Raw genomic sequence first — 141,731 nt, forward strand, 5'->3', positions numbered from 1 at the left:
CCACCTCCCTGCTGGCCTACGTGTGTGACCTGTGAGGAACTGACCTCACAGTCGATATCCCAGACATGTCACTCTCACCTGCCTGTCCCTCTCCCCTCCTCCTGAACACTCATGTCCATGGGGAAGGTTTTCTCAGCTGCTTCATGACCTCACACTGCCTGCCTGCCGCCCAGACACATTGCTGCAAGAGAAGTGACCTCCCAAACAAGCTCCCAGCCATGCCAGCTTTCCCTGCCTCTGCCTCTGCCCTCTTCAGCAGCTCTCCTCTTGGCTGGGGGCTTTCTCCTGCCCTGCATGACCTCCCAGTGCTGCCCGCCTGCTGCTGGCCAAGCAGGCTGCAGTCACAGAGCTCATCTCACAAGCACTGTGCCAGTGCTGCCACAGTCACCTGCCTCTCTCTGCCTCCTTCCTCCCTCCAGGCTCTGCCCTCTACCTCCTGGGCTTTGTCAGGCCCTTGGCCACCTCCCATGCCTGCCCACCTGCTGCTGGCCAATCAGCTGCTCTGAAAGCAGAGACCTCACCATCCAAGCCACCAAGGTCACCTTCACCTCTCCCTCCCTCTCACCTCCTCCCAAGCTCTCCTTGCTGCTGGGCAGCCTCTCCCATGCTGCTGATGACCTCCTAACACCTGCCTGCCCACCCGCTGCTGGCCAGTCTGGAGGTGCTGTCCCTCGGGGCTGGCCCAGCTTGAGGGCCAGGCACACTCCACAGCAGTGGCTCAGGACCTGCCTTTGGCCTCGCTCACGTTGCTCTTCTCCCTTTTGAACAGCTGCTCTTCCTAGGACGCATTCCTAGTCCCTCTGCTGCTGTCCCAGCAGGTTCTCATAGTGATAGGGAGTAAAAAAGAGAGGTGCATAGTTGTATGAACAGGGAGAAGGCAGAGAAATACCGGAGGCCTAATTCAGGCCGTACATTACGGGATCTGCTTCCGGAGAAGTTTCAAGGTCTCTGGGATGTGATGGAGACCCCTCATGCCCAAGCCCATGACCAGGTCCCATGGGCACCTAATCAGCCAGGGGCTGAGTCAGGTGGGCTCAGACCTTGCACTGAACAGCGATTGACCCTCAAGGCAAGGGGTCTCGGTGTCAGTGCTCCGCAAAGGAAGGCCAGACTGCCTGGTTTGGAAAAGGGAGAGCCAAACATCTGAGCGATCCACATGTCTTCAGCCCGGACTTTTATGTGCCATATTGAAAGACCATTCTGAGTGCCCAACAACTCCCTCTTGGATGTCAGGGATATCCAGTCCAATGTCAGACTCAAAAACCTCCTTCTATCTCATGAGGGGTGTCAGAGACAGACGCTCTTTCCCCTGGTGCTGCTGTCAGTGGCATGGGCATTGCAGTGGGGCAAGCACCATCCCTCTTTGCGGAGACTTGCCAGCAGAACTGCTGCTGCTCTTCTTGCCTCCATCTATTCCTCTCAGTGACGTGCTTCGATATATCCCGATGGCTTTTATATGGCTCCAACCTTCTTAGCATCTGGACTGCTCATGGGAAAGATGGCTGCAACCACATGGAGAAATTCTTTACCGCTGGCTTAGGCACTTCCTGCCTCTCCCCTCTCCCAGCCCCTGCACCCACCCAGGCCCATGTGCACCCACAGCCCCCTCCCACCTGAGAGGAGCTTTAGGGCTTGCTGTGAGCTGCAGAAAGGCCTCTGGAGAGCAGGAGGGAGTAACCCAGGTCATTCCCATGTCATGAGGAATCAGAGGATGCTGCGTGCAGGTCCAGGCCTCGTGGACTGGGGTCCCTGACACTTGGCGGGCTCACAGCCGCTTGACACCTGTGGCTGCAGCTGGTGCACACTTACTCAGGCTGGATTCTCCCCAGCTTGGCTGCTGCTCTCTGCTCCTCCCTTGATGGAGGCTTTTCAGCCCTTTCCCACGTCTCCTTGTGTTCCTTTCTCCTCAGCTGGGCTGCGGATGGGGAGTTCAGGTCTCTTCAGCACCAAATTCCTGCCAAGGAGGAGACACTCTGGCAACGGGCACAAACCAAAACACAAGCAGTTCCACCTGAACATGAGCAAAAACTTCTTTACTGTGAGGGTGACTGAGCTCTGGAACAGGTTGCCCATAGAGGTTGTGGAGTCTCCTTCCTTGGAGATATTTAAAATATATGTTTGCACACAGTCCTGGGAAACGTGACCCTGCTTGAGCAGGGGGCTTGGACTAGACAGGGTCTCCAGAGGTCCCTTCCAACCTCAACCATCCTGTGATTCTGTGATACAAGATGGCAGAGAGAGGGGCTGTTTCCCAGAGCACCTCTGGCAAGAACCCTGCAGCAGGAACTGGGGAACCAGGACACTCTCCAGCACATGCCCACAGGAAAATGCCAGCATCACCCCAGGCTTCACTACAGTTCCCAGCTGGCCCTCCCACTTCCTTCGGGCATCCCTGAGAGCAGCATAAATGAGCAGGAGGGAATTGCCATTTGCAGGGCAGGAACTTCCAGTGGCATCTCCACTGCATCTGGCAAGACAGAGCAAATGATCCTGGCGAACACTTGTGACCTCAGGCTTTATCCTGAGGATCAGTGCTCACTGCCCCACTGGCTGCGTCTACAACATCCAAAACCCAGCAATGGGGATTTAATAGCACTGTGACTTTTCCTGATGACGGGACCCATTTGCTGCTTGTTCTTTGCCTGTCACAAGCATTTCTGGAAAAAACACTCTAGATATTGGAAAAAGACATTACCAAGGTCAGGATTACAATTTTCTTTCAAAAAAAAAAAAAAAAAGAAGAAGAAGAAGAAGAAGAATAATCTTCCCCTGGCCTCACATCTTTCTCAGAGGCTAACAGTCATGCAAGGAAAAAAGGAAGGAATTCATTTTGGAGATAGGTGTGAAAAGATGGCTGCTCCGCATCTGCATTCTGTTCCTACCGCAGCAGAATTGGGATCAAGGAGGAAAAAGTAACTAGGCGAAGGTTCGTTGTTTGGGTGGAGAAAGGGAGGAACAAAGGTGGTGAAAAGGTGGTTCCAGAAATAGAGAAAACGGAGAATAAGGTGTACAAATAAAAAAGTAGGAGGCATCTCCCAACTGGAGTAGCTCCAGATGGTAGGTGTGTGAATGCTGATGGATGGCAGTGGGGATGACAACCCCTTGGACAACCCCAGACTCTCTACCAGGCCATGCCTGAAAACGTGGTGGGTGTGAGTGCAGAAGGGAGGGACAGACTTGCACCCTAAGACTAAGTAGTGGGGAGGAAAAGGAGACAAAACCACAATTCTGTGCCGTTCGGGGCCAGGCGTTGCGGTGGGGCTGGGCCGAGCTGGGGCTGCGCTGGAGCCAGGGTGGCACCGAGCCAGCCCGCCTTCAGGGGTGCCACCCCACCTGGCCAATCAGCGAACCAGGGGGTGCAGCAAGCCAATGGGTGCCTGGGAGGGGCGGGCCGTGCCCTGAGTGACACACAGGCCACCCAATGGCATGCCCCGGCAGGGCTGTGCCTGCTGCTGGCCCGGGGCCAGCGTGGCGCAGTGCCCACTGCCCGCTGCCGGCTGTGCCTGGGCAGGGAGGGAGCCGTGGTGAGGACCGTGCTGGGGCCCCGCAGAGCCAGCTGCCACCGGGAGCTCTGGGCACCGAGGTCGGAGGTTTGGGGCAGCGCCAGCTCCCATGTGCTCAGAGCTGGGGCTCACCGAGACGGGTCATCTCTTCTAATGCCCCTGCGGAGCGGTTGGTCCTGAATCTCCGGTTCCAAACCCATCCCTGTGTCCCCTGGGCACGTCCCTGGGTCACGGCTGCTGTTGTTGTGGGGGTCAGATGTTATGGAAAATTACACTCCCCGGCCACCACAACAGGGTCCGACCCGAGGTTCCTGCTGAGAAGTTCGGAGCCAAATCAAAGCAAATTAAATACATTTTAATGATGCACGTGCAGTAATTACAGCTCGAGCCGGGTGCCTCCAAAGAGGGACCCCGAACCAAGAAATCCCTGGGCAATTACACCTTTATAATCCAAGTTCCCCACCCCCCATGCAAAGGTTCAGACCAAACGTAATATTTGGGTGTGGGGTCTTCCTGTTCTTCACTGGGTCCCACTGTTGTCTCTAGGCAGGCTGTTTTTCCTTATCTTTGCAGTGGTGGGCCTGATCTTTATGGTGGCGGCTTCTGCTCATGGATTTCCCTCCTTGCAATCTTCCTCGTCTTTCCACCTTGAACCAGCTCTGGGGCCCTTTCTTACTGAACTAGGTGGAAGTTCCTCATGTTATCTGAGTGCGGCCTAAGGCTTCAGCAAGTTTAGCTACTCATGCTAAACACGTTTCATAGAAGTTGTGCTAAGTGGCCAGCTCTAGGCAGTTTCAGTTCAATATTCTTCAACACCCCAGGGGACCTGTTCATTAAGGATCAGGTTTGAGTGGCCTGCAGTTTCCAAGCAGAACCTTGCTGTTAGGGTGGAAAATCTGCCATAGACCTCTGTGACTTCTGCAGGCCATCTGGCTTTTCCAAGTGAGTTGCAAGAGTTGACATGGCTCTCTCTCTCTCACAAACTGCTGTGCGGGCTTTTGAAAAGCTGTGGAGGATTAGCAGGCTAGAAGCTTGCGTGAGGTGTAGATTCTTAATCTAAGCTTGTCACTTTGCAGGAAGAAGGGGACTTGATCCTCATGAAATGCTCTCTCTAACCTGGCCCAGTCCATAGGCACGAATCAGGGCCTGTCGCTCTTGAACACTGCGCATCCTGATACTCGTCCTTGCCTGTGCAGTTGAGAGACCTGTGAACACCCGTGAGGCTGTTGGATGCTCTGGAGACACGTGTCCCTTCCAGGGCATTGGAGGCATAACGGCATGTGGCAGAACTCTTCTTCCCCAGCTGCTCTGCAGCAGTGTGAGCACTTGAATTGTTTCACAAGCGGGCTCTCAAGCAAAGCACCTGCGTTCACAGATACTCCCTTGCCAGATGGAGCAAGCTTGTCAGGCTTGCTCTCTTTGAACTTTCCTAGACCTGTCTGCAGCTTTCTTTCGCTTGCTTTAGCTGTGACAGCACTTTCTCTCTTTGACCGTGTTTATGTGGCTAATCTGCGTTTTTTGTCCTGGTGTGGTACAACCCTCGTTTGTTCTCCATAGCAGCAGCAAGCAGCTATTCTGTGGAGAATGAGATATTTACCGCTCTCACCCAATGCTGCAGTGTGGAGATACACAGGCCTGGGCAAAAGGCAGAGGCCTGGACAAGTGGAATACCAGCATGGGAGGGGAAGAGATGGGGCACAGGCTTGGCACTGCAGACCCCACGGCGAGAAACACCTCACCGATGGTCGGTGAAAGAAATGCAGACCTGGAGATGGACAGGCCAGGTTTTCAGGGAACAAAGAGGTAACGCAGAAGGCAGGTCCGTGGTGACGAGGCAGATCTGAGGTCGGGCTGGGCAGTCAGGCCACGGGTCGCGGTCCACATCAACAGGGCCCATGGCCAAGCAGGGGCATGGCTGCGGCAGAGCTGGAGACCAGCACTCCTCCAGCGTAGCTCAGGCAGGGAGTGAGGGCCCCAGGCTGAGCCAAAATGGGGTCCGGGGCCCATGGGCAGGGGTGAGTGCGGGCCCCAGGGGAGGCTGGTCAGAGCCACTACAGCCTATTAGTGCCCACAGGGCCCGGACACACTGCCAGGTCAGCTTTATCCCCACATGGGCCATCAGCACTCACCCAGGATTTGTTGCAGTATTCCTCCATTGCAGCTGGTCCCTGCTTCCACCTCCTGAATGCTGCCAGTTTTGTGTTGGAGCTCTGCCATGAGTTGCCTGTTTAGCCAAGGCCATCTCCTGACATGTCTGCTTGTTTTCTGGGGTATCGAGGTAGACCATTCTGGCACTTGGGGGGTGCTGTCCTCAAAGACCTGCCAGCTTCCTCGAGCTCCTTTGCTCTCCAGAGCTGCCTCCCATGGGATCCTCCTGCCAGGTCCCTCAAGAAGGTGAAGTGTGCTCTCCCGAAGTTCAGCTTCTGTCCTCTGCTGCTCTCCTTCCTCGCTGCCCTCAGGCTCTGCAACTCCACTCTTTCATGGTTGCTACAGCCCAGGTGACCATGGACTCTCATGGCCCCAGCTCTCCTGGTTGTGAGCTTCCCCTTCCGGCCCTTGGCACCCTTGTTAGTCCCCTCATACCCCCAAAAGCTCAGCACACAAGTGCACCCAACACACACACAAGAGTTGGGAGTGCCCTCCCACCATGCAGGCAGGACGGCGCAGCAGGAAGGGGGGCCCAGGCTCAACCCCTTCAAACCAGCTCTTCCCGCTTCTCCCCAGGGACCCCTTGTCAGCAGGGCAGGTGCTGGCCATGGCAGGGCCCTCTGCACAACTTTCTCAAGGACCAACACGAAGCAGGAGAGCCCTAGGCCACAGCCACCACGGCTGCAGCCAGACAGTAGCTGTAGCATGACCTTGGCAGAGAGCTGCCCTGGCAGCAGGGACTGACACCCAAGCCCTGACACCGGAGCTGTTTGTTGTCTTCAGGCCTCTCCAATGCTCACACGCTGCAAACAGCAGAGTTCACACCACACCCAGGAAGGGTCCACGCCAGGTGGGGGATCTGGTTTAATTCAAGAGAACAAAACTTCATGTGTGCCACCATCACGGACAGTCACTGTTTCTTCTTCTTGTGTCTCTGCACACTGCCCTTCTTCCCAGTGCTAAGGAGGGAGAAAGGGAGAGGCTGTGTTATGCACAGAGAGAAAGGCAGAGAAATAGTGCAGACTAGCTCAGGCCACCTGTGTTGGGACGTGCTTCTGATGGGGTTTCCATGCTCACCCTCATGTAACACAGGCCCCTGTGTCCAAACAAGGACGCACATGCAGCTCCTCAGCCTGGGGCTGAGTCTGCCGGGGCCAAGACTGGGGGTGAACCTGTGCCTGGGCTCCAGCGTTCAGGGAGAGGTTTGAAAAGGTGCACACAAACATTTGTGCTCAGCCGTTCAGGGCTTCTAGGTCCCCCAGTTGAAGCCTATTCTGAGCCCCCAACAGCTACGCCTTGGATTGAAGGGAAGGCTGATCCAAGGCCAGTGTGGCTTGCTCAAGGTGAAATGTGGCTGCAGCAGCACTGACATCTCTCTCTCTCACTCAGGTGGAGACCCCTTCTGCTCCTCTCCTCCCCCAGCTCCTCCAGCCTGGTCCCATTTGCAGGCAAAGCCCTTCCCCTCCAAAGGAGTGCTGGGCATTTACTTGGGCTGCAGAGAGGTGCTTATCCAGCTCCAGCTCTATCCAACCCCATGGCTCTGGGATTGGGAGTCTGACCCCTCGGTGGGTCACTGCTACTCAACCGCCCCAGGCTTTTCCTGCAGCTGGCACAAACATACCCTGTCTGTCGAGTCCTCTGTTGCTCGGCACACCATTTTGCCGCCTCCTCTGTGCAGGAGAAGTAAGCACTCACAGTTGCATCCTTATCTTGTCCCAACTGGCACTTGACGACTTCCTGAACACTTGGCTTTTCTTCAGCCGGCATCTCAACAGTCGTCTTTGCTTTCCTTCTTTGGAGAAGGACTGAACGTGCCTGAACCCTTGGCTGGGTCTCAGTTCGCTGCTGAACCTGCAAGACAATTCCACACAGGTTTGTGCCGCACTTCCAAGTCCACACAGCTGCTCTCAACATGCACCTCTAAAGCAGCCAGGGCCTGCAGGAGCTGTGCAGTCACCATGCCCTTGGCCTGGCCTGCCCTCGGGCACCCCAAAGGACAAATGCTGCCCCAGGCAGGGACGCTGCAGCCTGAGCTGGAGAACAGCGAGAGGCACCACGAGATGGCCCAGACTATGTCACAGCCTGACCAGGCTTCACTGTCGTTCCCACTGGCACTTCTCACTCAGTCTCCAGATACCTCCTAGTGTCATCAGTGAGCAGAGGGAATTGTCACTTGCAGAGCAGGAAATCGGCAAGGCAGTCCTGCTAGGGAGGGAGGGGGAAGCACAGGTCCAGCAGGTCTCTTTTTCCCTGAAGCAAAGGTTATTTCTCACACTCTCCTCTGACCCCTGTCTTGAGCCTGCCTGTCAGCACCATTTTGCCCTTAAGGGAATCCTAGCAAGACTGAACATCCCTTTTGTGTTCTGACCAGTCATCTAAATGATCGTGGAGCTGAACAGAAAGTCTCTGTCTTCAATCCCAGGAAGGCCCAGCAGGGACATTGCCACCAGAAGCAGGGCCCAAGAGGGTCTTCTGGTGTGTTCATGGAGAATGCAGCAGCAACAGATGTATTGCCAAAATAGAGCGCATCTTTGCCGGCAGTATCAAAAGCAGTCCCCAGACCAAGGCAGTAAGGGCTCAAAGGAACACATTGGAAGGGGTCTTGTACAGCCGCTGCCCATAGGACGATGCTTTTCCATAATTCAGGCTGGCACAAGAAGGACCTCAATCAGGAGCACCTACCTGTTCTGCCCCCTGATGACCTTTGCTCCCTGGCTTCACAGCTGGTGGTCTGGCTTCAGGCGATTGCCTCCTCCCAGCTTGTGGTGTTTTCTGTGTGGAGACCCCTGGGATAGCTGGGAGCACACTGCAAACACACACCGCGAGGAGTGGTATGAGCACGGGGGGAGCCGGATCTCCACCCCACGTTCACCACACCTCCACGGGCCTGGAGACGTTGTTAGGAAAGGATCCCACAACAGCAGAGACAGAGCTTCTCTCTCACTCTGGAGGGGGCCATCCTGCCTCTCCCAGCCCATGCACACACACACTCCCCTTCGGACTCACAGCCCCCAACTCTGGATGAGATTTCAGGACTCCTCTGGGGACACAGAGAGGCATCTGCCAGCAGCGTTTAGCCACACCCTGCTTCTGGCAGCCACAAGACCAGATTTCACGTGAAGGAAAGGGCTCCAAGGTCACTAAATCCATCCCAAACTCAGTGTGAGAACAGCTGCTGCTCCTTGTCCTTGGTGGCAGGGTGGCTGGAATGGCACTTTGCTTTGAAAGGCCACATCCTTTCCAGGAAAAGAAAGAGCTGCTCTGTGTTTCATCCTGTCTCACTACATACTCACTGGTCTCTGGGAACAGCCACCATGGTGGGGCAAAGCTCAGACACACACCTCTGCTCTTTAGAAGGCCTTCCAAGAGCACAGCCTTTTCCTCAGCCTCACAAAATGGCCATAGGCCCCCAGCCCGACTGTCAGCATACAAAAAGGATCCTGTTTACTTCCATCTAAAGGGAATGGGGAAAAGGCCCTCCTCTTCTGGAATGAGGATTTGCACTGAGTTTCCCAAAGGGCTGTAACCTGCAAGCAGAGGCAGGAGAATCAGGAAGCCAACAGGAAGCCCATCCAGAACGGGATCACTGGTCACTGTGGCATGGGATGAAAGGCCACAGAGGAACTATGGACATTATGTCCAAAGGAGATATCTCCCTCCAAGACAGACAAGGCTACAGGGTCCCCCTCATCCATTCCTCCCAGGGTCTCACCTGCCACGAGAGTCTTTTCCCTTGGCTTTCTTCTCCTTTTCCTCCATTCTATTAGGAGTAGCTAATTGGAGGGGGGCATGCCTCACTCTCGAGAGCAGCCGAATGGCACGAAGATTTCCTGTAAGCAGGAAACAAGAAAACGCTTCAGAGCAGTATCACAGTGACCACATCAACAGGAGTGACATTCGGATCTGCTCCAGCCTGTGATAGAACTATGAGGCCTCAATCCGATTCCTTTAAAGCCTTTAAAGTTTCCTAGGCAGGCCAAGGCCCTTCCTCACGCTGGCTCCTGTCCAACTCTTTGCTTTCACTCTGCAACATCATTTCTTGCAAAGGTGCTTTCCTACTGCTCTATCCATACCACGCTATGAAAAGCAGGCTTGTGGGGATGTGTTGGTGACCTGACAGCGTCTCTTTGTGGCAATAACTTCTTCACATGAGGGGAACAGGTCCTGGGATCCTTCTACAGATCTCAAAGGCCTGCATTGCCCCTGGTGACACAGTCAACCCCAAGGCAGTGGTTTGGGAATGTCTATGAGAAACTCACAAGGAAAGGGTAGAGCTGCCTGCTCTGAAAATCCAGGGAAGTCTTGGCACCCCTTACCACACTTCTGACCAGATTCTCTAGGTCACCTTGATTCCATGAGATAGGTCATGAAAGACGTCACACTTTCCATTACCATTCTGCTCCAGGCAGGATGGAGGATTCCCAAGGATTGTCCTCAACTTTTACTCTTCCTCCTCCAGTGGAAGAACAGTTTGCAGGGTACACTAGGGCCCAGAGTCCAGGGGGAAAGCTTAGCTCAGAGGGATCAACTGCAGCTGGGAGTGCTGGGCTGCCCTGAGGTCTTGCTCCCTCAGCAGTCACTAGAGATTTCCCAACAGGGCTGAGCAGCATCACATCTAGTGATGCCCAAGACATCGCACTGGAGCCTTGGCTCCAACCCCCTACGCCAAGGAGGACAGAAGGAGAAGGCACAACCCCCCACCAGGAATCAACTGCTCCATTACCTTTCTCAACACTGGGGTCATCTTCTGCCCTCTCTCCCCAGATAGGCTTCAGAGGTGTCCAAGATGGAGTTCCCACAGATGATTCCCTGGGGGAAGTCTCCAGCTCCTGCCTGGAAACAGCAGAAAGACACCACTCTGGAGGAAGGGCTCCACAGTTCCTTTGCAGCTCATGTTAACTATGGGGACACAGGCAGCTGTCAGAGCCACTATGAAGCCCATCCTTTCCCAGAGCAGAATATGCAGAATCGGCCCGACCCTGCAGGACTGTCTGAGGAAGTGGAGTGAGCCAGGGAAGACCTCCAGTGCCTGGAGGGACATAAGCTTCCTCCCCAGGCTGCTGCAGGGCTTCCCTAGCCTTCCTGGGAGAAAGCTTCTTCTAAGTTTTCCCAGCCAAATCCCCCAGGCTGCCACTGGAGACCGTCTCCCAGCTCCTGTCCATGCTCCCATCCAGGCAGAACAGACTAGTCTCCCCTCCTGCAGCATTCCAGCATCACTTCAAATTCCTGCCTTGCCCTCCACATCCCTTGCAGGCCCTGCCACACTCGTGTCACTGCACCTGGAAAGGACAGCCTCCAGCCCCCAGGCCACTAATGGAACAAAGCCCTTTGCAAGCTGGGAGCCAGCACAAAGCTCTGCAGAAGCCCCCCCACACAGAGCCCAAACAAAGCCAGAGCAAGCCTGGAGCTCACTGGGAACCAACCATTGGAAAGGGTTATGCTCAAGTCCCTTCCAGAGTGCCTGCACAAGCCCTGGCAAGGCAACACTACCAAACACACGGTGAGAAGATGCTCACTTGGTCAGCCAGCAGCTAGGAAGCAAACATACTCACCTTGGAAGGACAACGATAGAGCCAGAACGGGTCAGAGAAGCAGCTGTTTCGGTGCCCGAGAGGACTGAGTCCCTCCTCGCTGACATCTGCAAAGGTGAGGGACACATGTGAGATACTGCCAAGAAAATGATCTGGTTGCTCACAAAGGCAGCAGGTGCTTCCACTGTTCAGAGAAGCTGCTGCCTTTCAGAAGGTCTGAAACAAACTTTGCTGTTCCCCACAGCAGCCCCTCAATGCTGCAGAGTAGCAGGTATGGGGGAACACAAGAGAATGGGTAATAACACTGCCAGGCCTTGGGCAAAGCCCCAGATCAAGAGCCTCAGTGAGGAGACCAGTTTTTGCCTAATGCACAAGTCACTGGAGGAGAGCCCACGTGAAGGCATCCCACCAAAACCTGGTAAATCGGCAAGGCAGTCCTGCTAGGGAGGGAGGGGGAAGCACAGGTCCAGCAGGTCTCTTTTTCCCTGAAGCAAAGGTTATTTCTCACACTCTCCTCTGATCCCTGTCTTCAGCCTGCCTGTCAGCACCATTTTGCCCTTAAGGGAATCCTAGCAAGACTGAACATCCCTTTTGTGTTCTGACCAGTCATCTAAATGATCGTGGAGCTGAACAGAAAGTCTCTGTCTTCAATCCCAGGAAGGCCCAGCAGGGACATTGCCACCAGAAGCAGGGCCCAAGAGGGTCTTCTGGTGTGTTCATGGAGAATGCAGCAGCAACAGATGTATTGCCAAAATAGAGCGCATCTTTGCCGGCAGTATCAAAAGCAGTCCCCAGACCAAGGCAGTAAGGGCTCAAAGGAACACATTGGAAGGGGTCTTGTACAGCCGCTGCCCATAGGACGATGCTTTTCCATAATTCAGGCTGGCACAAGAAGGACCTCAATCAGGAGCACCTACCTGTTCTGCCCCCTGATGACCTTTGCTCCCTGGCCCCGCAGCTGGTGGTCTGGCTTCAAGCGATTGCCTCCTCCCAGCTTGTGTTGTTTTCTGTGTAGAGACCCCTGGGATAGGTGGGAGCACACTGCAAACACACACCGCGAGGAGTGGTATGAGCACAGGAGGAGCTGGATCTCCACCCCATGCCCACAAGCTGGGCACCTGCTTCTGCAGCAGAAGGCAGTTCTGCAGAAGCACGTAGCCTCGACTGATTGTGGTCACATCAATGGAGACAGCAATCATCCCCTGCCAAAACACCCAGGGGTGCATCACATGGCTAAAGGAAAGCTCCAGGTGCCCACACTGAGGCTTTCTATCCATGTAGCAAGGAGAGCAGCAGGGTCATCTACAAGGACAGGCTCCAAGACACACCGTTAGTCTGTGTCCCGCCAAGTGCATTAGCCACTGCTCAGTGGTGCCAAAGACTGCGTGTTTAGGGATGGGAAATGGATTACTGCTGGGCACCCAGTGCCAAAGGGGGAGAAAGGCATCAAGGGACTAAAGCATTCATGCCATTTTCCTACCCCTGGCACTCTCCTGTGCCAGCCCCCAAAAAAGCTGTCAGACAAAAACCATGTATATAAAAAAGAGTAATAACAGACACTGCTCTGTCCCTTAGACTCCTTGAGCCTTCAGTCACTCATGGCCCACACCGAAATGCTCTTCTGAGCGCCCAACAACTGCCCCTTGCCTGGAAGGGCTGCCTGATCCAAAGGCACATGCCCCCAAGCCTGCTGCTCACCACCCCATGGCGGCTGCCCGGAAATGGCCCTCATTCCTTCTTGCTGCTGGGAGGGGAAGGAAGGCCATTGCACAAGGGGAAAGGCCTCCTTTTGGGAGGTCTTCACCAAGGGACTCCTTCCCTTCAACAGCATTCCTGGCACCCATCTCTTCCACCTCACTCCTCTCTACCCACCTTCTCAGCTAGCCTCCAGCCACACCCTGCTTCTGGCAGCCACAAGACCAGATTTCACGTGAAGGAAAGGGCTCCAAGGTCACTCAATCCATCCCAAACTCAGTGTGAGAACAGCTGCTGCTCCTTGTCCTTGGTGGCAGGGTGGCTGGAATGGCACTTTGCTTTGAAAGGCCACATCCTTTCCAGGCAAAGAAAGAGCTGCTCTGTGTTTCATCCTGTCTCACTACATACTCACTGATCTCTGGGAACAGCCACCATGGTGGGGCAAAGCTCAGACACACACCTCTGCTCTTTAGAAGGCCTTCCAAGAGCACAGCCTTTTCCTCAGCCTCACAAAATGGCCACAGGCCCCCAGCCCGACTGTCAGCATATAGAAAGCATCCTGTTTACTTCCATCTAAAGGGAATGGGGAAAAGGCCCTCCTCTTCCGGAATGAGGATTTGCACTGAGTTTCCCAAAGGGCTGTAACCTGCAAGCAGAGGCAGGAGAATCAGGAAGCCAACATGAGGGTCTCCAAGGACTTGCTCTGGGCTGCCCATCCAGCATGGGATCGCTGGTCATTGTGGCATGGGATAAAAGGCATTTGGAGTTCTATGGACAGTCACCCATGTCCATTGCTCCAAGCGGCTCACCTGTCTTGAGGCTCCTTCCCCTGAGCTTTCTCCCTGTTTCCTTCTTCCATATTTGCAGGCACTAGTATGGGTGGAAGGTGGCTCTCCCACAAATGGAGGCGCTCAGCATGAAGCCCTTCTGTAAGCAGGAGACGAGAAAACACTTCAGAGCAGAATCACAGTGACCACATCAACAGGAGTGACGTGTGGATTTGCTCCAGCCTGTGATAGAACTATGAGGCCTCAATCCGATTCCTTTAAAGCCTTTAAAGTTTCCTAGGCAGGCCAAGGCCCTTCCTCACGCTGGCTCCTGTCCAACTCTTTGCTTTCACTCTGCAACATCATTTCTTGCAAAGGTGCTTTCCTACTGCTCTATCATGTCCACGCTATGAAAAGGGAGGCTCGCAGGGATGTGTTGGTGACCTGACAGCGTCTCTTTGTGGCAATAACTTCTTCACATGAGGGGAACAGGTCCTGGGATCCTTCTACAGATCTCAAAGGCCTGCATTGCCCCTGGTGACACAGTCAACCCCAAGGCAGTGGTTTGGGAATGTCTATGAGAAACTCACAAGGAAAGGGTAGAGCTGCCTGCTCTGAAAATCCAGGGAAGTCTTGGCACCCCTTACCACACTTCTGACCAGATTCTCTAGGTCACCTTGATTCCATGAGATAGGTCATGAAAGAGGTCACACTTTCCATTACCATTCTGCTCCAGGCAGGATGGAGGATTCCCAAGGATTGTCCTCAACTTTTACTCTTCCTCCTCCAGTGGAAGAACAGTTTGCAGGGTACACTAGGGCCCAGAGTCCAGGGGGAAAGCTTAGCTCAGAGGGATCAACTGCAGCTGGGAGTGCTGGGCTGCCCTGAGGTCTTGCTCCCTCAGCAGTCACTAGAGATTTCCCAACAGGGCTGAGCAGCATCACATCTAGTGATGCCCAAGACATCGCACTGGAGCCTTGGCTCCAACCCCCTACGCCAAGGAGGACAGAAGGAGAAGGCACAACCCCCCACCAGGAATCAACTGCTCCATTACCTTTCTCAACACTGGGGTCATCTTCTGCCCTCTCTCCCCAGATAGGCTTCAGAGGTGTCCAAGATGGAGTTCCCACAGATGATTCCCTGGGGGAAGTCTCCAGCTCCTGCCTGGAAACAGCAGAAAGACACCACTCTGGAGGAAGGGCTCCACAGTTCCTTTGCAGCTCATGTTAACTATGGGGACACAGGCAGCTGTCAGAGCCACTATGAAGCCCATCCTTTCCCAGAGCAGAATATGCAGACTCGGCCCGACCCTGCAGGACTGTCTGAGGAAGTGGAGTGAGCCAGGGAAGACCTCCAGTGCCTGGAGGGACATAAGCTTCCTCCCCAGGCTGCTGCAGGGCTTCCCTAGCCTTCCTGGGAGAAAGCTTCTTCTAAGTTTTCCCAGCCAAATCCCCCAGGCTGCCACTGGAGACCGTCTCCCAGCTCCTGTCCATGCTCCCATCCAGGCAGAACAGACTAGTCTCCTTTCCTGCAGCATTCCAGCATCACTTCAAATTCCTGCCTTGCCCTCCACATCCCTTGCAGGCCCTGCCACACTCGTGTCACTGCATCTGGAAAGAACAGCCCCCAGGCCACTAACGGAACAAAGCCCTTTGCAAGCTGGGAGCCAGCACAAAGCTCTGCAGAAGCCCCCCCACACAGAGCCCAAACAAAGCCAGAGCAAGCCTGGAGTTCACTGGGAACCAACCATTGGAAAGGGTTACGCTCAAGTCCCTTCCAGAGTGCCTGTGTGTGGCAGGATGGCTGGAATTGCACTTTGCTTTGAAAGGCCACATCCTTTCCAGGCAAAGAAAGAGCTGCTCTGTGTTTAATCCTGTCTCACTACATACTCACTGGTCTCTGGGAACAGCCACCATGGTGGGGCAAAGCTCAGACACACACCTCTGCTCTTTAGAAGGCCTTCCAAGAGCACAGCCTTTTCCTCAGCCTCACAAAATGGCCATAGGCCCCCAGCCCAACTGTCAGCATATAGAAAGCATCCTGTTTACTTCCATCTAAAGGGAACGGGGAAAAGGCCCTCCTCTTCCGGAATGAGGATTTGCACTGAGTTTCCCAAAGGGTTGTAACCTGCAAGCAGAGGCAGGAGAATCAGGAAGCCAACATGAGGGTCTCCAAGGACTTGCTCTGGGCTGCCCATCCAGCAAGGGATCGCTGGTCACTGTGGCATGGGATAAAAGGCATTTGGAGTTCTATGGACAGTCACCCATGTCCATTGCTCCAAGCGGCTCACCTCTTAAGAGACTCCTCTTCAGCTTTCTCCCTGTCTCCTTCTTCCATATTTGCAGGCACTAGTTCGAGGGGTGAGTGGCGCTCCCACAAGAGGCGGCGCCGGAGAGGAAGCTTTCCTGTAAGCAGGAGACGAGAAAACACTTCAGAGCAGAATCACAGTGACCACTGCAACAGGAGTGATGTGCAGACCTGCTCCAGCCTGTGACAGAACTATGAGGCCTCAGTCAGATTCCTTTAAAGCCATGTTTCCTAGGCAGGCCAAGGCCCTTACTCATATTGGCTCCTGTCCAACTCTTTGCTTTCACTCTGCAACATCATTTCTTGCAAAGGTGCTTTCCTACTGCTCTATCCATACCACACTATGAAAAGGGAGGCTCGCAGGGATGTGTTGGTGACCTGACAGCGTCTCTTTGTGGCAATAACTTCTTCACACAAGGGGAACAGGTCCTGGGATCCTTCTACAGATCTCATAGGCCTGCATTGCCCCTGGTGACACAGTCAACCCCAAGGCAGTGGTTTGGGAATGTCTATGAGAAACTCACAAGGAAAGGGTAGAGCTGCCTGCTCTGAAAATCCTGTGGAGCCTTGGCTCCAACCCCCTACACCAAGGAGGACAGAAGGAGAAGGCACAACCCCCCACCAGGAATCAACTGCTCCATTACCTTTCTCAACACTGGGGTCATCTTCCTCCCATTCCTTTTCCCAAACAGGCTTCACACCTTGCACAGCAGGAGCTCTCACAGGAGGAGCTCTCACACATGGCACTCTCACCGGTGCTGCTCTCACTGGTGGTTTTCGGGGGGAAGTCTCCAGCTCCTGCCTGGAAACAGCAGAAAGACACCACTCTGGAGGAAGGGCTCCACAGTTCCTTTGCAGCTCATGTTAACTATGGGGACACAGGCAGCTGTCAGAGCCACTATGAAGCCCATCCTTTCCCAGAGCAGAATATGCAGAATCGGCCCCATCCTGCAGGACTGTCTGAGGAAGCGGAGTGAGCCAGGGAAGACCTCCAGTGCCTGGAGGGACATAAGCTTCCTCCCCAGGCTGCTGCAGGGCTTCCCTAGCCTTCCTGGGAGAAAGCTCCTTCTAAGCTTTCCCAGCCAAATCCCCCAGGCTGCCACTGGAGACCGTCTCCCAGCTCCTGTCCATGCTCCCATCCAGGCAGAACAGACTAGTCTCCTTTCCTGCAGCTTTCCAGCATCACTTCAAATTCCTGCCTTGCCCTCCACATCCCTTGCAGTCCCTCCCACGCTCATGTCACTGCATCTGGAAAGGACAGCCTCCAGCCCCCAGGCCACTAACGGAACAACCCCCTTTGCAAGCTGGGAGCCAGCACAAAGCTCTGCAGAAGCCCCCACACACAGAGCCCAAACAAAGCCAGAGCAAGCCTGGAGCTCACTGGGAACCAACCATTGGAAAGGGTTACGCTCAAGTCCCTTCCAGAGCGCCTGCACAAGCCTACCAGAGACACACGGTGAGAAGATGCTCGCTTGGTCAGTCAGCAGCTAAAAAACAAACAAACATACTCACCTTGGAAAGACAACGACAGAGCCACAACAAGTCAGAGAAGCAGCTGTTTCGGTGCCTGAGAGGACTGAGTCCTTCCTCACTGACATCTGCAAAGGCAAGAGACACATGTGAGATGCTGCCAAGAAAATGATCTTCTTGCTCACAGCCCCTCAATTCTACAGAGGAGCAGCTGCAGGGGAATACAGGAGAATGGATAAGAATACTGCCAGGCTTTGGGCAAGGGCCAAGATCAAGAGCCTCAGTGAGGAGACCGGTTCTTGCCTAATGGAGAAGTCAGTGGAGGAGAGCACAGGCAAAGGCCCTTCCCTAGTCTGTGTTCCTGGCTGCTGGCTTCTGGTGCCTGCTCCTGAGCTGAGAACAAAGTGTTCAGATGTCAGCTTAACCCCAAAGTCTCTCCTGAGAGTCAGATGGCTGCTTCCGCAGAATGCATCAATGGAGGCACACAGCCCTCCTTTTGCCCTGCACAGAGGGTAACAACTGTGAGTGCCAAACTTGTGGGGTGTGTTGAAGGAGCAGCTGAGGGTCCTGGAGTGGGAGCCACTGCCCAAAAGGCTGGAGAAAAGTCCCTGGCCTAGAGAATGGCCTGAAAGGGCACCACGGACTGGGACAGAAGGAAAAGACCGAGCTGGCAAACAGGGCTGGGCTACAGGCTGCTTGCATCTCTGGCTTAGCCCTCGAGTGGCTCAGCTCAGACTGCTTTCACACCTCCACTTTCCAGCTGCACCTGAAAGCCCAGGCTGAAGGCCAGGGCTGCACTAAAGACCTGGGCAAGGGCACTGGCCTGGAATGACTGTCTCTGTGACACAGCATGGCCACACCACTAGCAGTGTGCAGGTGCACACGTTAGGGCACAGAAGTCCCCCCTGCATGCTGTGGGGGTGCCAGAGACACACAAAGGAGCTGCTCAGCACAACTGGACCCACACAGGGACAACAGCTAAAGGAGTCTGCTCCCATATGGGCCTTGCTCTGCTTGTGTCTCTGCATTGCCTCCCAGAGAATGGGGTGAGCAACAAGCCCTGCCACCTGCTGTGGTCCCAACACCACTGAAGATGATGGGCTGAGGAAACCACAGTGATGCTGGCAGCTCAGCTACAAGCTGCTATTTCTTGGTATCACAGCAGAAGGACAGGGAATTACAGCAACCCGCTCCTTTGCACAGCGCCAAGAGGCAGAGCAGACAGAAGACGGCCCTACACAGACACAGAGCTAGAAATGCTAAGGTGACCAAAGATACTGTGACCAGCTGCCATACAGGAGAGATGAAAGACACTCAGGCCCTCTCGCTTCAGGGAGAGAGGAGGGCTGAGGTCACCAGAGATTTGACAGCGATGTCTGAGGCCCCTGCCAGCCTGGAGAAGGGCAGGAGGGATCACTGTGCAGGGAGCTGGCATTCCTCTAGACCAGGACCGTCCACATGCCCAGACAGGTTGTGGCAGGCCAAGAGAAATCCCTTCACTTTGACTTTGCTCGGGTTTCAAAAGAGCGAGAAGGAGCACTGCAGAAATGGACAACTTACCCCAAGAAGAGCTTCTCCCAGCTCTTCAGAGCCATTCAGCCTTTGCAGAAGGCTTTTGTAAAATCTCATTTTCACAACGTTGCCTTCAATGACCAGTATGCCAATGTCCTTCAGAACAAGGGCAACGTTCTTCCCACTCGCAAGACAGCAAGAGAGAAGGTACATGGTCTCTTCTATGCAAGCCTCCACTATTTTCCAAGAGAAGGAGACGTCCAAGGCTATGCAAGCATACTTCAGGGGCTCAGCTTGCTTATGACCTAGGCAGCAACAAAAGAGCACCACAGTCACTAACAGAGCACTTCAGCAAGCTAAAAGAGAGTGTCAGCAGCTTGAAGGTCTTCCAGCAGAACAGTGCTACAGAGCTGTCTTCTTTAACTCTCTGGGAAAGCCCAGAAAGGATGCTGATGTCATCTCTCCCTTGGGAGAAATTCAAAGCACTCTGCAACCTCTTGGGCCAAGAGTACAGCAATGCTTCCTTCCCCACAGAAACAGAAAGAAAGGCTCCTGGCTATACTGTATGACCATCAGGCAGGACACCAGCACAAGGAGAGGAAAAAGCAGGCCAGTTCCCAGGAGAAGAGACTGCTCATGGTAATTGTGCCCACCCTCAGGGCATGCCAGGTTTGAAGAGACTTAGCTATGCCACGTCACAGTGGCTGCAATGAAGAAGAAAAACACATGGACTGCACAACAAATCTTACAGGCTGAATCTTCCTCTTCATTAGTAATGGATATGAGTTACTCATCATTTTTATCTTTGTCTTTCTGGCCACCCCAAGGCCCTTGGACCTGCTCAGCACACAACCCTGCTTTTGGTGCCCAAGGCCTGTCCCTGAGGGATGCCAGACTGATGTTCACAGCACAGAGAGGATGGAGTCCTTTGAAAGCAAAGGCCCACTCCAAACACAGCTCAGAGCTCCTGCTGCCCCACAGCCCTCACTGACATCACCCTACAGCGGCACTGCTCCTACCACTCCCCAGCAATCACCCCATAGCTGGCCTCGGAGGGCTTTTCCTACACACTACTGTTCCCATCTCTGTTTCAAGGCTCTCTACAGACGGCTTTGACCCACTTGAAGCAGAAGCAGCTTGGAAGAGCCAGCAGCAATGCTGCTGTTCGCCCTTACAAGGTCTGCTGGGGCATAAACAGGTGTTTAAACTACAGGAGTTTTAACTACATCAGCTTAGAAGCAGCAACCCCAAAACACTTGGTATGGAGCCAGCTGTAAAAGCAAGCCTGAGAGGGAGAGAGAGGCTCATTCGATTCCACATTCTGATGACATGACAATAAAAAAAACCCTGGAGCTGTTCTCAGGACCCAGCAAAGGCATTCTAGATTTCTGACAGCCCCTGCTGAGCAGCAGTTATCCACACCCCACACATCTCGCACGAGGAAGCACAAGTTTCAGTCTGTCTTCTTACCAGGAACATAGGCCTTATCATGGGTGAGGCCATGACGCTCTGCAAGATACTTTCCAAGGACAAACGTGGGTCTGCGAACAGTCAGAAGACCATTCTTGCCATCAACGACTTGTTCTCTAACAACGCGGAAGGTGCCAAGTCGAATAATTCTCACGTCCTGCAAACAGAAGAGAAGAGAAGAATTCTAAGCATGGGAGATGAACAAACAGCCCGAGGGCTTGTCAGAGCATGGCCATGGTGCGACGGGCCCTGCTCACTCCTGGCCTACAAAGGGGCAAGATGGAGCCTTCTGGAAAGCTTGGGAGAGCCTTGGAGAGGTCCTTTGGAAGAACGTTCCAGATGGTTTCCTCCCCCTCCTCCTCGCCCTCTCAAAATTACACGTATATCATCCCTGTCATCCAGGACATCCATAGGAAGGCTTTCCAAGAAGGGAGATAACCTCAGAAAAAAACATGCCAGGCTCTCTCTTTGGCCTTTCACCCTTCCGGGGGGGACTGGAGAAGGCCCAGAAAGCCTCCAACCCCTCCTGTGAATGAAACTGGACAGGAGATTTGTCATCTCGCTTTAGGGAGACATTAGTCTGTGGCACTCCTATCATTTGCAGCATCCTTCTCCATGGGATTTCCTTCTGGTTTCAAAGGAGGGGCAGAGCAATTGCACCCAATGGCACAGAGATGTCAGGACTGCTGAAACCATCAGGGGTGGAGGGGAGGAACAGGAGGGCAGACCCACCTTGTTCAGCACCAGCTGCTCTATGATGTAGTCTGACACACCTTCCCAGATGTGCACAGCCACTGGAAAAGCAAGAGAAAGTCATGTCGTGCTCTGGGTCGGCCAGCTCACAGCCATTCACCACACGCCTAACCAAGGAGATGGCAAGAGCGGGCGTCCTCAGACAGCACCCCCTGCCCAAACTAACCCCATCCCTCACAGGGGCTGCAGAGCTGAGGTGGGCACTGCCTTCAGGCTAGAACTGTCATCTGACCCCAGCAGCAGTCTGGACCTGAAACAGGCAGTGGGACATGGAGATCCTGCCACGGGACAGCCACAATACATCTCCCAGATCAAAGCCTGCTCTGCCAGTCTGGAGGCACAAGACGGTCCAGTGGGAAGGGCTAGAGGCAGTGGCTGGGGTCCTGGACAGAAAGCCAAGCTGAGCTGAGGAACAGTGCAAGGATGCATTTTGAGCACCGGTGTTTCTGGCAGTCTCACCAGAGCCCAGCAGGAGCTGCAGGACCCCTCCGCCTTCTTCAGACAGGTCTCCTTTCCTTCCAGACGCAGCTGTCAGAGGGTGACCCCCTCCCTAGGGATACTGGCAATGATTTACGTCCCAGAGAGGACGGTGCTGTGCCCGTGGAAATCTGGGGATTCAGGGGATCCCCCGGGGACCCTCCTGCAGGGCCAGTTTCCCCCATACTGGATCCCTGCATGCACAGGCTCTGCAAGGCCACCAGGGCAGCTCCAGCTCCTTCCCCCGCCGGGAGCAGGGGCAGCGTCAGGGGCAGGACCCAGCAGTCCTGGCGGCCACACTGGCACCTGAGCCAGAGGGGACCATCAGCTGGAGCTCTTGGGGCACCAACCAGACTGTCCAGCCCCTCCCACAGCCCAGGGTTTCCACAGCCAAACTCTCTTTCCCCATTCATCCTCTCCACAACAACATTTGTTAAGGAGCTCCTGAAGGCCTTACCCCAGGCAGGGATTACTGGCACCCCCTGCTCACGCGGCGTCCCGTGGCCAGCGTCCCAGAGCTCCATCCTTGTCCTCCTCGCCCTGGGTCACCCCTGTGGCGGAAGATGATGAGGAAACAGCTCCTCTCCTCCTCCTCCTCCTCCTCCTCCGCACTTCCCCACAACCCCGCGCTGCCCCGGCCTCCCCTCGCCGGCTCCCACTGGGGCTCGGCGGCTCCTGGCAGCAGAGCGGTGCCGAGAGCAGCCCCAGCGCCTGGGCTGGCGCGGCCTCGCCGGGACGTGTGGGGAGAGGCCGGGGCCGCGTGGGAGAGGGCAGCTGTGGCCGTGACATGGGATGTCCCCTGTGAGCACAGCCCGTGTCACAGAGGGGGCCCGGCCCCCCTCGCCCCCAGGGCCCCGGCCAGGGCTGGCCCTGCAGCGGGCAGGGGCTGCGTGGGGTGCCCGGGGGCTGCCCCCGCCCCACGCAGGCCGGGCCGCAGGGACAACCCCGCCGCGGGGCCCAGCCGGGCCGGCACAGGCGGCTGCGCTGCCCCGGCCGTGGCCCCCCCAGGGAAACCTGCCTGCGAGGGAGGGCAGGGGGGCCTGCGCCGCGCTCGCCCCACGGCGGCACAGCGGAGGCGGCTGCTGCCACCGGAGCAGCCAGCGCTGACAACCCACAGCCACACGGGTGGCTGACCCTCGCGGAGGGACGGACGGAGGGAGGGACGGAGGGAGCAGCTGCAGGGACTTGGCAGCAGGTCAAACGCAAGCTCTCAACATTTCAAAAAGGTGCCACAAGAACCAGCTGGGAGAATCAAGAGACACTCAAAGGCCTTCCACACACCTCTGCTTTGAACACACTCCAATCGAGGGCAGAGATGTCTAAGGCGGTGAGGAAAGACAAGACGGAAGAGCAACTCATACGCACACTTAAATAACCTGCTGCTCCAGCAGGGCTCAGGAACGAGGTCTTTCAAAACTTCTCAGCTGCACACTTCCCCACGACGCAGAAGGCAAGAGTCAAAGTATTACGTCAGCTAAGACAGAGAGGAAGTCTTGTGGAAACTTCTCCTTCAGGAACAGACACTGAAAGCAGCTTCTTAGGGGTTTTTGTTGTTGTTTTGTTTTTTCCATTTCCTTTGAAAAAGAACAGGAGACACTGCAAGGATACTCTGGCCTTTCTTCAACAAACTCACTCCTTTTCCACTGTTAGGCTCCCAAACCCAGGTGGTACCGTCACTCCTCGACTGTCTCCTTTTGGCATCCCCTGCACAAAGGTGCCCAGAACAAAGCTGATCTCCTGCCCTGCACCTCCCCCACCCCCTCGCCAGCACCGCTCTCCCAGCAGACAGAGCCTCCGCCCCGCCTCCCCCATTGGCTCCCGCGGGGCGGGGCCTCCCGGGGCCGGGCAGCAGGGAGGGAGGGGCGGGGGGGCGGCAGTGCGCGTGCGCTGGGCGGTCGGGCGGGGAGGGGAGGGGCAGAGGGGGAGGAACTGGGAGGGGTGGGGCGGAGCATGCGCACTGGTGCAGAGGAGGCGGCCCAGGGGCGGGGCGGGGGCGGTGCCGGGGCTGCCCGGGCCCTGCGGGGAGGGAGGGGCCGAGAGGCGGCTGCTGCCGGCCGCGCGGGGCAGCGTGTCCTGGGGCGGGGCCGCCCGGAGCCTCGAGCCGCAGCGCCGGGAGCTGCCGCGCCGGGGCCGAGGGCCTTGGGCTGGGCAGAGCGAGCGGCTGTGCGCGCGGGGGTGGCCGGAGCCGCCGCGGCCCGGCTGGGTGCGAGCAGCTGCTGGGGAAGGCCCGGCGCGGCCTGGGCCGCCTGCGGCCCCGCAGGAGCTCCTGGCTCTTGTGCCCCTTCTGCCGGCGGCCCCACGGCTCGGTGCCGGCTGCGGCGGCCGTTTCTCGGTGCCGTGGCCTCTGCGCGGGGTGGTCGTGGGGGCAGCTGGGCTTGTGGTGGCTGCGGGCCGGGGCAGGAGGCCGCCAGCTGCCCTGTGCCCCTGCTGACAGCCCTGCTTTGCCCGGGCGGATGCCCAGCTCCTGCCTGTGCTCAGCCCGGCCGTGGGCACCGGGATGAGCAGGACGTGCGGAGGCTGCTGGTGGCCGTGGCCAGAGCCAGGCTCTCGGCTGTGGCAGCGGAGCGGCTGCGGCAGAGCTGTGCCCTTCTGGAGGGCGCTCGCAGCCCCTGCGGACACCTGCCCAGAGGCAGTGCAGGGTCTGCAGGTGACGTCTGCTCAGGGCAGCGTTGGCCCCCGGCCCCCATGGCAGCCCCATGGCGTTCAGCTCTGCCCCACAGAGCCCTGGCGGCAGTGGGGCAGTGTCGAGGGGCACGTGCGTGTTTGCAGGTGCTCAGCAGCAGCTGGGACAGAGCCTGCTGGGGCAGCCACGGTGCTGCTGGTGCTGCGCGTGGGCAGCGAGCGGGCGAAGGCCCTTGGTGAGCTTCCTCGCAGAGCTGCTGGTCTCTGCGTGGGCTTCGGAGCCTGGAGCTCTTGTTGCGGCTGGGCAGCTGCTTTTCCCTTCCCGCCACGCCAGCAGCAGGGACCTGGAAGCAGAGACTCCGGGAAGCTGCTTGCCTTTGGTGTGGTCCCTGCCTGGAGCTTCCTGCTGAGAAGCCCCTGGGGAAGTGTCCTGGGGGCGAGCGGGAGCTGTGAGCAGCCCTGCCCCACGCAGCCCCTCTGCCTGGGGGAATGCCCCTGCCCTGCCGGGGCCGCTGCTCCCCCCAGAGCTTCCCCAGCCCGTGTTCAGCCTCTTTGCAGTTACTGCTGGAGAAGGCTGGGTTGTGCTTTGTGTCTGCTGGGAGACCGATGCTGGCGAGGTGTGACTGAAGGAGCAGCATGAAACGTGTCTCTGGCTAAAAGCTGCCCTGGAGGACACTGGAGGCATTTTGTGCCGCCTTGAGTTTTACCTTCTGAAATAGCAGCATGTGCTGACTGAGAAGGTCGTCTTTTGTCTTCCCTCTGCTGTTCATTCCTGCATCTCCTTTTCTTTCCCTCCCCAATTCTGCTTTCTCAATCTTAGCATGCTGCTGAAGCAAAGGAAAGGAGCTAGGGGGTGTACGTGTGTGTGAGTGAGAGAGGGAGACAGAGAAAACAGAGAAGAACCTTTTCTCTTAAATAAAAGTCAATAGTTTGCATCCTAATCGCAATTTATTAATTCTTTAACACCCCCTGCACCTTTCAAATGCCAGGCCTTAATGTCATTCTGAGTGTGTCAGGGGCAGGATGGGAAAGGGCAGAGTCAAGGGGCTACGGCCTGGCTCTTCAGGGCAGCCACAGGGCCGGGGGCTCGGGGGTAGTGAATGAGCGTGGAGGAAAGCTAGCCCATGTGCTGACCCTCAGCACTAGAGCTGAGCCTTTTTTTCCCTTCTCATGGTGGCAGGTTAGGGGCTGGTGACACATGGAGCTGAGGGGGGTGTAAAACCATGCTGCAGCAGCGCATGGTCCATCGCCTACAGTCCTGCTCTTAGCCCGTGACAGTCCTTGCAGTTTTGTGGTCAGCAGGATTTCTGGCTGAAAACAAGCCCCGAGAGCAGGAAGAGGTTCCCAGGAGAGGGGAGCGGCTGCTTCCCCGGCTGGCCTGGGGTTACAGCAGCTGGAGGAGGTCCTGAAGGGGAGCCCACAGAGAGGGAGCAAAGCTGCAGGTTGTCACGCTTCATTTGGAAGGACACTGTTCCCATCAGCTGACCTGATGGCCAACCAGGTGGGCAAGGTGGTGAGGAGAGCCTTGAAGTGGGGGCAGCTCAGGGGAGAGGCTGACTGCAGAAAGAGTGAGGAAGTGGTGGTGTGGGATGGCAAGGAAAAGGTGCAGGGTGATGTGGAGGAAAGAAACCCTGGAGAGAGAGCAGCGGCGTGCAGGGAGCTCTGCGCAGGGACGGGCGATGAGGCAGTGGAGAGCGTGTGGGTGAGGATTAGTGGGCAGAGCAGCAGGGGTGGCCTTGTAGTGGATGCCTGCTAGGGAGTGCCTGAAGAAGGGCAGCCTGTGCAAGGCGCAGGGAGCAGAGAGCTGGGGAGAGGAAAATTGGTCCTGCTGCCCTGAAAGCAACTTCCAAGTTCGGGTGGTTTTTTGTTTTTTCCCCATTTCCTTTGAAAAAGAGTAGGAGACACTACAAGGATATTCTGCCATTTCCTCAACAAAATCAATTATTTGCCTCTCTTTTGCTCCCAATCCCAGCCAGTACCATCACTACTGCATTAGCTGCCTTTTCTAACAGATACACAAAACGCCCACAGAGCCTAGGCGATATCCTTAACTGCCCCTTTCCTATCATACAGGGAACATTGGCTGTCAATATGCTACTAAAGTCGAGCAGAGAAAATGGGAGGGAGTAGATTTTAAATGCCAATCCATTCCTATCAAAATACATTCTCAGTCAGCACAGGCTGCTATTTCAGAAGGTAAAACTGAAGGCGGCACAAGATGCCTGTGTCCTCCAGTGCAGCTGGATATAAGGCTTTTTGGTCCACAACTGCCGTGGAGCTAAGCGGGTACAACGTGGGCAACGCTGCCTGGCCCCGGTTTGTGCCCCTGGCAGCTCCCCGTCCACGCACGCTTCCCTCTCTGAGTCAAGAGAGCTCGACACCTCAGAGCAGGAATGGCTCTGTGCAAAGAGTGAGGAGTTGCATGGACTGTCCCGGGCAGGGAGTGGTTTGGGCCACTAAGCGCTGTGCGAGACACAAAAATATCTTTTTTAATGGTTGATTATAACAAAAATGTTTAGAAAATGTCAATAAAAATGAATCAAGACAGAAATTTTAAAAAGGATGTAAACAAGGAAATGTTTAGTTACACTCTTCAGTTGATAACATTTTTTGTTCTTAGAGCCCTCCTTGATAAGGTTTCTTTTTTTTATTTTGTTGTTGGTGGTATATTTTCTCAATATGCTGGTGTTTTGAGGGGCTTTTGTGTGTGGTCTTCTTTAAGGAAAGTGCTTCTCCGAATTGGGGTGGGATGCCGTCACAGTGTCATGGACATCTGGTGCCATCGCAGGTGCCCTGGTGCCCTCTGCCCAGCCTCCACCTGCAGCCCGGAGGGGCTCTGGTCTCCCGCAGGTGCCCCGTGAGAGCTGCCAGGCCCAGGCAGGTGCCTCAGAGACACCGGGGCCTCTCCAAGTGCTGCTGGGTGTTTGTGGTTGGACACCTGAGCTCTGCCTGGAAAGGGGAAGAACTGTTTTCAACATCTGAAAAGTATGAACACACTTTCACCAGCTAAAATGATCAACTAATTTTAATGTCAATGTTTTCCCGTGATAGTGGAAATATTGGCAATTTTCAGGAAGAGTCTTAATCTCAGGAGAAGAAATGTTGATCTGTCCCCCTCAACCTGCGTTACCACTGCTCTGTCTGTTATACCGTGGAGGTGGTCTCAGTAATCTCTCACCTATTTTCACATGTCCTGACTAAATTGATCATTTCTAAAGGCATCTTTGCCTCAGACTATCTGGACTTCTGCACTTTCCATAGCTGCCCAGTTTCCCTCCTGCCTTTACTCTTTAGCCATTCAGATGCCTCTCACCTCCCAGTTGCTGCTCTGAGCTTCAGGGAGTCTGCAGCTTGCCTCGTCTCTCAGGAGTCTCATTGTCTCTTTAGCCACCTCCTTAGTTGTGTTTCCAGCTCTCCTTTCCTATCTCTCTGTCAAAACCATTTCAGGGACAGTTTTTCTTGTGGCAAGTGGACCTCACTGGAGGCAGCTTGCACTTAGCATACAGTTGGGGAGTGTATTTTATTTTTTTAGTAAACTCTATCGTATGTTGTATTTGTTTGTCTGCAGATAGGAAAAATTCTTCTGCGTCTACAACTAGTTCTCTAAGGAAAGCAGGTGGGAATGCAGCATGCAGCTAGAGACTTGAGTGGAAAAAGGTTGGATTTTAACAGGAGTGATCTAAGTCCCCAGTGGCTGATGAGAGCAATGACAGGGCTGGGGAGATGAGGAGGAAGGCTGTCCATAAAGATCTCCCATCAAGGCTACTGCTTTCCCTACATGTCCAGACTTCATTAGGAGACACTCTGGGTCAGTATGAAGTGGAGAATGTGCATATCACTTGTTCTGCAAGCTGGAAAATAAAACTTAAAAATAAGACAAACTTTCTATTTTTAGGTGCTCATTGAAAGCCTCCTCTTTTAGATACACTTCTGAAAAATCTCCAATTATCCATGCAAGGAGTGAAGAACTGAAGAAAATGCTGGAGAGTGACATGGGTTGTTAGGGCTTTTGGCATTTGAATGGCCCCTCGGGTGTATTTGGTGCTGAGTCCACGAACCTCAGATGCTGAGAGGAGATTGATCAAACCACTCCAGAAGTTGAAGTCAGAAGCAAACGCCAAAGTTTCTTGGAGCGTTAATAGGTCCCACGGAGGGACGTTACCAAAAAAAGGCTCCCTGGGGGCTGATTAGAGCAGAAAGTTGGAGGCACTGATTGCAGGTAGGCAAAGGCAATGTGCAGCTGGCTCTGATGTCCAGTAAACCTTGATGTGTTTTATCAAGCAGATTGGCCAGGCACCGACAGGCAGCCCCTGGAAAGGGGTGATCCTTTCCCTCAGGCTTTGCTCAGGGCTCTTCCTGGGGGCAGTGTGAGGGTGGGGGTGTGCAACACCGAGTGCAGGTCACAGAATCAGAGAATGGCTGAGGTTGGAAGGGACCTCTGGAGATTATCTAGTGCAACCCCCTGCCCCCCCACCCCCGCCACCAGAGTCACCTAGAGCACATTGCACAGGATGGCATCCAGGTGGGGTATGAATATCTCCAGAGACGGAGACTGCACAACCTCTCTGGGCAACCTGTTCCAGTGCTCTGTCCCCCTCACAGCAAAGTTTTTCCTCATGTCCACATGGAACTTCCTGGGTTTCCGTTTGTGCCCATTGCCTCTTGTCCTGTCACTGGGCACCACTGAAAAGACCCTGGCCCCATCCTCTTGACACCCTCCCTTAAGGTGTTTGTAGAGGCAGCTGAATGTCACTCCATGCCAGGGGCTTCCAAGATGGCATGAGATGTGCAGGTTAACTCATCTGAATCAATCCCTGAGCCATGGGAAAATGAATTCCCTTCTTGTCCCTGTCCAGGTGTCCTGCCTAGTTAAGAGATGGCAAGAGGGGCTTCCAGAGTGGGACATTTCCACCTCTGGTAGATAAACGTCCTCTGATGAGACAAACTGCAATGCTGGAATTGGTCTGTCTGCAGTGTTTAGAGAGAGACCCTCAGTGATTATTTTAGTCTTCCTCACTGAACATTTCCCAGGAGGAGGGAGTACAAAGGACAAATAAAGTCACCTCTTCAGCTGGGCCACTGTTCCCATGAGGGGCCAGGCTCCTGGGACGGAGGGAGCTCCTGGCAACCTGGCAGCACTGCTGAGAGTCAGCTCTGTCCAGGAGCAGCTCTCCTGCAAAGAGCAGCAGGGCTGCAGGCACTGCCTGCAGGTGCCACGACGAGACAAAGGAGATGAGCAAGAGGAGTGAGACAGGAGCTGAAGGCAATCAGGAGTGGGTAGATGGCTGAGAGCTGACTGGAGGAGAAATCTTCACAGCCCCTAACACAGTAAGTCTCTGGCTGCAGGGCAATGCAGCTGAGGCATCCTGAGGGGTTCTCTAAAGCTACCACATGCCATGGCTGATGGGCTCTGCCAGGATGGGTATGCCAGTCCCTCTTGTGTGGAGCAGGAGGTGCTTTAGAGCAGGGATTTCCAGCCACACCATCACAGGGAAACGGCATCCTGCCACCTTCTCCCAGGGATGCTGCAAGGGTGTGAAGCCGGGGTGTGCACACAGGTCTGCCCAGGGCTGTAATTCAGAGCAGTGTGCCTGTGCCCCAGGTGCCGTGTGCCCAGGGCAGTGACTCTGCCACCTGTGAGGGTCAGCACTCAGCCTGCCCAGGGAACTCCCCACGGTGCTGTGGGGAGAAGCTCTGGGTGGGATGATTGACCCCTGGCAGGACATGTTCCCTCCTCTGTTGAGAGGGTGCTGCATGGGTCAGGGCTGCTCTCAGCTGCGGCTCAGCCTGAGAACATTTCTGGAGGGGGCTTTCCAAAAGGAAGGTCAAGACTGGGATGCCTGAAAGGGAAGGAGCTTTCCTGAGTCTCTGCTTTCAGTTTTGTTCTCTTTGTTGGGATGAAATGTTATTGGATCTGTCCGGTTTCAACAGGGCATTGAGATTTCCAAATAGCGACAGTAAGAGAGGAACAGTTGTGGGAGAAACTCAAGAAATCCCTTCCTCCACCCCTCAGCCTACAGACAGAACCAGCATCACCTTTCCAGCCTCAGCAAGCTTTATCCCACCTGCTCCTTAGCCCCTGCAAACACAGAGGTGCCCCTGGGCAGTGCCCTGCGCCCAGGAGGTTTCTGCAGGGCAGAGCTGAGCACCCAGGGGTGGCATGGGGGGGTCTGTGAGCACTGGCATGACACGTGGGACAGAGAAAGATCTCCCTGCAGGGACAGCTCCAGGCAGCAGGGTCACGGTCAGCATGAGTGCAAATGTCCTGCACCTCAGAGGTGCAAGCACAGGGCAGCTGGGAGCAAGACTGATGGAGAGGCCAGCTCTCCTCACTCTGCACTAAAGACAGAGTGAATCCTTTTGCCTCTCAGGAATCACAGCTATTCACTCTGAGTGCAGTTGCAATGCTGAGGATCTCTGTCTCCAAGAATCCTCCCCAGGGATGTTGACTCAGGGGAATCTAAAAGAAAACAAAAGAATCCTTGAAACTAGTTAAGAACAGCCATTGTTCAGAACTTAGAGTGAAGATGCAAAAAGCCCTTCAACATTATGAGTGGATGAAATCTGACTAAAACCGTGAATTTGAAAGTTTAGTCACCCATGTTCCCTTGCACCCACTGCTGTGGGTCAGGACTGAGTCCTCTGGAGCCCATGGGAAGAGGCCCCCGCTCCTCATGGCAAACTCAGGCAGCACAAAGGGGAGCTCAAGCCATGGAGCTCAGTGACGGTCCTGGCAAGAGGAGGAGAGATAATGTGTATGTTTGGGGGAGGGAGGCTTCTACACAAAGGTTTTGTTTGTAGAAGGCTCTCCTGTCTCCTCATTGTCTCCTCTTCCCTGGATAGTCCCTGTGGGCCCTGAGGGAGCAAATGTCCAACAGCAGCTCCCCCACTGAGTTCCTCCTCCTCGCATTTGCCGACACACGGGAGCTGCAGCTTTTGCACTTCTCGCTCTTCCTGGGCATCTACCTGGCTGCCCTGCTGAGCAACGGCCTCATCATCACTGCCATCGCCTGCGATCACCACCTCCACACCCCCATGTACTTCTTCCTCCTCAATATCTCAGTCCTCGACCTTGGCTCCATCTCTGTCACTGTCCCCAAATCCATGGCCAATTCCCCGTGGGACACCAGGGCCATTTCCTATGCAGGATGTGCTGCCCAGATCTTTCTGCTACTCTTTTTGTTCTCAGCAGAATATTATGTTCTCACTGTCATGGCCTACGATCGCTTTGTTGCCATCTGCAGACCCCTGCACTACGAGACCCTCATGGGCAGCAGAGCTTGTGTCAAAATGGCAGCAGCTGCCTGGGGCAGTGGTTTTCTCAATGCTGTGCTGCTCACTGGAAACACATTTGCAATACCACTCTGCCAAGGCAATGCCATAGAGCAGTTCTTCTGTGAAATTCCCCAGATCCTCAAGCTCTCCTGCGCAGACTCCCATATCAGGGAAGACAGGGTTATTATGGCTAGTGGCTTTTTATTCTTTGGGTGCTTTGTTTTCATTGTTCTGTCCTACGTGCAGATCCTCACAGTGGTGCTGAGGATCCCCTCCGAGCAGGGCCGGCACAAAGCCTTTTCCATGTGCCTCCCTCACCTGGCTGTCGTCTCCCTGTTTGTCAGCACTGTCGCATTTTCCCATCTGAAGCCCCCCTCCATGTCCTCCCCAGCTCAGGATCTGGTGGTGGCTGTTCTGTACGTGGTGGTGCCTCCAACACTGAACCCGCTCATCTACAGCTTGAGGAACAAGGAGCTCAAGGAGGCACTGAAGAAACTGATTCAACTGGGACAATGTCAGCACCAGTAACTGTCCCACGTGCATCCACTCATCATTCCCAGGTTACCTGGCATCAAGGCTCTGTGTGCTTTTCTTTCTTTCCTACTTTTCTCTTTTACCTAATTGTTAACAGAAAACATTGTTTTGGTTCCTGCCACCTCTCCTCAGGAAACTCTCATTGGAATCTGACCCAGCGATGGTGTTGGAGCAGGAAGCCAGGCTTCGCCCTTCATCAGCAGAGAGGGGCAACCTCGGAGCCCGCTGGTCTGAGCTGCCTCCGATGCCCCCAGGGCAATGAGGAGAGTTTCCCTTTGCAGTGTCGCTTTTGGCACTGACACCAAGGGAGTGCAGGGCAACACAGTCAGGCTGGGATGAGCACAGCTGGGGTGAGACCGTGGGTCCCGTGTCCATTAGGAGAGCTCAGCTCCCCTGGCCACAGTCAGAGGGTGATTTCACTGCCCTCTTCTGCAAGGGTGGCAGCCAGCTGCCACTGTGGCTTGGTCCCTTGTCTCTGCACTGCTCCAACACTCAAAGCAGAGCAGGAGGGCAGAGGAGTCTGGATGCAGCTTGTGGGGACAGACCTTGTGCTCCTCAGGACCATCGCCTCACTGCCACAGCAGGAATTTCCTGGTTGCAGCCTTTGCACAAGGACTGCAGCTTTCCTGGAGACACATCCAGCAATGCCAGCAGGACTTTCCCCTTTCAGGGCTATTCTCCTTCTTTCCACACTCTCCTGCTGTGCTCTGCTGTGGATATATGGCCTAAGCACTCTCCTAGTGGGGTGGTGGTAGGGTTGTGCTTCCCTGGGCATTCCTGTGAATGCAGGCAGGAGCAGGCTTTGGGCACCTTTCTGCCACACCTGGCCTCTGAAAAACATTATATAATAAAAGGGGATCTCCTCTGTGATGTGCCTCAAGCCTGGCCTTTCTTCAGAAGGGGGAGTCCAAAAGACTCCCAAGGGATTGCACCACAGAAGGTCTTGCTGTTCTGCTTGTGAGCTCTCTAGGCTCTGGAGGACAAGCTCAGAGTCTCCATGTGATCTGTTAGGGACCGTGGATTGGATTTGGGGCTCCTTTCTCAGTGAGCGGTGCCAGTGGAGATGCAGAATGGTCTCTGAGTTGCCTCCCCTGGGCTATCCCACAGGTGACAGTGCCGATGACAGATGGCCATTCTTCTGGAGGGGATTCTGAGCCACCAGCAGAGCTCAGGGGATCTGGAGGGACAATGTGTGCCTGGGGGTGGGCAGTGAGTGGAGGCTCACCAAGGGAGGGACAGTCCATGGTGGAGTCACCAGAATGTAAAGCACTAAATGCAGGTATGCCCAGGGAAATGAGGGCTCTGCCACCCGTGGAGGGGCAGTGGGGACCCAGGAGGCCCAGGGAAGGGGCACTGGAGAGGGATTCGTGCACCCTCAGGGAAACACCCCAGGCTGGAGTTAGAGCCCACCCAAACACATCTCCTGCCATTGCAAACACCTCGGGGTCACTCTGAGCACTGTCCATGAGCACAGACACGTGCCAGCAGTGTCGGTGGTGGTGATCCCTGTCTGGCTGGGCCCGCTTCCCACCTGACCAGCATGGCCAGTGCCCAGTCAGGAGTCACCCTGTGGCCCCCAGTTTGCTCACGCTGCAGAGCAGCACCGCCAGCCTGGGACCCTGCAGGGAGCAGCAGGGAAGGGTGCAGGAATGGCTGGGCAGGCCAGCATGGACGTTGTCACCTGGGAAAGGCTCTCTGGGGAGCAGGGATGTCACAGGGGAAAAGCAGGGCAGCCTTCAGAGATGGAAAATGAGGAGGAGACCCAGGTTTCTGTGTGCCCCAGCTCGGGGCAGGCTGCTCTGTCCCTGCGGCAGCAGGAGCTGCTGGAGGGGCTGCAGGGCCAGGGCTCTTGTGCTGTGCTGGGCAGTGGGGTGGGCATGGAGGGGCTGCAGGCAGACAGGGAGGGGATCTGCTGGACACAAGAGCAGGGGAGACACAGAGTGACCGGCATCATTGCGGGGCCTCCTCCCCCTTGCTGGGGAACTGCTCCCCTTGTCCTTGGGCCTGGCCTGAGTTACGCTGTGGACATGCCTGTGCCTGACCTTGCACCTCGCAGGTCCTGACCTGACCCTGTCCTCGTCCTGCTGACCTGACTCCCCATCTCTACCTCGGACAGACCTGGGCACTGCAGTCAAAAAGCGTTGGCAAAGAAAGCTGGATGCAGGCAGATCCCAGAGAAGGTTGTGGGTACAAAAGGTCCCCAAACCGCCCCACAGCAACTCTTGCCTGACAGCCAAATTCAATATGTAAGGAGTGATTTGGGTTTGGACCCACTACCCAGCTACCACTGCACACGGTCTTAGCTGGATGACAAAGTGAAGGCAGCCAAAGGGTCTCATTTTACGATGGGTAGTTAGGAGAGCAGGTCTTTCTGTGTCACAGCTCAAGGGTTTATGCATCACTTGTGGCTGGGTTCCTGCTACAAAGAGTGTGTTGTCAGGAGCAGCAAGAGCAGAGCTGCTGCGTACGGGAAGGGGAGATGGGAGGCAAGGGTGCCGGCAAGGCAGGCAGGGCAGTGACCCACTGGTGTGAAATGCTGTCCTGCAGTGCCCGGACAAGAGGAGCAGAGCAGGACTGGGGATGGTAACCGGCATCAGGCACAGTCCAGTGATCACCAGACAAGACCATAGGGCTCCAACGAGCCCTGCTTTGTGTGGGAGGTTGGACCAGAGACCTCCAGAGGTGCCTTCCCACCAAAACGCCTCTGCAAATCCATGAATGGAAAGAGCCCATGCACAAACACAGGCTCTGCCTGTCCCAAGGGCTGCTCTGCTGGTGGGTGAGGGGCAGAGCCCTTGGCTGGCCCCACGCTCCCTCGTCCTCCTCTGCCTCTGAGCAGAACATCGCCTGGGTCCAGATAGGGCCCCGCTCATGGCCCCACCGCAGGCTGCTCCCTGCAAAGGGTGAGACCCCAACGTTCCCAGCACGGAGCTGGCAACAAAGCAGCATCTGGAGCCCAGCCAGCCCCAGAGCCCTCAACCCTCCCCAGTCCAGTCGTGGGGCCCTGAGCAAGGCTGCTCACCCTGCCCCACTGCCCTCCCATGCTCCCCTTCCCCCCCCCCATGCCTTTCCCACCCCTGGCCTTTGCAGTTGCGTTTGCCTGCTCTGCCCACTTGCCTTCACCACAGCCATGGCTACACTGGAAAGCCATGAAAATGCCGGTGCTCCTGCCCTCGAGCTGGCATCCACCCCGAACCTGGAGCCTGGCCGGCCACCAAGGCATCGCCCGTCCAGAGCCCCAGCCATGCAGCCAAGGGCAGGGGTCTTCACCCCAATTTCCCTGCTCCTCCCCCTGCTCCCGGCACCACTGCTGCTGTGCCCATGTCAAACCCTGCCCAGGGTCCCGAGGCAACTCCAGCTCCCTTTGGGGTGCCCTGAAGCCTTTCAGGAGCAGGCTGAGGTGGGGCTGGTACTGCCAGGGTGGGTTGGGAGAGGGCAGCTCCCCTCTGCCACGCTGGGGCTGGGGCTGAGGCTGGGGCTGGGCACAGCTTTTCCCTGGGGAGCTCCCGGAGGAGCCGCTCCGGGGGATCCTGCACCTCTGCCCTGGCAGCAGCAGCACTCAGGGTGCCGCAGGGCAGAAGTGCCCAGAGGGTGGAAGGGGGACGGGCTGCCCTGGGGGAGCATCGAGACCTGGTGCGTGCATGCAGGGATGGAGTGCAGCAAGCCAGAGCTCAGCTGGAGCTGGAACCAGCGAGGGAAGGGGAGGGCAACGAGAAGGCCTCCTGCCAGGGCATCCACAGCAAAGGGAAGGCAGCTAAGGCAAGTGTGGGCCTGCTGCTGAGTGGGGCAGGGGCCCTGGTGACCTCGGGCATGGAAAGGGCTGCGGTATTAAATGCCTTTCTTGTCTCAGCTCTCCTGGGTAAGCTGTGCCTGAGGCCTCCCAGTTGCCCAGGTCTCCCAGCAGAGTCTTGGGGATCTGAGCACCCGGCCCCCTCCCAGCCCGGGCTGTGCCCCACACCGGGGTCAGCAGACAGCCGTGCTCTGGGATCTGCCGTGGTGTGGTGCAGAAGAGAGGCCACGCAAGGCTGCCCTTTTCCCCTCCGTTGGGATACGGAGACCTGCAGGAGGACAGAGCTGGCCATGGACCACCCCACAGCCGGGGTGAGCCACCCACCCTGGAAAGGGCTGATGTGAGGGGCTGGTCTGGGACGATGGCCCTGGGGCAGCTTCCCCAGTGTGTCCATGTAACGCAGGGAACACCCTGGGCTCTTCCCTTCTGCCCCCTCCGTGTCCTGGGGCCTTTCCCAGCAGACCTGCATTTGCCCTGCCAGCACACCGCTGTGTGCTCCCACACTGCCCGTTCACACCCGGGAGCTGAAGGGCAGCGTTTCTCCTCCCCACGGCTGTGTGTGCCTGTGCCAGGCTGAGGTCTTTGGTGGGCACCTCTCGGGGGAAGGTGGCAGGTGGGGGAGGCTGCAAGAGACGGTGAGGCTGCAAAGCAGTGGGTGCTGGGGTTGGGGGCATCGTCTGCAACCGGGCAGTACCTCAGGGAGGCCAGGAGTTCTAAATACCATCCAAGGCCACCTCCTCCACCAGCTTAGACATGGAGCTGGGTGAGAGGTGAAGCCACTCTAGGTTTCTAGGGGAGCTTTCTCTTTTGCCAAGGTTGTGATGTTTCCAAGAGGAAAACCATTGCTGCCCCAACTGTGCTCCCAGGGAATGTGTCCCAGGAGGCCTGTGAACGCAATTGCACCCTCCAAGCATGCTGCAAAGATGGAAATGCCCTCCAGGCGCCAAGAGCTACAGGTATCTGCTACGTGGAGTCTTCCCCTTTCCAACCATCTGTGCTACTTCCAGCTACTTTCCCAGGGCCTGATGTCTCCACGTGATGGGGGCTTGCTTTCTTTGGTTTTCTTTCCATACCCCAGGCTGCATCACAGTCTCCTTCAGTCTCAGGTCAGAGGGGGTTTTCCCCAAATACACCTTGCAGGTCGGGAAGCCCCAAAGGGCTGCGGATTGTTTTGACTCAGGGTCGTAGAGATCCAGGTTTCGTGATTCCCTTGGGCTAAATTAAAGTGAAATGACACTAAATGATCAGTCACAGACTTTATTCATTAACATGGACTTAGAGAGAACACTAACTTGGAGGCAACCCAACCTGGTGAAGCGTGAATGGTCGGTGTGGGTTCTATTGAAATGTTTATAAGAAACAAAGACAGAAAAGGAGTGAAAGACAGAGGAAGAGACAGTCACCACCCTTGGAGCCCGCGGTGTCCATGATGGGCACGGCAACCCCGCAGTGGTGGGCACGTGTGTGTTATACAGTCTGTGGTTTTTATAGGCCCTTGCCCCGCCTCAGGGAGGTGCTTCCTCCCTTCTCATGCCAATTAGCTGCCATGCGCAGTCCACCCTCCTGGAACCTTCCAGAAATGGTCCAGGGGCTTCCGGGGTCTCTGGTGGTCTCCGCCCCCGTTGCGAAGTCAGGGCCAATCAGAAAGCGGGACTGTGCGCCCTCCGGCGCACCCCTCCCCCCCGTCCTGTGCTGACCAACGGCACCGCACCGCCAGGTTCCATAAGCTTCTCCCGGGTGCGGGCGGCCCCGTGCCGTGGTTTTTGGCACACTTCCTTTATGGTTTGCCACTGCCACGCAGAACTTGTTTGCAGAAATTCGTCTTGTGACAATGTTTGAGACGTTAACAACTCGCATGTCCTTAACGGTCTCTTGCAGGGATGCCTGGCTGGAGAGCAGCTCTGCAGCAAAGGCCCCGGGAGCCCTGGGGACAAGGCAAACGGGAGTCCCCCGTGTGCCTGGGCAGCAAGGGCTGCCTCTGCTCCCTGGGTTGTGTTAGTAAGAGTGCAGCTGGCAGGCGGAGGGAAGGGGCTGCTCCCCTCCGTTGCGCACTGGGCTCCGGGCCTGTTCTGGAGATCCCCACTACCAGACAGGCTCGCTGACCCGCACCACACCGGTGAGCGTGGGGCTCAGGATGGTGCAGCCCAGAGAAGAGGGGGTTGCTCTGGGGTGCTCCCCAAGAGTTTAGGAACCCCGGGTGCCCCACGGCCGGAGTCACCACACCGTGGGGTTGCTGTAGCCCTCCAGCGACCCGCTGAGTGCTGAGTGAAACTAGGCAGCAAAGAAGAAGTGACACCACAGACTCGCACTGTAAACATCTAGGTCTTGTGAAATTTTGCCCTGGGTTATCTGTTGAGCAGCCGTACTGATACCGTTGACTGTCATCTGCTGACCATCCTGTGGAGCATGCTGTTGGTACCCATACTGTTACCGACTGAGGCCATCTGTTGTATTGTGTAACTGTGGTCTGGCATTGATCGGCTGGATACTGAACTAAGCCCGGGAAGGATAAAGGCAAATAAGGCACATAGCTCTGGTGTGGACCGGACGCACCGTCATCTGGCCTGCGGATCCAACAACCCTCCCATCAGCAGAGACATCCCTGATGCCAACTGCCAGGGAGAACCTGAATCATCCTGGTGCAGTCTGAGCGTGTTGAGAACAGTCTGGGGAAGCCTATACCGGAGGGGTGGCCCCATAAGGACAAGGAGAGGGCGAGAATGGTCATTGTACCATGCATCCATGGCTTAACCATAGATCTCTGATGTGTGTATTCGGTTTTTAGTTCTTTAATATAGCTTTTAGTTTAGTTATCCTTGTAGATCATCTGGTGTTAATTGTTTAGTGTTGTCCAGCGTCTGTCATATGTGTGGAAGGGTTTAGCTCTAATAAATTCTTCTACTTGACCAATGATGATGTCTCCAGTTCACTGCAACTAACCCTGGAATCCAAAAGAATCCCGGACCCCCCTCTAGTGGCGCGTCACAGACACACTGGAGCTGGTCCAGTGGAGACCTCCAAGCACGTCAGGGCTGGAGCAAAGGACACACCAGGAGAGGCCAAGGGCTCTGGGTGGATGCAGCCAGGAGAAGAGAAGGCGCAGAGGGATCTCCCTGCTGTCTGCAGCTGCCTAAAGGGAGGGTGTTGAGAGGATGGAGGCAGAGTCTTCCCAGAGGTGCCCCGGGACAAAACAAGAGGCAGCAGCACCAGCTGCAGCAAGGGAAATTCCCATCTGAGAGAGGACGAAACTTCCCAGCCATTATTAGCGTGGCCAAGTGCTGGAAGGAGCACCCTGAGTCGTGGGGGAATCCTTCCTTGGACATGGTCAAACTTTGACATCGCAAGGAGGCCCAGAGACACCTGAGCTAGTCAGCTCCACTCTGAGCAGGGGGTGGGACCAGAGCCCTCCAGAAGCCCCTTCCCACCTAAGCTACCCTGTGAGCCTGGGATACATGTGGCTGCTTTTCTACCCTGCTTCAGCTGCCTTCATTGCCATTCTCGGCACACAAGGATTTCTGTCACCAATCACCTGAGGAGGTCCCCAAGGATTGCTGGGGAAAGAAAGCTTCAGAAACTTTTATTGCAAGCAGGAGGCCTGCTGGACTCTGCCCTGAGCTGAATGCCTTCAGCAGGATTGCTTGCACCTCTTGCTCTCCCTAAGGAGCTCGGTGCAGCAGGGGAAAGCAGGGGGTGGTGCTGAGCTGCCTCCAGGAAGGCTCCACACTGTCTCCCACAACAGCTACATAGACACGCTGATGAAGTACGGGCTGTCTAAGGGGACGGGGAGGTGGACTGAACCCTGGCTGAGCTGGACAGGAGCTTTGCAGGGAAGGAGCTGGGCAGAAATGACCTCACAGCCTCCAACAGCAGCAATGGGGCTGGTGCTGGCCTATGAGCTCCTGAGGCAGCAGTGACCTCACAATGGACACTGCAAACATGAGCCCAGCTCTGGCCTGTCCCCGCCAGGGAAAGAGGCGACTCCTCAGTGACCTGCCTGAGCCAAAAGCCTCCTGCTGCCCTAAAAGCTCAGGAGACAAAAGCCACCTCACAGTCAGTATCGATGCCGTGTGCCTGCTGCTGGCCCAGCAGGTGCTCAGACGGAAGTGACCTCATGAACGCAAGAAGCAGGCATGTGCCTGGCCCTGGCCTATCAGGCACTTTGGCAGAAGTGAGCTCACCAGGACGAAGAGCAGCAGTGTGCATACTGCTGGCCTGTTGGGTCCGGAGGCAGAAGTGACCTCACAATCTGCATTGAAGCAAGGTTCCTGCTGCTGGCCTATCAGGTGCTCAGGCAGAAGTGACCTCACAATCTACATTGACGCAATGTGCCTGCTGCTCTCCTATCAGGTCCTCAGGCACGAGTCACCTCACAATCAGCATCAGAGCCATGAGACTGCTGCTGGCCTATCAGGTATCGAGGCAGAAGTGACCTCACAAGCACAAGCAGCAGCAAGGAGGAGGCCCCAACAGCACAGACAGTGCAATCTTTTACAGACAATACACTCCCTGGACAGCTGGGAAGACTGACTTGGCAGACAGTTTTCCCTAGACAGGCCTGCAAAGGCCTAGGAGGCATCCACTATTTTACTTCCACACTCCTCCTTTGAGACTTACAGTCTCATGTCGTCTTAAGGTCCAGAGCCCGGCAGAAGGGCACCACACGCCCTGCTCACGCCTCCTGGGATCCCAGGAGCAATCCCTGTGCAGGCCGCGCTGTCCCACCGTCCGACCTGGCCTCTAGCCTTTGTTATCACTTCTAGCCACTAGCTCAAGTATGTTTTCCTTTTCTTGTTCCTTATCCTTTACTATATTCTGCATCATTTCTTGGCCCACTGCTTGCGCTATGCCTCATTCTATCCTTTCCCACAACAATCTGCCACAGCAGAAGATTAACTGCACCAATCCATGCACAATGACCAAGGTTAATAATTCTAATGAAATATACTTGGACATCCTTTCAAGCAGCTTTCCTAACCATCCTGTCCATTATGGGGCAAACACAAACATAACCAACAGTTTGAAGAGATCATTACACTAACTCACTCTTGGGTGAGCTTCCAATAAAGGTTAGTACCACAAGTCTCTGGATGTAACAGTTTTTTTCACAGCTAGCACATGACTGGTAATGTAAACCTCGATATAGAGTCCTGAAATGAAGTTATGATCTTTAAAACAAAGAAAGCAGCAAGAAGTTCAGGTGGTAACAGCTGGGTCATTAAAGGCTCCTTGCAGGGCTGTAGAGGGAGCTGCTGCTGGCGCTTGGTGGAAGGAAGTCCATCTGGGCCGTGCAGCTCTGCGGTGGCAGCAGAACTGTAACTAACTACAGACTGCGCTGTGTCTGCCGGTGCCACGACCCTTTTACACTGGGAAGCACAGACTCAGGTGGGCAGCCCTTGCTCTGTGCTACAGTGTCGGGAATTAACAGCACCGGATGAGGTCCTCTGGTGTACCTTAATGCAGAGCCAGTGTCCTGGTTCCAGGGAGTGACAGATGTCAGTGGCGGGTGCAGGGGAGGCTTCTCTCACCTGTGCATAGAAAGACCTTACACATCTCATTAATGCCTGGCACTATTTTGAAGGGCATCACCTGCCAGTGGCAAGATTGCCTGCGTGGGTGTTAAGGGTGCTGTGCAAGGCAGCCGCATGGGGCTGCCCCTTCAGAGCTCGGCAGGTGACAGCCCAAGTTTCCTAGTCACCGTATTTCTTATACACCTTAACGCCAGAGGTAATGCATCTGGCCATTTCAGACCAGTCTCTGTGCAAATCTTCACCAGCTGGGTTTTCAAAATGAAGTTTTTTCCTTCCTACAGCCCCACTGGATTGGGGGTGAGAGGCACAATGAAACTTTTGTTCCATTTGAAGGGCTGCACAAATTTTCCGCATTACTTGTCCGAAAAAATGGGTCCGGCTAGATAATGTTAGGGGAATACCAAAATGAGCAATTTGTTCTTCCAGGAGCTCTTTTTTTTGCAACAGTTGTGGCATCTACATGTCTGCAAGGTGAGGCCTCAGCCCATCCTGGGAACGTATCTACAAGGACAGAGACGTATTCAAAATTACAGAAAAGTGTCTAGTAACTTTAGTGTCACTTTCAAAAGCATTGCATCATTCAAATCATACCTTTTAATGGAAGTTACATTACATATCTGTGTATTATCAGGCAGCTTATACACACTGAGGTGAGTTCAGTCCTTTCTGGATACTGGGTTTGCACACAAGCACAGCTGGATCCCACCTAAATGAATACAGACCCATTAGAAACCAAAGGATAAATCGCATGTTCACAGCTGGTTAAATTTTGGTCGAAACAGTGATCTGGTGATTGAAAACTAGCACTCAGTGTAAACTGCTGCTTTTATCTTGATAGCTTTTCAATCTGCTCTGCTTGAACCTCTTGATCTAGCTGTGTTACCTCTGACATAGGACAGGATGTCAACAACACACTGTGCTTAAAGCTAAGCTGGAACTAGCCAATGGCCAAGTGGTAAGGCCTACTCTTGTACTGGAGAAAGTGAACACACTTGGGATGGATGTCCGTCGTGGCCAGAGCTGGCTAGATTGCTTTGGGAAATGGGAAATTGCTAACCCACAGGTATTTGCCCCATTGCACTGCACTCTAGCCCAAGTGACATTGCTGCAGATGATCGAACCATTGCCCAACAGCCAAGTTGTGAACACGCCGCAATACTGGATCCCACCAGAGGCTAGGAAGCTGGTGAAGGAATTCATTAAAGATTTAGAAAGGCAAGGAATTATAAAGAAAATCCCCTCTCCTTTTAACTCCCCAGTGTGGCCTGTGAGAAAAAGCAATGGGGCATGGAGACTTCCTGTACACTAAGGAAAATTGAATGCTGCCACACAGCTGCTAACCACTGCTATTCCTAGTTTGCTAGAAATATCAGATCAGCTCAACGCAGCTGGGTTTAAAGGGGTGGCATTCTTTGATGTAAAGGATGTGTTCCTTATGGTCCTGTTGTCCCCACAAGAGCAGGAGAAGTTTGCTTTCACATGGGAAGGGATGCAGTACACCCTTCCCCAGTTACCCCAGGGATACAAACATAGTCCTACGTTAGCCCACGCTCAGGTAGCTAAGGTGCTAGAGGAAGTCACGATGCCAGCAGGAGTCACGCTTCTTCAATATATAGATGACATACTGATAGGGGGAGACGATGAACAACATGTACAGGAAGGAAGCAGTGCTGTGATGTGTCGGCTGTACGCATTAGGGATTGAGATATCACAGGAAAAACAGCAAGGACCAAGTGAGGAAGTGAAGTTTCTGGGGGTGCGATGGGTGGGAGGCAGAAAGGAGATACCTCAAGATGTCTTGGAAGATCTCTGGGACCTCTCCGACCCAGCTGATAAGAAATCCCTACGAGGAATTATTGGCACATTGGGATTCTGGAGGCAACACAGACCGGGTTTCAGGATCCTAGCTCGACCTTTACAGAGCTTATGAAAGAAATCAGCCAAATGGGAATGGAATGAACAAGCTAAGGAGGCTCCCAATACACTAAAGGAAGAAGTAGAAGCTTACCAATCATTAGGGCCAGTACACCCCCAGGCCCTTTTGTACTCCATGTGATGGTAGGAGATTTGGGGGCCTGCTGGGGGTTGTGGCAGAGAACAGGCAAAGGCCAAAGAGAGCGGCGTATACACTTTGGATCAAAGGCATGGCAGGGAGCACAGTGCAACTCCTCAGTACTTGAGAGAGTTTTACTGGGAGCCTATTGAGCTCTACCAGATACTGAGACTATCCCAGGAGATAGAGAAGGACATTGAAAACTACCCCTCCCCATCTTGAAACCCATCCTAACCAGACAACCTCTCCCTGCTGGGCTGGCTCACCAAATGGCAGGACGGCGGTGGGCCTTGTACCTTCACCCTAGAGCAGGTGGCGATGGGAGCCCAAGCGAAGGGAAATTAACTGAGGAAGTCCAGAAACTAGGAATGCCCAAAGACTATTGGGAGGAACCTGAGTCCCCAAGGAGTGAAGCACCGAAATTTGATCCTCAACAACCCAAAGGGGCATGGTTCACTGATGGGTCTGCCAAGAAATGTGAGGGCAAATGCTTAGGAACTGCTGCTGCTGTGTCCGTGGCTAATCCACAAGTCCTAACCACCCAAATTGAGGGGTCTGCCCAACTGGCTGAACTACAAGCCATTTGAATGGCTTTAAAAGCTGGAGCTAGGACTATTTATACTGACTCCTCTGCTGTTTGGGCAGGAGCCACACAATGGTCGAGGAATTGGCAAAGGAAGAATTGGCAGGGAAAGAAGCGGGATGTTTGGGGAAAGGAGATATGGCAGCAAATCCTGAGACATTCAGAGTCTCAACCAATTGCAATAGCACACGATTCTGCCCATCAGAAAGGCTCCGACCCTGCCCACTTTTGGAATAATGAGGCCGAATAACACGCTAAGATTATGTCTCTCACAGAAGACTCCTTGGAAGCCCTGAGCATTGATTATTTAGCACAGTGGCTACAAGAATGGTTAGGACATACTGGAGAATTCCATTTCTTCAAACAAGCTAGGAGGCGAGGATGGCTTGTAAGGAGGCGCACTGCCAAATACATAATTGAAATTTGTAAATTTAGTAAGGAAATGAAAAAACAAGTAACATTAAGACAGTCAAATGCCAACCTGCGCAAAGGGAAAGGATTATGGGAAGTATGGCAGGTTGATCATATAGGTCCTTTGTGCAGGACACCCCGGGGCTGGACCTATATTTTGACTGGGGTGGAAGGAATCAGCGGAATAGGAATGGTGCACCCAGGCAGCATGGCAACCGCACTGGCCACCAGTGCTGGCCTGGACCATTGCTTTACTATCCTACCCTTACCACAAGAAACTAGGTCTGAGAATGGTTCACATTTTAAGATTAAGGGTGTCCAGGACTGGTGCGAGCGATGAGGTGTGAGATGGACGTTCCATCTACCCTATCACCCCCAGTGTAACAGGACAGTAGAGAGATGGAATGGACTGTTAAAACAGCAGTTAAACACGAGGACACAAGGGCTCCAGTGGGGACGTGTCCTATGCCCAGCAGTGTTCACCGTGAACAAGCGGCAGGCTCCAACAGGAAGCCCCGCAGATAAGGCCTTTGGCCTACTATATTCAGAAGGGCCGAAGAGAGTTTTCAAACTCAACTGCAAGGGTTATATAAACCCAGAGACCATGTTTGGATTAATCTAAAGGAATTCCAGACGCCCCTCTAGTGGCGTGTCACATATGTGCCTGCTTCATCACCAGGATGATGTCTTTGGGATCCCCAGGAGACATCTGCCAGGCCCAAGATCAGACCCACAGCTGAATCTCTGGCCTTGGCTGTAGGAAACAGCACGTTTGCTCTGAAGCACCATGCAGAGCCCACTTTGGTCAAAGTGTTTATTAAAAAAAACATATATCTCTCTCTCTGTAATTCCTTGAGATCTTTTGCTTAGGTCATATTTATGTGAGGAATCCAAACCTTTTGAACAGGATCGTTGGTTGCTGTCCAGCTGATGATGGTAGTCTCTGTCACAGGTGTCCTTGCAATAGCATCTTCAGCTGGATCAGATGACAGTCCCTCAATGGGACTGTGCCAGCGAACCCTGATAATCCAGCTGGCCCATGGTTCTGTGTGACCACTCCAGAGCATGCACGATCCATTTCTGTTGATATAGGACTGTATTGGATAAATCTGAATGCCATCTTTGTGTCCCAGTTCTAACTTCAATTCCAAAGATCTTGCCACAGTGCAAAAGAAATGACACCATCATCCCACTGTTTCCTCCTCTAGCTGCCTTCTCATCTCCCCTCCCCCTGACCTCTCCTTTTGGCTAGCAGGACTTTTCTGATGCTCTGGATGACCTCCCACCTCCCTGCTGGCCTACGTGTGTGACCTGTGAGGAACTGACCTCACAGTCGATATCCCAGACATGTCACTCTCACCTGCCTGTCCCTCTCCCCTCCTCCTGAACACTCATGTCCATGGGGAAGGTTTTCTCAGCTGCTTCATGACCTCACACTGCCTGCCTGCCGCCCAGACACATTGCTGCAAGAGAAGTGACCTCCCAAACAAGCTCCCAGCCATGCCAGCTTTCCCTGCCTCTGCCTCTGCCCTCTTCAGCAGCTCTCCTCTCGGCTGGGGGCTTTCTCCTGCCCTGCATGACCTCCCAGTGCTGCCCGCCTGCTGCTGGCCAAGCAGGCTGCAGTCACAGAGCTCATCTCACAAGCACTGTGCCAGTGCTGCCACAGTCACCTGCCTCTCTCTGCCTCCTTCCTCCCTCCAGGCTCTGCCCTCTACCTCCTGGGCTTTGTCAGGCCCTTGGCCACCTCCCATGCCTGCCCACCTGCTGCTGGCCAATCAGCTGCTCTGAAAGCAGAGACCTCACCATCCAAGCCACCAAGGTCACCTTCACCTCTCCCTCCCTCTCACCTCCTCCCAAGCTCTCCTTGCTGCTGGGCAGCCTCTCCCATGCTGCTGATGACCTCCTAACACCTGCCTGCCCACCCGCTGCTGGCCAGTCTGGAGGTGCTGTCCCTCGGGGCTGGCCCAGCTTGAGGGCCAGGCACACTCCACAGCAGTGGCTCAGGACCTGCCTTTGGCCTCGCTCACGTTGCTCTTCTCCCTTTTGAACAGCTGCTCTTCCTAGGACGCATTCCTAGTCCCTCTGCTGCTGTCCCAGCAGGTTCTCATAGTGATAGGGAGCTAAAAAGAGAGGTGCATAGTTGTATGAACAGGGAGAAGGCAGAGAAATACCGGAGGCCTAATTCAGGCCGTACATTACGGGATCTGCTTCCGGAGAAGTTTCAAGGTCTCTGGGATGTGATGGAGACCCCTCATGCCCAAGCCCATGACCAGGTCCCATGGGCACCTAATCAGCCAGGGGCTGAGTCAGGTGGGCTGAGACCTTGCACTGAACAGCGATTGACCCTCAAGGCAAGGGGTCTCGGTGTCAGTGCTCCGCAAAGGAAGGCCAGACTGCCTGGTTTGGAAAAGGGAGAGCCAAACATCTGAGCGATCCACATGTCTTCAGCCCGGACTTTTATGTGCCATATTGAAAGACCATTCTGAGTGCCCAACAACTCCCTCTTGGATGTCAGGGATATCCAGTCCAATGTCAGACTCAAAAACCTCCTTCTATCTCATGAGGGGTGTCAGAGACAGACGCTCTTTCCCCTGGTGCTGCTGTCAGTGGCATGGGCATTGCAGTGGGGCAAGCACCATCCCTCTTTGCGGAGACTTGCCAGCAGAACTGCTGCTGCTCTTCTTGCCTCCATCTATTCCTCTCAGTGACGTGCTTCGATATATCCCGATGGCTTTTATATGGCTCCAACCTTCTTAGCATCTGGACTGCTCATGGGAAAGATGGCTGCAACCACATGGAGAAATTCTTTACCGCTGGCTTAGGCACTTCCTGCCTCTCCCCTCTCCCAGCCCCTGCACCCACCCAGGCCCATGTGCACCCACAGCCCCCTCCCACCTGAGAGGAGCTTTAGGGCTTGCTGTGAGCTGCAGAAAGGCCTCTGGAGAGCAGGAGGGAGTAACCCAGGTCATTCCCATGTCATGAGGAATCAGAGGATGCTGCGTGCAGGTCCAGGCCTCGTGGACTGGGGTCCCTGACACTTGGCGGGCTCACAGCCGCTTGACACCTGTGGCTGCAGCTGGTGCACACTTACTCAGGCTGGATTCTCCCCAGCTTGGCTGCTGCTCTCTGCTCCTCCCTTGATGGAGGCTTTTCAGCCCTTTCCCACGTCTCCTTGTGTTCCTTTCTCCTCAGCTGGGCTGCGGATGGGGAGTTCAGGTCTCTTCAGCACCAAATTCCTGCCAAGGAGGAGACACTTTGGCAACGGGCACAAACCAAAACACAAGCAGTTCCACCTGAACATGAGCAAAAACTTCTTTACTGTGAGGGTGACTGAGCTCTGGAACAGGTTGCCCATAGAGGTTGTGGAGTCTCCTTCCTTGGAGATATTTAAAATATATGTTTGCACACAGTCCTGGGAAACGTGACCCTGCTTGAGCAGGGGGCTTGGACTAGACAGGGTCTCCAGAGGTCCCTTCCAACCTCAACCATCCTGTGATTCTGTGATACAAGATGGCAGAGAGAGGGGCTGTTTCCCAGAGCACCTCTGGCAAGAACCCTGCAGCAGGAACTGGGGAACCAGGACACTCTCCAGCACATGCCCACAGGAAAATGCCAGCATCACCCCAGGCTTCACTACAGTTCCCAGCTGGCCCTCCCACTTCCTTCGGGCATCCCTGAGAGCAGCATAAATGAGCAGGAGGGAATTGCCACTTGCAGGGCAGGAACTTCCAGTGGCATCTCCACTGCATCTGGCAAGACAGAGCAAATGATCCTGGCGAACACTTGTGACCTCAGGCTTTATCCTGAGGATCAGTGCTCACTGCCCCACTGGCTGCGTTTACAACATCCAAAACCCAGCAATGGGGATTTAATAGCACTGTGACTTTTCCTGATGACGGGACCCATTTGCTGCTTGTTCTTTGCCTGTCACAAGCATTTCTGGAAAAAACACTCTAGATATTGGAAAAAGACATTACCAAGGTCAGGATTACAATTTTCTTTCAAAAAAAAAAAAAAAAAGAAGAAGAAGAAGAAGAAGAATAATCTTCCCCTGGCCTCACATCTTTCTCAGAGGCTAACAGTCATGCAAGGAAAAAAGGAAGGAATTCATTTTGGAGATAGGTGTGAAAAGATGGCTGCTCCGCATCTGCATTCTGTTCCTACCGCAGCAGAATTGGGATCAAGGAGGAAAAAGTAACTAGGCGAAGGTTCGTTGTTTGGGTGGAGAAAGGGAGGAACAAAGGTGGTGAAAAGGTGGTTCCAGAAATAGAGAAAACGGAGAATAAGGTGTACAAATAAAAAAGTAGGAGGCATCTCCCAACTGGAGTAGCTCCAGATGGTAGGTGTGTGAATGCTGATGGATGGCAGTGGGGATGACAACCCCTTGGACAACCCCAGACTCTCTACCAGGCCATGCCTGAAAACGTGGTGGGTGTGAGTGCAGAAGGGAGGGACAGACTTGCACCCTAAGACTAAGTAGTGGGGAGGAAAAGGAGACAAAACCACAATTCTGTGCCGTTCGGGGCCAGGCGTTGCGGTGGGGCTGGGCCGAGCTGGGGCTGCGCTGGAGCCAGGGTGGCACCGAGCCAGCCCGCCTTCAGGGGTGCCACCCCACCTGGCCAATCAGCGAACCAGGGGGTGCAGCAAGCCAATGGGTGCCTGGGAGGGGCGGGCCGTGCCCTGAGTGACACACAGGCCACCCAATGGCATGCCCCGGCAGGGCTGTGCCTGCTGCTGGCCCGGGGCCAGCGTGGCGCAGTGCCCACTGCCCGCTGCCGGCTGTGCCTGGGCAGGGAGGGAGCCGTGGTGAGGACCGTGCTGGGGCCCCGCAGAGCCAGCTGCCACCGGGAGCTCTGGGCACCGAGGTCGGAGGTTTGGGGCAGCGCCAGCTCCCATGTGCTCAGAGCTGGGGCTCACCGAGACGGGTCATCTCTTCTAATGCCCCTGCGGAGCGGTTGGTCCTGAATCTCCGGTTCCAAACCCATCCCTGTGTCCCCTGGGCACGTCCCTGGGTCACGGCTGCTGTTGTTGTGGGGGTCAGATGTTATGGAAAATTACACTCCCCGGCCACCACAACAGGGTCCGACCCGAGGTTCCTGCTGAGAAGTTCGGAGCCAAATCAAAGCAAATTAAATACATTTTAATGATGCACGTGCAGTAATTACAGCTCGAGCCGGGTGCCTCCAAAGAGGGACCCCGAACCAAGAAATCCCTGGGCAATTACACCTTTATAATCCAAGTTCCCCACCCCCCATGCAAAGGTTCAGACCAAACGTAATATTTGGGTGTGGGGTCTTCCTGTTCTTCACTGGGTCCCACTGTTGTCTCTAGGCAGGCTGTTTTTCCTTATCTTTGCAGTGGTGGGCCTGATCTTTATGGTGGCGGCTTCTGCTCATGGATTTCCCTCCTTGCAATCTTCCTCGTCTTTCCACCTTGAACCAGCTCTGGGGCCCTTTCTTACTGAACTAGGTGGAAGTTCCTCATGTTATCTGAGTGCGGCCTAAGGCTTCAGCAAGTTTAGCTACTCATGCTAAACACGTTTCATAGAAGTTGTGCTAAGTGGCCAGCTCTAGGCAGTTTCAGTTCAATATTCTTCAACACCCCAGGGGACCTGTTCATTAAGGATCAGGTTTGAGTGGCCTGCAGTTTCCAAGCAGAACCTTGCTGTTAGGGTGGAAAATCTGCCATAGACCTCTGTGACTTCTGCAGGCCATCTGGCTTTTCCAAGTGAGTTGCAAGAGTTGACATGGCTCTCTCTCTCTCACAAACTGCTGTGCGGGCTTTTGAAAAGCTGTGGAGGATTAGCAGGCTAGAAGCTTGCGTGAGGTGTAGATTCTTAATCTAAGCTTGTCACTTTGCAGGAAGAAGGGGACTTGATCCTCATGAAATGCTCTCTCTAACCTGGCCCAGTCCATAGGCACGAATCAGGGCCTGTCGCTCTTGAACACTGCGCATCCTGATACTCGTCCTTGCCTGTGCAGTTGAGAGACCTGTGAACACCCGTGAGGCTGCTGGATACTCTGGACACACGTGTTCCTTCCCGGGCATTGGAGGCATAACGGCATGTGGCAGAACTCTTCTTCCCCAGCTGCTCTGCAGCAGTGTGAGCACTTGAATTGTTTCACAAGCGGGCTCTCAAGCAAAGCACCTGCATTCACAGATACTCCCTTGCCAGATGTAGCAAGCTTGTCAGGCTTGCTCTCTTTGAACTTTCCTAGACCTGTCTGCAGCTTTCTTTCACTTGCTTTAGCTGTGACAGCACTTTCTCTCTTTGACCGTGTTTATGTGGCTAATCTGCGTTTTTTGTCCTGGTGTGGTACAACCCTCGTTTGTTCTCCATAGCAGGAGCAAGCAGCTATCCTGTGGAGGATGAGATATTTACCGCTCTCACCCAATGCTGCAGTGTGGAGATACACAGGCCTGGGCAAATGGCAGAGGCCTGGACAAGTGGAATACCAGCATGGGAGGGGAAGAGATGGGGCACAGGCTTGGCACTGCAGACCCCACGGTGAGAAACACCTCACCGATGGTCGGTGAAAGAAATGCAGACCTGGAGATGGACAGGCCAGGTTTTCAGGGAACAAAGAGGTAATGCAGAAGGCATGTCCGTGGTGACGAGGCAGATCTGAGGTCGGGCTGGGCAGTCAGGCCACGGGTCGCGGTCCACATCAACAGGGCCCATGGCCAAGCAGGGGCATGGCTGCGGCAGAGCTGGAGACCGGCACTCCTCCAGCGTAGCTCAGGCAGGGAGTGAGGGCCCCAGGCTGAGCCAAAATGGGGTCCGGGGCCCATGGGCAGGGGTGAGTGCGGGCCCCAGGGGAGGCTGGTCAGAGCCACTACAGCCTATTAGTGCCCACAGGGCCCGGACACACTGCCAGGTCAGCTTTATCCCCACATGGGCCATCAGCACTCACCCAGGATTTGTTGCAGTATTCCTCCATTGCAGCTGGTCCCTGCTTCCACCTCCTGAATGCTGCCAGTTTTGTGTTGGAGCTCTGCCATGAGTTGCCTGTTTAGCCAAGGCCGTCTCCTGACATGTCTGCTTGTTTTCTGGGGTATCGAGGTAGACCATTCTGGCACTTGGGGGGTGCTGTCCTCAAAGACCTGCCAGCTTCCTCGAGCTCCTTTGCTCTCCAGAGCTGCCTCCCATGGGATCCTCCTGCCAGGTCCCTCAAGAAGGTGAAGTGTGCTCTCCCGAAGTTCAGGTTCTGTCCTCTGCTGCTCTCCTTCCTCGCTGCCCTCAGGCTCTGCAACTCCACTCTTTCATGGTTGCTACAGCCCAGGTGACCATGGACTCTCATGGCCCCAGCTCTCCTGGTTGTGAGCTTCCCCTTCCGGCCCTTGGCACCCTTGTTAGTCCCCTCATACCCCCAAAAGCTCAGCACACAAGTGCACCCAACACACACACAAGAGTTGGGAGTGCCCTCCCACCATGCAGGCAGGACGGGGGAGCAGGAAGGGGGGCCCAGGCTCAACCCCTTCAAACCAGCTCTTCCCGCTTCTCCCCAGGGACCCCTTGTCAGCAGGGCAGGTGCTGGCCATGGCAGGGCCCTCTGCACAACTTTCTCAAGGACCAACACGAAGCAGGAGAGCCCTAGGCCACAGCCACCACGGCTGCAGCCAGACAGCAGCTGTAGCATGACCTTGGCAGAGAGCTGCCCTGGCAGCAGGGACTGACACCCAAGCCCTGACACCGGAGCTGTTTGTTGTCTTCAGGCCTCTCCAATGCTCACACGCTGCAAACAGCAGAGTTCACACCACACCCAGGAAGGGTCCACGCCAGGTGGGGGATCTGGTTTAATTCAAGAGAACAAAACTTCATGTGTGCCACCATCACGGACAGTCACTGTTTCTTCTTCTTGTGTCTCTGCACACTGCCCTTCTTCCCAGTGCTAAGGAGGGAGAAAGGGAGAGGCTGTGTTATGCACAGAGAGAAAGGCAGAGAAAAAGTGCAGACTAGCTCAGGCCACCTGTGTTGGGACGTGCTTCTGATGGGGTTTCCATGCTCACCCTCATGTAACACAGGCCCCTGTGTCCAAACAAGGACGCACATGCAGCTCCTCAGCCTGGGGCTGACTCTGCCAGGGCCAAGACTGGGGGTGAACCTGTGTCTGGGCTCCAGCATTCAGGGAGAGGTTTGAAAAGGTGCACACAAACATTTGTGCTCAGCCGTTCAGGGCTTCTAGGTCCCCCAGTTGAAGCCTATTCTGAGCCCCCAACAGCTACGCCTTGGATTGAAGGGAAGGCTGATCCAAGGCCAGTGTGGCTTGCTCAAGGTGAAATGTGGCTGCAGCAGCACTGACATCTCTCTCTCTCACTCAGGTGGAGACCCCTTCTGCTCCTCTCCTCCCCCAGCTCCTCCAGCCTGGTCCCATTTGCAGGCAAAGCCCTTCCCCTCCAAAGGAGTGCTGGGCATTTACTTGGGCTGCAGAGGTGCTTATCCAGCTCCAGCTCTATCCAACCCCATGGCTCTGGGATTGGGAGTCTGACCCCTCGGTGGGTCACTGCTACTCAACCGCCCCAGGCTTTTCCTGCAGCTGGCACAAACATACCCTGTCTGTCGAGTCCTCTGTTGCTCGGCACACCATTTTGCCGCCTCCTCTATGCAGGAGAAGTAAACACTCACAGTCGCATCCTTATCTTGTCCCAACTGGCACTTGACGACTTCCTGAATACTTGGCTTTTCTTCAGCCGGCTTCTCAACAGTCGTCTTTGCTTTCCTTCTTTGGAGAAGGACTGAACGTGCCTGAACCCTTGGCTGGGTCTCAGTTCGCTGCTGAACCTGCAAGGCAATTCCACACAGGTTTGTGCCCCACTTCCAAGTCCACGCAGCTGCTCTCAACATGCACCTCTAAAACAGCCAGGGCCTGCAGGAGCTGTGCAGTCACCATGCCCTTGGCCTGGCCTGCCGTCGGGCACCCCAAATGACAAATGCTGCCCCAGGCAGGGATGCTGCAGCCTGAGCTGGAGAACAGCGAGAGGCACCACGAGATGGCCCAGACTATGTCACAGCCTGACCAGGCTTCACTGTCGTTCCCACTGGCACTTCTCACTCAGTCTCCAGATACCTCCTAGTGTCATCAGTGAGCAGAGGGAACTGTCACTTGCAGAGCAGGAAATCGGCAAGGCAGTCCTGCTAGGGAGGGAGGGGGAAGCACAGGTCCAGCAGGTCTCTTTTTCCCTGAAGCAAAGGTTATTTCTCACACTCTCCTCTGACCCCTGTCTTGAGCCTGCCTGTCAGCACCATTTTGCCCTTAAGGGAATCCTAGCAAGACTGAACATCCCTTTTGTGTTCTGACCAGTCATCTAAATGATCGTGGAGCTGAACAGAAAGTCTCTGTCTTCAATCCCAGGAAGGCCCAGCAGGGACATTGCCACCAGAAGCAGGGCCCAAGAGGGTCTTCTGGTGTGTTCATGGAGAATGCAGCAGCAACAGATGTATTGCCAAAATAGAGCGCATCTTTGCCGGCAGTATCGAAAGCAGTCCCCAGACCAAGGCAGTAAGGGCTCAAAGGAACACATTGGAAGGGGTCTTGTACAGCCGCTGCCCATAGGACGATGCTTTTCCATAATTCAGGCTGGCACAAGAAGGACCTCAATCAGGAGCACCTACCTGTTCTGCCCCCTGATGACCTTTGCTCCCTGGCCCCGCAGCTGGTGGTCTGGCTTCAAGCGATTGCCTCCTCCCACCTTGTGTTGTTTTCTGTGTAGAGACCCCTGGGATAGGTGGGAGCACACTGCAAACACACACCGCGAGGAGTGGTATGAGCACAGGAGGAGCTGGATCTCCACCCCATGCCCACAAGCTGGGCACCTGCTTCTGCAGCAGAAGGCAGTTCTGCAGAAGCACGTAGCCTCGACTGATTGTGGTCACATCAATGGAGACAGCAATCACCCCCTGCCAAAACACCCAGGGGTGCATCACATGGCTAAAGGAAAGCTCCAGGTGCCCACACTGAGGCTTTCTATCCATGTAGCAAGGAGAGCAGCAGGGTCATCTACAAGGACAGGCTCCAAGGCACACCGTTAGTCTGTGTCCCGCCAAGTGCATTAGCCACTGCTCAGTGGTGCCAAAGACTGCGTGTTTAGGGATGGGAAATGGATTACTGCTGGGCACCTAGTGCCAAAGGGGGAGAAAGGCATCAAGGGACTAAAGCATTCATGCCATTTTCCTACCCCTGGCACTCTCCTGTGCCAGCCCCCAAAAAAGCTGTCAGACAAAAACCATGTATATAAAAAAGAGTAATAACAGACACTGCTCTGTCCCTTAGACTCCTTGAGCCTTCAGTCACTCATGGCCCACACCGAAATGCTCTTCTGAGCGCCCAACAACTGCCCCTTGCCTGGAAGGGCTGCCTGATCCAAAGGCACATGCCCCCAAGCCTGCTGCTCACCACCCCATGGCGGCTGCCTGGAAATGGCCCTCATTCCTTCTTGCTGCTGGGAGGGGAAGGAAGGCCATTGCACAAGGGGAAATGCCTCCTTTTGGGAGCTCTTCACCAAGGGACTCCTTCCCTTCAACAGCATTCCTGGCACCCATCTCTTCCACCTCACTCCTCTCTACCCACCTTCTCAGCTAGCCTCCAGCCACACCCTGCTTCTGGCAGCCACAAGACCAGATTTCACGTGAAGGAAAGGGCTCCAAGGTCACTCAATCCATCCCAAACTCAGTGTGAGAACAGCTGCTGCTCCTTGTCCTTGGTGGCAGGGTGGCTGCAATTGCACTTTGCTTTGAAAGGCCACATCCTTTCCAGGCAAAGAAAGAGCTGCTCTGTGTTTCATCCTGTCTCACTACATACTCACTGGTCTCTGGGAACAGCCACCATGGTGGGGCAAAGCTCAGACACACACCTCTGCTCTTTAGAAGGCCTTCCAAGAGCACAGCCTTTTCCTCAGCCTCACAAAATGGCCATAGGCCCCCAGCCCGACTGTCAGCATATAGAAAGCATCCTGTTTACTTCCATCTAAAGGGAATGGGGAAAAGGCCCTCCTCTTCTGGAATGAGGATTTGCACTGAGTTTCCCAAAGGGTTGTAACCTGCAAGCAGAGGCAGGAGAATCAGGAAGCCAACATGAGGGTCTCCAAGGACTTGCTCTGGGCTGCCCATCCAGCAAGGGATCGCTGGTCATTGTGGCATGGGATAAAAGGCATTTGGAGTTCTATGGACAGTCACCCATGTCCATTGCTCCAAGCGGCTCACCTGTTTTGAGGCTCCTTCCCCTGAGCTTTCTCCCTGTTTCCTTCTTCCATATTTGCAGGCACTAGTATGGGTGGAAGGTGGCTCTCCCACAAATGGAGGCGCTCAGCATGAAGCCCTTCTGTAAGCAGGAGACGAGAAAACACTTCAGAGCAGAATCACAGTGACCACATCAACAGGAGTGACGTGTGGATTTGCTCCAGCCTGTGATAGAACTATGAGGCCTCAATCCGATTCCTTTAAAGGCTTTAAAGTTTCCTAGGCAGGCCAAGGCCCTTCCTCACACTGGCTCCTGTCCAACTCTTTGCTTTCACTCTGCAACATCATTTCTTGCAAAGGTGCTTTCCTACTGCTCTATCCATACCACGCTATGAAAAGGGAGGCTCGCAGGGATGTGCTGGTGACCTGACAGCGTCTCTTTGTGGCAATAACTTCTTCACATGAGGGGAACAGGTCCTGGGATCCTTCTACAGATCTCAAAGGCCTGCATTGCCCCTGGTGACACAGTCAACCCCAAGGCAGTGGTTTGGGAATGTCTATGAGAAACTCACAAGGAAAGGGTAGAGCTGCCTGCTCTGAAAATCCAGGGAAGTCTTGGCACCCCTTACCACACTTCTGACCAGATTCTCTAGGTCACCTTGATTCCATGAGATAGGTCATGAAAGAGGTCACACTTTCCATTACCATTCTGCTCCAGGCAGGATGGAGGATTCCCAAGGATTGTCCTCAACTTTTACTCTTCCTCCTCCAGTGGAAGAACAGTTTGCAGGGTACACTAGGGCCCAGAGTCCAGGGGGAAAGCTTAGCTCAGAGGGATCAACTGCAGCTGGGAGTGCTGGGCTGCCCTGAGGTCTTGCTCCCTCAGCAGTCACTAGAGATTTCCCAACAGGGCTGAGCAGCATCACATCTAGTGATGCCCAAGACATCGCACTGGAGCCTTGGCTCCAACCCCCTACGCCAAGGAGGACAGAAGGAGAAGGCACAACCCCCCACCAGGAATCAACTGCTCCATTACCTTTCTCAACACTGGGGTCACCTTCTGCCCTCTCTCCCCAGATAGGCTTCAGAGGTGTCCAAGATGGAGTTCCCACAGATGATTCCCTGGGGGAAGTCTCCAGCTCCTGCCTGGAAACAGCAGAAAGACACCACTCTGGAGGAAGGGCTCCACAGTTCCTTTGCAGCTCATGTTAACTATGGGGACACAGGCAGCTGTCAGAGCCACTATGAAACCCATCCTTTCCCAGAGCAGAATATGCAGAATCGGCCCGACCCTGCAGGACTGTCTGAGGAAGCGGAGTGAGCCAGGGAAGACCTCCAGTGCCTGGAGGGACATAAGCTTCCTCCTCAGGCTGCTGCAGGGCTTAGCTAGCCTTCCTGGGAGAAAGCTTCTTCTAAGCTTTCCCAGCCAAATCCCCCAGGCTGCCACTGGAGACCGTCTCCCAGCTCCTGTCCATGCTCCCATCCAGGCAGAACAGACTAGTCTCCTTTCCTGCAGCATTCCACCATCACTTCAAATTCCTGCCTTGCCCTCCACATCCCTTGCAGGCCCTCCCACACTTGTGTCACTGCATCTGGAAAGAACAGCCCCCAGCCCCCAGGCCACTAACGGAACAAAGCCCTTTGCAAGCTGGGAGCCAGCACAAAGCTCTGCAGATGCCCCCACACACAGAGCCCAAACAAAGCCAGAGCAAGCCTGGAGTTCACTGGGAACCAACCATTGGAAAGGGTTACGCTCAAGTCCCTTCCAGAGTGCCTGTGTGTGGCAGGATGGCTGCAATTGCACTTTGCTTTGAAAGGCCACATCCTTTCCAGGCAAAGAAAGAGCTGCTCTGTGTTTCATCCTGTCTCACTACATACTCACTGGTCTCTGGGAACAGCCACCATGGTGGGGCAAAGCTCAGACACACACCTCTGCTCTTTAGAAGGCCTTCCAAGAGCACAGCCTTTTCCTCAGCCTCACAAAATGGCCATAGGCCCCCAGCCCGACTGTCAGCATATAGAAAGCATCCTGTTTACTTCCATCTAAAGGGAACGGGGAAAAGGCCCTCCTCTTCCGGAATGAGGATTTGCACTGAGTTTCCCAAAGGGTTGTAACCTGCAAGCAGAGGCAGGAGAATCAGGAAGCCAACATGAGGGTCTCCAAGGACTTGCTCTGGGCTGCCCATCCAGCAAGGGATCGCTGGTCATTGTGGCATGGGATAAAAGGCATTTGGAGTTCTATGGACAGTCACCCATGTCCATTGCTCCAAGTGGCTCACCTGTCAAGAGACTCCTCTTCAGCTTTCTCCCTGTCTCCTTCTTCCATATTTGCAGGCACTAGTTCGAGGGGTGAGTGGCGCTCCCACAAGAGGCGGCGCCGGAGAGGAAGCTTTCCTGTAAGCAGGAGACGAGAAAACACTTCAGAGCAGAATCACAGTGACCACTGGAACAGGAGTGATGTGCAGACCTGCTCCAGCCTGTGATAGAACTATGAGGCCTCAATCCGATTCCTTTAAAGCCATGTTTCCTAGGCAGGCCAAGGCCCTTACTCATATTGGCTCCTGTCCAACTCTTTGCTTTCACTCTGCAACATCATTTCTTGCAAAGGTGCTTTTCTACTGCTCTATCCATACCACGCTATGAAAAGGGAGGCTCGCAGGGATGTGCTGGTGACCTGACAGCGTCTCTTTGTGGCAATAACTTCTTCACATGAGGGGAACAGGTCCTGGGATCCTTCTACAGATCTCAAAGGCCTGCATTGCCCCTGGTGACACAGTCAACCCCAAGGCAGTGGTTTGGGAATGTCTATGAGAAACTCACAAGGAAAGGATAGAGCTGCCTGCTCTGAAAATCCTGTGGAGCCTTGGCTCCAACCCCCTACACCAAGGAGGACAGAAGGAGAAGGCACAACCCCCCACCAGGAATCAACTGCTCCATTACCTTTCTCAACACTGGGGTCATCTTCCTCCCATTCCTTTTCCCAAACAGGCTTCACACCTTGCACAGCAGGAGCTCTCACAGGAGGAGCTCTCACACATGGCACTCTCACCGGTGCTGCTCTCACTGGTGGTTTTCGGGGGGAAGTCTCCAGCTCCTGCCTGGAAACAGCAGAAAGACACCACTCTGGAGGAAGGGCTCCACAGTTCCTTTGCAGCTCATGTTAACTATGGGGACACAGGCAGCTGTCAGAGCCACTATGAAGCCCATCCTTTCCCAGAGCAGAATATGCAGAATCGGCCCGACCCTGCAGGACTGTCTGAGGAAGCAGAGTGAGCCAGGGAAGACCTCCAGTGCCTGGAGGGACATAAGCTTCCTCCCCAGGCTGCTGCAGGGCTTCCCTAGCCTTCCTGGGAGAAAGCTCCTTCTAAGCTTTCCCAGCCAAATCCCCCAGGCTGCCACTGGAGACCGTCTCCCAGCTCCTGTCCATGCTCCCATCCAGGCAGAACAGACTAGTCTCCTTTCCTGCAGCATTCCAGCATCACTTCAAATTCCTGCCTTGCCCTCCACATCCCTTGCAGTCCCTCCCACGCTCATGTCACTGCATCTGGAAAGGACAGCCCCCAGCCCCCAGGCCACTAACGGAACAAAGCCCTTTGCAAGCTGGGAGCCAGCACAAAGCTCTGCAGAAGCCCCCACACACAGAGCCCAAACAAAGCCAGAGCAAGCCTGGAGTTCACTGGGAACCAACCATTGGAAAGGGTTCCTTTCAAGTCCCTTCCAGAGCGCCTGCACAAGCCTACCAGAGACACACGGTGAGAAGATGCTCGCTTGGTCAGTCAGCAGCTAAAAAACAAACAAACATACTCACCTTGGAAAGACAACGACAGAGCCACAACAAGTCAGAGAAGCAGCTGTTTCGGTGCCTGAGAGGACTGAGTCCTTCCTCGCTGACATCTGCAAAGGCAAGAGACACATGTGAGATGCTGCCAAGAAAATGATCTTCTTGCTCACAGCCCCTCAATTCTACAGAGGAGCAGCTGCAGGGGAATACAGGAGAATGGGTAAGAATACTGCCAGGCTTTGGGCAAGGGCCAAGATCAAGAGCCTCAGTGAGGAGACCGGTTCTTGCCTAATGGAGAAGTCAGTGGAGGAGAGCACAGGCAAAGGCCCTTCCCTAGTCTGTGTTCCTGGCTGCTGGCTTCTGGTGCCTGCTCCTGAGCTGAGAACAAAGTGTTCAGATGTGAGCTTAACCCCAAAGTCTCTCCTGAGAGTCAGATGGCTGCTTCCGCAGAATGCATCAATAGAGGCACACAGCCCTCCTTTTGCCCTGCACAGCGGGTAACAACTGTGAGTGCCAAACTTGTGGGGTGTGTTGAAGGAGCAGCTGAGGGTCCTGCAGTGGGAGCCACTGCCCAAAAGGCTGGAGAAAAGTCCCTGGCCTAGAGAATGGCCTGAAAGGGCACCACGGACTGGGACAGAAGGAAAAGACCGAGCTGGCAAACAGGGCTGGGCTACAGGCTGCTTGCATCTCTGGCTTAGCCCTCGAGTGGCTCAGCTCAGACTGCTTTCACACCTCCACTTTCCAGCTGCACCTGAAAGCCCAGGCTGAAGGCCAGGGCTGCACTAAAGACCTGGGCAAGGGCACTGGCCTGGAATGACTGTCTCTGTGACACAGCACGGCCACACCACTAGCAGTGTGCAGGTGCACACGTTAGGGCACAGAAGTCCCCCCTGCATGCTGTGGGGGTGCCAGAGACACACAAAGGAGCTGCTCAGCACAACTGGACCCACACAGGGACAACAGCTAAAGGAGTCTGCTCCCATATGGGCCTTGCTCTGCTTGTGTCTCTGCATTGCCTCCCAGAGAATGGGGTGAGCAACAAGCCCTGCCACCTGCTGTGGTCCCAACACCACTGAAGATGATGTGCTGAGGAAACCACAGTGATGCTGGCAGCTCAGCTACAAGCTGCTATTTCTTGGTATCACAGCAGAAGGACAGGGAATTACAGCAACCCACTCCTTTGCACAGCGCCAGGAGGCAGAGCAGACAGAAGACGGCCCTACACAGACACAGAGCTAGAAATGCTAAGGTGACCAAAGGTACTGTGACCAGCTGCCATACAGGAGAGATGAAAGACACTCAGGCCCTCTCGCTTCAGGGAGAGAGGAGGGCTGAGGTCACCAGAGATTTGACAGCGATGTCTGAGGCCCCTGCCAGCCTGGAGAAGGGCAGGAGGGATCACTGTGCAGGGAGCTGGCATTCCTCTAGACCAGGACCGTCCACATGCCCAGACAAGTTGTGGCAGGCCAAGAGAAATCCCTTCACTTTGACTTTGCTCGGGTTTCAAAAGAGCGAGAAGGAGCACTGCAGAAATGGACAACTTACCCCAAGAAGAGCTTCTCCCAGCTCTTCAGAGCCATTCAGCCTTTGCAGAAGGCTTTTGTAAAATCTCATTTTCACAACGTTGCCTTCAATGACCAGTATGCCAATGTCCTTCAGAACAAGGGCAACGTTCTTCCCACTCGCAAGACAGCAAGAGAGAAGGTACATGGTCTCTTCTATGCAAGCCTCCACTATTTTCCAAGAGAAGGAGATGTCCAAGGCTATGCGAGCATACTTCAGGGGCTCAGCTTGCTTATGACCTAGGCAGCAACAAAAGAGCACCACAGTCACTAACAGAGCACTTCAGCAAGCTAAAAGAGAGTGTCAGCAGCTTGAAGGTCTTCCAGCAGAACAGTGCTACAGAGCCGTCTTCTTTAACTCTCTGGGAAAGCCCAGAAAGGATGCTGATGTCATCTCTCCCTTGGGAGAAATTCAAAGCACTCTGCAACCTCTTGGGCCAAGAGTACAGCAATGCTTCCTTCCCCACAGAAACAGAAAGAAAGGCTCCTGGCTATACTGTATGACCATCAGGCAGGACACCAGCACAAGGAGAGGAAAAAGCAGGCCAGCTCCCAGGAGAAGAGACTGCTCATGGTAATTGTGCCCACCCTCAGGGCATGCCAGGTTTGAAGAGACTTAGCTATGCCACGTCACAGTGGCTGCAATGAAGAAGAAAAACACATGGACTGCACAACAAATCTTACAGGCTGAATCTTCCTCTTCATTAGTAATGGATATGAGTTACTCATCATTTTTACCTTTGTCTTTCTGGCCACCCCAAGGCCCTTGGACCTGCTCAGCACACAACCCTGCTTTTGGTGCCCAAGGCCTGTCCCTGAGGGATGCCAGACTGATGTTCACAGCACAGAGAGGATGGAGTCCTTTGAAAGCAAAGGCCCACTCCAAACACAGCTCAGAGCTCCTGCTGCCCCACAGCCCTCACTGACATCACCCTACAGCTGCACTGCTCCTACCACTCCCCAGCAATCACCCCATAGCTGGCCTCGGAGGGCTTTTCCTACACACTACTGTTCCCATCTCTGTTTCAAGGCTCTCTACAGATGGCTTTGACCCACTTGAAGCAGAAGCAGCTTGGAAGAGCCAGCAGCAATGCTGCTGTTCGCCCTTACAAGGTCTGCTGGGGCATAAACAGGTGTTTAAACTACAGGAGTTTTAACTACATCAGCTTAGAAGCAGCAACCCCAAAACACTTGGTATGGAGCCAGCTGTAAAAGCAAGCCTGAGAGGGAGAGAGAGGCTCATTCGATTCCACATTCTGATGACATGATAATAAAAAAAACCCTGGAGGTGTTCTCAGGACCCAGGGAAGGCATTCTAGATTTCTGACAGCCCCTGCTGAGCAGCAGTTATCCACACCCCACACATCTCGCACGAGGAAGCACAAGTTTCAGTCTGTCTTCTTACCAGGAACATAGGCCTTATCATGGGTGAGGCCATGACGCTCTGCAAGATACTTTCCGAGGACAAACGTGGGTCTGCGAACAGTCAGAAGACCATTCTTGCCATCAACGACTTGTTCTCTAACAACGCGGAAGGTGCCAAGTCGAATAATTCTCACGTCCTGCAAACAGAAGAGAAGAGAAGAATTCTAAGCATGGGAGATGAACAAACAGCCCGAGGGCTTGTCAGAGCATGGCCATGGTGCGACGGGCCCTGCTCACTCCTGGCCTACAAAGGGGCAAGATGAAGCCCTCTGGAAAGCTTGGGAGAGCCTTGGAGAGGTCCTTTGGAAGAACGTTCCAGATGGTTTCCTCCCCCTCCTCCTCGCCCTCTCAAAATTACACGTATATCATCCCTGTCATCCAGGACATTCATAGGAAGGCTTTCCAAGAAGGGAGATAACCTCAGAAAAAAACATGCCAGGCTCTCTCTTTGGCCTTTCACCCTTCCGGGGGGGACTGGAGAAGGCCCAGAAAGCCTCCAACCCCTCCTGTGAATGAAACTGGACAGGAGCTTTGTCATCTCGCTTTAGGGAGACATTAGTCTGTGGCACTCCTATCATTTGCAGCATCCTTCTCCATGGGATTTCCTTCTGGTTTCAAAGGAGGGGCAGAGCAATTGCACCCAATGGCACAGAGATGTCAGGACTGCTGAAACCATCAGGGCTGGAGGGGAGGAACAGGAGGGCAGACCCACCTTGTTCAGCACCAGCTGCTCTGTGATGTAGTCTGACACACCTTCCCAGATGTGCACAGCCACTGGAAAAGCAAGAGAAAGTCATGTCGTGCTCTGGGTCGGCCAGCTCACAGCCATTCACCACACGCCTAACCAAGGAGATGGCAAGAGCGGGCGTCCTCAGACAGCACCCCCTGCCCAAACTAACCCCATCCCTCACAGGGGCTGCAGAGCTGAGGTGGGCACTGCCTTCAGGCTAGAACTGTCGTCTGACCCCAGCAGCAGTCTGGACCTGAAACAGGCAGTGGGACATGGAGATCCTGCCACGGGACAGCCACAATACATCTCCCAGATCAAAGCCTGCTCTGCCAGTCTGGAGGCACAAGCCGGTCCAGTGGGAAGGGCTAGAGGCAGTGGCTGGGGTCCTGGACAGAAAGCCAAGCTGAGCTGAGGAACAGTGCAAGGATGCATTTTGAGCACCGGTGTTTCTGGCAGTCTCGCCAGAGCCCAGCAGGAGCTGCAGGACCCCTCCGCCTTCTTCAGACAGGTCTCCTTTCCTTCCAGACGCAGCTGTCAGAGGGTGACCCCCTCCCTAGGGATACTGGCAATGATTTACGTCCCAGAGAGGACGGTGCTGTGCCCGTGGAAATCTGGGGATTCAGGGGATCCCCTGGGGACTCTCCTGCAGGGCCAGTTTCCCCCATACTGGATCCCTGCATGCACAGGCTCTGCAAGGCCACCAGGGCAGCTCCAGCTCCTTCCCCCGCCGGGAGCAGGGGCAGCGTCAGGGGCAGGACCCAGCAGTCCTGGCGGCCACACTGGCACCTGAGCCAGAGGGGACCATCAGCTGGAGCTCTTGGGGCACCAACCAGACTGTCCAGCCCCTCCCACAGCCCAGGGTTTCCACAGCCAAACTCTCTTTCCCCATTCATCCTCTCCACAACAACATTTGTTAAGGAGCTCCTGAAGGCCTTACCCCAGGCAGGGATTACTGGCACCCCCTGCTCACGCGGCGTCCCGTGGCCAGCGTCCCAGAGCTCCATCCTTGTCCTCCTCGCCCTGGGTCACCCCTGTGGCGGAAGATGATGAGGAAACAGCTCCTCTGCTCCTCCTCCTCCTCCTCCGCACTTCCCCGCAGCCCCGCGCTGCCCCGGCCTCCCCTCGCCGGCTCCCGCTGGGGCTCGGCAGCTCCTGGCAGCAGAGCGGTGCCGAGAGCAGCCCCAGCGCCTGGGCTGGCGCGGCCTCGCCGGGACGTGTGGGGAGAGGCCGGGGCCGCGCGGGAGAGGGCAGCTGTGGCCGTGACACGGGATGTCCCCTGTGAGCACAGCCCGTGTCACAGAGGGGGCCCGGCCCCCCTCGCCCCCAGGGCCCCGGCCAGGGCTGGCCCTGCAGCGGGCAGGGGCTGCGCGGGGCGCCCGGGGGCTGCCCCTGCCCCACGCAGGCCGGGCCGCAGGGACAACCCCGCCGCGAGGCCCGGCCGGGCCGGCACAGGCGGCTGCGCTGCCCCGGCCGTGGCCCCCCCAGGGAAACCTGCCTGCGAGGGAGGGCAGGGGGCCCTGCGCCGCGCTCGCCCCACGGCGGCACAGCGGAGGCGGCTGCTGCCACCGGGGCAGCCAGCGCTGACAACCCACAGCCACACGGGTGGCTGACCCTCGCGGAGGGACGGACGGAGGGAGGGAGGGAGGGAGGGAGCAGCTGCAGGGACTTGGCAGCAGGTCAAACGCAAGCTCTCAACATTTCAAAAAGGTGCCACAAGAACCACCTGGGAGAATCAAGAGACACTCAAAGGTCTTCCACACACCTCTGCTTTGAACACACTCCAATCGAGGGCAGAAATGTCGAAGGCGGTGAGGAAAGACAAGATGGAAGAGCAACTCATACGCACACTTAAATAACCTGCTGCTCCAGCAGGGCTCAGGAACGAGGTCTTTCAAAACTTCTCAGCTGCACACTTCCCCACGACGCAGAAGGCAAGAGTCAAAGTGTTACGTCAGCTAAGACAGAGAGGAAGTCTTGTGGAAACTTCTCCTTCAGGAACAGACACTGAAAGCAGCTTCTAAGGGGTTTTTGTTGTTGTTTTGTTTTTTCCATTTCCTTTGAAAAAGAACAGGAGACACTGCAAGGATACTCTGGCCTTTCTTCAACAAATTCACTCCTTTTCCACTGTTAGGCTCCCAAACCCAGGTGGTACCGTCACTCCTCGACTGTCTCCTTTTGGCATCCCCTGCACAAAGGTGCCCAGAACAAAGCTGATCTCCTGCCCTGCACCTCCCCCACCCCCTCGCCAGCACCGCTCTCCCAGCAGACAGAGCCTCCGCCCCGCCTCCCCCATTGGCTCCCGCGGGGCGGGGCCTCCCGGGGCCGGGCAGCAGGGAGGGAGGGGCGGGGGGCGGCAGTGCGCGTGCGCTGGGCGGTCGGGCGGGGAGGGGAGGGGAGGGGAGGGGCGGGGCAGAGGGGGAGGAACTGGGAGGGGCGGGGCGGAGCATGCGCACTGGTGCAGAGGAGGCGGCCCAGGGGCGGGGCGGGGGCGGTGCCGGGGCTGCCCGGGCCCTGCGGGGAGGGAGGGGCCGAGAGGCGGCTGCTGCCGGCCGCGCGGGGCAGCGTGTCCTGGGGCGGGGCCGCCCGGAGCCTCGAGCCGCAGCGCCGGGAGCTGCCGCGCCGGGGCCGAGGGCCTTGGGCTGGGCAGAGCGAGCGGCTGTGCGCGCGGGGGTGGCCGGAGCCGCCGCGGCCCGGCTGGGTGCGAGCAGCTGCTGGGGAAGGCCCGGCGCGGCCTGGGCCGCCTGCAGCCCCGCAGGAGCCCCCGGCTCTTGTGCCCCTTCTGCCGGCGGCCCCACGGCTCGGTGCCGGCTGCGGTGGCCGTTTCTGGGTGCCGTGGCCTCTGTGTGGGGCGGGCGTGGGGGCAGCTGGGCTTGTGGCGGCTGCGGGCCGGGGCAGGAGGCCGCCAGCTGCCCTGTGCCCCTGCTGACAGCCCTGCTTTGCCCGGGCGGATGCCCAGCTCCTGCCTGTGCTCAGCCCGGCCGTGGGCACCGGGATGAGCAGGACGTGCGGAGGCTGCTGGTGGCCGTGGCCAGAGCCAGGCTCTCGGCTGTGGCAGCGGAGCGGCTGCGGCAGAGCTGTGCCCTTCGGAAGGGCGCTCGGAGACCCTGCGGACACCTGCCCAGAGGCAGTGCAGGGTCTGCAGGTGACGTCTGCTCAGGGCAGCGTTGGCCCCCGGCCCCCATGGCAGCCCCATGGCGCTCAGCTCTGCCCCACAGAGCCCTGGCGGCAGCGGGGCAGTGTCGAGGGGCACGTGCGTGTTTGCAGGTGCTCAGCAGCAGCTGGGACAGAGCCTGCTGGGGCAGCCACGGTGCTGCTGGTGCTGCGCGTGGGCAGCGAGCGGGCGAAGGCCCTGGGTGAGCTTCCTCGCAGAGCTGCTGGTCTCTGTGTGGGCTTCAGAGCCTGGGGCTCTTGTTGCGGCTGGGCAGCTCCTTTTCCCTTCCCACCACGCCAGCAGCAGGGACCTGGAAGCAGAGACTCCGGGAAGCTGCTTGCCTTTGGTGTGGTCCCTGCCTGGAGCTTCCTGCTGAGAAGCCCCTGGGCAAGTGTCCTGGGGGCGAGCGGGAGCTGTGAGCAGCCCTGCCCCACGCAGCCCCTCTGCCTGGGGGAATGCCCCTGCCCTGCCGGGGCCGCTGCTCCCCCCAGAGCTTCCCCAGCCCGTGTTCAGCCTCTTTGCAGTTACCGCTGGAGAAGGCTGGGTTGTGCTTTGTGTCTGCTGGGAGACCGATGCTGGCGAGGTGTGACTGAAGGAGCAGCATGAAACGTGTCTCTGGCCAAAAGCTGCCCTGGAGGACACTGGAGGCATTTTGTGCCGCCTTGAGTTTTACCTTCTGAAATAGCAGCATGTGCTGACTGAGAAGGTCTTCTTTTGTCTTCCCTCTGCTGTTCATTCCTGCATCTCCTTTTCTTTCCCTCCCCACTTCTGCTTTCTCAATCTTAGCATGCTGCTGAAGCAAAGGAAAGGAGCTAGGGGGTGTGTGGGTGTGGGAGGGAGAGAGGGAGACAGAGAGAACAGAGAAGAACCTTTTTTCTTAAATAAAAGTCAATAGTTTGCATCCTAATTGCAATTTATTAATTTTTAACACCCCCCACACCTTCCAAATGCCAGGCCTTATTGTCATTCTGAGTGTGTAAGGGGCAGGATGGGAAAGGGCAGAGTCAAGGGGCTACGGCCTGGCTCTTCAGGGCAGCCACAGGGCTGGGGGCTCGGGGGTAGTGAATGAGCGTGGAGGAAAGCTAGCCCATGTGCTGACCCTCAGCACTAGAGCTGAGCTTTTTTTTCCCTTTTCATGGTGGCAGGTTAGGGGCTGGTGACACATGGAGCTGAGGGGGGTGTAAAACCATGCTGCAGCAGTGCATGGTCCATCGCCTACAGTCCTCTTAGCCCGTGACAGTGCTTGCAGTTTTGTGGTGAGCAGGATTTCTGGCTGAAAACGAGCCCCGAGAGCAGGAAGAGGTTCCCAGGAGAGGGGAGCGGCTGCTTCCCCGGCTGGCCTGGGGTTACAGCAGCTGGAGGAGGTCCTGAAGGGGAGCCCACAGAGAGGGAGCAAAGCTGCAGGTTGTCACGCTTCATTTGGAAGGAGACTGTTCCCATCTGCTGACCTGATGGCCAACCAGGTGGGCAAGGAGGTGAGGAGAGCCTTGAAGTGGGGGCAGCTCAGGGGAGAGGCTGACTGCAGAAAGAGTGAGGAAGTGGTGGTGTGGGATGGCAAGGAAAAGGTGCAGGGTGATGTGGAGGAAAGAAACCCTGGAGAGAGAGCAGCGGCGTGCAGGGAGCTCTGCGCAGGGACGGGCGATGAGGCAGTGGAGAGCGTGTGGGTGAGGATTAGTGGGCAGAGCAGCAGGGGTGGCCTTGTAGTGGATGCCTGCTAGGGAGTGCCTGAAGAAGGGCAGCCTGTGCAAGGCGCAGGGAGCAGAGAGCTGTGGGGGGAGGAAAATTGGTTGTGCTGCCCTGAAAGCAACTTCCAAGTTCGGGTTTTTTTTTTTTTTTTCCCCATTTCCTTTGAAAAAGAATAGGAGACACTGCAAGGATATTCTGCCATTTCCTCAACAAAATCAATTATTTGCCTCTCTTTTGCTCCCAAACCCAGCCAGTACCATCACTACTGCATTAGCTGCCTTTTCTAACAGATACACAAAACGCCCCCAGAGCCTAGGCGATATCCTTAACTGCCCCTTTCCTATCACACAGGGAACATTGGCTGTCAATATGCTACTAAAGTCGAGCAGAGAAAATGGGAGGGAGTGGATTTTAAATGCCAATCCATTCCTATCAAAATACATTCTCAGTCAGCACAGGCTGCTATTTCAGAAGGTAAAACTGAAGGCGGCACAAGATGCCTGTGTCCTCCAGTGCAGCTGGATATAAGGCTTTTTGGTCCACAACTGCCGTGGAGCTAAGCGGGTACAACGTGGGCAACGCTGCCTGGCCCCGGTTTGTGCCCCTGGCAGCTCCCCGTCCACGCACGCTGCCGGCAGGGCAGTGGGTGTCGCGGGACCCCCCTGCGCTCTCCAGGCTGCTCGCCGCACTCCCCCACCCCCGGGGGCTGTGTGTGTTGCTCCAGCTGAAGGTGCAGCCACCGCTCCAGCAGCTCTGCGCAGGGTTTACTGCATGAGCGGGAGGTGCTGTCTGGCTGGTGGCAGAGCAGTGGCTTACCGGACTGAATGCAGTCAATGTGAGGGGACCACAACGATTAGTGACTTTAAAGCATCAGAACTGCAGGATCATTAGAGCTGATAAAAAATATCTGAATTTCTGGGAATGAATATGTTTTCTTTTTAGTCTTTGCATGGAGATATTGTTTGGATAGGTTTTCAGGCCTCTATTCATTTGCCCACATACAGAGACGATTGCTGCCTGAGATGCCTGGGGTACCTGTGTTCCCATGTGGTGCTGGGAAAGGTGGCCCAGGACCTGTGGGAAGCTGTCTGAAGCATGAGCTGGTCACCAAGAGAAGTCTCTCCAGACCTCTCAGGGAGACGCCTTATTTCTCTCCCTTGACTAGAAAGGGAAGTCCAGACACCTGGATTAGACAGAGACATCTGCACTGGAGGGGTCTGGCATGGGGTGAGATGTGTCTCCTCCCTGTTGTCCCCTCAAATGGAGTTGCACTTCATTTGCTGGGCAGGGATGGAAAGGGAGTGCAGCTGGATGTTTAGGGACTCCTTCAAGACATCACTATAACACAGGTGTGCTGAGATTGTTGCAAACTTGGCCATCCAAAAATAGAGTGTTTCATTGAAGCTGGTTATCCTGCTTCCCTCTCTGAGTCAAGAGAGCTCGACACCTCAGAGCAGGAATGGCTCTGTGCAAAGAGTGAGGAGTTGCATGGACTGTCCCAGGCAGGGAGTGGTTTGGGCCACTAAGCGCTGTGCGAGACATAAAAATAACTTTTTTAATCGTGTGGGTCTGATTATAACAAAAATGTTTAGAAAATGTCAATAAAAATGAATCAAGACAAATTTTAAAAAGAATGTAAACAAGGAAATGTTTAGTTGCACTTTTCAGTTTTTAGCATTCTTTGTTCTTATAGCCCTCCTTGATTCGGTTTCTTTTTTTATTTTCTTGTTGGTGGTGTATTTTCTCCATATGCTGGTGTTTTGAGGGGCTTTTGTGTGTGGTCTTTTTTAAGGAAAGTGCTTCTCCGAATTGGGGTGGGATGCCGTCACAGGGTCATGGACATCTGGTGCCATCGCAGGTGCCCTGGTGCCCTCTGCCCAGCCTCCACCTGCAGCCCGGAGGGGCTCTGGTCTCCCGCAGGTGCCCCGTGAGAGCTGCCAGGCCCAGGCAGGTGCCTCAGAGACACCGGGGCCTCTCCAGGTGCTGCTGGGTGTTTGTGGTTGGACACCTGAGCTCTGCCTGGAAAGGGGAAGAACTGTTTTCAACATCTGACAAGTATGAACACACTTTCACCAGCTAAAATGATTGACTAATTTTAATGTCAATGTTTTCCCGTGATAGTGGAAATATTGGCAATTTTCAGGAAGAGTCTTAATCTCAGGAGAAGAAATGTTGATCTGTCCCCCTCAACCTGCATTACCACTGCTCTGTCTGTTATACTGTGGAGGTAGTCTCAGTAATCTCTCACCTATTTTCACATGTCCTGACTAAATTGATCATTTCTAAAAGCATCTTTGCCTCAGACTATCTGGACTTCAGCACTTTCCATAGCTGCCCAGTTTCCCTCCTGCCTTTACTCTTTAGCCATTCAGATACCTCTCACCTCCCAGTTGCTGCTCTGAGCTTCAGGGAGTCTGCAGCTTGCCTCGTCTCTCAGGAGTCTCATTGTCTCTTTAGCCACCTCCTTAGTTGTGTTTCCAGCTCTCCTTTCCTATCTCTCTGTCAAAACCATTTCAGGGAAGGTTTTTCTTGTGGCAAGTGGACCTCACTGGAGGCAGCTTGCACTTAGCATACAGTTGGGGAGTGTATTTTATTTTTTTAGTAAACTCTATCGTATGTTGTATTTGTTTGTCTGCAGACAGGAAAAGTTCTTCTGCGTCTACAACCAGTTCTCTAAGGAAAGCAGGTGGGAATGCAGCATGCAGCTAGAGACTTGAGTGGAAAAAGGCTGGATTTTAACAGGAGTGATCTAAGTCCCCAGAGGCTGATGAGAGAAACGGCAGGGCTGGGGAGGTGAGGAGGAAGGCTGTCCATAAAGATCTCCCATCAAGGCTACTGCTTTCCCTACATGTCCAGACTTCATTAGGAGACACTGGGTCAGTATGAATTGGAGAATGTGCATATCACTTGTTCTGCAAGCTGGAAAACAAAATATAAAAATAAGAGAAACTTTCTATTTTTAGGTGCTCATTGAAAGCCTCATCTTTTAGATACACTTCTGAAAAATCTCCAATTATCCATGAAAGGATTGAAGAACTAAAGAAAATGCTGGAAAGTGACAGGGGTTATTAGGGCTTTTGGCATTTGAATGGCCCCTCGGGTGTATTTGGTGCTGAGTCCACGAAGCTCAGATGCTGAGAGGAGATTGATCAAACCACTCCAGAAGTTGAAGTCAGAAGCAAACACCAAAGTTTCTTAGAGTGTTAATAGGTCCCACGGAGGGACGTTACCAAAAAAAGGCTCCCTGGGGGTTGATTAGAGCAGAAAGTTGGAGGCACTGATTGCAGGTAGGCAAAGGCAATGTGCAGCTGGCTCTGATGTCCAGTAAACCTTGATGCATTTTATCAAGCAGATTGGCCAGGCACCGACAGGCAGCCCCTGGAAAGGGGTGATCCTTTGCCTCACGCTTTGCTCAGGGCTCTTCCTGGGGGCAGTGTGAGGGTGGGGGTGTGCAACACTGAGTGCAGGACACAGAATCAGAGAATGGCTGAGGTTGGAAGGGACCTCTGGAGATCATCTAGTGCAACCCCCTGCCCCTTCCCGCCCCCCCCCCGCCCGGCTCCAGCAGAGTCACCTAGAGCACATTGCACAGGATTGCATCCAGGTGGGGTTTGAATGTCTCCAGAGATGGAGACTGCACAACCTCTCTGGACAACCTGTTCCAGTGCTCTGTCCCCCTCACAGCAAAGTTTTTCCTCATGTCCACATGGAACTTCCTGGGTTTCAGTTTGTGCCCATTGCCTCTTGTCCTGTCGCTGGGCACCACTGAAAAGACCCTGGCCCCATCCTCTTGACACCCTCCCTTAAGGTGTTTGCAGAGGCAGCTAAATGCCACTCCATGCCAGGGGCTTCCAAGATGGCATGAGATGTGCAGATTAAGTCATCTGAATCAATCCCTGAGCCATGGGAAAATGAATTCCCTTCTTGTCCCTGTCCAGGTGTCCTGCCTAGTTAGGAGATGGCAAGAGGGGCTTCCAGAGTGGGACATTTCCACCTCTGGTAGATAAACGTCCTCTGATGAGACAAACTGCAATGCTGGAATCGGTCTGTCTGCAGTGTTTAGAGAGAGACCCTCAGTGATTATTTTAGTCTTCCTCACTGAACATTTCCCAGGAGGAGGGAGTACAAAGGACAAATAAAGTCACCTCTTCAGCTGGGCCACTGTTCCCATGAGGGGCCAGGCTCCTGGGACGGAGGGAGCTCCTGGCAACCTGGCAGCACTGCTGAGAGTCAGCTCTGTCCAGGAGCAGCTCTCCTGCAAAGAGCAGCAGGGCTGCAGGCACTGCCTGCAGGTGCCACGACGAGACAAAGGAGATGAGCAAGAGGAGTGAGACAGGAGTTGAAGGCAATCAGGAGTGGGTAGATGGCTGAGAGCTGACTGGAGGAGAAGTCTTCACAGCCCCTAACACAGTAAGTCTCTGGCTGCAGGACAATGCAGCTGAGGCATCCTGAGGGGTTCTCTAAAGCTACCACATGCCATGGCTGATGGGGTCTGTCAGGATGGGTATGCCAGTCCCTCCTGAGTGGAGCAGGAGGTGCTTTAGAGCAGGGATTTCCAGCCACACCGTCACAGGGAAACGGTGTCCTGCCACATTCTCCCAGCAATGCTGCAAGGGTGTGAAGCTGGGGTGTGCACACAGGTCTGCCCAGGGCTGTAATTCAGAGCAGTGTGCCTGTGCCCCAGGGTGCCGTGTGCCCAGGGCAGTGACTGGACCACCTGTGAGGGCCAGCACTCAGCCTGCCCAGGGAACTCCCCACAGTGCTGTGGGGAGAAGCTCTGGGTGGGATGACTGACCCCTGGCAGGACATGTTCCCTTCTCTGTTGAGAGGGTGCTGCATGGGTCAGGGCTGCTCTCAGCTGCGGCTCAGCCTGAGAACATTTCTGGAGGGGTCTTTCCAAAAGGAAGGTCAAGACTGGGATGCCTGAAAAGGAAGGAGCTTTCCTGAGTCTCTGCTTTCAGTTTTACTCTCTTCGTTGGGATGAAATGTTATTTGATCTGTCCGGTTTCAGCAGGGGATTGAGATTCCCAAATAGCAACAGTGAGAGAGGAACAATCGTGGGAGAAACTCAAGAAATCCCTTCCTCCACCCCTCAGCCTACAGACAGAACCAGCATCACCTTTCCAGCCTCAGCAAGCTTTATCCCACCTGCTCCTTAGCCCCTGCAAACACAGAGGTGCCCCTGGGCAGTGCCCTGCCCCCAGGAGGTTTCTGCAGGGCAGAGCTGAGCACCCAGGGGTGGCATGGGGGGGTCTGTGAGCACTGGCATGACACGTGGGACAGAGAAAGAGCTCCTTGCAGGGACAGCTCCAGGCAGCAAAGTCACGGTCTAAGTGTGAGAGGAAACTGCAGACTCCAGTGTCTCATCTGCTCTCCCAGCACAGCCCTCTGCCGTCAAGGCTGTGAGGTGCTGGGCATGGGCTTTTTCCTCGCAGATGGGCATCCAGAGAGGAGAAACACCTCAGTGTCCCCTGTCTCTCGCTGTTCCTCCTTCCTTCAGCAGAAATATCATGATATTGCTGTGTGTTTCTCTATCTGTCCATGCTGTCCTTGTCCTTCCCCTTGGACTCTCTGGGCAGGGGCATTTCAGGTGCAAATCAGACACCAATGCTGCAGGTCCTGTCATACAGACACGTCCTTGACACTGAAGTGCCCAAGTCCCCCTCTGAACTGTGGGGCTTTGAGCAATGTGGTGTAGGGGCTGGGAATGAGCCAACTCTCTCTTCAGGACACCCCATCTTTAGGACGTTTGACTGTTTCTCTGGGGTGTCCCGCAGGGCTTCAAGCTGCCCTCCAGAGGGGCACAGCTCTCTCATTGCACCTGGGTGTTATCTAGGTGCCCCATGGAGAAGCCACCTAGATGCTAAGGCTGTGAGAAAGCTGCTGGGCGGCTGGGTGTGGGCAGCTGGAATGAGTCCAACGAGTAGAAGGGGAGTACTGAGACCTTCCTCAGATATTCCAAGAAAGACTATTGGGCTTGGTGGTCTGTATTTTGAAACTTGATTCCTCTGCTCTCAGCAGTGTCATTTCTTTTTAGGGCAGCATGAGTGCAAATGTCCTGCACCTCAGAGGTGCAAGCACAGGGCAGCTGGGAACAAGACTGATGGAGAGGCCAGCTCTCCTCACTCTGCACTAAAGACAGAGTGAATCCTTTTGCCTCTCCAGAATCTCAGCTGTTCACTCTGAGGGCAGTTGCAATGCTGAGGATCTCTGTCTCCAAGAATACTCCTCAGGGATGATGACTCAGGGGAATCTAAAAAAAAAAAAAAATGCTTGCAACTAGTTGAGAACACCCATTGTTTAGAACTGAGAGTGAAGATGCTGAAAAGCCGTTCAACATTATGAGTGGATGAAATCTGACTAAAACTGTGAATTTGAAAGTTTAGTCACCCATGTTCCCATGCACCCACTGCTGTGGGTCAGGACTGAGTCCTCTGGAGCCCATGGGAAGAGGCCCCCACTCCTCATGGCAAACTCAGGCAGCACAAAGGGGAGCTCAAGCCATGGAGCTCAGTGACGGTCCTGGCAAGAGGAGAATATATCATATGTGTGTGTGTGTGTGTGTGTGTGTGTGTGTGTGTGTGTGTGTTGGGGGGGTCTATGTGAAAGTTTTGTTTGTAGAAGGCTCTCCTGTCTCCTCATTGTCTCCTCTTCCTTGGATAGTCCCTGTGGGCCCTGAGGAAGCAAATGTCCAACAGCAGCTCCCCCACCGAGTTCCTCCTCCTGGCGTTCGCTGACACACGGGAGCTGCAGCTTTTGCACTTCTCGCTCTTCCTGGGCATCTACCTGGCTGCCCTCCTGAGCAACGGCCTCATCATCACTGCCATCGCCTGTGACCACCGCCTCCACACCCCCATGTACTTCTTCCTCCTCAATATCTCAGTCCTCGACCTTGGCTCCATCTCTGTCACTGTCCCCAAATCCATGGTCAATTCCCTGTGGGACACCAGGGCCATTTCCTATGCAGGATGTGCTGCCCAGAGTTTTCTGCTTTTCTTTTTGTTCTCCGCAGAATATTATGTTCTCACTGTCATGGCCTACGATCGCTTTGTTGCCATCTGCAGACCCCTGCACTACGAGACCCTCATGGGCAGCAGAGCTTGTGTCAAAATGGCAGCAGCTGCCTGGGGCAGTGGTTTTCTCTGTGCTGTGCTGCACACTGGAAACACATTTTCAATACCACTCTGCCAAGGCAATGTCGTGGAGCAGTTCTTCTGTGAAGTTCCCCAGATCCTCAAGCTCTCCTGCGCAGACTCCCACCTCAGGGAAGACAGGGTTATTATGGCTAGTGCCTGTTTATTCTTTGGGTGCTTTGTTTTCATTGTCCTGTCCTACGTGCAGATCCTCACAGTGGTGCTGAGGATCCCCTCCGAGCAGGGCCGGCACAAAGCCTTTTCCATGTGCCTCCCTCACCTGGCTGTCGTCTCCCTGTTTGTCAGCACTGTCGCGTTTTCCCATCTGAAGCCCCCCTCCATGTCCTCCCCAGCTCAGGATGTGATCGTGGCTGTTCTGTACATGGTGGTGCCTCCAACACTGAACCCGCTCATCTACAGCTTGAGGAACAAGGAGCTCAAGGAGGCACTGAAGAAACTGATTCAACTGGGACAGTGTCAGCACCAGTAACTGTCCCACGTGCATCCACTCATCATTCCCAGGTTACCTGGCATCAAGGCTCTGTGTTCTTTTCTTTCTGGCCTACTTTGCTCTTCTACCTAATTGTTAACAGAAAACATTGTTTGGTTCCTGCCACCTCTCCTCAGGAAACTCTCATTTGAATCTGACCCAGTGATCGTGTTGGAGCAGGAAGCCAGGCTTCGCCCTTCATCAGCAGAGAGGGGCAACCTTGGAGCCCGCTGGTCTGAGCTGCCTCCGATGCCCCCAGGGCAATGAGGAGAGTTTCCCTTTGCAGTGTCGCTTTTGGCACTGACACCAAGGGAGTGCAGGGCAACAGAGTCAGGCTGGGATGAGCACAGCTGGGGTGAGACCGTGGGTCCCGTGTCCATTAGGAGAGCTCAGCTCCCCTGGCCACAGTCAGAGGGTGATTTCACTGCCCTCTTCTGCAAGGGTGGCAGCCAGCTGCCACTGTGGCTTGGTCCCTTGCCTCTGCACTGCTCCAACACTCAAAGCAGAGCAGGAGGGCAGAGGAGTCTGGATGCAGCTTGTGGGGACAGACCCTGTGCTGCTCAGGACCATCGCCCCACTGCCACAGCAGGAATTTCCTGGTTGCAGCCTTTGCACAAGGACTGCAGCTTTCCTGGAGACACATCCAGCAATGCCAGCAGGACCTTCCCCTTTCAGGGTTATTCTCCTTCTTTCCACACTCTCCTGCTGTGCTCTGCTGTGGATATATGGCCTAAGCACTCTCCTAGTGGGTGGTGGTAGGGTTGTGCTTCCCTGGGCATTCCTGTGAATGCAGGCAGGAGCAGGCTTTGGGCACCTTTCTGCCACACCTGGCCTCCAAAAAACATTTTATAATGAAAGGGGATCGCCTCTGTGATGTGCCTCAAGCCTGGCCTTTCTTCAGAAGGGGGAGTCCAAAAGACTCCCAAGGGATTGCACCACAAAAGGGCTTGCTGTCCTGCTTGTGAGCTCTCTGGGCTCTGGAGGACAAGCTCAGAGTCTCCATGTGATCTGTTAGGGACCGCAGGTTGGATTTGGGGCTCCTTTCTCAGTGAGCGGTGCCAGTGGAGATGGAGAATGGTCTCTGAGTTGCCTCCCCTGGGCTATCGCACAGGTGACAGTGCCGATGACAGATGGCCATTCTTCTGGAGGGGATTCTGAGCCACCAGCAGAGCTCAGGGGATCTGGAGGGACAATGAGTGCCTGGGGGTGGGCGGTGAGTGGAGGCTCACCAAGGGAGGGACAGTCCATGGTGGAGTCACCCGAATGTAAAGCACTAAATGCAGGTATGCCCAGGGAAATGAGGGCTCTGCCACCCGTGGAGGGGCAGTGGGGACCCAGGAGGCCCAGGGAAGGGGCACTGGAGAGGGATTCGTGCACCCTCAGGGAAACACCCCAGCCTGGAGTTCGTGCCCACCCAAACACATCTCCTGCCATTGCAAACACCTCGGGGTCACTCTGAGCACTGTCCATGAGCACAGACACGTGCCAGCAGTGTCGGTGGTGGTGATCCCTGTCTGGCTGGGCCCGCTTCCCACCTGACCAGCACGGCCAGTGCCCAGTCAGGTGTCACCCTGCGGCCCCCAGTTTGCTCACGCTGCAGAGCAGCACCGCCAGCCTGGGACCCTGCAGGGAGCAGCAGGGAAGGGTGCGGGAATGGCTGGGCAGGCCAGCATGGACGTTGTCACCTGGGAAAGGCTCTCTGGGGAGCAGGGATGTCGCAGGGGAAAAGCAGGGCAGCCTTCAGAGATGGAAAATGAGGAGGAGACCCAGGTTTCTGTGTGCCCCAGCTCGGGGCAGGCTGCTCTGTCCCTGCGGCAGCAGGAGCTGCTGGAGGGGCTGCAGGGCCAGGGCTCTTGTGCTGTGCTGGGCAGTGGGGTGGGCATGGAGGGGCTGCAGGCAGACAGGGAGGGGGATCTGCTGGACACAAGAGCAGGGGAGACACAGAGTGACCAGCGGCATTGCGGGGCCTCCTCCCCCTTGCTGGGGAACTGCTCCCCTTGTCCTTGGGCCTGGCCTGAGTTAAGCTGTGGACATGCCTGTGCCTGACCTTGCACCTCGCAGGTCCTGACCTGACCCTGTCCTCGTCCTGCTGACCTGACTCCCCATCTCTACCTCAGACAGATCTGTGCACTGCAGTCAGAAAGCGTTGGCAAAGAAAGCTGGATGCAGGCAGATCCCAGATTTGGTGATTTGGGTTTGGACCCACTACCCTGCTTCCACTGTACACGGTCTTAGCTGGATGACAAAGTGAAGGCAGCCAAAGGGTCTGATTTTACGATGGGTAGTTAGGAGAGCAGGTCTTTCTGTGTCACAGCTCAAGGGTTTATGCATCATTTGTGGCTGGGTTCCTGCTACAAAGAGTGTGTTGTCAGGAGCAGCAAGAGCAGAGCTGCTGCGTACGGGAAGGGGAGATGGGAGGCAAGGGTGCCGGCAAGGCAGGCAGGGCAGTGACCCACTGGTGTGAAATGCTGTCCTGCAGTGCCCGGACAAGAGGAGCAGAGCAGGACTGGGGATGGTAACCGGCATCAGGCACAGGCCAGTGATCACCAGACAAGACCATAGGGCTCCAACCAGCCCTGCTTTGTGTGGGAGGTTGGACCAGAGACCTCCAGAGGTGCCTTCCCACCAAAACTCCTCTGTAAATCCATGAATGGAAAGACCCCAGGCACAAACACAGGCTCTGCCTGTCCCAAGGGCTGCTCTGCTGGTGGGCGAGGGGCAGAGCCCTTGGCTGGCCCCACGCTCCCTCGTCCTCCTCTGCCTCTGAGCAGAACATCACCAGGGTCCAGATAGGGCCCCACTCACGGCCCCACCGCAGGCTGCTCCCTGCAAAGGGTGAGACCCCAACGTTCCCAGCACGGAGCTGACAATGAAGCAGCATCTGGAGCCCAGCCAGCCCCAGAGCCCTCAACCCTCCCCGGGCCAGTCATGGGGCCCTGAGCAAAGCTGCTCACCCTGCCCCACTGCCCCCCATGCTCCCCCTTACCCCTGTGCCTTTCTCATGCCCAGCCTTTGCAGTTGTGTGTGCCTGCTCTGCCCACTTGCCTTCACCACAGCCACGGCTGCACTGGAAGCCCATGAAAATGCCGGTGCTCCTGCCCTTGAGCTGGCATCCACCCCGAACCTGGAGCCTGGCCGGCCACCAAGGCATCGCCCGTCCAGAGCCCCAGCCATGCAGCCAAGGGCAGGGGTCTTCACCCCAATTTCCCTGCTCCTCCCCCTGCTCCCGGCACCACTGCTGCTGTGCCCATGTCAAACCATCCTGCTGCGACATGCCACAGGGCCCCTCCAGGGCTGTGCTGAAGCCTTTCAGGAGCAGACTGAGGTGGGGCTGGTACTGCCAGGGTGGGTTGGGAGAGGGCAGCTCCCCTCTGCCACCCTGGGGCTGGGGCTGGGGCTGGGGCTGGGCACAGCTTTTCCCTGGGGAGCTCCCGGAGGAGCCGCTCCGGGGGATCCTCCACCTCTGCCCTGGCAGCACCAGCACTCAGGGTGCCGCAGGGGAGAAGTGCCCAGAGGGTGGAAGGGGGATGGGCTGCCCTGGGGGAGCATCGAGACCTGGTGCGTGCATGCAGGGTTGGAGTGCAGCAAGCCAGAGCTCAGCTGCAGCTGGAACCAGTGAGGGAAGGGGAGGGCAACGAGAAGGCCTCCTGCCAGGGCATCCACAGCAAAGGGAAGGCAGCTAAGGCAAGTGTGGGCCTGCTGCTGAGTGGGCCAGGGGCCCTGGTGACCTCGGGCATGGAAAGGGCTGGGGTATTAAATGCCTTTCTTGTCTCAGCTCTCCTGGGTAAGCTCTGCCTGAGGCCTCCCAGCTGCCCACATCTCCCAGCAGAGTCTCGGGGATCTGAGCACCTGGCCCCCTCCCAGCCCAGGCTGTGCCCCACACCGGGGTCAGCAGACAGCCGTGCTCCGGGATCTGCCGTGGTGTGGTGCAGAAGAGAGGCCACGCAAGGCTGCCCTTCTCCCCTCCGTTGGGATACGGAGACCTGCAGGAGGAGAGACCTGGCCAAGGACCACCCCACAGCCGGGGTGAGCCACCCACCCTGGAAAGGGCTGATGTGAGGGGTTGGTCTGGGATGATGGCCCTGGGGCAGCTTCCCCAGTGTGTCCATGTAACACAGGGAACACCCTGGGCTCTTCCCTTCTGCCCCCTCCGTGTCCTGGGGCCTTTCCCAGCAGACCTGCATTTGCCCTGCCAGCACACTGCTGTGTGCTCCCACACTGCCCGTTCACACCCGGGAGCTGAAGGGCAGCGTTTCTCCTCCCCACGGCTGTGTGTGCCTGTGCCAGGCTGAGGTCTTTGGTGGGCACCTCTCGGGGGAAGGTGGCAGGTGGGGGAGGCTGCAAGAGACGGTGAGGCTGCAAAGCGGTGGGTGCTGGGGTTGGGGGCATCGTCTGCACCCGGGCAGTACCTCAGGGAGGCCAGGAGTTATAAACACCATCCAAGGCCACCTCCTGCACCAGCTTAGACATGGAGCTGGGTGAGAGGTGAAGCCACTCTAGGTTTCTAGGGGAGCTTTCTCTTTTGCCAAGATTGTGATGTTTCCAAGAGGAAAACCATTGCTGCCCCAAACTGTGCTCCCAGGGAATGTGTCCCAGGAGGCCTGTGAACGCAATTTCACCCTCCAAGCATGCTGCAAAGATGGAAATGCCCTCCAGGCGCCAAGAGCTACAGGTATCTGCTACGTGGAGACTTCCCCTTTCCAACCATCTGTGCTACTTCCAGCTACTTTCCCAGGGCCTGATGTCTCCACGTGATGGGGGCTTGCTTTCTTTGGTTTTCTTTCCATACCCCAGGCTGCATCACGGTCTCCTTCAGTCTCAGGTCAGAGGGGGTTTTCCCCAAATACACCTTGCAGGTCGGGAAGCCCCAAAGGGCTGCGGATTGTTTTGACCCAGGGTCATAGAGATCCAGGTTTCGTGATTCCCTTGGGCTAAATTAAAGTGAAATGACACTAAATGATCAGTCACAGGCTTTATTCATTAACATGGACTTAGAGAGAACACTAACTTGGAGGCAACCCAAACTGGTAAAGCGTGAATGGTCGGTGTGGGTTCTATTGAAATGTTTATAAGAAGAAACAAAGACAGAAAAGGAGTGAAAGACAGAGGAAGAGACAGTCACCACCCTTGGAGCCCGCGGTGTCCATGATGGGCACGGCAACCCCGCAGTGGTGGGCACGTGTGTGTTATACAGTCCGTGGTTTTTATAGGCCCTTGCCCCGCCTCAGGGAGGTGCTTCCTCCCTTCTCATGCCAATTGGCTGCCATGCGCAGTCCACCCTCCTGGAACCTTCCAGAAATGGTCCAGGGGCTTCCGGGGTCTCTGGTGGTCTCCGCCCCCGTTGCGAAGTCAGGGCCAATCAGAAAGCGGGACTGTGCGCCCTCCGGCGCACCCCTCCCCCCCGTCCTGTGCTGACCAACGGCGCCGCGCCGCCGGGTTCCAGAAGCTTCTCCCGGGCGCGGGCAGCCCCGTGCCGTGGTTTTTGGCACACTTCCTTTATGGTTTGCCACTGCCACGCAGAACTTGTTTGCAGAAATTCGTCTTGTGACAATGTTTGAGACGTTAACAACTCGCATGTCCTTAACGGTCTCTTGCAGGGATGCCTGGCTGGAGAGCAGCTCTGCAGCAAAGGCCCCGGGAGCCCTGGGGACAAGGCAAACGGGAGTCCCCCGTGTGCCTGGGCAGCAAGGGCTGCCACTGCTCCCTGGGTTGTGTTAGCAAGAGTGCAGCTGGCAGGCGGAGGGAAGGGGCTGCTCCCCTCTGTTGCGCACTGGGCTCTGGGCCTGTTCTGGAGATCCCCTCTACCAGACAGGCTCGCTGACCCGCACCACACCGGCAAGCGTGGGGCTCAGGATGGTGCAGCCCAGAGAAGAGGGGTTTGCTCTGGGGTGCTCCCCAAGAGTTTAGGAACCCCGGGTGCCCCACGGCCGGAGTCACCACACCGTGGGGTTGCTGTAGCCCTCCAGCGACCCGCTGAGTGCTGAGTGAACCTAGGCAGCAAAGAAGAAGTGACACCACAGACTCACACTGTAAACATCTAGGTCTTGTGAAATTTTACCCTGGGTTATCTGTTGAGCAGCCGTACTGATACCGTTGACTGTCATCTGCTGACCATCCTGTGGAGCATGCTGTTGGTACCCATACTGTTACCGACTGAGGCCATCTGTTGTATTGTGTAACTGTGGTCTGGCATTGATCGGCTGGATACTGAACTAAGCCCGGGAAGGATAAAGGCAAATAAGGCACATAGCTCTGGTGTGGACCCGGACGCACCGTCATCTGGCCTGTGGATCCAACAACCCTCCCATCAGCAGAGACATCCCTGATGCCAACTGCCAGGGAGAACCTGAATCATCCTGGCGCAGTTTGAGCGTGTTGAGAACAGTCTGGGGAAGCCTATACCGGAGGGGTGGCCCCATAAGTACAAGGAAAGGGCGAGAATGGTCATTGTACCATGCATCCATGGCTTAACCATAGAGCACTGATATGTGTATTTGGTTTTTAGTTCTTTCTAATAGCTTTCAGTTTAGTAATCCTTGTAGATCGTCTGGTGTTAATTGTTTAGCATTGTCCAGCGTCTGTCATAGGTGTGGAACTGCTTAGCTCTAATAAATTCTTCTATTTGACCAATGATGATGTCTCCAGTTCAGTGCAACTAACCCTGGAATCCAAAAGAATCCCGGACCCCCCTCTAGTGGCGCGTCACAGACACACTGGAGCTGGTCCAGTGTAGACCTCCAAGCATGTCAGGGCTGGAGCAAAGGACACACGAGGAGAGGCCAAGGGCTCTGGGTGGATGCAGCCAGGAGAAGAGAAGGCGCAGAGGGATCTTCCTGCTGTCTGCAGCTGCCTAAAGGGAGGGTGTTGAGAGAATGGAGGCAGAGTCTTCCCAGAGGTGCCCCAGGACAAAACAAGAGGCAGTAGCACCAGCTGCAGCAAGGGAAATTCCCATCTGAGAGAAGACAAAACTTCCCAGCCATTATTAGCATGGCCAAGTGCTGGAAGAAGCACCCTGAGTCATGGGGGAATCCTTCCTTGGACATGGTCAAACTTTGACATCGCAAGGAGGCCCGGAGACACCTGAGCTGGTCAGCTCCACTCTGAGCAGGGGGTGGGACCAGAGCCCTCCAGAAGCCCCTTCCCACCTCAGCTACCCTGTGAGCCTGGGATACATGTGGCTGCTTTTCTATCCTGCTCCAGCTGCCTTCATTGCCATTCTCGGCACACTAGGATTTCTGTCGACATTCGCGTGAGGAGGTCCCCAAGGATTGCTGGGGAAAGAAAGCTTCAGAAACTTTTATTGCAAGCAGGAGGCATGGTGGACTCTGCCCTGAGCTGAATGCCTTCAGCAGGATCGCTTGCACCTCTTGCTCTCCCTAAGGAGCTCAGTGCAGCAGGGGAGAGCAGAGGGTGGTGCTGAGCTGCCTCCAGGAAGGCTCCACACTGTCTCCTGCAACAGCTCCGTAGACGCGCTGATGAAGTACGGGCTGTCTAAGGGGATGGGGAGGTGGACTGAACCCTGGCTGAGCTGGACAGGAGCTTTGCAGGGAAGGAGCTGGGCAGAAATGACCTCACAGCCTCCAGCAGCAGCAACGGGGCTGGTGCTGGCCTATGAGCTCCTGAGGCAGCAGTGACCTCACAATGGACACTGCAGACATGAGCCCAGCTCTGGCATGTCCCCGCCAGGGAAAGAGGCGACTCCTCAGTGACCTGCCTGAGCCAAAAGCCTCCTGCTGCCCTAAAAGCTCGGGAGACAAAAGCCACCTCACAGTCAGCATCGATGCCATGTGCCTGCTGCTGGCCCAGCAGGTGCTCAGACGGAAGTGACCTCATGAACACAAGAAGTAGGCATGTGCCTGGCCCTGGCCTATCAGGCCCTTTGGCAGAAGTGAGGTCACCAGGACGAAGAGCAGCAGTGTGCATACTGCTGGCCTGTTGGGTCCGGAGGCAGAGGTGACCTCACAATCTGCATTGAAGCAAGGTTCCTGCTGCTGGCCCATCAGGTGCTCAGGCAGAAGTGACCTCACAATCTACATTGACGCAATGTGCCTGCTGCTCTCCTATCAGGTCCTCAGGCACGAGTCACCTCAGTCAGCATCAAAGCCACGAGACTGCTGCTGCCCTATCAGGTATCGAGGCAGAAGTGACGTCACAAGCACAAGCAGCAGCAAGGAGGAGGCCCCAACAGCACAGATAATGCAATCTTTTACAGACAATACACTCCTTGGACAGCTGGGAAGACTGACTTGGCAGACAGTTTTCCCTAGACAGGCCTGCAAAGGCCTAGGAGGCATCCACTATTTTACTTCCACACTCCTCCTTTGAGACTTGCAGTCTCATGTCGTCTTAAGGTCCAGAGCCCGGCAGAAGGGCACCACACGCCCTGCTCACGCCTCCTGGGATCCCAGGAGCGATCCCTGTGCAGGCCGCGCTGTCCCACCGTCCGACCTGGCCTCTAGCCTTTGTTATCACTTCTAGCCACTAGCTCAAGTACATCTTCCTTTTCTTCTTCCTTATCCTTTACTATATTCTGCATCATTACTTGGCCCACTGCTTGCGCTATGCCTCATTCTATCCTTTCCCACAACAATCTGCCACAGCAGAAGATTAACTGCACCAATCCATGCACAATGACCAAGGTTAATAATTCTAATGAAATATACTTGGACATCCTTTCAAGCAGCTTTCCTAACCATCCTGTCCATTATGGGGCAAACACAAACATAACCAACAGTTTGAAGAAATCATTACACTAACTCACTCTTGGGTGAGCTTCCAATAAAGGTTAGTACCACAAGTCTCTGGATGTAACAGTTTTTTTCACAGCTAGCACATGACTGGTAATGTAAACCTCAATATAGAGTCCTGAAATGAAGTTATGATCTTTAAAACAAAGAAAGCAGCAAGAAGTTCAGGTGGTAACAGCTGGGTCATTAAAGGCTCCTTGCGGGGCTGTAGAGGGAGCTGCTGCTGGCGCTTGGTGGAAGGAAGTCCATCTGGGCCATGCAGCTCTGCGGTGGCAGCAGAACTGTAACTAACTACAGACTGCGCTGTGTCTGCCGGTGCCACGATCCTTTTACACTGGGAAGCACAGACCCAGGTGGGCAGCCCTTGCCCTGTGCTACAGTGTCGGGAATTAACAGCACCGGATGAGGTCCTCTGGTGTACCTTAATGCAGAGCCAGTGTCCTGGTTCCAGGGAGTGACAGATGTCAGTGGCGGGTGCAGGGGAGGCTTCTCTCACCTGTGCATAGAAAGACCTTACACATCTCATTAATGCCTGGCACTATTTTGAAGGGCATCACCTGCCAGTGGCAAGATTGCCTGCGTGGGTGTTAAGGGTGCTGTGCAAGGCAGCCGCATGGGGCTGCCCCTTCAGAGCTCGGCAGGTGACAGCCCAAGTTTCCTAGTCACCGTATTTCTTATACACCTTAACGCCAGAGGTAATGCATCTGGCCATTTCAGACCAGTCTCTGTGCAAATCTTCACCAGCTGGGTTTTCAAAATGAAGTTTTTTCCTTCCTACAGCCCCACTGGATTGGGGGTGAGAGGCACAATGAAACTTTTGTTCCATTTGAAGGGCTGCACAAATTTTCCGCATTACTTGTCCGAAAAAATGGGTCCGGCTAGATAATGTTAGGGGAATACCAAAATGAGCAATTTGTTCTTCCAGGAGCTCTTTTTTTTGCAACAGTTGTGGCATCTACATGTCTGCAAGGTGAGGCCTCAGCCCATCCTGGGAACGTATCTACAAGGACAGAGACGTATTCAAAATTACAGAAAAGTGTCTAGTAACTTTAGTGTCACTTTCAAAAGCATTGCATCATTCAAATCATACCTTTTAATGGAAGTTACATTACATATCTGTGTATTATCAGGCAGCTTATACACACTGAGGTGAGTTCAGTCCTTTCTGGATACTGGGTTTGCACACAAGCACAGCTGGATCCCACCTAAATGAATACAGACCCATTAGAAACCAAAGGATAAATCGCATGTTCACAGCTGGTTAAATTTTGGTCGAAACAGTGATCTGGTGATTGAAAACTAGCACTCAGTGTAAACTGCTGCTTTTATCTTGATAGCTTTTCAATCTGCTCTGCTTGAACCTCTTGATCTAGCTGTGTTACCTCTGACATAGGACAGGATGTCAACAACACACTGTGCTTAAAGCTAAGCTGGAACTAGCCAATGGCCAAGTGGTAAGGCCTACTCTTGTACTGGAGAAAGTGAACACACTTGGGATGGATGTCCGTCGTGGCCAGAGCTGGCTAGATTGCTTTGGGAAATGGGAAATTGCTAACCCACAGGTATTTGCCCCATTGCACTGCACTCTAGCCCAAGTGACATTGCTGCAGATGATCGAACCATTGCCCAACAGCCAAGTTGTGAACACGCCGCAATACTGGATCCCACCAGAGGCTAGGAAGCTGGTGAAGGAATTCATTAAAGATTTAGAAAGGCAAGGAATTATAAAGAAAATCCCCTCTCCTTTTAACTCCCCAGTGTGGCCTGTGAGAAAAAGCAATGGGGCATGGAGACTTCCTGTACACTAAGGAAAATTGAATGCTGCCACACAGCTGCTAACCACTGCTATTCCTAGTTTGCTAGAAATATCAGATCAGCTCAACGCAGCTGGGTTTAAAGGGGTGGCATTCTTTGATGTAAAGGATGTGTTCCTTATGGTCCTGTTGTCCCCACAAGAGCAGGAGAAGTTTGCTTTCACATGGGAAGGGATGCAGTACACCCTTCCCCAGTTACCCCAGGGATACAAACATAGTCCTACGTTAGCCCACGCTCAGGTAGCTAAGGTGCTAGAGGAAGTCACGATGCCAGCAGGAGTCACGCTTCTTCAATATATAGATGACATACTGATAGGGGAGACGATGAACAACATGTACAGGAAGGAAGCAGTGCTGTGATGTGTCGGCTGTACGCATTAGGGATTGAGATATCACAGGAAAAACAGCAAGGACCAAGTGAGGAAGTGAAGTTTCTGGGGGTGCGATGGGTGGGAGGCAGAAAGGAGATACCTCAAGATGTCTTGGAAGATCTCTGGGACCTCTCCGACCCAGCTGATAAGAAATCCCTACGAGGAATTATTGGCACATTGGGATTCTGGAGGCAACACAGACCGGGTTTCAGGATCCTAGCTCGACCTTTACAGAGCTTATGAAAGAAATCAGCCAAATGGGAATGGAATGAACAAGCTAAGGAGGCTCCCAATACACTAAAGGAAGAAGTAGAAGCTTACCAATCATTAGGGCCAGTACACCCCCAGGCCCTTTTGTACTCCATGTGATGGTAGGAGATTTGGGGGCCTGCTGGGGGTTGTGGCAGAGAACAGGCAAAGGCCAAAGAGAGCGGCGTATACACTTTGGATCAAAGGCATGGCAGGGAGCACAGTGCAACTCCTCAGTACTTGAGAGAGTTTTACTGGGAGCCTATTGAGCTCTACCAGATACTGAGACTATCCCAGGAGATAGAGAAGGACATTGAAAACTACCCCTCCCCATCTTGAAACCCATCCTAACCAGACAACCTCTCCCTGCTGGGCTGGCTCACCAAATGGCAGGACGGCGGTGGGCCTTGTACCTTCACCCTAGAGCAGGTGGCGATGGGAGCCCAAGCGAAGGGAAATTAACTGAGGAAGTCCAGAAACTAGGAATGCCCAAAGACTATTGGGAGGAACCTGAGTCCCCAAGGAGTGAAGCACCGAAATTTGATCCTCAACAACCCAAAGGGGCATGGTTCACTGATGGGTCTGCCAAGAAATGTGAGGGCAAATGCTTAGGAACTGCTGCTGCTGTGTCCGTGGCTAATCCACAAGTCCTAACCACCCAAATTGAGGGGTCTGCCCAACTGGCTGAACTACAAGCCATTTGAATGGCTTTAAAAGCTGGAGCTAGGACTATTTATACTGACTCCTCTGCTGTTTGGGCAGGAGCCACACAATGGTCGAGGAATTGGCAAAGGAAGAATTGGCAGGGAAAGAAGCGGGATGTTTGGGGAAAGGAGATATGGCAGCAAATCCTGAGACATTCAGAGTCTCAACCAATTGCAATAGCACACGATTCTGCCCATCAGAAAGGCTCCGACCCTGCCCACTTTTGGAATAATGAGGCCGAATAACACGCTAAGATTATGTCTCTCACAGAAGACTCCTTGGAAGCCCTGAGCATTGATTATTTAGCACAGTGGCTACAAGAATGGTTAGGACATACTGGAGAATTCCATTTCTTCAAACAAGCTAGGAGGCGAGGATGGCTTGTAAGGAGGCGCACTGCCAAATACATAATTGAAATTTGTAAATTTAGTAAGGAAATGAAAAAACAAGTAACATTAAGACAGTCAAATGCCAACCTGCGCAAAGGGAAAGGATTATGGGAAGTATGGCAGGTTGATCATATAGGTCCTTTGTGCAGGACACCCCGGGGCTGGACCTATATTTTGACTGGGGTGGAAGGAATCAGCGGAATAGGAATGGTGCACCCAGGCAGCATGGCAACCGCACTGGCCACCAGTGCTGGCCTGGACCATTGCTTTACTATCCTACCCTTACCACAAGAAACTAGGTCTGAGAATGGTTCACATTTTAAGATTAAGGGTGTCCAGGACTGGTGCGAGCGATGAGGTGTGAGATGGACGTTCCATCTACCCTATCACCCCCAGTGTAACAGGACAGTAGAGAGATGGAATGGACTGTTAAAACAGCAGTTAAACACGAGGACACAAGGGCTCCAGTGGGGACGTGTCCTATGCCCAGCAGTGTTCACCGTGAACAAGCGGCAGGCTCCAACAGGAAGCCCCGCAGATAAGGCCTTTGGCCTACTATATTCAGAAGGGCCGAAGAGAGTTTTCAAACTCAACTGCAAGGGTTATATAAACCCAGAGACCATGTTTGGATTAATCTAAAGGAATTCCAGACGCCCCTCTAGTGGCGTGTCACATATGTGCCTGCTTCATCACCAGGATGATGTCTTTGGGATCCCCAGGAGACATCTGCCAGGCCCAAGATCAGACCCACAGCTGAATCTCTGGCCTTGGCTGTAGGAAACAGCACGTTTGCTCTGAAGCACCATGCAGAGCCCACTTTGGTCAAAGTGTTTATTAAAAAAAACATATATCTCTCTCTCTGTAATTCCTTGAGATCTTTTGCTTAGGTCATATTTATGTGAGGAATCCAAACCTTTTGAACAGGATCGTTGGTTGCTGTCCAGCTGATGATGGTAGTCTCTGTCACAGGTGTCCTTGCAATAGCATCTTCAGCTGGATCAGATGACAGTCCCTCAATGGGACTGTGCCAGCGAACCCTGATAATCCAGCTGGCCCATGGTTCTGTGTGACCACTCCAGAGCATGCACGATCCATTTCTGTTGATATAGGACTGTATTGGATAAATCTGAATGCCATCTTTGTGTCCCAGTTCTAACTTCAATTCCAAAGATCTTGCCACAGTGCAAAAGAAATGACACCATCATCCCACTGTTTCCTCCTCTAGCTGCCTTCTCATCTCCCCTCCCCCTGACCTCTCCTTTTGGCTAGCAGGACTTTTCTGATGCTCTGGATGACCTCCCACCTCCCTGCTGGCCTACGTGTGTGACCTGTGAGGAACTGACCTCACAGTCGATATCCCAGACATGTCACTCTCACCTGCCTGTCCCTCTCCCCTCCTCCTGAACACTCATGTCCATGGGGAAGGTTTTCTCAGCTGCTTCATGACCTCACACTGCCTGCCTGCCGCCCAGACACATTGCTGCAAGAGAAGTGACCTCCCAAACAAGCTCCCAGCCATGCCAGCTTTCCCTGCCTCTGCCTCTGCCCTCTTCAGCAGCTCTCCTCTCGGCTGGGGGCTTTCTCCTGCCCTGCATGACCTCCCAGTGCTGCCCGCCTGCTGCTGGCCAAGCAGGCTGCAGTCACAGAGCTCATCTCACAAGCACTGTGCCAGTGCTGCCACAGTCACCTGCCTCTCTCTGCCTCCTTCCTCCCTCCAGGCTCTGCCCTCTACCTCCTGGGCTTTGTCAGGCCCTTGGCCACCTCCCATGCCTGCCCACCTGCTGCTGGCCAATCAGCTGCTCTGAAAGCAGAGACCTCACCATCCAAGCCACCAAGGTCACCTTCACCTCTCCCTCCCTCTCACCTCCTCCCAAGCTCTCCTTGCTGCTGGGCAGCCTCTCCCATGCTGCTGATGACCTCCTAACACCTGCCTGCCCACCCGCTGCTGGCCAGTCTGGAGGTGCTGTCCCTCGGGGCTGGCCCAGCTTGAGGGCCAGGCACACTCCACAGCAGTGGCTCAGGACCTGCCTTTGGCCTCGCTCACGTTGCTCTTCTCCCTTTTGAACAGCTGCTCTTCCTAGGACGCATTCCTAGTCCCTCTGCTGCTGTCCCAGCAGGTTCTCATAGTGATAGGGAGCTAAAAAGAGAGGTGCATAGTTGTATGAACAGGGAGAAGGCAGAGAAATACCGGAGGCCTAATTCAGGCCGTACATTACGGGATCTGCTTCCGGAGAAGTTTCAAGGTCTCTGGGATGTGATGGAGACCCCTCATGCCCAAGCCCATGACCAGGTCCCATGGGCACCTAATCAGCCAGGGGCTGAGTCAGGTGGGCTGAGACCTTGCACTGAACAGCGATTGACCCTCAAGGCAAGGGGTCTCGGTGTCAGTGCTCCGCAAAGGAAGGCCAGACTGCCTGGTTTGGAAAAGGGAGAGCCAAACATCTGAGCGATCCACATGTCTTCAGCCCGGACTTTTATGTGCCATATTGAAAGACCATTCTGAGTGCCCAACAACTCCCTCTTGGATGTCAGGGATATCCAGTCCAATGTCAGACTCAAAAACCTCCTTCTATCTCATGAGGGGTGTCAGAGACAGACGCTCTTTCCCCTGGTGCTGCTGTCAGTGGCATGGGCATTGCAGTGGGGCAAGCACCATCCCTCTTTGCGGAGACTTGCCAGCAGAACTGCTGCTGCTCTTCTTGCCTCCATCTATTCCTCTCAGTGACGTGCTTCGATATATCCCGATGGCTTTTATATGGCTCCAACCTTCTTAGCATCTGGACTGCTCATGGGAAAGATGGCTGCAACCACATGGAGAAATTCTTTACCGCTGGCTTAGGCACTTCCTGCCTCTCCCCTCTCCCAGCCCCTGCACCCACCCAGGCCCATGTGCACCCACAGCCCCCTCCCACCTGAGAGGAGCTTTAGGGCTTGCTGTGAGCTGCAGAAAGGCCTCTGGAGAGCAGGAGGGAGTAACCCAGGTCATTCCCATGTCATGAGGAATCAGAGGATGCTGCGTGCAGGTCCAGGCCTCGTGGACTGGGGTCCCTGACACTTGGCGGGCTCACAGCCGCTTGACACCTGTGGCTGCAGCTGGTGCACACTTACTCAGGCTGGATTCTCCCCAGCTTGGCTGCTGCTCTCTGCTCCTCCCTTGATGGAGGCTTTTCAGCCCTTTCCCACGTCTCCTTGTGTTCCTTTCTCCTCAGCTGGGCTGCGGATGGGGAGTTCAGGTCTCTTCAGCACCAAATTCCTGCCAAGGAGGAGACACTTTGGCAACGGGCACAAACCAAAACACAAGCAGTTCCACCTGAACATGAGCAAAAACTTCTTTACTGTGAGGGTGACTGAGCTCTGGAACAGGTTGCCCATAGAGGTTGTGGAGTCTCCTTCCTTGGAGATATTTAAAATATATGTTTGCACACAGTCCTGGGAAACGTGACCCTGCTTGAGCAGGGGGCTTGGACTAGACAGGGTCTCCAGAGGTCCCTTCCAACCTCAACCATCCTGTGATTCTGTGATACAAGATGGCAGAGAGAGGGGCTGTTTCCCAGAGCACCTCTGGCAAGAACCCTGCAGCAGGAACTGGGGAACCAGGACACTCTCCAGCACATGCCCACAGGAAAATGCCAGCATCACCCCAGGCTTCACTACAGTTCCCAGCTGGCCCTCCCACTTCCTTCGGGCATCCCTGAGAGCAGCATAAATGAGCAGGAGGGAATTGCCATTTGCAGGGCAGGAACTTCCAGTGGCATCTCCACTGCATCTGGCAAGACAGAGCAAATGATCCTGGCGAACACTTGTGACCTCAGGCTTTATCCTGAGGATCAGTGCTCACTGCCCCACTGGCTGCGTTTACAACATCCAAAACCCAGCAATGGGGATTTAATAGCACTGTGACTTTTCCTGATGACGGGACCCATTTGCTGCTTGTTCTTTGCCTGTCACAAGCATTTCTGGAAAAAACACTCTAGATATTGGAAAAAGACATTACCAAGGTCAGGATTACAATTTTCTTTCAAAAAAAAAAAAAAAAAGAAGAAGAAGAAGAAGAAGAATAATCTTCCCCTGGCCTCACATCTTTCTCAGAGGCTAACAGTCATGCAAGGAAAAAAGGAAGGAATTCATTTTGGAGATAGGTGTGAAAAGATGGCTGCTCCGCATCTGCATTCTGTTCCTACCGCAGCAGAATTGGGATCAAGGAGGAAAAAGTAACTAGGCGAAGGTTCGTTGTTTGGGTGGAGAAAGGGAGGAACAAAGGTGGTGAAAAGGTGGTTCCAGAAATAGAGAAAACGGAGAATAAGGTGTACAAATAAAAAAGTAGGAGGCATCTCCCAACTGGAGTAGCTCCAGATGGTAGGTGTGTGAATGCTGATGGATGGCAGTGGGGATGACAACCCCTTGGACAACCCCAGACTCTCTACCAGGCCATGCCTGAAAACGTGGTGGGTGTGAGTGCAGAAGGGAGGGACAGACTTGCACCCTAAGACTAAGTAGTGGGGAGGAAAAGGAGACAAAACCACAATTCTGTGCCGTTCGGGGCCAGGCGTTGCGGTGGGGCTGGGCCGAGCTGGGGCTGCGCTGGAGCCAGGGTGGCACCGAGCCAGCCCGCCTTCAGGGGTGCCACCCCACCTGGCCAATCAGCGAACCAGGGGGTGCAGCAAGCCAATGGGTGCCTGGGAGGGGCGGGCCGTGCCCTGAGTGACACACAGGCCACCCAATGGCATGCCCCGGCAGGGCTGTGCCTGCTGCTGGCCCGGGGCCAGCGTGGCGCAGTGCCCACTGCCCGCTGCCGGCTGTGCCTGGGCAGGGAGGGAGCCGTGGTGAGGACCGTGCTGGGGCCCCGCAGAGCCAGCTGCCACCGGGAGCTCTGGGCACCGAGGTCGGAGGTTTGGGGCAGCGCCAGCTCCCATGTGCTCAGAGCTGGGGCTCACCGAGACGGGTCATCTCTTCTAATGCCCCTGCGGAGCGGTTGGTCCTGAATCTCCGGTTCCAAACCCATCCCTGTGTCCCCTGGGCACGTCCCTGGGTCACGGCTGCTGTTGTTGTGGGGGTCAGATGTTATGGAAAATTACACTCCCCGGCCACCACAACAGGGTCCGACCCGAGGTTCCTGCTGAGAAGTTCGGAGCCAAATCAAAGCAAATTAAATACATTTTAATGATGCACGTGCAGTAATTACAGCTCGAGCCGGGTGCCTCCAAAGAGGGACCCCGAACCAAGAAATCCCTGGGCAATTACACCTTTATAATCCAAGTTCCCCACCCCCCATGCAAAGGTTCAGACCAAACGTAATATTTGGGTGTGGGGTCTTCCTGTTCTTCACTGGGTCCCACTGTTGTCTCTAGGCAGGCTGTTTTTCCTTATCTTTGCAGTGGTGGGCCTGATCTTTATGGTGGCGGCTTCTGCTCATGGATTTCCCTCCTTGCAATCTTCCTCGTCTTTCCACCTTGAACCAGCTCTGGGGCCCTTTCTTACTGAACTAGGTGGAAGTTCCTCATGTTATCTGAGTGCGGCCTAAGGCTTCAGCAAGTTTAGCTACTCATGCTAAACACGTTTCATAGAAGTTGTGCTAAGTGGCCAGCTCTAGGCAGTTTCAGTTCAATATTCTTCAACACCCCAGGGGACCTGTTCATTAAGGATCAGGTTTGAGTGGCCTGCAGTTTCCAAGCAGAACCTTGCTGTTAGGGTGGAAAATCTGCCATAGACCTCTGTGACTTCTGCAGGCCATCTGGCTTTTCCAAGTGAGTTGCAAGAGTTGACATGGCTCTCTCTCTCTCACAAACTGCTGTGCGGGCTTTTGAAAAGCTGTGGAGGATTAGCAGGCTAGAAGCTTGCGTGAGGTGTAGATTCTTAATCTAAGCTTGTCACTTTGCAGGAAGAAGGGGACTTGATCCTCATGAAATGCTCTCTCTAACCTGGCCCAGTCCATAGGCACGAATCAGGGCCTGTCGCTCTTGAACACTGCGCATCCTGATACTCGTCCTTGCCTGTGCAGTTGAGAGACCTGTGAACACCCGTGAGGCTGCTGGATACTCTGGACACACGTGTTCCTTCCCGGGCATTGGAGGCATAACGGCATGTGGCAGAACTCTTCTTCCCCAGCTGCTCTGCAGCAGTGTGAGCACTTGAATTGTTTCACAAGCGGGCTCTCAAGCAAAGCACCTGCATTCACAGATACTCCCTTGCCAGATGTAGCAAGCTTGTCAGGCTTGCTCTCTTTGAACTTTCCTAGACCTGTCTGCAGCTTTCTTTCACTTGCTTTAGCTGTGACAGCACTTTCTCTCTTTGACCGTGTTTATGTGGCTAATCTGCGTTTTTTGTCCTGGTGTGGTACAACCCTCGTTTGTTCTCCATAGCAGGAGCAAGCAGCTATCCTGTGGAGGATGAGATATTTACCGCTCTCACCCAATGCTGCAGTGTGGAGATACACAGGCCTGGGCAAATGGCAGAGGCCTGGACAAGTGGAATACCAGCATGGGAGGGGAAGAGATGGGGCACAGGCTTGGCACTGCAGACCCCACGGTGAGAAACACCTCACCGATGGTCGGTGAAAGAAATGCAGACCTGGAGATGGACAGGCCAGGTTTTCAGGGAACAAAGAGGTAATGCAGAAGGCATGTCCGTGGTGACGAGGCAGATCTGAGGTCGGGCTGGGCAGTCAGGCCACGGGTCGCGGTCCACATCAACAGGGCCCATGGCCAAGCAGGGGCATGGCTGCGGCAGAGCTGGAGACCGGCACTCCTCCAGCGTAGCTCAGGCAGGGAGTGAGGGCCCCAGGCTGAGCCAAAATGGGGTCCGGGGCCCATGGGCAGGGGTGAGTGCGGGCCCCAGGGGAGGCTGGTCAGAGCCACTACAGCCTATTAGTGCCCACAGGGCCCGGACACACTGCCAGGTCAGCTTTATCCCCACATGGGCCATCAGCACTCACCCAGGATTTGTTGCAGTATTCCTCCATTGCAGCTGGTCCCTGCTTCCACCTCCTGAATGCTGCCAGTTTTGTGTTGGAGCTCTGCCATGAGTTGCCTGTTTAGCCAAGGCCGTCTCCTGACATGTCTGCTTGTTTTCTGGGGTATCGAGGTAGACCATTCTGGCACTTGGGGGGTGCTGTCCTCAAAGACCTGCCAGCTTCCTCGAGCTCCTTTGCTCTCCAGAGCTGCCTCCCATGGGATCCTCCTGCCAGGTCCCTCAAGAAGGTGAAGTGTGCTCTCCCGAAGTTCAGGTTCTGTCCTCTGCTGCTCTCCTTCCTCGCTGCCCTCAGGCTCTGCAACTCCACTCTTTCATGGTTGCTACAGCCCAGGTGACCATGGACTCTCATGGCCCCAGCTCTCCTGGTTGTGAGCTTCCCCTTCCGGCCCTTGGCACCCTTGTTAGTCCCCTCATACCCCCAAAAGCTCAGCACACAAGTGCACCCAACACACACACAAGAGTTGGGAGTGCCCTCCCACCATGCAGGCAGGACGGGGGAGCAGGAAGGGGGGCCCAGGCTCAACCCCTTCAAACCAGCTCTTCCCGCTTCTCCCCAGGGACCCCTTGTCAGCAGGGCAGGTGCTGGCCATGGCAGGGCCCTCTGCACAACTTTCTCAAGGACCAACACGAAGCAGGAGAGCCCTAGGCCACAGCCACCACGGCTGCAGCCAGACAGCAGCTGTAGCATGACCTTGGCAGAGAGCTGCCCTGGCAGCAGGGACTGACACCCAAGCCCTGACACCGGAGCTGTTTGTTGTCTTCAGGCCTCTCCAATGCTCACACGCTGCAAACAGCAGAGTTCACACCACACCCAGGAAGGGTCCACGCCAGGTGGGGGATCTGGTTTAATTCAAGAGAACAAAACTTCATGTGTGCCACCATCACGGACAGTCACTGTTTCTTCTTCTTGTGTCTCTGCACACTGCCCTTCTTCCCAGTGCTAAGGAGGGAGAAAGGGAGAGGCTGTGTTATGCACAGAGAGAAAGGCAGAGAAAAAGTGCAGACTAGCTCAGGCCACCTGTGTTGGGACGTGCTTCTGATGGGGTTTCCATGCTCACCCTCATGTAACACAGGCCCCTGTGTCCAAACAAGGACGCACATGCAGCTCCTCAGCCTGGGGCTGACTCTGCCAGGGCCAAGACTGGGGGTGAACCTGTGTCTGGGCTCCAGCGTTCAGGGAGAGGTTTGAAAAGGTGCACACAAACATTTGTGCTCAGCCGTTCAGGGCTTCTAGGTCCCCCAGTTGAAGCCTATTCTGAGCCCCCAACAGCTACGCCTTGGATTGAAGGGAAGGCTGATCCAAGGCCAGTGTGGCTTGCTCAAGGTGAAATGTGGCTGCAGCAGCACTGACATCTCTCTCTCTCACTCAGGTGGAGACCCCTTCTGCTCCTCTCCTCCCCCAGCTCCTCCAGCCTGGTCCCATTTGCAGGCAAAGCCCTTCCCCTCCAAAGGAGTGCTGGGCATTTACTTGGGCTGCAGAGGTGCTTATCCAGCTCCAGCTCTATCCAACCCCATGGCTCTGGGATTGGGAGTCTGACCCCTCGGTGGGTCACTGCTACTCAACCGCCCCAGGCTTTTCCTGCAGCTGGCACAAACATACCCTGTCTGTCGAGTCCTCTGTTGCTCGGCACACCATTTTGCCGCCTCCTCTATGCAGGAGAAGTAAACACTCACAGTCGCATCCTTATCTTGTCCCAACTGGCACTTGACGACTTCCTGAATACTTGGCTTTTCTTCAGCCGGCTTCTCAACAGTCGTCTTTGCTTTCCTTCTTTGGAGAAGGACTGAACGTGCCTGAACCCTTGGCTGGGTCTCAGTTCGCTGCTGAACCTGCAAGGCAATTCCACACAGGTTTGTGCCCCACTTCCAAGTCCACGCAGCTGCTCTCAACATGCACCTCTAAAACAGCCAGGGCCTGCAGGAGCTGTGCAGTCACCATGCCCTTGGCCTGGCCTGCCGTCGGGCACCCCAAATGACAAATGCTGCCCCAGGCAGGGATGCTGCAGCCTGAGCTGGAGAACAGCGAGAGGCACCACGAGATGGCCCAGACTATGTCACAGCCTGACCAGGCTTCACTGTCGTTCCCACTGGCACTTCTCACTCAGTCTCCAGATACCTCCTAGTGTCATCAGTGAGCAGAGGGAACTGTCACTTGCAGAGCAGGAAATCGGCAAGGCAGTCCTGCTAGGGAGGGAGGGGGAAGCACAGGTCCAGCAGGTCTCTTTTTCCCTGAAGCAAAGGTTATTTCTCACACTCTCCTCTGACCCCTGTCTTGAGCCTGCCTGTCAGCACCATTTTGCCCTTAAGGGAATCCTAGCAAGACTGAACATCCCTTTTGTGTTCTGACCAGTCATCTAAATGATCGTGGAGCTGAACAGAAAGTCTCTGTCTTCAATCCCAGGAAGGCCCAGCAGGGACATTGCCACCAGAAGCAGGGCCCAAGAGGGTCTTCTGGTGTGTTCATGGAGAATGCAGCAGCAACAGATGTATTGCCAAAATAGAGCGCATCTTTGCCGGCAGTATCGAAAGCAGTCCCCAGACCAAGGCAGTAAGGGCTCAAAGGAACACATTGGAAGGGGTCTTGTACAGCCGCTGCCCATAGGACGATGCTTTTCCATAATTCAGGCTGGCACAAGAAGGACCTCAATCAGGAGCACCTACCTGTTCTGCCCCCTGATGACCTTTGCTCCCTGGCCCCGCAGCTGGTGGTCTGGCTTCAAGCGATTGCCTCCTCCCACCTTGTGTTGTTTTCTGTGTAGAGACCCCTGGGATAGGTGGGAGCACACTGCAAACACACACCGCGAGGAGTGGTATGAGCACAGGAGGAGCTGGATCTCCACCCCATGCCCACAAGCTGGGCACCTGCTTCTGCAGCAGAAGGCAGTTCTGCAGAAGCACGTAGCCTCGACTGATTGTGGTCACATCAATGGAGACAGCAATCACCCCCTGCCAAAACACCCAGGGGTGCATCACATGGCTAAAGGAAAGCTCCAGGTGCCCACACTGAGGCTTTCTATCCATGTAGCAAGGAGAGCAGCAGGGTCATCTACAAGGACAGGCTCCAAGGCACACCGTTAGTCTGTGTCCCGCCAAGTGCATTAGCCACTGCTCAGTGGTGCCAAAGACTGCGTGTTTAGGGATGGGAAATGGATTACTGCTGGGCACCTAGTGCCAAAGGGGGAGAAAGGCATCAAGGGACTAAAGCATTCATGCCATTTTCCTACCCCTGGCACTCTCCTGTGCCAGCCCCCAAAAAAGCTGTCAGACAAAAACCATGTATATAAAAAAGAGTAATAACAGACACTGCTCTGTCCCTTAGACTCCTTGAGCCTTCAGTCACTCATGGCCCACACCGAAATGCTCTTCTGAGCGCCCAACAACTGCCCCTTGCCTGGAAGGGCTGCCTGATCCAAAGGCACATGCCCCCAAGCCTGCTGCTCACCACCCCATGGCGGCTGCCTGGAAATGGCCCTCATTCCTTCTTGCTGCTGGGAGGGGAAGGAAGGCCATTGCACAAGGGGAAATGCCTCCTTTTGGGAGGTCTTCACCAAGGGACTCCTTCCCTTCAACAGCATTCCTGGCACCCATCTCTTCCACCTCACTCCTCTCTACCCACCTTCTCAGCTAGCCTCCAGCCACACCCTGCTTCTGGCAGCCACAAGACCAGATTTCACGTGAAGGAAAGGGCTCCAAGGTCACTCAATCCATCCCAAACTCAGTGTGAGAACAGCTGCTGCTCCTTGTCCTTGGTGGCAGGGTGGCTGCAATTGCACTTTGCTTTGAAAGGCCACATCCTTTCCAGGCAAAGAAAGAGCTGCTCTGTGTTTCATCCTGTCTCACTACATACTCACTGGTCTCTGGGAACAGCCACCATGGTGGGGCAAAGCTCAGACACACACCTCTGCTCTTTAGAAGGCCTTCCAAGAGCACAGCCTTTTCCTCAGCCTCACAAAATGGCCATAGGCCCCCAGCCCGACTGTCAGCATATAGAAAGCATCCTGTTTACTTCCATCTAAAGGGAATGGGGAAAAGGCCCTCCTCTTCTGGAATGAGGATTTGCACTGAGTTTCCCAAAGGGTTGTAACCTGCAAGCAGAGGCAGGAGAATCAGGAAGCCAACATGAGGGTCTCCAAGGACTTGCTCTGGGCTGCTCATCCAGCATGGGATCGCTGGTCACTGTGGCATGGGATAAAAGGCATTTGGAGTTCTATGGACAGTCACCCATGTCCATTGCTCCAAGCGGCTCACCTGTCTTGAGGCTCCTTCCCCTGAGCTTTCTCCCCGTTTCCTTCTTCCATATTTGCAGGCACTAGTATGGGTGGAAGGTGGCTCTCCCACAAATGGAGGCGCTCAGCATGAAGCCCTTCTGTAAGCAGGAGACGAGAAAACACTTCAGAGCAGAATCACAGTGACCACATCAACAGGAGTGACGTGTGGATTTGCTCCAGCCTGTGATAGAACTATGAGGCCTCAATCCGATTCCTTTAAAGGCTTTAAAGTTTCCTAGGCAGGCCAAGGCCCTTCCTCACACTGGCTCCTGTCCAACTCTTTGCTTTCACTCTGCAACATCATTTCTTGCAAAGGTGCTTTCCTACTGCTCTATCCATACCACGCTATGAAAAGGGAGGCTCGCAGGGATGTGCTGGTGACCTGACAGCGTCTCTTTGTGGCAATAACTTCTTCACATGAGGGGAACAGGTCCTGGGATCCTTCTACAGATCTCAAAGGCCTGCATTGCCCCTGGTGACACAGTCAACCCCAAGGCAGTGGTTTGGGAATGTCTATGAGAAACTCACAAGGAAAGGGTAGAGCTGCCTGCTCTGAAAATCCAGGGAAGTCTTGGCACCCCTTACCACACTTCTGACCAGATTCTCTAGGTCACCTTGATTCCATGAGATAGGTCATGAAAGACGTCACACTTTCCATTACCATTCTGCTCCAGGCAGGATGGAGGATTCCCAAGGATTGTCCTCAACTTTTACTCTTCCTCCTCCAGTGGAAGAACAGTTTGCAGGGTACACTAGGGCCCAGAGTCCAGGGGGAAAGCTTAGCTCAGAGGGATCAACTGCAGCTGGGAGTGCTGGGCTGCCCTGAGGTCTTGCTCCCTCAGCAGTCACTAGAGATTTCCCAACAGGGCTGAGCAGCATCACATCTAGTGATGCCCAAGACATCGCACTGGAGCCTTGGCTCCAACCCCCTACGCCAAGGAGGACAGAAGGAGAAGGCACAACCCCCCACCAGGAATCAACTGCTCCATTACCTTTCTCAACACTGGGGTCACCTTCTGCCCTCTCTCCCCAGATAGGCTTCAGAGGTGTCCAAGATGGAGTTCCCACAGATGATTCCCTGGGGGAAGTCTCCAGCTCCTGCCTGGAAACAGCAGAAAGACACCACTCTGGAGGAAGGGCTCCACAGTTCCTTTGCAGCTCATGTTAACTATGGGGACACAGGCAGCTGTCAGAGCCACTATGAAACCCATCCTTTCCCAGAGCAGAATATGCAGACTCGGCCCGACCCTGCAGGACTGTCTGAGGAAGCGGAGTGAGCCAGGGAAGACCTCCAGTGCCTGGAGGGACATAAGCTTCCTCCTCAGGCTGCTGCAGGGCTTAGCTAGCCTTCCTGGGAGAAAGCTTCTTCTAAGCTTTCCCAGCCAAATCCCCCAGGCTGCCACTGGAGACCGTCTCCCAGCTCCTGTCCACACTCCCATCCAGGCAGAACAGACTAGTCTCCTTTCCTGCAGCATTCCACCATCACTTCAAATTCCTGCCTTGCCCTCCACATCCCTTGCAGGCCCTCCCACACTTGTGTCACTGCATCTGGAAAGAACAGCCCCCAGCCCCCAGGCCACTAACGGAACAAAGCCCTTTGCAAGCTGGGAGCCAGCACAAAGCTCTGCAGATGCCCCCACACACAGAGCCCAAACAAAGCCAGAGCAAGCCTGGAGTTCACTGGGAACCAACCATTGGAAAGGGTTACGCTCAAGTCCCTTCCAGAGTGCCTGTGTGTGGCAGGATGGCTGCAATTGCACTTTGCTTTGAAAGGCCACATCCTTTCCAGGCAAAGAAAGAGCTGCTCTGTGTTTCATCCTGTCTCACTACATACTCACTGGTCTCTGGGAACAGCCACCATGGTGGGGCAAAGCTCAGACACACACCTCTGCTCTTTAGAAGGCCTTCCAAGAGCACAGCCTTTTCCTCAGCCTCACAAAATGGCCATAGGCCCCCAGCCCGACTGTCAGCATATAGAAAGCATCCTGTTTACTTCCATCTAAAGGGAACGGGGAAAAGGCCCTCCTCTTCCGGAATGAGGATTTGCACTGAGTTTCCCAAAGGGTTGTAACCTGCAAGCAGAGGCAGGAGAATCAGGAAGCCAACATGAGGGTCTCCAAGGACTTGCTCTGGGCTGCCCATCCAGCAAGGGATCGCTGGTCATTGTGGCATGGGATAAAAGGCATTTGGAGTTCTATGGACAGTCACCCATGTCCATTGCTCCAAGTGGCTCACCTGTCAAGAGACTCCTCTTCAGCTTTCTCCCTGTCTCCTTCTTCCATATTTGCAGGCACTAGTTCGAGGGGTGAGTGGCGCTCCCACAAGAGGCGGCGCCGGAGAGGAAGCTTTCCTGTAAGCAGGAGACGAGAAAACACTTCAGAGCAGAATCACAGTGACCACTGGAACAGGAGTGATGTGCAGACCTGCTCCAGCCTGTGATAGAACTATGAGGCCTCAATCCGATTCCTTTAAAGCCATGTTTCCTAGGCAGGCCAAGGCCCTTACTCATATTGGCTCCTGTCCAACTCTTTGCTTTCACTCTGCAACATCATTTCTTGCAAAGGTGCTTTTCTACTGCTCTATCCATACCACGCTATGAAAAGGGAGGCTCGCAGGGATGTGCTGGTGACCTGACAGCGTCTCTTTGTGGCAATAACTTCTTCACATGAGGGGAACAGGTCCTGGGATCCTTCTACAGATCTCAAAGGCCTGCATTGCCCCTGGTGACACAGTCAACCCCAAGGCAGTGGTTTGGGAATGTCTATGAGAAACTCACAAGGAAAGGATAGAGCTGCCTGCTCTGAAAATCCTGTGGAGCCTTGGCTCCAACCCCCTACACCAAGGAGGACAGAAGGAGAAGGCACAACCCCCCACCAGGAATCAACTGCTCCATTACCTTTCTCAACACTGGGGTCATCTTCCTCCCATTCCTTTTCCCAAACAGGCTTCACACCTTGCACAGCAGGAGCTCTCACAGGAGGAGCTCTCACACATGGCACTCTCACCGGTGCTGCTCTCACTGGTGGTTTTCGGGGGGAAGTCTCCAGCTCCTGCCTGGAAACAGCAGAAAGACACCACTCTGGAGGAAGGGCTCCACAGTTCCTTTGCAGCTCATGTTAACTATGGGGACACAGGCAGCTGTCAGAGCCACTATGAAGCCCATCCTTTCCCAGAGCAGAATATGCAGAATCGGCCCGACCCTGCAGGACTGTCTGAGGAAGCAGAGTGAGCCAGGGAAGACCTCCAGTGCCTGGAGGGACATAAGCTTCCTCCCCAGGCTGCTGCAGGGCTTCCCTAGCCTTCCTGGGAGAAAGCTCCTTCTAAGCTTTCCCAGCCAAATCCCCCAGGCTGCCACTGGAGACCGTCTCCCAGCTCCTGTCCATGCTCCCATCCAGGCAGAACAGACTAGTCTCCTTTCCTGCAGCATTCCAGCATCACTTCAAATTCCTGCCTTGCCCTCCACATCCCTTGCAGTCCCTCCCACGCTCATGTCACTGCATCTGGAAAGGACAGCCCCCAGCCCCCAGGCCACTAACGGAACAAAGCCCTTTGCAAGCTGGGAGCCAGCACAAAGCTCTGCAGAAGCCCCCACACACAGAGCCCAAACAAAGCCAGAGCAAGCCTGGAGTTCACTGGGAACCAACCATTGGAAAGGGTTCCTTTCAAGTCCCTTCCAGAGCGCCTGCACAAGCCTACCAGAGACACACGGTGAGAAGATGCTCGCTTGGTCAGTCAGCAGCTAAAAAACAAACAAACATACTCACCTTGGAAAGACAACGACAGAGCCACAACAAGTCAGAGAAGCAGCTGTTTCGGTGCCTGAGAGGACTGAGTCCTTCCTCGCTGACATCTGCAAAGGCAAGAGACACATGTGAGATGCTGCCAAGAAAATGATCTTCTTGCTCACAGCCCCTCAATTCTACAGAGGAGCAGCTGCAGGGGAATACAGGAGAATGGGTAAGAATACTGCCAGGCTTTGGGCAAGGGCCAAGATCAAGAGCCTCAGTGAGGAGACCGGTTCTTGCCTAATGGAGAAGTCAGTGGAGGAGAGCACAGGCAAAGGCCCTTCCCTAGTCTGTGTTCCTGGCTGCTGGCTTCTGGTGCCTGCTCCTGAGCTGAGAACAAAGTGTTCAGATGTGAGCTTAACCCCAAAGTCTCTCCTGAGAGTCAGATGGCTGCTTCCGCAGAATGCATCAATAGAGGCACACAGCCCTCCTTTTGCCCTGCACAGCGGGTAACAACTGTGAGTGCCAAACTTGTGGGGTGTGTTGAAGGAGCAGCTGAGGGTCCTGCAGTGGGAGCCACTGCCCAAAAGGCTGGAGAAAAGTCCCTGGCCTAGAGAATGGCCTGAAAGGGCACCACGGACTGGGACAGAAGGAAAAGACCGAGCTGGCAAACAGGGCTGGGCTACAGGCTGCTTGCATCTCTGGCTTAGCCCTCGAGTGGCTCAGCTCAGACTGCTTTCACACCTCCACTTTCCAGCTGCACCTGAAAGCCCAGGCTGAAGGCCAGGGCTGCACTAAAGACCTGGGCAAGGGCACTGGCCTGGAATGACTGTCTCTGTGACACAGCACGGCCACACCACTAGCAGTGTGCAGGTGCACACGTTAGGGCACAGAAGTCCCCCCTGCATGCTGTGGGGGTGCCAGAGACACACAAAGGAGCTGCTCAGCACAACTGGACCCACACAGGGACAACAGCTAAAGGAGTCTGCTCCCATATGGGCCTTGCTCTGCTTGTGTCTCTGCATTGCCTCCCAGAGAATGGGGTGAGCAACAAGCCCTGCCACCTGCTGTGGTCCCAACACCACTGAAGATGATGTGCTGAGGAAACCACAGTGATGCTGGCAGCTCAGCTACAAGCTGCTATTTCTTGGTATCACAGCAGAAGGACAGGGAATTACAGCAACCCACTCCTTTGCACAGCGCCAAGAGGCAGAGCAGACAGAAGACGGCCCTACACAGACACAGAGCTAGAAATGCTAAGGTGACCAAAGGTACTGTGACCAGCTGCCATACAGGAGAGATGAAAGACACTCAGGCCCTCTCGCTTCAGGGAGAGAGGAGGGCTGAGGTCACCAGAGATTTGACAGCGATGTCTGAGGCCCCTGCCAGCCTGGAGAAGGGCAGGAGGGATCACTGTGCAGGGAGCTGGCATTCCTCTAGACCAGGACCGTCCACATGCCCAGACAAGTTGTGGCAGGCCAAGAGAAATCCCTTCACTTTGACTTTGCTCGGGTTTCAAAAGAGCGAGAAGGAGCACTGCAGAAATGGACAACTTACCCCAAGAAGAGCTTCTCCCAGCTCTTCAGAGCCATTCAGCCTTTGCAGAAGGCTTTTGTAAAATCTCATTTTCACAACGTTGCCTTCAATGACCAGTATGCCAATGTCCTTCAGAACAAGGGCAACGTTCTTCCCACTCGCAAGACAGCAAGAGAGAAGGTACATGGTCTCTTCTATGCAAGCCTCCACTATTTTCCAAGAGAAGGAGATGTCCAAGGCTATGCGAGCATACTTCAGGGGCTCAGCTTGCTTATGACCTAGGCAGCAACAAAAGAGCACCACAGTCACTAACAGAGCACTTCAGCAAGCTAAAAGAGAGTGTCAGCAGCTTGAAGGTCTTCCAGCAGAACAGTGCTACAGAGCCGTCTTCTTTAACTCTCTGGGAAAGCCCAGAAAGGATGCTGATGTCATCTCTCCCTTGGGAGAAATTCAAAGCACTCTGCAACCTCTTGGGCCAAGAGTACAGCAATGCTTCCTTCCCCACAGAAACAGAAAGAAAGGCTCCTGGCTATACTGTATGACCATCAGGCAGGACACCAGCACAAGGAGAGGAAAAAGCAGGCCAGCTCCCAGGAGAAGAGACTGCTCATGGTAATTGTGCCCACCCTCAGGGCATGCCAGGTTTGAAGAGACTTAGCTATGCCACGTCACAGTGGCTGCAATGAAGAAGAAAAACACATGGACTGCACAACAAATCTTACAGGCTGAATCTTCCTCTTCATTAGTAATGGATATGAGTTACTCATCATTTTTACCTTTGTCTTTCTGGCCACCCCAAGGCCCTTGGACCTGCTCAGCACACAACCCTGCTTTTGGTGCCCAAGGCCTGTCCCTGAGGGATGCCAGACTGATGTTCACAGCACAGAGAGGATGGAGTCCTTTGAAAGCAAAGGCCCACTCCAAACACAGCTCAGAGCTCCTGCTGCCCCACAGCCCTCACTGACATCACCCTACAGCTGCACTGCTCCTACCACTCCCCAGCAATCACCCCATAGCTGGCCTCGGAGGGCTTTTCCTACACACTACTGTTCCCATCTCTGTTTCAAGGCTCTCTACAGATGGCTTTGACCCACTTGAAGCAGAAGCAGCTTGGAAGAGCCAGCAGCAATGCTGCTGTTCGCCCTTACAAGGTCTGCTGGGGCATAAACAGGTGTTTAAACTACAGGAGTTTTAACTACATCAGCTTAGAAGCAGCAACCCCAAAACACTTGGTATGGAGCCAGCTGTAAAAGCAAGCCTGAGAGGGAGAGAGAGGCTCATTCGATTCCACATTCTGATGACATGATAATAAAAAAAACCCTGGAGGTGTTCTCAGGACCCAGGGAAGGCATTCTAGATTTCTGACAGCCCCTGCTGAGCAGCAGTTATCCACACCCCACACATCTCGCACGAGGAAGCACAAGTTTCAGTCTGTCTTCTTACCAGGAACATAGGCCTTATCATGGGTGAGGCCATGACGCTCTGCAAGATACTTTCCGAGGACAAACGTGGGTCTGCGAACAGTCAGAAGACCATTCTTGCCATCAACGACTTGTTCTCTAACAACGCGGAAGGTGCCAAGTCGAATAATTCTCACGTCCTGCAAACAGAAGAGAAGAGAAGAATTCTAAGCATGGGAGATGAACAAACAGCCCGAGGGCTTGTCAGAGCATGGCCATGGTGCGACGGGCCCTGCTCACTCCTGGCCTACAAAGGGGCAAGATGAAGCCCTCTGGAAAGCTTGGGAGAGCCTTGGAGAGGTCCTTTGGAAGAACGTTCCAGATGGTTTCCTCCCCCTCCTCCTCGCCCTCTCAAAATTACACGTATATCATCCCTGTCATCCAGGACATTCATAGGAAGGCTTTCCAAGAAGGGAGATAACCTCAGAAAAAAACATGCCAGGCTCTCTCTTTGGCCTTTCACCCTTCCGGGGGGGACTGGAGAAGGCCCAGAAAGCCTCCAACCCCTCCTGTGAATGAAACTGGACAGGAGCTTTGTCATCTCGCTTTAGGGAGACATTAGTCTGTGGCACTCCTATCATTTGCAGCATCCTTCTCCATGGGATTTCCTTCTGGTTTCAAAGGAGGGGCAGAGCAATTGCACCCAATGGCACAGAGATGTCAGGACTGCTGAAACCATCAGGGCTGGAGGGGAGGAACAGGAGGGCAGACCCACCTTGTTCAGCACCAGCTGCTCTGTGATGTAGTCTGACACACCTTCCCAGATGTGCACAGCCACTGGAAAAGCAAGAGAAAGTCATGTCGTGCTCTGGGTCGGCCAGCTCACAGCCATTCACCACACGCCTAACCAAGGAGATGGCAAGAGCGGGCGTCCTCAGACAGCACCCCCTGCCCAAACTAACCCCATCCCTCACAGGGGCTGCAGAGCTGAGGTGGGCACTGCCTTCAGGCTAGAACTGTCATCTGACCCCAGCAGCAGTCTGGACCTGAAACAGGCAGTGGGACATGGAGATCCTGCCACGGGACAGCCACAATACATCTCCCAGATCAAAGCCTGCTCTGCCAGTCTGGAGGCACAAGCCGGTCCAGTGGGAAGGGCTAGAGGCAGTGGCTGGGGTCCTGGACAGAAAGCCAAGCTGAGCTGGGGAACAGTGCAAGGATGCATTTTGAGCACCGGTGTTTCTGGCAGTCTCGCCAGAGCCCAGCAGGAGCTGCAGGACCCCTCCGCCTTCTTCAGACAGGTCTCCTTTCCTTCCAGACGCAGCTGTCAGAGGGTGACCCCCTCCCTAGGGATACTGGCAATGATTTACGTCCCAGAGAGGATGGTGCTGTGCCCGTGGAAATCTGGGGATTCAGGGGATCCCCTGGGGACTCTCCTGCAGGGCCAGTTTCCCCCATACTGGATCCCTGCATGCACAGGCTCTGCAAGGCCACCAGGGCAGCTCCAGCTCCTTCCCCCGCCGGGAGCAGGGGCAGCGTCAGGGGCAGGACCCAGCAGTGCTGGCGGCCACACTGGCACCTGAGCCAGAGGGGACCATCAGCTGGAGCTCTTGGGGCACCAACCAGACTGTCCAGCCCCTCCCACAGCCCAGGGTTTCCACAGCCAAACTCTCTTTCCCCATTCATCCTCTCCACAACAACATTTGTTAAGGAGCTCCTGAAGGCCTTACCCCAGGCAGGGATTACTGGCACCCCCTGCTCACGCGGCGTCCCGTGGCCAGCGTCCCAGAGCTCCATCCTTGTCCTCCTCCCCCTGGGTCACCCCTGTGGCGGAAGATGATGAGGAAACAGCTCCTCTCCTCCTCCTCCTCCTCCTCCTCCGCACTTCCCCGCAGCCCCGCGCTGCCCCGGCCTCCCCTCGCCGGCTCCGGCTGGGGCTCGGCGGCTCCTGGCAGCAGAGCGGTGCCGAGAGCAGCCCCAGCGCCTGGGCTGGTGCGGCCTCGCCGGGACGTGTGGGGAGAGGCCGGGGCCGCGCGGGAGAGGGCAGCTGTGGCCGTGACACGGGATGTCCCCTGTGAGCACAGCCCGTGTCACAGAGGGGGCCCGGCCCCCCTCGCCCCCAGGGCCCCGGCCAGGGCTGGCCCTGCAGCGGGCAGGGGCTGCGCGGGGTGCCCGGGGGCTGCCCCTGCCCCACGCAGGCCGGGCCACAGGGACAACCCCGCCGCGGGGCCCGGCCGGGCCGGCACAGGCGGCTGCGCTGCCCCGGCCGTGGCCCCCCCAGGGAAACCTGCCTGCGAGGGAGGGCAGGGGGCCCTGCGCCGCGCTCGCCCCACGGCGGCACAGCGGAGGTGGCTGCTGCCACCGGGGCAGCCAGCGCTGACAACCCACAGCCACACGGGTGGCTGACCCTCGCGGAGGGACGGACGGAGGGAGGGAGGGAGGGAGCAGCTGCAGGGACTTGGCAGCAGGTCAAACACAAGCTCTCAACATTTCAAAAAGGTGCCACAAGAACCAGCTGGGAGAATCAAGAGACACTCAAAGGTCTTCCACACACCTCTGCTTTGAACACACTCCAATCGAGGGCAGAGATGTCTAAGGCGGTGAGGAAAGACAAGACGGAAGAGCAACTCATACGCACACTTAAATAACCTGCTGCTCCAGCAGGGCTCAGGAACGAGGTCTTTCAAAACTTCTCAGCTGCACACTTCCCCACGACGCAGAAGGCAAGAGTCAAAGTATTACGTCAGCTAAGACAGAGAGGAAGTCTTGTGGAAACTTCTCCTTCAGGAACAGACACTGAAAGCAGCTTCTAAGGGGTTTTTGTTGTTGTTTTGTTTTTTCCATTTCCTTTGAAAAAGAACAGGAGACACTGCAAGGATACTCTGGCTTTTCTTCAACAAATTCACTCCTTTTCCACTGTTAGGCTCCCAAACCCAGGTGGTACCGTCACTCCTCGACTGTCTCCTTTTGGCATCCCCTGCACAAAGGTGCCCAGAACAAAGCTGATCTCCTGCCCTGCACCTCCCCCACCCCCTCGCCAGCACCGCTCTCCCAGCAGACAGAGCCTCCGCCCCGCCTCCCCCATTGGCTCCCGCGGGGCGGGGCCTCCCGGGGCCGGGCAGCAGGGAGGGAGGGGCGGGGGGCGGCAGTGCGCGTGCGCTGGGCGGTCGGGCGGGGAGGGGAGGGGAGGGGAGGGGAGGGGCGGGGCAGAGGGGGAGGAACTGGGAGGGGCGGGGCGGAGCATGCGCACTGGTGCAGAGGAGGCGGCCCAGGGGCGGGGCGGGGGCGGTGCCGGGGCTGCCCGGGCCCTGCGGGGAGGGAGGGGCCGAGAGGCGGCTGCTGCCGGCCGCGCGGGGCAGCGTGTCCTGGGGCGGGGCCGCCCGGAGCCTCGAGCCGCAGCGCCGGGAGCTGCCGCGCCGGGGCCGAGGGCCTTGGGCTGGGCAGAGCGAGCGGCTGTGCGCGCGGGGGTGGCCGGAGCCGTCGCGGCCCGGCTGGGTGCGAGCAGCTGCTGGGGAAGGCCCGGTGCGGCCTGGGCCACCTGCGGCCCTGCGGGAGCCCCCGGCTCTTGTGCCCCTTCTGCCGGCGGCCCCACGGCTCGGTGCCGGCTGCGGTGGCCGTTTCTGGGTGCCGTGGCCTCTGTGCGGGGCGGGCGTGGGGGCAGCTGGGCTTGTGGTGGCTGCGGGCCGGGGCAGGAGGCCGCCAGCTGCCCTGTGCCCCTGCTGACAGCCCTGCTTTGCCCGGGCGGATGCCCAGCTCCTGCCTGTGCTCAGCCCGGCCGTGGGCACCGGGATGAGCAGGACGTGCGGAGGCTGCTGGTGGCCGTGGCCAGAGCCAGGCTCTCGGCTGTGGCAGCGGAGCGGCTGCGGCAGAGCTGTGCCCTTCTGGAAGGTGCTCGCAGCCCCTGCGGACACCTGCCCAGAGGCAGTGCAGGGTCTGCAGGTGACGTCTGCTCAGGGCAGCGTTGGCCCCCAGCCCCCATGGCAGCCCCATGGCGCTCAGCTCTGCCCCACAGAGCCCTGGTGGCAGCGGGGCAGTGTGGAGGGGCACGTGCGTGTTTGCAGGTGCTCAGCAGCAGCTGGGACAGAGCCTGCTGGGGCAGCCACGGTGCTGCTGGTGCTGCGCGTGGGCAGCGAGCGGGCGAAGGCCCTTGGTGAGCTTCCTCGCAGAGCTGCTGGTCTCTGCGTGGGCTTCAGAGCCTGGGGCTCTTGTTGCGGCTGGGCAGCTGCTTTTCCCTTCCCGCCACGCCAGCAGCAGGGACCTGGAAGCAGAGACTCTGGGAAGCTGCTTGCCTTTGGTGTGGTCCCTGCCTGGAGCTTCCTGCTGAGAAGCCCCTGGGGAAGTGTCCTGGGGGCGAGCGGGAGCTGTGAGCAGCCCTGCCCCACGCAGCCCCTCTGCCTGGGGGAATGCCCCTGCCCTGCCGGGGCCGCTGCTCCCCCCAGAGCTTCCCCAGCCCATGTTCAGCCTCTTTGCAGTTACCGCTGGAGAAGGCTGGCTTGTGCTTTGTCTGCTGGGAGACCGATGCTGGCGAGGTGTGACTGAAGGAGCAGCATGAAACGTGTCTCTGGCTAAAAGCTGCCCTGGAGGACACTGGAGGCATTTTGTGCCGCCTTGAGTTTTACCTTCTGAAATAGCAGCATGTGCTGACTGAGAATGTCTTCTTTTGTCTTCCCTCTGCTGTTCATTCTTGCATCTCCTTTTCTTTCCCTCCCCACTTCTGCTTTCTCAATCTTAGCATGCTACTGAAGGAAAGGAAAGGAGCTAGAGGGTGTTTGTCTGTGTATGGTTATGTATGTGTGTGTCAGAGAGAGAGAGGAAGAACAGAGAAGAAATTTTTTCTTAAATAAATATCAATAGTTTACATCTTAATTGCAAAAGATTGCAATTGCAAAATTGGAAAGCTAGCCCATGTGCTGACCCTCAGCACTAGAGCTGAGCCTTTTTTTCCCTTCTCATGGTGGCAGGTTAGGGGCTGGTGACACATGGAGCTGAGGGGGGTGTAAAACCATGCTGCAGCAGCGCATGGTCCATCGCCTACAGTCCTGCTCTTAGCCCGTGACAGTGCTTGCAGTTTTGTGGTGAGCAGGATTTCTGGCTGAAAACGAGCCCCGAGAGCAGGAAGAGGTTCCCAGGAGAGGGGAGCGGCTGCTTCCCCGGCTGGCCTGGGGTTACAGCAGCTGGAGGAGGTCCTGAAGGGGAGCCCACAGAGAGGGAGCAAAGCTGCAGGTTGTCACGCTTCATTTGGAAGGAGACTGTTCCCATCTGCCGACCTGATGGTCAACCAGGTGGGCAAGCTGGACAGGAGAGCCTTGAAGTGGGAGCAGCTCAGGGGAGAGGCTGACTGCAGAAAGAGTGAGGAAGTGGTGGTGTGGGATGGCAAGGAAAAGGTGCAGGGTGATGTGGAGGAAAGAAACCCTGGAGAGAGAGCAGCGGCATGCAGGGAGCTCTGCGCAGGGACGGGCGATGAGGCAGTGGAGAGCGTGTGGGTGAGGATTAGTGGGCAGAGCAGCAGGGGTGGCCTTGTAGTGGATGCCTGCTAGGGAGTGCCTGAAGAAGGGCAGCCTGTGCAAGGCGCAGGGAGCAGAGAGCTGGGGAGAGGAAAATTGGTTGTGCTGCCCTGAAAGCAACTTCCAAGTTCGGGTGGTTTTTTTTTTTTTTTTTTTTTTTTTTCCATTTCCTTTGAAAAAGAATAGGAGACACTGCAAGGATATTCTGCCATTTCCTCAACAAAATCAATTATTTGCCTCTCTTTTGCTCCCAAACCCAGCCAGTACCATCACTACTGCATTAGCTGCCTTTTCTAACAGATACACAAAACGCCCCCAGAGCCTAGGCGATATCCTTAACTGCCCCTTTCTTATCACACAGGGAACATTGGCTGTCAATATGCTACTAAAGTCGAGCAGAGAAAATTGGAGGGGGTAGGTTTTAATTGAACATCCATTCCTATCAAAATACATTCTCACTCAGCACAGGCTGCTATTTCAGAAGGTAAAACTGAAGGCAGCACAAGATGCCTGTGTCCTCCAGTGCAGCTGGATATAAGGCTTTTTGGTCCACAACTGCCGTGGAGCTAAGCGGGTACAACGTGGGCAACGCTGCCTGGCCCCGGTTTGTGCCCCTGGCAGCTCCCCGTCCACGCACGCTGCCGGCAGGGCAGTGGGTGTCGCGGGACCCCCCTGCGCTCTCCAGGCTGCTCGCCGCACTCCCCCACCCCCGGGGGCTGTGTGTGTTGCTCCAGCTGAAGGTGCAGCCACCGCTCCAGCAGCTCTGCGCAGGGTTTACTGCATGAGCGGGAGGTGCTGTCCGGCCGGTGGCAGAGCAGTGGCTTACCGGACTGAATGCAGTCAATGTGAGGGGACCACAACGATGAGAGATTTTAAAGCATCAGAACTGCAGGATCATTAGAGCGGATAAAAAATATCTGAACTTCTGGGAATGAATATGTTTTCTTCTCAGTCTTTGCATGGAGATATTTTTGGGATAGGTTTTCAGGCCTCTATTCATTTGCCCACATACAGAGACGATTGGTGCCCGCGATGCCCAGGGCTACCTGTGTTCCCATGTGGTGCTGGGAAAGGTGGCCCAGGACCTGTGGGAACCTGTCTGAAGCATGAGCTGGTCACCAAGAGAAGTCTCTCCAGACCTCTCAGGGAGACACCTTATTTCTCTCCCTTGACTAGAAAGGGAAGTCCAGACACCTGGATTAGACAGAGACATCTGCACTGGAGGGGTCTGGCATGGGGTGAGATGTGTCTCCTCCCTGTTGTCCCCTCAAGTGGAGTTGCACTTCATTTGCTGGGCAGGGAATGGAAAGGGAGTGGAGCTGGATGTTTAGGGACTCCTTCAAGACATCACTATAACACAGGTGTGCTGAGATTGTTGTAGATTTGGCCATCCAAAAATAGAGTGTTTCATTGGAGCTGGTTACCCTGCTGCCCTCTCTGAGTCGAGAGAGCTCGACACCTCAGAGCAGGAATGGCTCTGTGCAAAGAGTGAGGAGTTGCATGGACTGTCCCGGGCAGGGAGTGGTTTGGGCCACTAAGCGCTGTGCGAGACATAAAAATATCTTTTTTAATGGTTGATTATAACAAAAATGTTTAGAAAATGTCAATAAAAATGAATCAAGACAGAAATTTTAAAAAGAATGTAAACAAGGAAATGTTTAGTTGCACTTTTCAGTTTTTAGCATTCTTTGTTCTTATAGCCCTCCTTGATTCGGTTTCTTTTTTTTATTTTGTTGGTGGTGGTGTGTTTTCTCCATATGCTGGTGTTTTGAGGGGCTTTTGTGTGTGGTCTTTTTTAAGGAAAGTGCTTCTCCGAATTGGGGTGGGATGCCGTCACAGGGTCATGGACATCTGGTGCCATCGCAGGTGCCCTGGTGCCCTCTGCCCAGCCTCCACCTGCAGCCCGGAGGGGCTCTGGTCTCCCGCAGGTGCCCCGTGAGAGCTGCCAGGCCCAGGCAGGTGCCTCAGAGACACCGGGGCCTCTCCAAGTGCTGCTGGGTGTTTGTGGTTGGACACCTGAGCTCTGCCTGGAAAGGGGAAGAACTGTTTTCAACATCTGAAAAGTATGAACACACTTTCACCAGCTAAAATGATTGACTAATTTTAATGTCAATGTTTTCCCGTGATAGTGGAAATAGTGGCAATTTTCAGGAAGAGTCTTAATCTCAGGAGAAGAAATATTGATCTGTCCCCCTCAACCTGCATTACCACTGCTCTGTCTGTTGTACTGTGGAGGTAGTCTCAGTAATCTCTCACCTATTTTCACATGTCCTGACTAAACTGATCATTTCTAAAAGCATCTTTGCCTCAGACGATCTGCACTTCTGCACTTTCCATAGCTGCCCAGTTTCCCTCCTGCCTTTACTCTTTAGCTATTCAGATACCTCTCACCTCCCTAGTTGCTGCTCTGGGCTTCAGGGAGTCTGCAGCTTGCCTCGTCTCTCAGGAGTCTCATTGTCTCTTTAGCCACCTCCTTAGTTGTGTTTCCAGCTCTCCTTTCCTATCTCTCTGTCAAAACCATTTCGGGGAAAGTTTTTCTTGTGGCAAGTGGACCTCACTGGAGGCAACTTGCACTTAGCATACAGTTGGGGAGTGTGTTTTATTTTTTTAGTAAACTCTATCGTATGTTATATTTGTTTGTCTGCAGTTAAGAAAACTTCTTCTGCGTCTACAACTAGTTGTCTAAGGAAAGCAGGTGGGAATGCAGCATGCAGCTAGAGACTTGAGTGGAGAAAGGTTGGATTTTAACAGGAGTGATCTAAGTCCCCAGTGGCTGATGAGAGTAACGGCAGGGCTGGGGAGGTGAGGAGGAAGGCTGTCCCTAAAGATCTCCCATCAAGGCTACTGCTTTCCCTACATGTCCAGACTTCATTAGGAGACACTCTGGGTCAGTATGAAGTGGAGAATGTGCACATCACTTGTTCTGCCAGCTGGAAAATAAAAATAAGACAAACTACGCTCATTGAAATTCCCCTCATTTTAATACACTTCTGAAAAATCTCCATTTAGCCATACAAAAAATGGAAGAACTGAAGAAATTGCTGGAGAGTGACGTGGGTTGTTAGGGCTTTTGACATTTGAATGGCCCCTCGGGTGTATTTGGTGCTGAGTCCACGAAGCTCAGATGCTGAGAGGAGATTGATCAAACCACTCCAGAAGTTGAAGTCAGAAGCAAACGCCAAAGTTTCTTGGAGCGTTAATAGGTCCCACTGAGGGACGTTACCAAAAAAAGGCCTAGAGTCTTTCCATTCATGGATTTGCAGAGGAGTTTTGGTGGGAAGGCACCTCTGGAGGTCTCTGGTCCAACCTCCCACACAAAGCACAGCTGGTTGCAGCCCTATGGTCTTGTCTGGTGATCACTGGCCTGTGCCTGATGCCGGTTACCATCCCCAGTCCTGCTCTGCTCCTCTTGTCCGGGCACTGCAGGACAGCATTTCACACCAGTGGGTCACTGCCCTGCCTGCCTTGCTGGCACCCTTGCCTCCCATCTCCCCTTCCCGTACGCAGCAGCTCTGCTCTTGCTGCTCCTGACAACACACTCTTTGTAGCAGGAACCCAGCCACAAATGATGCATAAACCCTTGAGCTGTGACACAGAAAGACCTGCTCTCCTAACTACCCATCGTAAAATGAGACCCTTTGGCTGCCTTCACTTTGTCATCCAGCTACGACCGTGTGCAGTGGTAGCTGGGTAGTGGGTCCAAACCCAAATCACTCCTTACATATTGAATTTGGCTGTCAGGCAAGAGTTGCTGTGGGGCGGTTTGGGACTCTCTGTACTCACAGCCTTCTCTGGGATCTGCCTGCATCCAGCTTTCTTTGCCAGCGCTTTCTGACTGCAGTGCCCAGGTCTGTCCGAGGTACAGATGGGGAGTCAGGTCAGCAGGACGAGGAGAGGGTCAGGTCAGGACCTGCGAGGTGCAAGGTCAGGCACAGGCATGTCCACAGCATAACTCAGGCCAGGCCCAAGGACAAGGGGAGCAGTTCCCCGGCAAGGGGGAGGAGGCCCCACAATGACGCCGGTCACTCTGTGTCTCCCCTGCTCTTGTGTCCAGCAGATCCCCCTCCCTGTCTGCCTGCAGCCCCTCCATGCCCACCCCACTGCCCAGCACAGCACAAGAGCCCTGGCCCTGCAGCCCCTCCAGCAGCTCCTGCTGCCGCAGGGACAGAGCAGCCTGCCCCGAGCTGGGGCACACAGAAACCTGGGTCTCCTCCTCATTTTCCATCTCTGAAGGCTGCCCTGCTTTTCCCCTGCGACATCCCTGCTCCCCAGAGAGCCTTTCCCAGGTGACAACGTCCATGCTGGCCTGCCCAGCCATTCCTGCACCCTTCCCTGCTGCTCCCTGCAGGGTCCCAGGCTGGTGGTGCTGCTCTGCAGCGTGAGCAAACTGGGGGCCCTGGGGCCGCAGGGTGACTCCTGACTGGGCACTGGCCGTGCTGGTCAGGTGGGAAGTGGGCCCAGCCAGACAGGGATCACCACCACCGACACTGCTGGCACATGTCTGTGCTCATGGACAGTGCTCAGAGTGACCCCGAGGTGTTTGCAATGGCAGGAGATGTGTTTGGGTGGGCACGAACTCCAGCCTGGGGTGTTTCCCTGAGGGTGCACGAATCCCTCTCCAGTGCCCCTTCCCTGGGCCTCCTGGGTCCCCACTGCCCCTCCACGGGTGGCAGAGCCCTCATTTCCCTGGGCATACCTGCATTTAGTGCTTTACATTTGGGTGACTCCAACAGGGACTGTCTCTCCATTGGTGAGCCTCCACTCACTGCCGACCCCCAGGCACACATTGTCCCTCCAGATCCCCTGAGCTCTGCTGGTGGCTCAGAATCCCCTCCAGAAGAATGGCCATCTGTCATGGGCACTGTCACCTGTGGGATACCCAGGGGAGGCAACTCAGAGACCATTCTGCATCTCCACTGGCACCGCTCACTGAGAAAGGAGCCCCAAATCCAATCCACGGTCCCTAACAGATCCCATGGAGACTCTGAGCTTCTCCTCCAGAGCCTAGAGAGCTCACAAGCAGGACAGCAAGTCCTTTTGTGGTGCAATCCCTTGGGAGTCTTTTGGACTCCCCCCTTCTGAAGAAAGGCCAGGCTTGAGGCACATCACAGAGGAGATCCCCTTTTATTATAAAATGCCCTTGCAGAAGAGGGCAGTGAAATCACCCTCTGACTGTGGTGTCAGTGCCGAAAGCGACACTGCAAAGGGAAACTCTCCTCATTGCCCTGGGGGCATCGGAGGCAGCTCAGACCAGCGGGCTCCGAGGTTGCCCCTCTCTGCTGATGAAGGGCGAAGCCTGGCTTCCTGCTCCAACACCATCGCTGGGTCAGATTCCAATGAGAGTTTCCTGAGGAGAGGTGGCAGGAACCAAAACAATGTTTTCTGTTAACAATTAGGTAGAAGAGAAAAGTAGGCCAGAAAGAAAAGCACACAGAGCCTTGATGCCAGATAACCTGGGAATGATGAGTGGGTGCACGTGGGACAGTTACTGGTGCTGACACTGTCCCAGTTGAATGAGTTTCTTCAGTGCCTCCTTGAGCTCCTTGTTCCTCAAGCTGTAGATGAGCGGGTTCAGTGTTGGAGGCACCACCACGTACAGAACAGCCACCACCAGATCCTGAGCTGGGGAGGACATGGAGGGGGGCTTCAGATGGGCAAACATGACAGTGCTGACAACCAGGGAGACGACAGCCAGGTGAGGGAGGCACATGGAAAAGGCTTTGTGCCGGCCCTGCTCGGAGGGGATCCTCAGCACCACTGTGAAGATCTGCACGTAGGACAGGACAATGAAAACAAAGCACCCAAAGAATAAAAAGCCACTAGCCATAATAACCCTGTCTTCCCTGAGGTGGGAGTCTGTGCAGGAGAGCTTGAGGATCTGGGGAATGTCACAGAAGAACTGCTCTATGGCATTGCCTTGGCAGAGTGGTATTGAAAATGTGTTTCCAGTGTGCAGCACAGCAGTGAGAAAACCACTGCCCCAGGCAGCTGCTGCCATTTTGACACAAGCTCTGCTGCCCATGAGGGTCTCGTAGTGCAGGGGTCTGCAGATGGCAACAAAGCGATCGTAGGCCATGACAGTGAGAACATAATATTCTGCTGAGAACAAAAAGAAATGCAGAAAGATCTGGGCAGCACATCCTGCATAGGAAATGGCCCTAGTGTCCCACAGGGAATTGGCCATGGATTTGGGGACAGTGACAGAGATGGAGCCAAGGTCGAGGACTGAGATATTGAGGAGGAAGAAGTACATGGGGGTGCGGAGGCGGTGGTCGCAGGCGATGGCAGTGATGATGAGGCCATTGCTCAGGAGGGCAGCCAGGTAGATGCCCAGGAAGAGCGAGAAGTGCAAAAGCTGCATCTCCCATGTGTCAGCAAATGCCAGGAGGAGGAACTCAGTGGGGGAGCTGCTGTTGGACATTTGCTCCCTCAGGGCCCACAGGGACTATCCAAGGAAAAGGAGACAATGAGGAGACAGGAGAGCCTTCTGTGAACAAAACTTTCACATAGGATCCACCCCCACCCGCACAGAAGCTCCTTCCCCCTCAAACATATACATTTTCTCTCCTCCTCTTGCCAGGACCGTCACTGAGCTCCATGGCTTGAGCTCCCCTTTGTCCTGCCTGAGTTTGCCATGAGGCGCGGGGGCCTCTTCCCATGGGCTCCAGAGGACTCAGTCCTGACCCACAGCAGTGGGTGCATGGGAACATGGGTGACTAAACTTTCAAATTCACGGTTTTAGTCAGATTTCATCCACTCATAATGTTGAAGGGCTTTTTGCATCTTCACTCTCAGTTCTAAACAATGGGTGTTCTTAACTAGTTTCAAGGATTCTTTTGTTTTCTTTTAGATTCCCCTGAGTCAACATCCCTGGGGAGGATTCTTGGAGACAGAGATCCTCAGCATTGCAACTGCACTCAGAGTGAATAGCTGTGATTCCAGAGAGGCAAAAGGATTCACTCTGTCTTTAGTGCAGAGTGAGGAGAGCTGGCCTCTCCATCAGTCTTGTTCCCAGCTGCCCTGTGCTTGCACCTCTGAGGTGCAGGACATTTGCACTCATGCTGACCGTGACCCTGCTGCCTGGAGCTGTCCCTGCAGGGAGCTCTTTCTCTGTCCCACGTGTCATGCCAGTGCTCACAGACCCCCCCATGCCACCCCTGGGTGCTCAGCTCTGCCCTGCAGAAACCTCCTGGGGGCAGGGCACTGCCCAGGGGCACCTCCGTGTTTGCAGGGGCTAAGGAGCAGGTGGGATAAAGCTTGCTGAGGCTGGAAAGGTGATGATGGTTCTGTCTGTAGGCTGAGGGGTGGAGGAAGGGATTTCTTGAGTTTCTCCCACAACTGTTCCTCTCTCACTGTTGCTCTTTGGGAATCTCAATCCCACGTTGAAACCAGACAGATCCAAAAACATTTCGTCCCAACAAAGAGAATAAAACTGAAAGCTGAGACTCAGGAAAGCTCCTTTCCTTTAAGGCATCCCAGTCTTGACCTTCCTTTTGGAAAGCCCCCTCCAGAAATGTTCCCAGGCTGAGAGAACAAGGCACACTGCTCTGAATTACAGCCCTGGGCAGACCTGTGTGCACACCCCAGCTTCACACCCTTGCAGCATCCCTGGGAGAAGGTGGCAGGACACCGTTTCCCTGTGACGGTGTGGCTGGAAATCCCTGCTCTAAAGCACCTCCTGCTCCACTCAGGAGGGACTGGCATACCCATCCTGGCAGACCCCATCAGCCATGGCATGTGGTAGCTTTAGAGAACCCCTCAGGATGCCTCAGCTGCATTGCCCTGCAGCCAGAGACTTACTGTGTTAGGGGCTGTGAAGATTTCTCCTCCAGTCACCTCTCAGCCATCTACCCACTCCTGATTGCCTTCAGCTCCTGTCTCACTCCTCTTGCTCATCTCCTTTGTCTCGTCGTGGCACCTGCAGGCAGTGCCTGCAGCCCTGCTGCTCTTTGCAGGAGAGCTGCTCCTGGACAGAGCTGACTCTCAGCAGTGCTGCCAGGTTGCCAGGAGCTCCCTCCGTCCCAGGAGCCTGGCCCCTCGTGGGAACAGTGGCCCAGCTGAAGAGGTGACTTTATTTGTCCTTTGTACTCCCTCCTCCTGGGAAATGTTCAGTGAGGAAGACTAAAATAATCACTGAGGGTCTCTCTCTAAACACTGCAGACAGACCGATTCCAGCATTGCAGTTTGTCTCATCAGAGGACGTTTATCTACCAGAGGTGGAAATGTCCCACTCTGGAAGCCCCTCTTGCCATCTCTTAACTAGGCAGGACACCTGGAGAGGGACAAGAAGGGAATTCATTTTCCCATGGCTCAGGGATTGATTCAGATGAGTTAACCTGCACATCTCATGCCATCTTGGAAGCCCCTGGCATGGAGTGGCATTCAGCTGCCTCTACAAATACCTTGAGGTGTCAAGAGGATGGGGCCAGTGTCGCCTTCTGATGCGACAATCTCCCGTTCGCCTGAGACGGCACGGAGGCTCCCCCAGCCTCCGGGCCAATGAGCACTGACACCAATATGAGGATGCTGCAAATGGCGTTTATTGTACGCATGTATTTGCTTATATACCTACAAGCATACTGCTATCTCTACGTCATATCCTTCCTCTTCCTTCCTCTTTCCGTGCCATCGCGAGATCTTCCGATCGCCGTTCCCTACATCTCCCCCTCCCCATGCTTTGACTATGCTATTTGCTTTAAATTGCCGTGTCGCGGGTTAAGCGTTCATAGTGTGGGTGTGGGTGGGACCACCCCTTTTCTAGCAGTTGTCTTACCAAGCATCTAAACACTAGTCTACATACTAATATACCTAGCACGAGCATCAGTAGCAGGTGCAACTCTTCTATTAGTAATTGCCTGGCCCATGGTCCTAGCCCAAGCCAATTACCACTACCGAACCCAGAAGGTCAAGCTCTTGCGGGTCCCAGGGCAATGATGCATTCAGCGTGTTCAAGCAGTTACTAATATTGCTTGTGTTTGTGCAATGCTCTCTCAGCTTTGGTAGGTCTACGGTCAAATTCAATGGGACCCCTATTAAGCATGTCTTAAAAGGGCTGCCCCGCACCCACCAACGTCAGGCAAAATTGCTTATTTCCTGTCCGGTTTGCCAGGTGAGCCATAGATTGTTACTACCCCATTTCGCTAACATTGGTTCGCCTTTCACCCCTTGGAGTCCCAGTCCCAGCATCGCTACGAGGAGAGCTACTTGGGTTGCTCCCCCTGCCATCTTCTCGGGTTTTCTGGTTACGCGTTCTTCTTGTGGTTTCACGCGCCTTTTCTCATCTGTTCTTCTTCTCCTGTCTGCTGTCTTTGCTGCTAGAAGGGATCATCGGCTTTTCAGGGTGGTCCTCCCCTGCAATAAAACTCAGACATTCATTAATTCACCTGACTCTCTGCTTCCTGTCTTGTCCTTGCCCTGAGGTCTGGGCGCACCCACTTCATAGGGACCCATCTTACCATTTCTCCCTGCCTGACCGCTGCATACCCTCGTCCTTGGGTTACCAGCTGCCACCCCTCTTCCCATTCCCCTTTTTCCGGGATTCGAACCTTTACGTCTGGTCCCTCGTGCATCGCTCGGACCACCCAATGCTTTTCCGCTGGCGTCTTGTTCTCCTCCTCCCTGATGAACTGATTCAGACCGAATAAGGCGCGCATAATTATTTCTGATTGTTTGTGCGCGGGGATTCTTTGTGTATATCCTTCCCCCTCCCCAAGAATCTCGATCCTTTGCTTTAAAGTGCAGTTTGCTCGCTCGACGATGGCTTGACCTGTGCTATTATAGGCAATACCGTGTACTAGCTTAATTCCCCACCGTACGGCCCATTCTCTCGTGCTTTGCGCTGTGAAACACGTGCCGTTGTCTGTTTTAATAGTTTCTGGGGCACCCAGCCAGGCCATTGCCGTGTGCCAATGCAACTGTGCCGCCCGCGCTGTGACTCGTTTATGTTGGGTCGCCACGATGATACCGCTGTGTGTGTCCACTGTAACAGCCAGCCAGGGCCGTGGTCGAAGTCGCTGGCACATTGTGAAGTCCGTTTGCCATATTTGGTTTCCTTTCAGCCCCCTGGGGTTGATGCCGGCGCCCCACAGGGGGGTTTTTTGGCAATACGGGCAAGCCGCAACCACTTCACGAGCCGTGGTGAGGGGGATGTTGCAGCTTTTTGCCAGTGCTTTTGCACCAACATGGAGAAGGTCGTGCACCTGCCTTGCTTCTGCGACTGTCCACACACCTTTGGCCGCTTGATCGGCTTTATTGTTGCCTTCTTGGTACACTCCTTGGATTGCCTCATGACTCCGAACATGAATAACAGAGGCAGTGGCCCGCCGTTGTTGTAGGGCTTCTTCTAGCATTAGCGCAATGGGCGATCCGGCCCATCCGGGTAATGACATGTTGTGTAACAATTTAAAGACGAACATGGAGTCTGTCACTACATTCAAATGCTCTTCTGGCCACATTTGTAATGCCTGCGCCACAGCTCGGGCCTCTAGATGCTGTACGCTACTGTCCGGCTCGCTGATCTTCACTCGGTGCCATTGGGCCTTTTGATCTTGCCACACAACAACCGCTGCCCTGGTCACCGATGATGCGTCGGTGAACACTGTGCGCCCTGGTGCAGGTCGCTGTAGCACTCGGGCTTTCAGATGGGGCCGAAGGACGGTGAGGTGTGTATACATCTCCAGCACAGGTGATAATCTGATTGTTCCTGGGAATCCTTCTAAAGCTATTGCTATACTATCTTGTTTCTGGACCATGCTGTCCCATTGACTCCTTTTTACCGGCAGGTAAATGGACTCAGGCTCCTTCGCGAAGTGCCGAACGGTGGCGGTTCGTCCCTTCTGTATCATCTGTGCCAACGCTGTTACGATTGTGACGTATGCCGTACTTATTTGGTTCGACACTATCCACCATACGACTTCCGGACGCTCCGGTGTCCCTTGTCCTAGAACGCCTATGGCTCCTGTTCTTGTAACTGCCACGTACAGATTGATTGGTCTGGCCGGGTCGTATCTCGTTACTCCGCCCTTTGCCATGAGATCTTCTATTTTTCGGAGGGCTTCTAACGCGTTCGGTGTCATCTGCCTCGGTTCCCATGGTTTGTGGCCCTTGAGCAACTCGAACAGTGGCTCCATCCACTCCTTGGGAATACCTATCAGCCCTCGCAGCCATTGGAGAGCTCCAACCAATTGCTGTACATCATGCAACGTTCGTATCTCTTTATTGAGCTTTATCGGCTGTGGGACCACAGCTCTGGGGAGGATGGTGGTTCCCAGATAGTCGACAGATTCTCCCCTTTGCGTCTTCGCTTTCTGGACGTACAATCCCGCTTCATTTAGGCAGTTCATTACTGCCTGTTCTGCCTGATCGGTTTCTTGCTGGGTCTCTGCAGCTATTAGGAGGTCGTCCATGTAATGGATGATAAGCGCGCGCGGGAACTGCGCTCTTACCGGCTGCAATACCTTAGCTACTGCCGCCTGACAAATCGTAGGTGAATTTTTCATGCCCTGCGGGAGGACTGTCCATTGATATCGCGCTGCTGGCTCCTGCAGATTCTCTGAGGGCAGTGTGAAGGCAAATCGAGCTTTGTCCTGAGGGGCTAATAGTATAGAGAAAAAGCAATCTTGGATATCCATCACCACCACTGGCCAATTCTTTGGTATTGCTGATGGTAGTGGCAACCCTGGCTGGAGGGCACCCATCGCTTCCATCTGCTGATTTACCGCTCGTAGGTCGTGCAGTAATCGAAATTTAGACTTATCTTTTTTGTGTATCACAAATATAGGAGTGTTCCAGGGACTGTGGCTTTCCTCCAGGTGTCCCTGCTCTAATTCTCTACTTACTATTTGTCGGGCAGCCGCCAATTTGTCCCCTGTCAATGGCCACTGCTCTACCCACACAGGCTCATTGGAGCACCATGTCAGCGGGACAGCGAAATGAGCCCCGAGGAGGTAGGCAGTGGCCCTTACCCTAAATTTGTCAGGTGAAAGCCGCTTTGCAATAAGGCATCTCGCCCTAACAATGGTTCCCCTATGGCAGTTATGTACGGCCGCACACGGATGATCTGAGCAGGCCTATCCGGGTCCTCCAATACAATTGTGATATTGGTTTCAGAAATCATAGCCTCCGCCCTGCCTCCCACTCCATCTAACGAGCTTGCCACTTTTGCTGGCCAACTCGATGGCCACAACCACGAGGGCACACATGTAACATCTGCCCCCGTATCTAGCATCATTATTAAGGGGATGCTAGGAGGACCCGCCCCTGGTGGGCCTATCAGATGCGCTTTCACTCGGGGTCTCTTCTCACACCCTAAGACCAGGGCCACGCGGGGTTTCCCTTCGGAGTTTGGTCGCTGGAGCTGTCCTTCAGCAGTGTGTTGTTGTTGACAGGGGCTACTTGAAGCCGGCTCACCGGGGAGGGGTGGCCCCCTAGTTGCCCTCCCCGCTTCTCGTTTCCCGACCGCCGACAATCTCGTGCTCTGTGTCCTGGTTTTCCACAGGCCCAGCATGTAAGGCTCCCCATACCCCTTGTTAGGCGCGCGTAACTTCCCTTATTCGTGCACTGTGCTCTCAAATGGCCCATTTGCCCGCAGCCAAAGCATGGGCCTCCTTTTGGACCTCCTCTAGCTCTAACCTCCGGCATTGCCATAACTGCTGCAGCAATCTGTAGGGCTGTGGTCTTGTCCCGGTGTTCTAATACGTACTTGATCGTCTGCCCTAGACTTGCTCCCTTAGGCGCTGTTCTTAGGATTTCTTTTGTCAACTCGTTGCCCTGTTGTTTGATACATTCCAACATCACCGCTCCTTTTGCAGCGTCTGGTAAAGATGCAAGTTCTACTGCTGCCTGTAGCCTGTCATAAAACTTGTCAAACGGCTCTCCCACTCTCTGCTTCACAGTCCTCCATGGCTCTGCCTGCTGCACCAGTGGCCCAATATCATCAAAGGCCTTTCGAGATGCTTCTGTTGTCACCAGTATCTCCCGAGGTGTCAGGCCCGCGGCCTGCTGCTGGGGTGTAGCCATGGCCGCATCATTTCCTCTTAACCGTGGTAGGGTGGATTGGCCCAGTGGGTTCTGCGGGTCTGCATGTGCGGCCATCAACGCCTGCTGCAGGCGCGAGGTCCACGCTTCTTTCCACATAAGGACCATCGTGGGCGATAAAACCAGTCGCGCGAGGGCGCGACAATCCCACGGTATTAGGCCTCCCGCATGCGCCGCGTCCAGCAATGTCTGTGTCTCCGGGTGTCGCAGGCCCTGTTCTTGCACTGCTTTCAATAGCTGTTGTACCGTCTTTGGGTCGAGGGGCATCCATTCCACTGCCCCCCCCCCCCCCCGGGGCAACTCGTACTGGGAAGGCCCCTATTGGCGCACGAAACTTGAGGCCACTCAGGGCACATTCCGTCGCTATCAGTTTCCAGTCTGTTAGGGGAATTTCTTTTCCCCCTCCCGCTTGGGTGAAACCTGCTGTCTCTGATGGCCCTCTTTGTTTAGCTGCTGCCTCTGATAGCCCTCTTTGTTTAGCTGTTGCCTCTAATAGCCCTCTTTGTTTAGCTATTTCTTCTTCCAGAGCTGTAAGCAGCATAAACATCTGCTCCATATCTCTTGTAACTTTCCTCCCCCTTTTTTTTTTTTTTTTTTTTTTTTTTTCCTTCTTCTTCGCCTCTGACTGCGGCGGGGGAACTCCGCCCTAGTTGCTGCACCTGAGTCTTCAGTCTCCTCCTTCCGCAATGCTGGTCGACGCCCACTCCTCTCTCGGCCAGTGCCATCTTTTCCCGGGTGCGGCACCCTCGGTTTTTCCCCTGCTTCTGGTCTTTCCCCTGCTTCTTCTCTTCTTTCGTCCTCCCACTGCATCCGAATCATGGTCCCCGGTAGCCAGTCTCGGGGATCATCCACTATAATCGGTCTTTCCTTTTCTTCTGCCTCCTCCACTTTCACCTTGCTTTCTTTTCCTCTACCCGCCTCTGGCTTTTTCATATCTCGGTCTCCACAAAGGTCTCCTGGTTCTCCTAGTTCTCCCCCTTCCATCGCCCTCATTTCTTTCCACGGATACCGCGGCGGAGGCGGAGAAGAGGGCGTTATTGGGTAAGCCTCTGGAGTTTTTGCCTCCCCCTCTCCCCACTCTGGATCTTGATTAACCGCCTCCTCCTTTATGTCTGTTTCCACACTCTCCGTTTTCACTTCATCCCCTACTATCGCCTCTCCCTCTATCGCCTCCGTTCGCTCCTCTGCGTTTGCTGCTGTCTGTGTTGCCATTTCCGCGGACATGTGTAGCGCCGCGCGGGCAGCCTGCCAGGTCTCAAGCTCCTCCCTAGTCCTTTCTAAAATGATCGTTATATCTCCCCACATCTTAAGCTCTGCGGCCTTCTTAGTGGCCATAGCTCTCTGAGCAAGTGCTCGAGTGCACTTCTCCCAGTTAGAAGGGGAAAAAATGTCCCCTGTTCTAACTATCGCTCCATCTTTCAGGAGCCGCCCGACGCAGTTCGCAACTGCATTCGCTCTCATAGAGAGCACCCATTCCCGGGCACCCACGCGTACAACCTTAAGTACCGCGTCCATGATCCGGATCCTCTCGACCGCCTGCGGTCCGCCGTCTCAGCTATCACGTCGGGGTCACCACTTGTCGCCTTCTGATGCGACAATCTCCCGTTCGCCTGAGACGGCACGGAGGCTCCCCCAGCCTCCGGGCCAATGAGCACTGACACCAATATGAGGATGCTGCAAATGGCGTTTATTGTACGCATGTATTTGCTTATATACCTACAAGCATACTGCTATCTCTACGTCATATCCTTCCTCTTCCTTCCTCTTTCCGTGCCATCGCGAGATCTTCCGATCGCCGTTCCCTACATCGGTCCCTCTCATCCGTTCCTCCCAGGGTCTCACCTGCCACGAGAGTCTTTTCCCTTGGCTTTCTTCTCCTTTTCCTCCATTCTATTAGGAGTAGCTAATTGGAGGGGGGCATGCCTCACTCTCGAGAGCAGCCGAATGGCACGAAGATTTCCTGTAAGCAGGAAACAAGAAAACGCTTCAGAGCAGTATCACAGTGACCACATCAACAGGAGTGACATTCGGATCTGCTCCAGCCTGTGATAGAAGTACGAGGCCTCAATCCGATTCCTTTAAAGGCTTTAAAGTTTCCTAGGCAGGCCAAGGCCCTTACTCACGCTGGCTCCTGTCCAACTCTTTGCTTTCACTCTGCAACATCATTTCTTGCAAAGGTGCTTTTCTACTGCTCTATCAGGTCCATGCTATGAAAAGGAGGCTTGTGGGGATGTGTTGGTGACCTGACAGCGTCTCTTTGTGGCAATAACTTCTTCACATGAGGGGAACAGGTCCTGGGATCCTTCTACAGATCTCAAAGGCCTGCATTGCCCCTGGTGACACAGTCAACCCCAAGGCAGTGGTTTGGGAAAGTCTATGAGAAACTCACAAGGAAAGGGTAGAGCTGCCTGCTCTGAAAATCCAGGGAAGTCTTGGCACCCCTTACCACACTTCTGACCAGATTCTCTAGGTCACCTTGATTCCATGAGATAGGTCATGAAAGAGGTCACACTTTCCATTACCATTCTGCTCCAGGCAGGATGGAGGATTCCCAAGGATTGTCCTCAACTTTTACTCTTCCTCCTCCAGTGGAAGAACAGTTTGCAGGGTACACTAGGGCCCAGAGTCCAGGGGGAAAGCTTAGCTCAGAGGGATCAACTGCAGCTGGGAGTGCTGGGCTGCCCTGAGGTCTTGCTCCCTCAGCAGTCACTAGAGATTTCCCAACAGGGCTGAGCAGCATCACATCTAGCGATGCCCAAGACATCGCACTGGAGCCTTGGCTCCAACCCCTACGCCAAGGAGGACAGAAGGAGAAGGCACAACCCCCCACCAGGAATCAACTGCTCCATTACCTTTCTCAACACTGGGGTCATCTTCTGCCCTCTCTCCCCAGATAGGCTTCAGAGGTGTCCAAGATGGAGTTCCCACAGATGATTCCCTGGGGGAAGTCTCCAGCTCCTGCCTGGAAACAGCAGAAAGACACCACTCTGGAGGAAGGGCTCCACAGTTCCTTTGCAGCTCATGTTAACTATGGGGACACAGGCAGCTGTCAGAGCCACTATGAAGCCCATCCTTTCCCAGAGCAGAATATGCAGACTCGGCCCGACCCTGCAGGACTGTCTGAGGAAGCGGAGTGAGCCAGGGAAGACCTCCAGTGCCTGGAGGGACATAAGCTTCCTCCCCAGGCTGCTGCAGGGCTTCCCTAGCCTTCCTGGGAGAAAGCTCCTTCTAAGCTTTCCCAGCCAAATCCCCCAGGCTGCCACTGGAGACCATCTCCCAGCTCCTGTGCACACTCCCATCCAGGCAGAACAGACTAGTCTCCTTTCCTGCAGCATTCCAGCATCACTTCAAATTCCTGCCTTGCCTTCCACATCCCTTGCAGTCCCTCCCACACTCATGTCACTGCATCTGGAAAGAACAGCCTCCAGCCCCCAGGCCACTAATGGAACAAAGCCCTTTGCAAGCTGGGAGCCAGCACAAAGCTCTGCAGAAGCCCCCCACACAGAGCCCAAACAAAGCCAGAGCAAGCCTGGAGTTCACTGGGAACCAACCATTGGAAAGGGTTACGCTCAAGTCCCTTCCAGAGTGCCTGCACAAGCCCTGGCAAGGCAACACTACCAAACACACGGTGAGAAGATGCTCACTTGGTCAGCCAGCAGCTAGGAAGCAAACATACTCACCTTGGAAGGACAACGATAGAGCCAGAACGGGTCAGAGAAGCAGCTGTTTCGGTGCCTGAGAGGACTGAGTCCCTCCTCGCTGACATCTGCAAAGGTGAGGGACACATGTGAGATACTGCCAAGAAAATGATCTGGTTGCTCACAAAGGCAGCAGGTGCTTCCACTGTTCAGAGAAGCTGCTGCCTTTCAGAAGGTCTGAAACAAACTTTGCTTTTCCTCACAGCAGCCCCTCAATGCTGCAGAGTAGCAGCTATGGGGGAACACAAGAGAATGGGTAATAACACTGCCAGGCCTTGGGCAAAGCCCCAGATCAAGAGCCTCAGTGAGGAGACCAGTTTTTGCCTAATGCACAAGTCACTGGAGGAGAGCCCACGTGAAGGCATCCCACCAAAACCTGGTAAATCGGCAAGGCAGTCCTGCTAGGGAGGGAGGGGGAAGCACAGGTCCAGCAGGTCTCTTTTTCCCTGAAGCAAAGGTTATTTCTCACACTCTCCTCTGACCCCTGTCTTCAGCCTGCCTGTCAGCACCATTTTGCCCTTAAGGGAATCCTAGCAAGACTGAACATCCCTTTTGTGTTCTGACCAGTCATCTAAATGATCGTGGAGCTGAACAGAAAGTCTCTGTCTTCAGTCCCAGGAAGGCCCAGCAGGGACACTGCCACCAGAAGCAGGGCCCAAGAGGGTCTTCTGGTGTGTTCATGGAGAATGCAGCAGCAACAGATGTATTGCCAAAATAGAGCACATCTTTGCCGGCAGTATCAAAAGCAATCCCCAGACAAAGGCAGTAAGGGCTCAAAGGAACACGTCGGAAGGGGTCTTGTACAGCCGCTGCCCATAGGATGATGCTTTTCCATAATTCAGGCTGGCACAAGAAGGACCTCAATCAGGAGCACCTACCTGTTCTGCCCCCTGATGACCTTTGCTCCCTGGCTTCACAGCTGGTGGTCTGGCTTCAAGCGATTGCCTCCTCCCAGCTTGTGCTGTTGTCTGTGTGGAGACCCCTGGGATAGGTGGGAGCACACTGCAAACACACACCGCGAGGAGTGGTATGAGCACAGGAGGAGCTGAATCTCCACCCCATGCCCACAAGCTGGGCACCTGCTTCTGCAGCAGAAGGCAGTTCTGCAGGAGAAGCACGTAGCCTCGACTGATTGTGGTCACATCAATGGAGACAGCAATCACCCCCTGCCAAAACACCCAGGGGTGCATCACATGGCCAAAGGAAAGCTCCAGGTGCCCACACTGAGGCTTTCTATCCATGTAGCAAGGAGAGCAGCAGGGTCATCTACAAGGACAGGCTCCAAGACACACCGTTAGTCTGTGTCCCGCCAAGTGCATTAGCCACTGCTCAGTGGTGCCAAGAAAGACTGCGTGTTTAGGGATGGGAAATGGATTACTGCTGGGCACCCAGTGCCAAAGGGGGAGAAAGGCATCAAGGGACTAAAGCATTCATGCCATTTTCCTACCCCTGGCACTCTCCTGTGCCAGCCCCCCAAAAAAAGCTGTCAGACAAAAACCATGTATATAAAAAAGAGTAATAACAGACACTGCTCTGTCCCTTAGACTCCTTGAGCCTTCAGTCACTCATGGCCCACACCGAAATGCTCTTCTGAGCGCCCAACAACTGCCCCTTGCCTGGAAGGGCTGCCTGATCCAAAGGCACATGCCCCCAAGCCTGCTGCTCACCACCCCATGGCGGCTGCCTGGAAATGGCCCTCATTCCTTCTTGCTGCTGGGAGGGGAAGGAAGGCCATTGCACAAGGGGAAAGGCCTCCTTTTGGGAGGTCTTCACCAAGGGACTCCTTCCCTTCAACAGCATTCCTGGCACCCATCTCTTCCACCTCACTCCTCTCTACCCACCTTCTCAGCTAGCCTCCAGCCACACCCTGCTTCTGGCAGCCACAAGACCAGATTTCACGTGAAGGAAAGGGCTCCAAGGTCACTCAATCCATCCCAAACTCAGTGTGAGAACAGCTGCTGCTCCTTGTCCTTGGTGGCAGGGTGGCTGCAATTGCACTTTGCTTTGAAAGGCCACATCCTTTCCAGGCAAAGAAAGAGCTGCTCTGTGTTTCATCCTGTCTCACTACATACTCACTGGTCTCTGGGAACAGCCACCATGGTGGGGCAAAGCTCAGACACACACCTCTGCTCTTTAGAAGGCCTTCCAAGAGCACAGCCTTTTCCTCAGCCTCACAAAATGGCCATAGGCCCCCAGCCCGACTGTCAGCATACAAAAAGCATCCTGTTTACTTCCATCTAAAGGGAATGGGGAAAAGGCCCTCCTCTTCCGGAATGAGGATTTGCACTGAGTTTCCCAAGGGGTTGTAACCTGCAAGCAGAGGCAGGAGAATCAGGAAGCCAACATGAGGGTCTCCAAGGACTTGCTCTGGGCTGCTCATCCAGCATGGGATCGCTGGTCACTGTGGCATGGGATAAAAGGCATTTGGAGTTCTATGGACAGTCACCCATGTCCATTGCTCCAAGCGGCTCACCTGTCTTGAGGCTCCTTCCCCTGAGCTTTCTCCCCGTTTCCTTCTTCCATATTTGCAGGCACTAGTATGGGTGGAAGGTGGCTCTCCCACAAATGGAGGCGCTCAGCATGAAGCCTTTCTGTAAGCAGGAGACAAGAAAACACTTCAGAGCAGAATCACAGTGACCACATCAACAGGATTGACGTGTGGATTTGCTCCAGCCTGTGATAGAACTATGAGGCCTCAATCCGATTCCTTTAAAGCCTTTAAAGTTTCCTAGGCAGGCCAAGGCCCTTCCTCACGCTGGCTCCTGTCCAACTCTTTGCTTTCACTCTGCAACATCATTTCTTGCAAAGGTGCTTTTCTACTGCTCTATCCATACCACGCTATGAAAAGGGAGGCTCGCAGGGATGTGCTGGTCACCTGACAGAGTCTCTTTGTGGCAATAACTTCTTCACATGAGGGGAACAGGTCCTGGGATCCTTCTACAGATCTCATAGGCCTGCATTGCCCCTGGTGACACAGTCAACCCCAAGGCAGTGGTTTGGGAAAGTCTATGAGAAACTCACAAGGAAAGGGTAGAGCTGCCTACTCTGAAAATCCAGGGAAGTCTTGGCACCCCTTACCACACTTCTGACCAGATTCTCTAGGTCACCTTGATTCCATGAGATAGGTCATGAAATAGGTCACACTTTCCATTACCATTCTGCTCCAGGCAGGATGGAGGATTCTCAAGGATTGTCCTCAACTTTTACTCTTCCTCCTCCAGTGGAAGAACAGTTTGCAGGGTACACTAGGGCCCAGAGTCCAGGGGGAAAGCTTAGCTCAGAGGGATCAACTGCAGCTGGGAGTGCTGGGCTGCCCTGAGGTCTTGCTCCCTCAGCAGTCACTAGAGATTTCCCAACAGGGCTGAGCAGCATCACATCTAGTGATGCCCAAGACATCGCACTGGAGCCTTGGCTCCAACCCCTACGCCAAGGAGGACAGAAGGAGAAGGCACAACCCCCCACCAGGAATCAACTGCTCCATTACCTTTCTCAACACTGGGGTCATCTTCTGCCCTCTCTCCCCAGATAGGCTTCAGAGGTGTCCAAGATGGAGTTCCCACAGATGATTCCCTGGGGGAAGTCTCCAGCTCCTGCCTGGAAACAGCAGAAAGACACCACTCTGGAGGAAGGGCTCCACAGTTCCTTTGCAGCTCATGTTAACTATGGGGACACAGGCAGCTGTCAGAGCCACTATGAAGCCCATCCTTTCCCAGAGCAGAATATGCAGAATCGGCCCGACCCTGCAGGACTGTCTGAGGAAGCGGAGTGAGCCAGGGAAGACCTCCAGTGCCTGGAGGGACATAAGCTTCCTCCCCAGGCTGCTGCAGGGCTTAGCTAGCCTTCCTGGGAGAAAGCTCCTTCTAAGCTTTCCCAGCCAAATCCCCCAGGCTGCCACTGGAGACCGTCTCCCAGCTCCTGTCCACACTCCCATCCAGGCAGAACAGACTAGTCTCCTTTCCTGCAGCATTCCAGCATCACTTCAAATTCCTGCCTTGCCCTCCACATCCCTTGCAGGCCCTGCCACACTCATGTCACTGCATCTGGAAAGAACAGCCCCCAGCCCCCAGGCCACTAATGGAACAAAGCCCTTTGCAAGCTGGGAGCCAGCACAAAGCTCTGCAGATGCCCCCACACACAGAGCCCAAACAAAGCCAGAGCAAGCCTGGAGTTCACTGGGAACCAACCATTGGAAAGGGTTACGCTCAAGTCCCTTCCAGAGTGCCTGTGTGTGGCAGGATGGCTGCAATTGCACTTTGCTTTGAAAGGCCACATCCTTTCCAGGCAAAGAAAGAGCTGCTCTGTGTTTCATCCTGTCTCACTACATACTCACTGGTCTCTGGGAACAGCCACCATGGTGGGGCAAAGCTCAGACACACACCTCTGCTCTTTAGAAGGCCTTCCAAGAGCACAGCCTTTTCCTCAGCCTCACAAAATGGCCATAGGTCCCCAGCCTGACTGTCAGCATATAGAAAGCATCCTGTTTACTTCCATCTAAAGGGAATGGGGAAAAAGCCCTCCTCTTCCGGAATGAGGATTTGCACTGAGTTTCCCAAAGGGTTGTAACCTGCAAGCAGAGGCAGGAGAATCAGGAAGCCAACATGAGGGTCTCCAAGGACTTGCTCTGGGCTGCCCATCCAGCAAGGGATCACTGGTCATTGTGGCATGGGATAAAAGGCATTTGGAGTTCTATGGACAGTCACCCATGTCCATTGCTCCAAGCGGCTCACCTGTCAAGAGACTCCTCTTCAGCTTTCTCCCTGTCTCCTTCTTCCATATTTGCAGGCACTAGTTCGAGGGGTGAGTGGCGCTCCCACAAGAGGCGGCGCCGGAGAGGAAGCTTTCCTGTAAGCAGGAGACACGAAAACGCTTCAGAGCAGAATCACAGTGACCACTGGAACAGGAGTGATGTGCAGACCTGCTCCAGCCTGTGATAGAACTATGAGGCCTCAGTCAGATTCCTTTAAAGCCATGTTTCCTAGGCAGGCCAAGGCCCTTACTCATATTGGCTCCTGTCCAACTCTTTGCTTTCACTCTGCAACATCATTTCTTGCAAAGGTGCTTTCCTACTGCTCTATCCATACCACGCTATGAAAAGGGAGGCTCGCAGGGATGTGCCGGTGACCTGACAGAGTCTCTTTGTGGCAATAACTTCTTCACACGAGGGGAACAGGTCCTGGGATCCTTCTACAGATCTCAAAGGCCTGCATTGCCCCTGGTGACACAGTCAACCCCAAGGCAGTGGTTTGGGAATGTCTATGAGAAACTCACAAGGAAAGGGTAGAGCTGCCTGCTCTGAAAATCCAGGGAAGCCTTGGCTCCAACCTCCTACACCAAGGAGGACAGAAGGAGAAGGCACAAACCCCCACCAGGAATCAACTGCTCCATTACCTTTCTCAACACTGGGGTCATCTTCTCCCCATTCCTTTTCCCAAACAGGCTTCACACCTTGCACAGCAGGAGCTCTCACAGGAGGAGCTCTCACACATGGCACTCTCACTGGTGCTGCTCTCACTGGTGGTTTTCGGGGGGAAGTCTCCAGCTCCTGCCTGGAAACAGCAGAAAGACACCACTCTGGAGGAAGGGCTCCACAGTTCCTTTGCAGCTCATGTTAACTATGGGGACACAGGCAGCTGTCAGAGCCACTATGAAGCCCATCCTTTCCCAGAGCAGAATATGCAGGATTGGCCCCATCCTGCAGGACTGTCTGAGGAAGTGGAGTGAGCCAGGGAAGACCTCCAGTGCCTGGAGGGACATAAGCTTCCTCCCCAGGCTGCTGCAGGGCTTAGCTAGCCTTCCTGGGAGAAAGCTCCTTCTAAGCTTTCCCAGCCAAATCCCCCAGGCTGCCACTGGAGACCGTCTCCCAGCTCCTGTCCATGCTCCCATCCAGGCAGAACAGACTAGTCTCCTTTCCTGCAGCTTTCCACCATCACTTCAAATTCCTGCCTTGCCCTCCACATCCCTTGCAGGCCCTGCCACACTCGTGTCACTGCATCTGGAAAGAACAGCCCCCAGCCTCCAGGCCACTAATGGAACAACCCCCTTTGCAAGCTGGGAGCCAGCACAAAGCTCTGCAGAAGCCCCCCCACACAGAGCCCAAACAAAGCCAGAGCAAGCCTGGAGCTCACTGGGAACCAACCATTGGAAAGGGTTACGCTCAAGTCCCTTCCAGAGCGCCTGCACAAGCCTACCAGAGACACATGGTGAGAAGATGCTCGCTTGGTCAGTCAGCAGCTAAAAAACAAACAAACATACTCACCTTGGAAAGACAACGACAGAGCCACAACAAGTCAGAGAAGCAGCTGTTTCGGTGCCTGAGAGGACTGAGTCCTTCCTCACTGACATCTGCAAAGGCAAGAGACACATGTGAGATGCTGCCAAGAAAATGATCTTCTTGCTCACAGCCCCTCAATTCTACAGAGGAGCAGCTGCAGGGGAATACAGGAGAATGGGTAAGAATACTGCCAGGCTTTGGGCAAGGGCCAAGATCAAGCGCCTCAGTGAGGAGACCGGTTCTTGCCTAATGGAGAAGTCAGTGGAGGAGAGCACAGGCAAAGGCCCTTCCCTAGTCTGTGTTCCTGGCTGCTGGCTTCTGGTGCCTGCTCCTGAGCTGAGAACAAAGTGTTCAGATGTGAGCTTAACCCCAAAGTCTCTCCTGAGAGTCAGATGGCTGCTTCCGCAGAATGCATCAATAGAGGCACACAGCCCTCCTTTTGCCCTGCACGGCGGGTAACAACTGTGAGTGCCAAACTTGTGGGGTGTGTTGAAGGAGCAGCTGAGGGTCCTGGAGTGGGAGCCACTGCCCAAAAGGCTGGAGAAAAGTCCCTGGCCTAGAGAATGGCCTGAAAGGGCACCACGGACTGGGACAGAAGGAAAAGACCGAGCTGGCAAACAGGGCTGGGCTACAGGCTGCTTGCATCTCTGGCTTAGCCCTCGAGTGGCTCAGCTCAGACTGCTTTCACACCTCCACTTTCCAGCTGCACCTGAAAGCCCAGGCTGAAGGCCAGGGCTGCACTAAAGACCTGGGCAAGGGCACTGGCCTGGAATGACTGTCTCTGTGACACAGCACGGCCACACCACTAGCAGTGTGCAGGTGCACACGTTAGGGCACAGAAGTCCCCCCTGCATGCTGTGGGGGTGCCAGAGACACACAAAGGAGCTGCTCAGCACAACTGGACCCACACAGGGACAACAGCTAAAGGAGTCTGTTCCCATGTGGGCCTTGCTCTGCTTGTGTCTCTGCATTGCCGCCCAGAGAATGGGGTGAGCAACAAGCCCTGCCACCTGCTGTGGTCCCAACACCACTGAAGATGATGGGCTGAGGAAACCACAGTGATGCTGGCAGCTCAGCTACAAGCTGCTATTTCTTGGTATCACAGCAGAAGGACAGGGAATTACAGCAACCCACTCCTTTGCACAGCGCCAAGAGGCAGAGCAGACAGAAGACGGCCCTACACAGACACAGAGCTAGAAATGCTAAGGTGACCAAAGATACTGTGACCAGCTGCCATACAGGAGAGATGAAAGACACTCAGGCCCTCTCGCTTCAGGGAGAGAGGAGGGCTGAGGTCACCAGAGATTCGACAGCGATGTCTGAGGCCCCTGCCAGCCTGGAGAAGGGCAGGAGGGATCACTGTGCAGGGAGCTGGCATTCCTCTAGACCAGGACCGTCCACATGCCCAGACAGGTTGTGGCAGGCCAAGAGAAATCCCTTCACTTTGACTTTGCTCGGGTTTCAAAAGAGCAAGAAGGAGCACTGCAGAAATGGACAACTTACCCCAAGAAGAGCTTCTCCCAGCTCTTCAGACCCATTCAGCCTTTGCAGAAGGCTTTTGTAAAATCTCATTTTCACAACGTTGCCAATGTCCTTCAGAACAAGGGCAACGTTCTTCCCACTCGCAAGACAGCAAGAGAGAAGGTACATGGTCTCTTCTATGCAAGCCTCCACTATTTTCCAAGAGAAGGAGATGTCCAAGGCTATGCGAGCATACTTCAGGGGCTCAGCTTGCTTATGACCTAGGCAGCAACAAAAGAGCACCACAGTCACTAACAGAGCACTTCAGCAAGCTAAAAGAGAGTGTCAGCAGCTTGAAGGTCTTCCAGCAGAACAGTGCTACAGAGCCGTCTTCTTTAACCCTTTGGGAAAGCCCAGAAAGGACGCTGATGTCATCTCTCCCTTGGGAGAAATTCAAAGCACTCTGCAACCTCTTGGGCCAAGAGTACAGCAATGCTTCCTTCCCCACAGAAACAGAAAGAAAGGCTCCTGGCTATACTGTATGACCATTAGGCAGGACACCAGCACAAGGAGAGGAAAAAGCAGGCCAGTTCCCAGGAGAAGGGACTGCTCATGGTAATTGTGCCCACCCTCAGGGCATGCCAGGTTTGAAGAGACTTAGCTATGCCACGTCACAGTGGCTGCAATGAAGAAGAAAAACACATGGACTGCACAACAAATCTTACAGGCTGAATCTTCCTCTTCATTAGTAATGGATATGAATTACTCATCATTTTTACCTTTGTCTTTCTGGCCACCCCAAGGCCCTTGGACCTGCTCAGCACACAACCCTGCTTTTGGTGCCCAAGGCTTGTCCCTGAGGGATGCCAGACTGATGTTCACAGCACAGAGAGGATGGAGTCCTTTGAAAGCAAAGGCCCACTCCAAACACAGCTCAGAGCTCCTGCTGCCCCACAGCCCTCACTGACATCACCCTACAGCGGCACTTGCTCCTACCACTCCCCAGCAATCACCCCATAGCTGGCCTCGGAGGGCTTTTCCTACACACTACTGTTCCCATCTCTGTTTCAAGGCTCTCTACAGACGGCTTTGACCCACTTGAAGCAGAAGCAGCTTGGAAGAGCCAGCAGCAATGCTGCTGTTCGCCCTTACAAGGTCTGCTGGGGCATAAACAGGTATTTAAACTACAGGAGTTTTAACTACATCAGCTTAGAAGCAGCAACCCCAAAACACTTGGTATGGAGCCAGCTGTAAAAGCAAGTCTGAGAGGGAGAGAGAGGCTCATTCGATTCCACATTCTGATGACATGATAATAAAAAAAACCCTGGAGCTGTTCTCAGGACCCAGCAAAGGCATTCTAGATTTCTGACAGCCCCTGCTGAGCAGCAGTTATCCACACCCCACACATCTCGCACGAGGAAGCACAAGTTTCAGTCTGTCTTCTTACCAGGAACATAGGCCTTATCATGGGTGAGGCCATGACGCTCTGCAAGATACTTTCCGAGGACAAACGTGGGTCTGCGAACAGTCAGAAGACCATTCTTGCCATCAACGACTTGTTCTCTAACAACGCGGAAGGTGCCAAGTCGAATAATTCTCACGTCCTGCAAACAGAAGAGAAGAGAAGAATTCTAAGCATGGGAGATGAACAAACAGCCCGAGGGCTTGTCAGAGCATGGCCATGGTGCGACGGGCCCTGCTCACTCCTGGCCTACAAAGGGGCAAGATGAAGCCCTCTGGAAAGCTTGGGAGAGCCTTGGAGAGGTCCTTTGGAAGAACGTTCCAGATGGTTTCCTCCCCCTCCTCCTCGCCCTCTCAAAATTACACGTATATCATCCCTGTCATCCAGGACATCCATAGGAAGGCTTTCCAAGAAGGGAGATAACCTCAGAAAAAAACATGCCAGGCTCTCTCTTTGGCCTTTCACCCTTCCGGGGGGACTGGAGAAGGCCCAGAAAGCCTCCAACCCCTCCTGTGAATGAAACTGGACAGGAGATTTGTCATCTCGCTTTAGGGAGACATTAGTCTGTGGCACTCCTATCATTTGCAGCATCCTTCTCCATGGGATTTCCTTCTGGTTTCAAAGGAGGGGCAGAGCAATTGCACCCAATGGCACAGAGATGTCAGGACTGCTGAAACCATCAGGGGTGGAGGGGAGGAACAGGAGGGCAGACCCACCTTGTTCAGCACCAGCTGCTCTGTGATGTAGTCTGACACACCTTCCCAGATGTGCACAGCCACTGGAAAAGCAAGAGAAAGTCATGTCGTGCTCTGGGTCGGCCAGCTCACAGCCATTCACCACACGCCTAACCAAGGAGATGGCAAGAGCGGGCGTCCTCAGACAGCACCCCCTGCCCAAACTAACCCCATCCCTCACAGGGGCTGCAGAGCTGAGGTGGGCACTGCCCTCAGGCTAGAACTGTCGTCTGACCCCAGCAGCAGTCTGGACCTGAAACAGGCAGTGGGACATGGAGATCCTGCCACGGGACAGCCACAATACATCTCCCAGATCAAAGCCTGCTCTGCCAGTCTGGAGGCACAAGCCGGTCCAGTGGGAAGGGCTAGAGGCAGTGGCTGGGGTCCTGGACAGAAAGCCAAGCTGAGCTGAGGAACAGTGCAAGGATGCATTTTGAGCGCCGGTGTTTCTGGCAGTCTCGCCAGAGCCCAGCAGGAGCTGCAGGACCCCTCCGCCTTCTTCAGACAGGTCTCCTTTCCTTCCAGACGCAGCTGTCAGAGGGTGACCCCCTCCCTAGGGATACTGGCAATGATTTACGTCCCAGAGAGGATGGTGCTGTGCCCGTGGAAATCTGGGGATTCAGGGGATCCCCCGGGGACTCTCCTGCAGGGCCAGTTTCCCCCATACTGGATCCCTGCATGCACAGGCTCTGCAAGGCCACCAGGGCAGCTCCAGCTCCTTCCCCCGCCGGGAGCAGGGGCAGCGTCAGGGGCAGGACCCAGCAGTCCTGGCGGCCACACTGGCACCTGAGCCAGAGAGGACCATCAGCTGGAGCTCTTGGGGCACCAACCAGACTGTCCAGCCCCTCCCACAGCCCAGGGTTTCCACAGCCAAACTCTCTTTCCCCATTCATCCTCTCCACAACAACATTTGTTAAGGAGCTCCTGAAGGCCTTACCCCAGGCAGGGATTACTGGCACCCCCTGCTCACGCGGCATCCCATGGCCAGCGTCCCAGAGCTCCATCCTTGTCCTCCTCGCCCTGGGTCACCCCTGTGGCGGAAGATGATGAGGAAACAGCTCCTCTCCTCCTCCTCCTCCTCCTCCGCACTTCCCCGCAGCCCCGCGCTGCCCCGGCCTCCCCTCGCCGGCTCCCGCTGGGGCTTGGCGGCTCCTGGCAGCAGAGCGGTGCCGAGAGCAGCCCCAGCGCCTGGGCTGGCGCGGCCTCGCCGGGCCGTGTGGGGAGAGGCCGGGGCCGCGCGGGAGAGGGCAGCTGTGGCCGTGACACGGGATGTCCCCTGTGAGCACAGCCCGTGTCACAGAGGGGGCCCGGCCCCCCTCGCCCCCAGGGCCCCGGCCAGGGCTGGCCCTGCAGCGGGCAGGGGCTGCGCGGGGCGCCCGGGGGCTGCCCCTGCCCCACGCAGGCCGGGCCGCAGGGACAACCCCGCCGCGGGGCCCGGCCGGGCCGGCACAGGCGGCTGCGCTGCCCCGGCCGTGGCCCCCCCAGGGAAACCTGCCTGCGAGGGAGGGCAGGGGGCCCTGCGCCACGCTCGCCCCACGGCGGCACAGCGGAGGCGGCTGCTGCCACCGGGGCAGCCAGCGCTGACAACCCACAGCCACACGGGTGGCTGACCCTCGCGGAGGGACGGACGGAGGGAGGGAGGGAGGGAGCAGCTGCAGGGACTTGGCAGCAGGTCAAACGCAAGCTCTCAACATTTCAAAAAGGTGCCACAAGAACCAGCTGGGAGAATCAAGAGACACTCAAAGGTCTTCCACTCACCTCTGCTTTGAACACACTCCAATCGAGGGCAGAGATGTCGAAGGCGGTGAGGAAAGACAAGACGGAAGAGCAACTCATACGCACACTTAAATAACCTGCTGCTCCAGCAAGGCTCAGGAGCGAGGTCTTTCAAAACTTCTCAGCTGCACACTTCCCCACGACGCAGAAGGCAAGAGTCAAAGTATTACGTCAGCTAAGACAGAGAGGAAGTCTTGTGGAAACTTCTCCTTCAGGAACAGACACTGAAAGCAGCTTCTAAGGGGTTTTTGTTGTTGTTTTTTTTTTCCATTTCCTTTGAAAAAGAACAGGAGACACTGCAAGGATACTCTGGCCTTTCTTCAACAAATTCACTCCTTTTCCACTGTTAGGCTCCCAAACCCAGGTGGTACCGTCACTCCTCGACTGTCTCCTTTTGGCATCCCCTGCACAAAGGTGCCCAGAACAAAGCTGATCTCCTGCCCTGCACCTCCCCCACCCCCTCGCCAGCACCGCTCTCCCAGCAGACAGAGCCTCCGCCCCGCCTCCCCCATTGGCTCCCGCGGGGCGGGGCCTCCCGGGGCCGGGCAGCAGGGAGGGAGGGGCGGGGGGCGGCAGTGCGCGTGCGCTGTGCGGTCTGGCGGGGAGGGGAGGGGCGGGGCAGAGGGGGAGGAACTGGGAGGGGCGGGGCGGAGCATGCGCACTGGTGCAGAGGAGGCGGGTGGGGGCGGGGCGGGGGCGGTGCCGGGGCTGCCCGGGCCCTGCGGGGAGGGAGGGGCCGAGAGGCGGCTGCTGCCGGCCGCGCAGGGCAGCGTGTCCTGGGGCGGGGCCGCCCGGAGCCTCGAGCCGCAGCGCCGGGAGCTGCCGCGCCGGGGCCGAGGGCCTTGGGCTGGGCAGAGCGAGCGGCTGTGCGCGCGGGGGTGGCCGGAGCCGCCGCGGCCCGGCTGGGTGCGAGCAGCTGCTGGGGAAGGCCCGGCGCGGCCTGGGCCACCTGCAGCCCCGTGGGAGCCCCCGGCTCTTGTGCCCCTTCTGCTGGCAGCCCCACGGCTTGGTGCCGGCTGCGGTGGCCGTTTCTGGGTGCCGTGGCCTCTGTGCGGGGCGGGCGCGGGGGCAGCTGGGCTTGTGGTGGCTGCGGGCCGGGGCAGGAGGCCGCCAGCTGCCCTGTGCCCCTGCTGACAGCCCTGCTTTGCCCGGGCGGATGCCCAGCTCCTGCCTGTGCTCAGCCCGGCCGTGGGCACCGGGATGAGCAGGACGTGCGGAGGCTGCTGGTGGCCGTGGCCAGAGCCAGGCTCTCGGCTGTGGCAGCGGAGCGGCTGCGGCAGAGCTGTGCCCTTCTGGAGGGTGCTCGCAGCCCCTGCGGACACCTGCCCAGAGGCCGTGGAGGGTCTGCAGGTGACGTCTGCTCAGGGCAGCGTTGGCCCCCGGCCCCCATGGCAGCCCCATGGCGCTCAGCTCTGCCCCACAGAGCCCTGGCGGCAGCGGGGCAGTGTCGAGGGGCACGTGTGTGTTTGCAGGTGCTCAGCAGCAGCTGGGACAGAGCCTGCTGGGGCAGCCACGGTGCTGCTGGTGCTGCGCGTGGGCAGCGAGCGGGCGAAGGCCCTTGGTGAGCTTCCTCGCAGAGCTGCTGGTCTCTGCGTGGGCTTTGGAGCCTGGAGCTCTTGTCGCAGCTGGGCAGCTCCTTTTCCTTTCCCGCCACGCCAGCAGCAGGGACCTGGAAGCAGAGACTCTGGGAAGCTGCTTGCCTTTGGTGTGGTCCCTGCCTGGAGCTTCCTGCTGAGAAGCCCCTGGGCAAGTGTCCTGGGGGCGAGCGGGAGCTGTGAGCAGCCCTGCCCCACGCAGCCCCTCTGCCTGGGGGAATGCCCCTGCCCTGCCGGGGCCGCTGCTCCCCCCAGAGCTTCCCCAGCCCGTGTTCAGCCTCTTTGCAGTTACCGCTGGAGAAGGCTGGGTTGTGCTTTGTGCCTGCTGGGAGACCGATGCTGGCGAGGTGTGACTGAAGGAGCAGCATGAAACGTGTCTCTGGCTAAAAGCTGCCCTGGAGGACACTGGAGGCATTTTGTGCCGCCTTGAGTTTTACCTTCTGAAATAGCAGCATGTGC

This window comes from Dromaius novaehollandiae, unplaced genomic scaffold (assembly GCF_036370855.1).
Source record: "Dromaius novaehollandiae isolate bDroNov1 unplaced genomic scaffold, bDroNov1.hap1 HAP1_SCAFFOLD_42, whole genome shotgun sequence".
NCBI classification, from domain to species: domain Eukaryota; kingdom Metazoa; phylum Chordata; class Aves; order Casuariiformes; family Dromaiidae; genus Dromaius; species Dromaius novaehollandiae.